Here is a 144179-nt window from a genome sequence, read left to right on the forward strand (position 1 = left end):
TCTGGTTCTTTTTCTTGTGTAGTGGTTAGCAGATTGTGTAGTGGTTAGCAGATTGTGTACTGGTTAGCAGATTGTGTAGTGGTTAGCAGATTGTGTAGTGGTTAGCAGATTGTGTAGTGGTTAGCAGATTGCGTCGTAAACGTCAGAAGGAATGTCCTTTGCTGTTTTTTTAACAACTGCATAATAATTCATTTCTTTTAATATTAATGTATTCTTTTCAAGATAAAAGGTCACAAATATGTCTCACTTTAACATTTTCATAATGCCTGTGTTTCTAAGAACAATGTATTATCCCTATACTGATTACTCATGCTCAGTCTTTGGATCTCTCTCTGTGGATGCTCAAGATACTACTGTACCTTTGAATTAGCACCATGCAAAATGATTATTTAGAACATGGTGTTGTTTCTCAGTAGGCTCTTCACTAAACACATTGTATATTTAAATCTAAATGAGAGATGAATTAAGAGCATATACAGTACCAGTCAAAGGTTTGGACACACCTACTCATTCCAGGCTTTTTCTTCATTTTTACTATTTTCTACATTGTAGAATAATAGTGAAGACATCAAAACTATGAAATAACACATATGGAATCATGTAGTAACCAAAAAAGTGTTAAACAAATCAAAATATATTTTATATTTGAGATTCTTCAAAGTAGCCACCCTTTATCTTTATTGACAGCTTTGCACACTCTTGGCATTCTCTTGGTATTTTTGTATTTTATTAGGATCCCCATTAGCTGTTGCAAAAGCAGCAGCTCCTCTTCCTGGGGTCCATACAAAACATGAAACATGATACAGAACATTAATAGACAAGAACAGCTAAATGTTTTTTTAAAGGCACACGTAGCCTACATATCAATGCATACACACAAACTATCTAGGTCAATAGGGGAATCATGTAGTAACCAAAAAAGTGTAAAACAAATCAAAATATATTTTATATATGAGATTCTTCAAAGTAGCCACCCTTTGCCTTGATGACAGCTTTGCACACTCTTGGGATTCTCTCAACCAGTTTCACCTGGAATGCTTTTCCAACAGTCTTGAAGGAGTTCCCACATATGCTGAGCACGTGTTGGCTGCTTTTCCTTCACTCTGCGGCCAAACTCATCCCAAACCATCTAAATTGGGTTGAGGTCGGGTGATTGTGGAGGCCAGGTCATCTGATGCAGCACTCCATCACTCTCCTTCTTGGTCAAATATCCCTTACACAGCCTGGAGGTGTGTTGGGTCATTGTCATGTTGAAAAACAAATGATAGTCCCACTAAGCGATGTCGGCGATGTCATCTACAAAATAGCTTCCAATACTCTACTCAGCAAACTGGATGCAGTCTATCACAGTGCCATCCGTTTTGTTACCAAAGCCCCTTATACCACCCACCACTGCGACCTGTATGCTCTAGTTGGCTGGCCCTCGCTACATATTCGTCGCCAGACCCACTGGCTCCAGGTCATCTATAAGTCTATGCTAGGTAAAGCTCCGCCTTATCTCAGCTCACTGGTCACGATAACAACACCCACCCGTAGCACGCGCTTCAGCAGGTATATCTCACTGGTCATCCCCAAAGCCAACACCTCATTTGGCCGCCTTTCCTTCCAGTTCTCTGCTGCCAGTGACTAGAACGAATTGCAAAAATCGCTGAAGCTGGAGACTTACATTTCCCTCACTAACTTTAAACATCAGCTGTCTGAGCAGCTAACCGATCGCTGCAGCTGTACATAGTCCGTCTGTAAATAGCCCACCCAATCTACCTACCTCATCCCCATATTGTTTTTATTTACTTTTCTGCTCTTTTGCACACCAGTTTCACTACTTGCACATCATCATCTGCTCATCTATCACTCCAGTGTTAATCTGCTAAATTGTAATTACTTTGCTACTATGGCCTATTTATTGCCTTACCTCCTCACGCCATTTGCACACACTGTATATAGACTTTCTTTTTTCTATTGTGTTATTGACTGTACGCTTGTTTATTCCATGTGTAACCCTGTGTTGTTGTTTGTGTCGCACTGCTTTGCTTTACCTTGGCCAGGTCGCAGTTGTAAATGAGACCTTGTTCTCAACTAGCCTACCTGGTTAAACAAAGGTGAAATAAAATAAGCGCAAGCCAGATGGGATGGCATATCGCTGCAGTATGCTGTGCTAGCCATGCTGGTTAAGTGTGCCTTGAATTCTAAATAAATCACAGACAGTGTCACCAGCAAAGCACCCCAACACCATCACTCCTCCTCCATGCTTCACAGTGGGAACCACCCATGAGTTCACCTACTCTGCGTCTCACAAAATCACGGCGGTTGGAACCAAAAATGTGTGTCTGTTACTTGAACTCTGTGAGGCATTTATTTGGGCTGCAATTTCTGAGGCCGGTAACTCTAATGAACGTATCCCCTGCAGCAGAGGTAATTCTGGGTCTTCCTTTCCTGTGGCGGTCCTCATGAGAGCCAGTTTCATCATAGTGCTTGATGGTTTTTGCAACTGCACTTGAAGAAACATTCAAAGTTCTTATGTTACGCACGCCTCTTGGAGGAGGGAACGCAACAACCTGCTACACTCAACTAACTCCCCATTGAGTGACTGTAGGTGCGGGTAAGGATGACAGAGGCAGAATATATTACGTTAACAGGGAATTTATTTCCTTCACACGGTAATTTGGGGAAAAGCGGCTGGATGGAACCAAAGCAAAGAAAGTAAAAGTTAGAGAGCCCCCTCTCCTACCTTATCTACCTACCCACAACTTACCTAACTAGCACCAACTGGTGCACTAACCAAAATACAGGGGATGGTCCGCCCAGGTCTTATCTAGTGTGCATAGACATAGCACATTCTACGAGTATATGTATGCCCACAGGCCTCTTGCCTAAGCACTCCCAAGGTGCCTTCCCCTTCCCCCCTGGGAACAAATGAAACAGAATAATACAAACTTAAAGTGAACAATTTCACTAAGCAAAAACACAGTCCTATGGCATACACAAACGTCAGCCGGACCGGCTACAAAATACTTAGGGTTATGGTTAAGTTTAGGAGTTGGGTTCAGGTTAGGGTTAGGGGAAGGGTTAGCTAAAAGAGTTAAGATAAGGGCAGTGGTGGAAACCAATTGTCATACTTGAGTAGAAGTATAGATACCTTAATAGAAAGTTACTCAAATAGAAGTGAAAGTCACCCAGTAAAATACTACTTGAGTAAAAGTCTAAAAGGATTTTGTTTTAAATATACTTAAGTATGAAAAGTAAATGTAATTGCTAAAATATACTTAGGTATCAAAAGTATAAAGTAAAAGTATACATAATTTTAAATTCCTTATATTATGCAAAGCAGATGGCACCATTTTCTTGTTTTTAAAATGTACGCATAGACAGGGGCACACTCCAACACTCAGACATTATTTACAAAAGATGCATTCGTGTTCAGTGAGTCCGCCTGACCATAGGAAGTAGGGATGACCACGTGTTCTCTTGATAAGTGAGTGATTTTCAACATTTTCCTGTCCTGCTAAGCATTCAAAATGTAATAAGTACTTTTGATTGTCAGGAAAAATTTATGGAATAAAAAGTACAATATTTTCAATAAGAATGTAGTGAAGTTTACTATGTTGTGTCTAGTCTATGAGACCAGGCTAAAATATTTTATGCTCAATATGCCATTGATTAACAACAAATATGCACATGCATTATTGATGTTCGCATTATTAAAATGAAATCAATATAAAACTGCCATATTGTTTTGCTGACACCTCCATAAGGACATTACTGTGATCTTCAACCTTTACCTTCTTTTGTTGGGGAGTCAACTCTACGTTGCACATTTTAAGACAGCAACTCTCTGCAATGCTCTATCTCAGGGTTTCCCAAACTCGGTCCTGCCCCCCATTCACATTTTAGTTTTGACCTAGCACTACACAGCAGATTAATAATCAAAAGCTTGATGAGGAGTTGAATATTTGAATCAGCTGTGTAGTGCTAGAGCAAGAACCAGCAGAAAGCAGAAACCCTGCATATATTCTATTATATGAGAACATTGCCCCCTGCTGATGTACACCAGCAAATACTATATACAAAAAACTGAAGAGTAAATAACATTTCAAAAACTGGCTGATTGGCTGATCAAATCCTAGGACCTATCACATATCCTTGGACTTATTCCATATACTGGAACCTTTAAAAGGAAAGAGTGAAAACCAGCAGTGACGTGGTCTTTCAAAGCTTTGACTGAATAGGTATAGGACATAATGACTATGTACTAGTAGTAAAATTCAATTGAATGGTTATTCCTCAAATGTCTCATTGCTCCAACTTCAGTAGGCTAACAGATATGACCGTCAACAAATTATCAAAGGCATATACACTAGCTCTCACAAGGAGCTGGAAGCATACTGTTTAGAGACCAATCATATCAATAGATACGCATGTTCTTATAGGCCCCACATAGCTCTTCATTCAATGAGTACCACACACTGTTTCACCCTTAGGCCTTTTATCACAGACAATAAAACAGGCTCTAATATCATTCCTGATGGAGATTTATGAAAACAGCCATTAAACATAATGGTCTGTGGACCACAATAAATGGGTAACATCGCCCCTAATGAGCAGAGTCAGTATTCCAGGAGCAGCACCACCTCCAACCAATGCAGTTCATCTGTATTCAAACAGTCTGTCATGTCAGATGAAAGCATTCAATTAGTAGTCAATTCTATTCAGTATCTCCCATCATGCCATCCATTTAGATTCTCTCTCAGCGCATGAGATAGATCGTTGCCAGACAGACAGTTGCGTTGCCCAGGATCAGCCCTGATGAGAGTAAGGGGACCCCTGCTGTGAACAAACTGTGAAAACAAGTGTTTTATTGTAATCAGGAGTACGGTGGATTGGTATTATGGTAAAATGGGGGACCCTGTAAAACAACACATTTCATTGCACCTATTCGGTGTGTGACAATAAAAAAATGAAATACAAATAAATGATACCCCCCCTCACTCCCTGCCTCGTGGCTGTCGATGTGACTAGACAGAAGGTTGAAGCAGCATCCTTTTCAGTCTTAGGCCTGAGATTAAAAAGTAAAGAAATCCAGCGAAGAGATGAAACATCCTCCCTATGCTTTGAATTGGAGCATCATGCTGGGGGTTTAGCACAGACCCACAGCGTGACGCATGTCCCCTCACCAGGTGTTCTAAGTAGAGATGAGCATCTGATTGAATTTTTACTCTACCACCTACATGCCTCTTTTGCTATACTGGATGTATTAGCTTTCGCACAATAGCTTCTATCCTGTTAATTCAAGTTAACGCACAAAGGCAGAGTATCAGAGTATCAAGCTAAAGCAACACCAGATTTGACTGAAGGTATGGCATTGACCTTCCATGGCCTTAAAGGGATAGTTCACCCAAATTTCAAAATGACTTACCTTGTAAGCAATCCATGTGTCACGCCCTGACCTGAGATATCTCTGTTTTCTTTATATTTTGGTTAGGTCAGGGTGTGACTAGGGTGGGTACGTTAGTTTTTGTATTGTCTAGTTTTTTTTGTATGTCTAGGGTTTTTGTAGGTCTAGGTGATTTGTATGTCTACGGTGGCCTGATATGGTTCCCAATCAGAGGTAGCTGTTTATCATTGTCTCTGATTGGTGATCATATTTAGGTAGCCATTTTCCCTTTGGTGTTTGTGGGTTCTTGTCTATGTGTAGTTGCCTGTCAGCACTCGTTTTGTATAGCTTCACGGTTTGTTATTTTGGTTAGTTTGTTCAGTGGTCATTCTTATTATAATAAAGAATGTACGCATACCACGCTGCGCCTTGGTCCGATTCATACGACGAACGTGACACCATGGGCAAGGTATGACAGCAATCCATCCTTTTATTTAGTTTCCCTGGCACTGTTTCCACATGCTAATGTTTTAGCATTTGTGGCACAAATCCCATTCAAGTCATGGGACCGACATTAGCATTTTCCGCGCATCATGTCACAATCATCAAAGAATCTAAAAATGATTGTGAAAAAAAAATGCTAATATCAGTCACATGACTTGAATGGGATTTGTGTCACAAATGCTAAAACGTTAACATGTGAAAACCGTGACAGGGAAACTAAACCAAAGCATGGATTGATGCCATACCTTGTCAATAGACTGCCTACAGGGCAAAGAAACCAATATATAATTTTGTAATTTGGGTGAACTATCCCATTAAGGTCAACTTCTGAGTTTATTACATTTACATTACATTTAAGTCATTTAGCAGACGCTCTTATCCAGAGCGACTTACAAATTGGAAAGTTCATACATATTCATCCTGGTCCCCCCGTGGGGAATGAACCCACAACCCTGGCGTTGCAAGCGCCATGCTCTACCAACTGAGCCACACGGGACCACGTGTGTTTTTTATGAAAGCAGCATTACCATAACCCTCAGTAAGACGATCCTTAACACCTATATCTACTGAGTTCCTATAGATGTTTGATTGACCTCTTACCTCTGAGGAGCTTTGCAGGTTTCGTTTCCAGAGAGGACATTGGAGTAGAGGTATCAATCGTCATGCTGAAATGAAATGAGTGAGTTGATAGAATAAAGACATGCATTAGGTCTATATGATCTAATTAGCACAAGTGCTCTGTAGCTTATAGCTCAGTAGTCCATAGATTTAGGCCAAAGGGACAAGTGCATAAAGGTCAGGGCAAATCGAATCAGGAGGGATACAGTGGGATTCCACTCTAGTGGAGATAGGTCAGGCCAAGGTCAAAGTTCACTCAACAGAGCCTGGGCAGCTTCGGCTCAGCGCTGTCAGGTCCTGACCCTGTTCAACATGCTCAGAATCAGAACTGATGGCTCCCCACTGGTGCTAGGTCGGGGAAGATAAACAGAGAAGAGAAGATGCATAGCCTATGCACACTGCAAATATGGGTAGGCCTACGTGGGTGCAAAGATCAGAGGCAGTTGCATGAAACAGCAAAAATGTAAAACCAAGTATGAGCAGAAAAGTTGAGACAACTTCAACCATGGACAGGGGTGCCGTATGGGGAGGGGGTTTAGTATGATTCTAAGGGCCTGTGACTGACAGGGGCCCTAAAAAAATATTAGAACATTATGTAAAACATTTTCAATATTAAATTATTAACCTATCATCATTAATATAATATTTTATTTACAATGTACTAATAAAGCTAATGGTTTCTTTTTCTTGTTTTTGGCAGAAAGTAAACATCCAGAGAGCCTATGTAATACACAACCCCTGCTATGGACAACATAAGTGACTTGGACACTAGGTTCCACACCACTGCAAAAATTGTAAAATGATTTTCTGCTGTTCTGAAAGTTGGGCAGATTAGTGAGGATAAAGTCCCTTCTCTGTGCCAACCACTGATCATGAAGTATTCCAGAGATCTTACACCTGAGTTTCAAAATGAAGTAAGACACCTGAACACTGTATATGATGCCACTTTCCCCCCTAACTTGTCCCCTCTTGGTCTCCTGAATGTAAGATGCAGCTGCAAAGCATTTTTGGAGAAGTCTGCATTGCTTTACGTATATTTTGCACACTGCCTGTGACTGTTGATGGTGGCGAGAGAGCTTTCAGTAAGCTAAAACTAATTAAAAAAAATATTTGAGGTCCACTATGTCCCAGGACAGGCTTTGCAGTCTTGCCATGCTGTCCCATTGAAAGTCAGTTAGCTAGAAAGCTGGACTTCAAGAAATCAACTGTGGGAGCAATTATTAGGAAATGGAAGACATACAAGACCACTGATAATCTCCCTCGATCTGGGGCTCCACGCAAGATCTCACCCCGTGGGGTCAAAATGATCACAAGAACGGTGAGCAAAAATCCCAGAACCACACGGGGGGACCTAGTGAATGACCTGCAGAGAGCTGGGACCAAAGTAACAAAGCCTACCATCAGTAACACACTACGCCGCCAGGGACTCAAATCCTGCAGTGCCAGACGTGTCCCCCTGCTTAAGCCAGTACATGTCCAGGCCCGTCTGAAGTTTGCTAGAGAGCATTTGGATGATCCAGAAGAAGATTGGGAGAATGTCATATGGTCAGATGAAACCAAAATAGAACATTTTGGTAAAAACTCAACTCGTCGTGTTTGGAGGACAAAGAATGCTGAGTTGCATCCAAAGAACACCATACTTACTGTGAAGCATGGGGGTGGAAACATCATGCTTTGGGGCTGTTTTTCTGCAAAGGGACCAGGACGACTGATCCATGTAAAGGAAAGAATGAATGGGGCCATGTATTGTGAGATTTTGAGTGAAAACCTCCTTCCATCAGCAAGGGCATTGAAGATGAAATGTGGCTGGGTCTTTCAGCATGACAATGATCCCAAACACACCACCCGGGCAACGAAGGAGTGGCTTCGTAAGAAGCATTTCAAGGTCCTGGAGTGGCCTAGCCAGTCTCCAGATCTCAACCCCATAAAAAATCTTTGGAGGGAGTTGAAAGTCCGTGTTGCCCAGCAACAGCCCCAAAACATCACTGCTCTAGAGGAGATCTGCATGGAGGAATGGGCCAAAATACCAGCAACAGTGTGTGAAAACCTTGTGAAGACTTACAGAAAACGTTTGACCTCTGTCATTGCCAACAAAGGGTATATAACAAAGTATTGAGATAAACTTTTGTTATTGACCAAATACTTATTTTCCACCATAATTTGCAAATAAATTCATAAAAAATCCTACAATGTGATTTTCTAGATTTTTTTTTCTCATTTTGTCTGTCATAGTTGAAGTGTACCTATGATGAAAATGACAGGCCTCTCTCATCTTTTTAAGTGGGAGAACTTGCACAATTGGTGGCTGACTAAATACTTTTTTGCCCCACTGTATCTGAAAGTAATGGCTGGATTCCCATAAAATTTGTTGTGCACAATCAAGACCCCAAGTGGAAGAAACCTATTGATTTGGTGACCACTTGACCTTTCCTCTAGCGCCACCATCAGGCCTTTTCATTTCCATTTCCACTTTGTTTTCCATTTTCCATTTCCACTTTTACAGGTGCTTATTTTCTAGTTGGTATGTATACTTAGTTCAAACATCTGCTGCTGATTTTATTATTTTGCTTGTTATATCATTCTATAGATGATAATGTTAATTTATTTTAATTGAAAAGGTTAATGTATATTTAAGTTATATTTATTTTAAGTTATTCATTAATGTTAATAGAATTTTCCATAAAAATTACGTTTAGACTGTAAAAGATGGCCTTTAGCACATTTCTTATAGAGGGTATCAGTCTTGCATCAAATAGTGAATTCCACTGTATGCCGAATGTTGCATGCATGTCTGCACAGTGTTATATTTTCACAGCTCACTGTCAGTAAATATCGTACAGTAAATATTGGACTACAGGAGAGTTGCAAGCCTGCAAATGTAGAGTTATTTTAAAGCTTTGATTTGGTTCTGGAGGCGTGTGGTTACAGCAATTGCGCAGGGTTGGTGCGGCCTGTGGAGGCGGGGCCCAATGTGATATATTTTCATGGGGTCCAACATCGCTGGCAGGGCCCCTGACCATGGAAGTTCCAGTGTAATTAAATGTATGTTCAAAACATTTAATTACACAAAATGTATGTTTCAAATCGTCAAATTCAATTTAAGAAATTGTTCAAGTCAGGGAATTTATTCACAGAGATGGTAGTCAATGTACAATATCTGGTATTTGTTGACAGGATCATTTCATCATGTAAAGAAATTAAGAACAATGAAAAATGTGCCACACCTGTTGGGGGCAGTATCAAAACATGGGAGTACAGGGAAGGGAATTCAACCAATCAGGTGCCAGTTTAGGGATGCCCTGTCAAAGATGTTCACCATCAAAACAAGATTGTTTTAGCCAGGTAGTGCGTCAGATCAATTTACGACTGCACAGAAATGTAAACAATTTTGGTAAGGTTTATATTATATTGGTCGTGGTACTAGAAGTGAGTTGATTTATAGTTTATACTGACTACACCATATTTTGCTGTGTAGTAACGTTATCTCGAAATCGCCATTTTAACTTGGTTGTGCGGCCGGTGTCAGGTAGCTAGCTCAGCTGGAACTGTAACGTTAGCTCACTATTTCAGACGTTAACCTAGCTAGTACTACGAGTTTTCAAAATAGCATGCTACTATAATTGTCTAACATGCTTAGTTACCATACGTGATTGGCAGTTCGTTGTAGCTAGACTGTTTCAAGTTACAAAGTAAGCTAACTAGCTAACTAGGCTAGTTGGCGAAACCAATCAGCTTATCAACACTAACTCTACTGGCTAACGTTAGCTATAGTACGTTATTTACAACAACCAAACTGGACAAAACGTTGGATTTGGTCGGGTTTAAGTCGGGCTCAGCGGGTTCGCTGACCCCACAGAAGAAGATGAAGAAGAGGAAGGAGCTTAATGCATTGATCGGACTTGGGGACAGTAAAAGGAAGAAAACCAAGAAGGGGTCCGGCCACAGGCTCCTACGAACCGAGCCCCCAGACTCAGAATCCGAGTCAAGTTCAGATGAAGAGGAATTCAGCAACCTTGGTACTGTCGCTGCTTTCGGGAAGTAAGTGATCAAACTTGTACTTAGTCTCACTAAACCTGTAGAATTATGTTTATCAATGATGCATGAAGCTTGTGACTAAAATATTAATGCAAACTATGTGTTTCTAATTAATCATAGAATAAGTTACGTGCAGTGTTGCAATGTCTGCTATCCCTTGATCCTGTTCATCATACTGGCTGCCTGTGTTATGGCTTGTGCCGGGCTGCTTTGGATGCAGATTGCTCTGAAAGAAGACCTGGACTCCCTCAAAGAAAAGCTGCATACTAGTAAGCCATCAGATAGACAAACACAGCAACCTGTCATCTTATTTTATTTAACCTTATTAGCCAACTAGTCTAGCTAGCTTACGTTACCTGGCTGGCTAGCTAACTTTGTAATTTGAAACAGGCTAGCTACCATGAACAATTGTTTTATTTATTTAACTAGGCAAGTCATTTAAGAACAAATTCTTATTTACAATGATGGCCTAGGAACAGTGGGTTAACTGCCTTGTTCAGGGGCAGAACGACAGATTTTTACCTTGTCAGCTCAGGGATTCAATCTAGCAACCTTTCAGTTACTGGTCCAACGCTCTAACCACTAGTCTACCTGCCGCCCCAGGTAACTACAAAGCATGTAGCTAAGCTTGTTAGACAACTAGCATGCTATTTGTCAACCTTCAGACACAGCCTTTTGGGTTAAATCAAGAATTCAGCCATAAGAGTACACACTACTCTAGTTTACCTTGTAATAAACCTTTGCACAGCCATCACTTATTGCTGAGTTTTACAATCAAACAACCCAATAACTGCAGTTTTAGTAAATTGTTATTAACTTGATGTATCTTCTCTCCACAGTGGAATCCAGCCAGAAAGTGTCATCACATGAAATACCAAAACTAAGTGAAGATCTGAAGATGAAACAGAGAAAGCTGGAGGATATTGAAAGTGGAGACAAGGGTCTGAACAAACTGTGGTCCAACCTTACGGAGATGAACAGAAAGGTAAAGTTGTTTTAGTGAAGGGAAAGTGTTATCAATATCAGCAGAACTAATTAATGTACGGTCTGTTATCCCAGCCACCCCCGTTATGTACACACAAAAGTGTAATAATTAATGGCCATTCATATGCAACCTCTCACACCATGGCAGGTTGAATTGAGGTTAAGAATTTTTCAAAGTTCCAACTTGGAAAAATTGGGTATCTCTAAGCTCAGAGTGAATGTGAAGTGAAATGTGTTTGCCAAGTTTAATTGAACGTTCTGCTCCATTCCATTAGATCAGTTTGCTGGACTCTGCAGTGAACCATCTAAAGGCCAACATCAAATCAGCCTCAGACTTAATCAATCTTCCAACTACAGTTGAAGAGCTCCAAAAGGTAAAACAGTTTTCAGATTAAGAAGTATTTGACATATTTGTTTAGAATTACTGCCAATTTCTCATTGTTTGCGTCAACCACAAATGTATCTGGAAAGTGACTCTCAAAATGTTTTAATTTGCAGAGTGTAGCTACAATCGGCAGCACGTTAACCAGTGTGCAACATGATGTCAAGACAATGCAGACAACCCTTGCGGACCAGAAGAAGGAAATGGACGATCTAAAGATGACTATGGTAAAGAAATAGAAATACTAGCTTCCTTTACAGCCCATTCTCTTCAGCTTGAACCTGCACAGTTAGCGTGCCAGAGTGCCAGTTAGCGGTGCCAGTGGCCAAATGCACGGGCTGCAGAATGATCTCAATGAGAGATTATACAACTTCTAGTTATGGAGCGATTTTAGTACCAAAATATTGTATTTTAAATTTGTTTTAGGATATTGAATTTGAATGGAATATTTTAGCATTTATAATGTACAATTTAAATCATGAAATTCATAAATGTAACTTTTATTTCCTGATTTAAAACTGAATTGAATGAATATTGCATTCAGTGAATTTAAAATTTACATTCAAATTCAATATTTATAAATTCTGTTTAAATATGGTAGATATTACAATCATTGTGTGCGCATCCAGTTTACAAATTATTATTTCAAGTTAATCAAAGTTTCATATATTCAACTTCTCAGACTTCTTCAAATGTAATTCTCTATATTCAGATTCAAAACCAGAGACATCATCCTGGTACTTTGCCAGCCAGGAAAGTTAGAGGAGAACAGATAGAAAGAATCAAACTCTCTGTGGTAAATAGATGCTTCTGGCAGTTTCTGAAGCCAATGTGGCACGTTGAATGTATTTTCTAACTCTGAATTTGGCTCTAGTGTTTTAACCATTTTGGCTATAAGCTATTCTGACCCCATTCCTAAAAGCTAAGACTCTGGAACATGGGTGTGCCTTCTGTTCCCCGCTTTGATGATCACAGACCGTGTAATACACATAATTTGGCCCCCATAAGAATATAGTTGAATAGCCCTTCTAAGGATAGCCTTTCCACTCCCTATTTAATCTTGCTCTTGTGACTGACTGGGATCGAACCAGGTCTCCTGCATGTCACAAGACTGTGTTAGCCCAGTAAGCTAAAGCCTATACTGGGGTCGTTCCACAATTTTAAAAGCCTGTAATATACAATGAAGTGCCTTTTTAATATACCAGTAGACCACATGGAGAATTTATTTAATCACATTTTTATATCAGTAAATGCTTACTAAAGTGCCAAAATTCTGCATTTCGACATGCACCCTTTGACTTCTAAAGTGTCCTGCGCAGCCTGTGATCATTATATGGTATTTTATTAGGATCCCCATTATCTGTTGCGAAAGCAGCAGCTAAACTTCCTGGTGTCCACACAAAACATGAAACATGACATGATACAGAACAATAATAGACAAGAACAGCTCAAGGCAGAATGACATAAATTTTTTTTAAAGGCACACGTAGCCTACATATCAATGCATACACGCAAACTATCTAGGTCAAATAGGGGAGAGGCGTTGTGCCGTGAGGTGTTGCTTTATCTGTTTTTTGAAACCAGGTTTGCTGTTCATTTAAGCAATATAAAATGGAATGGAGTTCCATGCAATAATGGCTCTATATAATACTGTATGCCTTCTTGAATTTGTTCTGGATTTGTGGACCGTGAAAAAACCTCTGGTGGCATGTCTGGTGGGGTAAGTGTGTGTCAGAGCTGTGTGTAAGTTGACTATGCAAACAATTTTTTAATTTTCAACACAATGTTTCTTATCAAAAGAAGTGATGCAGTCAACTCTTACAGGCTGACTACACTGCTCGTGTCACGTGCGTGAGCGTTGCAAAATTAATTTAGAAATCTATATTATTCAATTATTGCACCCACACTGCTCGCGCGCGCCAATGAGCGTCTGCATTGCCACGGGCTAAAATAGAAGTCAGTTCTATTTGTGATGCAGATCGCGCTGCAAGTCCTGCCTCTCCCATCTCCTCATTGGTTTTAAGAAGCAGGTACCCACGTGCCATCTCCTCATTGGTTATACCCACGTGGATGACTGAAAGACGAACGAGGTCAGTGGCGGTAATGCACCTAATTTATGAAAGTTGCCAATCACAATATAAAGTTGAGAAGAAAAACCCTAGAAGGAGGAGAGATGACTAGAAACGATTCGGTTGACCGTTTTATGTGTGGACAGTTTTATGTGTGGATTAATTGTCAGAGTAGAGGACCTTGTGCATTTCAGGTAAAATAACAACTCAATGTTTATATCCCAGGACAAATTAGCTAGCAACAGCAAGCTAGCTAAATAAAACAAATTAGCTAGCAAGTGCAAGTAGAAAAGCCTCTTTAGTGTCCTAAGTTTTCATAACTGTACCTACTGTCTGTAAGCTGTTAGTGTCTTAATGACCTTTCCACAGGTGCATGTTCATTAATTGTTTATGGTTCATTGAACAAGCATGGGAAACAGTGTTTAAACCCTTTACAATGAAGATCTGTGAAGTTATTTGGATTTTTACGAAATATCTTTGAAAGAGGGTCCTGAAATAAGGATGTTTCTTTTTTTGCTGAGTTTATGCATGTTTTTGTGTCGTATTGTTACAGGACGTAACTCACCTGAGAGAGGTTGTGAGTGAGGTTAACAAGACCCAGACACTGTACCACGCATGGACCGATGACCAGATCCACAGTCTCCACACCGCTGTGTCCAACCTCACTCAGAGGGTGTCTTTTATAGAGCAGGGCTCTGCCCAAACAACACCATTCAGTGTGAGTAATGGGATGGAAGTGGTTCACGGTTCTGTCAAGGCACACAGAAGATAAGATACAGACTCGTAGAGTGGTATGTAGCAAGAGCTGCTTGACCCTCGGTGGCTATGTGCCTAGATAAGTACTGTTGTTATTGTTCTAATGTCGAAATGCATTTTACATTGTAGCATTCATGATTCCTAGTTAAACACACCAACAATTATGTTATAATCACTTCATGCTAAAAAACTAAGCTAAAATAATATAAAACTAAAGGTACATTTCAACCTATTTAAGGACCTTGTGGAGGTCGTTGAACCAGTGCCTGTCAGTGGAGATGCAACAGAACCAGTAAAGGACCCAGTTACAGAGAGAGACACCAATGCAGATGGAATTAACGCAGCAACTTCAGAAGCTACACATGGTATAATAAGATCAGACAGGAAAGCTTATTTGCCCATGACATTTTCATAAGAAATAAGTATAGTGAAGTACAATGTTAACTGTGGATGACTGTCCTGTTCTTTCTCCTCCACAGGTTCAAAGCCAACAAGACATCCACGTTTTTTGACGTCAAATCGCTCCAAGAGAGAGTCTGGAATAGAAAACCTTAAAACTGTGTCATTTCCTGGAGTTAGCTCTTTGAAAGGTATTGAATAAACTTTTAGTTATGAAGTTTCATATCTGTGATCATACATCAAAATCTTAGTCATGTACAGAGTATCCTGCATCCACAATTAAGGAGAAATGCAGATATGAATCTCCGATTGACAGTGTGCTTGAGCAAGGAATTTGTGCATTTTATTTTGTGGCCAATGAACAATTACCTGAAACTTATACTTCCACTAGATCTCAATGAGCTCTTTGAGCACACAGGGACCGACCCCACCTCTCAGGGAATGTCTTACCAAGTCCTGAGGAAACTCTTTGACACCGCAACACCAGACCCCCGTAGCCTGGATCGCTACGACAAAGACGGGGACCAGAGGTTCTCACTGGCTGAACTGAAAGCTGCTGCAGGTCTGTGAGACGAAGTGGCTGAGGTTGCAGAGCACAGTATTGAACAGGGAGAGGTCTCTGTTGTGTATGTGGAGTGCCTCACAGTAATGATGGCTGCACTTTTATTGAACTGAGTATTTAATAACAAGCTGAATGTGGAACAGTGGCACTGGCATGCTCCCCTACACACTTAAGCTACAGTCAGCTACCAAGATACAAGGTTTGATGTTTCTTATTATTTGGCAAAACAGTTTACAAAATGTACAATTCCCAAAATCACATTTTTTGATTGATTGACAAGTGAAGTTGATGTGAAATGAATAGTTGAATAGGGACATCATGACTTAACCAAAATATCACTTATCAGAATCTAGTACCTACAACAAACTTTCCCATTTATGTAAGTTCAGTTAGTCTTTGTTTGTTTTGTTTAATGTCTTGAGTTATTTTCTGCATTTTAATGTAACACCGAGACTAAATGTATCTTTAACCCAACCATTTTTATTTTAGCAGTATAAGTCTGCAAGATTCCAAGGGCTATAAACACGCTCTTTTAACTAGTTTGAATCACCTTCAAATATTAACTCCTGAAGCGTATGTAGAAATAATACAATGTTAATGGATTCATACAAGTGGAGTGTTAGCTTCAATTTTCTGTATTAGTGTTGTGTGTAGTACAGATGAAGAGACAGAAGTAGGCACCCCTGGTTGTGATAATGTAACAGGTAGTTATAGAAGCACTGATCTCTCAACTTAACCTTGTTCTTTTGTGTGGGCCGTTACATTCTAAAATGCAAATTTACAAATCAGGACATGTCAACTCACTCAACACTGTTGTATTATGTAAATATGGTAGACTTTTTAATATGGCATCCTGTAAGATTGACTTGTTTGGGGGGGGGGGGGCTGCTTAGAGGTCTGTAGAAAATACTCAGCATTGTACTTTGTAACGGAAATGATTGTATTAAGTTGTGCTTTGCATGTTGCTAATAATGTAACAATGTCTAATGTATCGATTTTAACATAGAGGACTGTTTGAGGGTAATTTTGTTCTGCAGGATAATCAGGTGGAATTCTGGAACAAAAAATGAGGGCAAACAGATTTAGAATTGCCATTTTGATTTCCGACAGGAATATTGTTCCTATAAAGCTATGTGCTTTGGGGATACTGTGGGAATTTTATGAATGCGTTGTGTGAGCACTAATTAAAATGAAAATGTGGATTACAAGGATTTGACAATCTATTTAGTTTCCATACTTTCAAATGTTATATAGATAGTATTCTAGTCAAGGTTATTTATAAAGGACTGTTGTTTTTGTTTTGGAATACTGTGTATCATGTAGGCTCACCAGTATGCTCCAAGGTTCCGATAATGACGACCATACAGGCATAAACGGTTTTTGTTTGTGCATTTGGTCTCAGCTGTGATTGTATATTCGTTGTTCAACCACAGCAGAAACGAAGTTAGTGTGCATTTAATCATGGGGTTGATTTGTGTTGAGGGCTCCAGGAATGAGAATTGAGGATTTGGCTCCCAACATGTTTTTTAATAAGTGCTGATAGTACAGTATTAAATACACATGGTGATTTCTGCATGTGCGTAACATTAGAAAAACAGCATTTACCACAAGAGCAAGTTTCATATACAGTACCAGTCAAAAGTTTGGACACCTACTTTTTCTTTTGAACTATTTTCTACAATGTAGAATAATAGTGCAAACTATGAAATAACACACAATCAAAAGTTTTAAACAAATTAAAGTATATTTCATATTTGAGATTCTTCAAACGAGCCACCCTTCGCCTTGATGACGGCTTTAAACACTCTTGGCATTCTCTCAACCAGCTTCATGAGGAATGCTTATCCAACAGTCTTGAAGGAGTTCCCACATATGCTGAGCACTTGTTGGCTGCTTTTCCTTCACTCTGCAGTTCAACTCATCCCAAACCATCTCAATTGGGTTGAGGCCAGGTCATCTGATGCAGCACTCCATCACTCTCCTTCTTGGTCAAATAGCCCTTACACAGCCTGGAGGTGTGCTTTGCGTCAATGTCCTGTGAAAAACAAATGATAGTCCCACTAAGCACAAACCAGATGGGATGGCATATTGCTGCGGTAGGCATGCTGGTTAAGTGTGCCTTATTCTAAATAAATCAAGGAGTCAAAGAGTCACCAGCAAAGCACCATCACACCTCCATGCTTCACGGTGGGAATCACACATGCAGAGATAACCCGTTCACCTACTCTGCGTCTCACAAAGACACAGTGGTTGGAACCAAAAATCTAATTTGGATTCATCAGACCAAAGGACAGTTCTTTAAATTCCAAAGATTGACTGACCTTCATATCTTAAAGTAATGATGGACTGTTGTTTCTCTTTGCTTATTTGAGCTGTTCTTGCCATACTATGGAATTGGTATTTTACCAAATAGGGCTATCTTCTGTATACCACCCCTGCCTTGTCACAACACAACTGATTGTCTCAAACACATTAAAGAAAGAAGTTCTACAAATGAACTTTTAACAAGGCACAGCTGTTAATTGAAATGCATTCCAGCTGATTACCTCATGAAGCTGGTTGAGAGAGTGCCAAGAGTGTGCAACGCTGACAGTCATCAAGGCAAAGGGTGGCTACTTTGAATCTCAAATATACAAGGAGAGTGATGGAGTGCTGCATCAGATGACCTGGCCTCCACAATCACCCGACCTCAACCCAATAAGTTGGACCGCAGAGTGAAGGAAAAGCAGCCAACAAGTGCTCAGAATATGTGGGAACTCCTTCAAGACTGTTGGAAAAGTATTCCTAATGAAGCTGGTTGAGAGAATGCCAAGAGTGTGCAAAGCTGTCAACAAGGAAAGGATGGCTACTTTGAAGAATCTCAAATATAAAATGTATTTTGACTTGTTTAACACTTTTTTGGTTACTACATAATTCCATGTGTTATTTCATAGTTTTGATGTCTTCACTATTATTCTACAATGTAGAAAATATTAAAAATAAAGAAAAACCCTTGAATGAATATGTGTGTCCAAACGTTTGACTGGTACTGTAGACATAACTGTACAAGACATTCAATATCCTCAACAAAGGTTTGTCATTGACAGAGGAAAGAAGCTGGCTCCTTTGCAACTTTGCAATTTTATTTACAATCTGGAGAAACATTGACCCTATTAGGGTCAAAAGGACCCAGGAATTTTAAGCAAGGGCCCCTTTAGCCCTCCAGTCTCTTGACAGCAAGTGGAGCAGCTCTTCTTCATCCTCTTCATCGCTTCCCCTGGAGTCTTCCTGGTCTTCGGTTTTCTCCTTCGCAACCTTCTTCACCACATCTTGCTTATCTCTCAATACCTCAACCCGACGGTAACATTCGATTTGCTCATCGATTTCATCAATCTGACGCTCAAAACGTCCCTCCTCGTCATCCTCGGCTACAATGGCCTCTGATTTAGTGTTCACCTGCCGCATTTCCTTTTGGAACTCTTCCCACTCCTTATCCATTTGATCTTTTGGAGCGTCAACATTGCGGACTTTGGCATCTCTCACTGGGTCGTCAAAGAAGCCTTCTGGTAGTGCTTCAGGTGTATTTTCCTTCTTCTCCACACTCTTCTCAGTTTCATCTGGTTTGAGGATAGACCCGGAATGAGAGGCAGCTGGGACAGCTGGAATGGTGCTGTTGTCAAAGAAATCAGCTGGGAGTCCTGGGGCATGCGTCCCCTTCTCCACACCCGAGCTGGAGGCTGCCCCCCGGTCAGAAGAGTCACCAGCCTCCTCTTCGTCATCGTCTTCATTATAGACTCCGACCAGAAGACTCAGTCCAGCAGATGTTTTTTTCAAAATTCCAGTTAGTTTCTTCGGCCCCGGCGGGGCAGGTTTCGCAAAGAAAACATCAGGCAGCCCTGACGACGTAGATGCCTGCTCGTTACCTGCCACTGGTTTAGACTTTTTCCCATTCGTGTCTTCAGAATCCAATGCTTTCCTTTTCAGCGGGGGCTGGGGTCCTTGACCTGTTGAACTTTGTTTAGACCCCTTGAGCTCGGCAACTTTCTCCTTATGCTGTTTTCCAAGAACGTGAGTCTGCCACAATATTTCATTCTTTACCCGCTCGTTGCAGAGTACGCAGCTAAGATGGTCGAGACTGTTGTACTTGGCATAAGGGGATTCGACACGCTTCTTATCTATCGTTTGCTTTTGTTTCTCTCTCATTAACCGACGCAGTTCATCTTGATGAATCACTTTCTTCTGCTTATTCTTTGGAGGCATTATTTGCGTTTCAAAACAAAATTTCTGGAAGCTTGGCAAACAACAAAAATATGGCGCGTGTAGATGACGTATGTTAATTCAAGACCCCTAGTAGGCGTCGAAAAAATTGCCAGAATCAAGTTTGAGAACAAATTCTGTAAATTATACCTTATGCTGGTACTTTTACATTGTATATATATCATCATGAGTTTACTACAATATATTTTGTGTGTGTGAAATATTTATTTGGTGTTTCTAAAAATAAAAGATTCTGTTCAACTAATTATCGCGATACCTAAGGAATGTGGTTTTGATGCTTTTTATTCTCGCGAGATACTAAGCGGAAGATGGCAGATGGTCTTTTCACCACTGAGGTATTAAGAACGCTTTTCAATCGGAAGGTTTCTAATCTTGCGAGCAAACGTTAGCAAGCAAACTACCGCACTGCAAGATGCAATTGGGACATTTTGAAACGACTTTTATCAAGGATGTAGCCGAATAATTTGGTATTTTCAATCTTAATCGTGTGTTAACAATCTTGAGAGTATATTTTCCAGTTGTTTTGTTTTTACATGTGTGTTGTTTCTGTTGTAACACCCACATCCATTATATGGTTGAAAAACTGCAATCTAGCTAGCTAGGTTAGGCAAATAGCTAGCTATTACGGTAGCTATTGCAGCTGTCATTGACAACCATAGTCAACATAATACAATATTCATCTGAAGTAGCTAGTCTCCTTGCTAGCTAGTAACGTTAAATCATGACCGGGGAAAAGATTCGCACATTGCGGAAAGACCATAACAACAAGCCTAGTAAGGATGGAGCTATAACGTTAATGGAAACATTTGATGAATCTACAAATGGAACAATAACCTCTCCAACCCCCAACGGTACCACCATCACGTACAAATCAAACAAGAACCATAACAAGACGGTGAAACCTATGGCACTGCAGCAGCAGCTATCGAATATTAATGCAACCAATGCCAATCAATCAGTTTGTACTATCATCGATGACTATAACAAGAATCCAATCATTCTGACCAATGGTAATGAGGACTTGAATTTGGAATTCCCTGTTCATGAATGTGTGTTCAGAGGAGATGTGCGTCGCTTGTCCTCACTCATTCGGACCCAGAACATCTCCCAGAAAGATGTGCATGGTGAGTGTGCATGGTAACCCGAACTTAGTACATAGAATAGGAAACCGCATAGGTTATCACTTCTAGTTTTGCATCCATTACATTTTAGTTTACACTTTTTTGACCAACATAGTCAGTACTTGCTTACTAACGTGTGTTGAGTTAAACAAACATTGTCCCTGTGCACCTGCACTAGCTGTGACATCAATAATCTCATAACTGGTCATTCTCTCTCTTTCTAGGAAACACACCTCTTCACGTAGCTGTGATGATGGGTCACAAAGGTAAGGGCTTTGACTTCTGGTAATCAAGAATATCTGATATGGAGAATAACAGATACATACACCTATTTGAACAGGACCGAGACATGCAAACAACAAAAGACTGACTTGTACTACTTTCCTCTAAACATTTACATGACACCAGAGTTTGACAGGATTTTTTGGCTCATACTCTCATCTCTGGCCTAATGCCACATTCAAAACAACTGGTAACTCTGAAATCTACAACTTAAATGTGTTCAAGACAACTAGGAACTAGAAAAAAAACAAGCTCCGACTGAAAAATTTATTTGAACGGTCATCCAACTTGGAATTTCATGTCGGAAACTCTGGCATCTTTTTAGAGGTCCGACCTGAAGATCACTGACATCATGATTTGACCTATTTTTTTCTGAGTTCCCAGTTAGCTTGAAAGCACCATAAGCCTAAGGCCAGGAAATGACACAGAAAATGTGCCATGTTGCAGGGCATTATGCCCCACATCTGGCATGTCTCCCAAGTCATCCTACCAGCAATGTTTTTTGCCATTCACATAACATAATCAACATGTTCTCCAGCTCTCCTCTAGTAAATTGGCCATGTGGCTTTCTTCTGGGATAAATTCCCTGTCTGTCCTGCTGTACTGAGATCATCCTGTCTGACCTCTGCGGACTGCAGTGTGTTACATAGTCTAGTAGTCTCATAGTAGTGGCTGGTCCCATATCGAACGCCCTTCGGGTCAGTCGACGTCTTGTTACTTGACGCAATATACTGTTATCGTCATTAACTACAGAAATGAGTATTCAACGTCCAAGTATAAAGACCATGGAGACGGGTGATTGGCTTAGATTTGAAAACAAAAACAATTAATCTAAAAGTAGCTTGATGATATGTTTGATCAATTGTAATGTTTGTGGGTTTTTTTTGTGCTGCAGAGTGTGCCCTCCTGCTCCTGGCCCATAATGCCCCTGTGAAGGTGAAGAATGCCCAGGGCTGGAGCCCCCTGGCAGAGGCCATCAGCTATGGAGACCGACAGATGAGTAAGGATCTAGGGTATTTTTTATCCAAAGCAGTGTTCCTCAACCTTTTTTATACCGGGACCGGCAAGCTAGGATTCCTCTTGTTGGGGAGAGACAAGCTATGGTTTTATACGGTATTATACAACGGAAGGGTCTAATCCTGAATGGTTAAAACCGCATTCCAGACGGTTTTATTCCAGAAGGTGCCACCGGCTAACTCTATGACATTAAAATGCCTATTTACTCTGTTCCATCTGACTTCGTAATCCACTGTCTCATCAGCCCAGCCAAGCAACTTATAAACTTGATCTCCACTATAAAAAGCATCTAGACATTATTTCATGTTTCTTTTAGACTAACATTTAGTTTTCAACAGTGGAGATTTGAATAAACCTTGTTCTCTGTCTCTCCGACATTTGCAACATTGTTTCAATATTCAAATTCAATCTCCTGCTGTCCCATAGTAATGAATGTGTCGTGAGTCAGGACGAGACAGACAGGCAGCGTTTCTCAGCCAGTCGAAATCATGATTCCACTGGCATCATTTTTATGGATATATACAAAAAAATGTAAATTGAAAGAAGTTAAAACAAAACGCTGCTAATCTTTCCAGCTTCAGTTTAAAGTGATTGTCTAACTGTAGCTGTGTTGTTGGCTAGCTCCTCTGAACAACATTGTCCTTACGATTGAGCACATTTTCTATGCCAGGCGAAATCGCGCCTCATCAGCTTATTGTTATGGATGTATCCAAATAAATATCACTAGAAAAAAGTTTATGCAAATGCAGCTACTTTGCTGTTATTCTGGCTGCACTTTTTGACGTGACTAAGTTCGCAGTAGTTGGCTAGCTAGCAAGTAAGGGATAAGAACGTTGCCAGACAGTATGGCAATGGAACATTTAGAACGAACGACTGGGTCGCGTCCATAGATGCAGAACAAAAAGACTCAACGACTCTAGCAACCCTAGATTTGTGTCGGGACTATATCTTGTTGAAGGATGAAATACTATGAATACATTTAATTAAAATAACGTTTTTAATTAAAATATGTCAATCATTATTTGAATATGTTGCTAACCCATTGTATAAAAGGGATAATGCCTCAGAGCTGGTGTTTGGAGGATATATTGCCAAACAAAACATGCAACAATTTTTTATATTTTACTGAGTTACATTTCATATTAGGAAATCAGTAATTTGAAATAAATTCATTAGGCCCTAATCTATGGATTTCACATGAATGGGAATACAGATATGAATCTGTTGGTCACAGATGCCTTTTAAAAAAAGTAGGTTCGTTGATCAGGCTGTTGATTGTGGAATATTGTCCTACTTCTCTTTAATGTCTTTGCGAAATCGTGGATATTGGTGGGAACTGGAACATGCTGTCGTACACGTCGATCTAGAGCAGGGGTGTCAAAGTCAAATGGACGGAGGGCCAAATAAAAAATTTAGCTACAAGCCGAGGGCCGGACTGTTCGAATGTTCATTGAAAAATTTTTAAATGACGCATATAGTCTAGTGAACCTAATTGAACCTACTGAAAACCTAACAAATATATTCCAATATGATCAGATAAATAAAGCAATATTTTCTTATGGCTCTGTCAGTAATCTTTAATTTTCAACAGACACAAAAGACAAATTTCCTTTATATAAAAATCCCCATAACATGAACATTAAATGAAAGAAACCGGTATTCAAGGCACCATCAGTAGCCTATATTTTCTATTTTAGCAAAAGTGGGCTAAATTTACTTCAAAGAAAAAAACAATAATAGCAATTTTCTATCATCCACTCAACTGAAATATTTTTAAAATATAATTGGATTGAAATACAATAAAATAAAGTGCAAAAATCTAGCCTTTTGTAGCCTTTGTTCCATGTCCATATTCTTGTTTTTGTCCGCGTGTTTCGTTTCATAATGTCGTCTCAGATTATACTCTTTCAGTACCGCCACACTTTCTCCACACAGAAGACACACAGGTTTTCCAGCTACCTCCGTGAACATATACTCCGACTCCCACCTTGTTTGAAACCCCCGGTTCTCAGTGTCCACCTTCCGTTTTGCCATTTTTGATGGGTATCTGAAAGTTAATTTTACTGTGATGCTGACGACTGCTGTGCCAATAAATATTGAAATGAAGCAGCCTACTGCTCGGTGCGTCACCGTTGCATTGTGGGAAATGTAGTATTGGTGCGTGTAAAAGATCTGCGGGCTGCCGGCTTGCTGCGGTCTGCGGGCCGGTTCTAATAATAAATCAAGATCATCCCAGGGGCCGTAAAAAACCTTCTCGCGGGCCGGATGTGGCCCGCGGGCCTTGACTCTGACATATGTGATCTAGAGTATACCAAACATGTTCAATGTGTGACATGTCTGGTGAGTTTGCAGGCCATGGAAAAACTGGGACATTTCCAGCTTCCAGGAATAGTGTACAGATCCTTGCGACATTGGGCTGTGCATTATCATGCTGAAACATGGAGTGATGTTTGGCGGATGAATGTGACTCAGGATGTCGTTACGTTATCTCTGTGCATTCAAATTGCCATCAATAAAATGCAATTGTGTTCGTTGTCTGTAGCTTATGCCTGCCCATACCATAACCACACCACCACCATGGGGCAGTCTGTTCACAATGTTGACATCAGCAAACCGCTCGCCCACACGACGCCATACACGCTGTCTGCCATCTGCCTGGTACAGTTAAAACCGGAAATCATCTGTGAAGATCACACTTCTCCAGTGTGCCAGTGGCCATCAAAGGTGAGCATTTTCCCTCTGAAGTCGGTTACGACGCCGAGCTGCAGTCAGGTCAAGACCCTGGTGAGAATGACGAGTACGCAGGTGAGCTTCCCTGAGACGGTTTCTGACAGCTTGTGCAGAAGTTTTTCTGTTGCGCAAACCCACAGTTTCATCAGCTGTCTGGGTGGCTGATGTGAAGTCCTGGGCTGGTGTGGTTACACGTTGTCTGTGGTTGTGAGGTTGGTTGGACGTACTGCCAAATTCTCTAAAACGATGTTGGAGGCGACTTATGGTAGAGACATTAACATTCAATTCACTGGCAACAGCTCTGGTGACATTCCTGCAGTCATCATGCCAATTGCACACTCCCTCAACTTGAGAGTTCTGTGGCATTGCATTGTGTGACAAAACTGCACATTTTAGAGTGGCCTTCTATTGTCCCCAGCACAAGGTGCACCTGTCTAATGATCATGCTGTTTAATCAGCTTCTTGATATGCCACACCTGCCAGGTGGATGTATTATTTTGGCATAGGAGAAATGCTCAATAACAGAGATGTTAACAAATTTGTGCACAACATTTGAGAGAAATAAGCTTGTGCTCATGAAACATGGGACCAACACTTTACATGTTGCGTTTATATTTTTGTTGCATATAGATATAATTGAACAGTGGTGTTCCATCCCTGAGTTCTTTATATAGATTTGAGTTTATCCTGTATTTGAATGGAGTCTTGATATTTACACTCAGGTTCCCTCATGTAAATAGCCTAAAATGTTTGCAAAAGTGAAGTAAGGATAATTTTTACAAATTTGACAGAAATTAGGCTATATATTGACATCACTTTCATATATGTGCAATCGATAGACCTACCTAGTATTAAGCCATTAGACTACATCTGAGCCACTTCAATATTTGTATCTATTAGGCCTATATGCTACTATTACTTTAGTCTAACCAATAACCTAAAGGTCAACATATTAGGTGAATGGAAATGTCGCTTAACTTGTAGCCTAGGCTACTTAATGTTTATTTAATTGTAGAATATCTGTTGGCATTCTTTAATCTCAATTCCTACCTGCCATAGGCTACAATTAATGATTTGTTGAGCAATTACGAAAACCATTGTCATTATATCCTATTTTTAGGTCACGTTGATATAGCGAAGGTGGCAACGAGAGACTTTAGTAATTCTTTCTCACAGTTGACACAAAATGAAGAAATGCAGAATGTACATTATCCAGCATTGCATACAACATAGCACTACAAAAAACACTAAAATACATAACACATGGCAAACCTAATTATACAAACACTTAAATACGTAATAGGCTACAGAACCTTTTTTCTTTTGATGGGAAAACTTTGTGTAAAAAATATACAGTACCAGTCAAAAGTTTAGACACACCTACTCATTCAAGGGGTTTTCTTTATTTTTTTACATTGTAGAATAATAGTGAAGACACAAACTATAAAATAACACATATGGAATCATGTAGTAACCAAAAAAGTGTTAAACAAATATATTTCTTAATTGAAATTCTTCAAAGTAGCCAACCTTAGCCTTGATGACAGCTTTGCACACTCTTGGCATTCTGTCAACCAGCTTCACCTGGAATGCTTTCCCAAAAGTCTTGACGGAGTTCCCACATATGCTGAGCACTTGTTGTCTGCTTTTTCTTCACTCTGCGGTCCAACTCATCACAAACCATCTCAGTTGGGTTGAGATCGGGTCATCTGATGTAGCACTCCACCACTCTCCTTCTTGGACAAATAGTTCTTACACAGCCTGGAGGTGTGTTTTGGCTCATTGTCCTGTTGAAAAACAAATGATAGTCCCACTAAGCACAAACCAGATTGGATGGTGTATCACTGCAGAATGCTGTGGTAGCCATGCTGGTTAAGTGTCACCAGAAAAGCACCCCCACCCAATCACACCACCTCCATGCTTCACGGTGGGAACCACACATGTGGAGATCATCCGGTCACCTACTCTGCGTCTCACAAAGACAAGGCGGTTGGAACCAAAAATCTCAAATTTGGACTCATCAGACCAAAGGACAGATTTCCACCGGTCTAATTTCATGTTTCTTAGCCCAAGCAAGTCTCTTCTTATTGGTGTCCTGTAGTAGTGATTTCTTTGCAGCAATTTGATCATGGCCTGATTTCACGCAGTCTCCTCTGAACAGTTGATGTTGGTGTCTGTTACTTGAACTCTGAAGCATTTATTTGGGCTGCAATTTCTGAGGCTGGTAACTCTAATGAACTTATCCTCTGCAGCAGAGGTAATTCTGGCTCTTCCTTTCCTGTGGTGGTCCTCATGAGAGTCAGTTTCATTATAGCGCTTGATGGTTTTAGCAACTGCACTTGAATAATCTTTAAGTTATTTTAAATGTTCCTTATTGACTGACCTTCATGTCTTAAAGTAATGATGGACTGTCGCTTCCTTGCTTATTTGATCTGTTCTTGCCATAATATGAACTTGGTCTTTTACCAAATAGGGCTATCTTCTGTATACCACCCCTACCTTGTCACAACACAACTGATTTGCTCAAACGCATTAAGAAAGAAATAAATTCCACAATTGAACTTTTAACAAGGCACACAATGTTAATTGAAATGCATTTCAGGTGATTACCTCAAGAAGCTGGTTGAGAGAATGCAAAGGGTGCCTACTGAAGAATCTCAAATAAACAATATATTTTGATATGTTTCACACTTTTTTGGATACTGCATGATAACACATTCCATGTGTTATTTCATAGTTTTGATGTCTTTGCTATTATTCTACAATGTCGAAAAGAGTAAAAGTAAACCCCTTGAATGAGTAGGTGTATCCAAACTTTTGACTGGTGCTGTTTGCGTATGTATATTATTTATTTTTAAACTTTGAATATATTATAGAGCTACAGTATGCTTTTTATCCTATATATTCTGGAATAGTTTTCAGCACGGGGCATATCGTGTAACGACCTGTGGTGTAAAGTACTTAAGTAGAAATACTTAAAAGTACTACTTAAGTAGTTTTGGGGGGTATCTGTACTTTACTATTTATATTTTTGACTACTTTTACTTCCCTACATTGCTGAAGAAAATAAAGTACTTTACTGAATATATTTTCCCTGACACCCAAAAGTATTGTTACATTTTTTAATGTTTAGCAGCACAGGAAAATGTTCCAATTCATGCACTTATGAAGAGAACATCCCTGGTCATCCCTACTGCCTCTGATCTGGCTATCAGTGAATGAATAAATAAACAATGAAACTGTGCTGTTTGATTTGCTTAAAATAAGCAATTTGAAATGATTTATACTTTTGATACATAAATCCGCTTAAGGATTAGACCCTTTTTTTCAAATTTCGCCTATAATATCATACCCAAATCTAACTGCCTGTTGCTCAGGCCCTGAAGCAAGGATATGCATATTCTTGGTACCATTTGAAAGGAAACACTTTGAAGTTCATGGAAATGTGAAAGGAATGTAGGAGAATATAACACAATAGATCTGGTAAAAGATAATACAAAGAAAAAACCAATCGTTCTTTTGTATTTTTTTGTACCATCTTTGAATAATGTATTATTCCAGCCCAGGTGCAATTTAGATTTTGGCCCCCACCAGTGTATGTGCACAGTTTTAGACTGATCCAATAAACCATCGCATTTCTGTTCAAACGTTTGTATCAAGACTGCCCAAATGTGCCTAATTTGTTTATTAATAACTTTTCATGTTCAAAATTGTGCACTCTCCTCAAACAATAGCATGGTATTATTTCACTGTAATAGCTACTATAAATTGGACAGTGCAGTTAGATTAACAAGAATTTAAGCTTTCTGACAATATCAGATATGTCTATGTCCTGGGAAATTTTCATGTTACTTACAACCTCATGCTCGCATTAGCCTACGTTAACTCAACCGTCCCGTGGAAGGGACACCGATCACAAAGAAGTTTTAAGTATATTTAAAACCAAATACTTTTAGACTTACTCAAGTAGTATTTTCCCGGTAGACTTTCACTTTTAAGTTAGTTATTTTCAATTAAGGCATCTTTACTCTTTTACTCAATTGGGTACTTTTCCCACCACACAGTTACGTTTCACTTTGTAACAGGTACACTGCATGGTGTTTAGGGAAATGGATTTGACATCTTCGGCTGTTATCTTTATGATGCGTCATTAAAACACATATAAGCCTAAATTCCATCACTATCGAGAAACCGGGTCCTGTTAGGCTGTAGACTGACCGATTGCTCTCTGGTGCTATTGAGGGGTTGGGTTGTAGGCTGGCCCAGCTAGCCAGCCAAAGCCATGCCGGGGATTTTCTCTGCACGCTCTGTCTGCATCCAGACGTCCTGGAACCCAGCCTGGCCCAGGGCTTAGTGTGGACTGAAGGAGCACTGAGCAGCTCTACAGCTGGCTGGCTCTCTGTCTGTTCACTTTGATGCCCATTTAACACAGCACTGTAAACTAGAGGTCTTAATATAGGGTACATTTTATTTGTGTTGATTATGTGGATTTGTTAGGAATGCTAGTTAAGTGAAGTGTCTGTTTTTTAAATGGTGAGAGTATCGTAGAAGATTGAATGGGCTTCACTAGCTCGCTCAGTTTTTTTCTGTTTATTGCCTTGTTAGCAAAAAAAAAATCTAACTGCATAATATAAAATACTATTATAATTAGGCTAGTTTATAAAAAATTCCATGCAAGTAATTTTAAAGGTTAGGCAAAACATATATATATATATATATATATTTATATATCAAAATGTATTACAAATCTTTATTTCCCTTCAATTAAATTTCCTGTTATATGTTGCCCGGGTTAGAGCTATGACCCTGTCACCCCAACATGTATTAGTATGCGTCTCCAGTCCTGCAGTAGGGATGCTTTGGCAGACTGGGGACAGAGGTCAGGCATGGGAAGGTCAGATCCCAGTGGGCAGGGAGGAGACAGCAGCTTGGCTCCATCCACACAGTACACCAAGGACACGCAATGGCAGCCAAACTCTGGCCAGTGACTGTGGCAGTACTACTAGTGGTAAAATTTAAAAGTTTAAAGATTTATTAGTCGTACAGTGCCTTCGGAAAGTATTCAGACCCCTTGACTTTTCCCACATTATTCTAAAACTGATTAAATCGTTTTTTTCCCTCACACAATACCCAAAAATGACAAAGCAAAAACAGGTTTTAGACATTTTAGCTAATTTATTTAAAAAAATAAAAACGGAAATATCACATTCGTATTCAGACCCTTTACTCAGTAGTTTGTTGAAGAATGTTTGGCAGCGATTACAACCTTGAGTCTTCTTGGGTATGACACTACAAGCTTGGCACACGTTTCTCCCATTCTTCTCTGCAGATCCTCTCAAGCTCTGTCAGGTTGGATGGGGAGTGTTGCTGCAAAGATATTTTCAAGTTTCTCCAGAGATGTTAGATCAGGTTCAAGTCCGGGCTCTGGCTGGGCCACTCAAGGACATTCGGAGACTTGTCCCAAAGCCACTCCTGCGTTGTCTTGGCTGTGTGCTAAGGGTCATTGTACTGTTGGAAAGTGAACCATATCCCCAGTCTGAGGTCTTGAGCGCTCTGGAGCAGGTTTTCTCTCTGTACTTTGCTCCGTTCATCTTTGCCTCGATCCTGACTAGTCTCCCAGTCCCTGCCGCTGAAAAACATCCCCACAGCAAGATGCTGCCACCACCATGCTTCACCGTAGGAATGGTGCCAGGTTTCCTTCAGTTGTGACACTTGGCTTTCAGGCCAAAGAGTTCAATCTTGGTTTCATCAGACCAGAGAATCTTGTTTCTCATGGTCTGAGAGTCTTTAGGTGCCTTTTGGCAAACTCCAAGCGGGCTGTCATGTGCCTTTTACTGAGGAGTGGCTTCCGTCTGGCCACTCTACTATAAAGGCCTTGGTTGACCAAGGCCCATATCCCCCGATTGTTCAGTTTTGCCGGGCGGCCAGCTCTAGCAAGAGTCTTGGTGGTTCCAAACTTCTTCCATTTAAGAATGATGGAGGCCACTGTGTTCTTGGGGACCTTAAATGCTGCAGACATTTTTTGCTACCCTTCCCCACATCTCTGCCTCGACACAATCCTGTCTCAGAGCTCTATGGACAATTCCTTCGACCTCATGGCTTGGCTTTTGCTCTGACATGCACTGTCAACTGTGGGACCTTTTATATAGACAGGTTTGTGCTTTTCCAAATCATGTCCAATCAGTTGAATTTACCACATGATCAATGGACACAGGATGCACCTGAGCCCAATTTCGAGTCTCATAGCAAAGGGTCTGAATACTTATGTAAAGAAGGAATTTCTGTTTTATTTTTAACACATTTACAAACATTTCTAAAAACTTGTTTTCACTTTGTCATTATGGAGTTGTGTGTTGATTTTTTTATATTGTTAATTAATTTTAGAATAAGGCTGTAACGTAACAAAATGTGGAAAAAGTCAAGGGGTCTGAATACTTTCCAAAGGCACTGTATGTACGGGATACGCATAGGATACATCGTCCAACGAAATGCTTACTTGCAGGCTCCTTCTCGACAATGCAACAACAATAAGAAATAGCAACAACAAAAAAAGTATACTAAGGCTTATTATTATACTGTACAAAAATATAAACGCAACATGAAAAGTGTAGGTCCCGTGTTTCATGTTTCAGATCCCAGGCATTTCCCATAAGCACAAAAATATTATTTCTCTCAATTTGTGCACAGTTTTGTTTACGTCCCTGTTAGTGAGAATTTCTCCTTTGCCAAGATAATCCATCCACCTGACAGGTGTGACATATCAAGAAGCTGATTAAACTGTGCGATCTTTACACAAGTGCACCTGTGTGATCTTTACACAAGTGCTGGGGACAATAATGTGCAGTCTTGTCACACAATGCCACAGATGTCTCAACTTTTAAGGGATCGTGCAATTGGCATGCTGACTGCAGGAATGTCCACCAGAGCTGTTGCCAGATAATTTGAATATATATTTCTCCACTATAAGATGCCTCCAATGTCGTTTTTAGAGACTATGGCAGTATTTCCAACCGCAGACCACGTGTAAACACGCCAGCCCAGGACCTCCACACCAAGCTTCTTCACTTGCGGGATCATCTGAGACCAGCCACCTGGACAGCTGATGAAACTGAGAAGTATTTCTGTCTGTAATAAAGCCCTTTTGTGGGAATTGTTTATATATTTTTTATTGGCTGGGCCTGGCTCCCCAGTGGCTAGGCCTAAGCTCTCCCAGGCCCACCCATGGCTGCGCTGCTGCCCAGTCATGTGAAATCCATAGATTAGGGCCTAATAAATGTATTTCAATTCATTTATTTCCTTATATGGACTGTAACTTAGTAATATCATTGAAATTGTTGCGATTTGTTCAGTGTAAGAGACAGCTGCAGAAAGAGAGTGATGGGTCATTCCACGAAAGGAGTGCCTTTTGGTTTAACTTGGTGGAAAAAAATGTTCTCCCATAATTCTAACATTCTGTCTTAAAGAGCACATGTTCAACTTAATAAAAACATGTTTTCCCATCTCAAGAGGTTACATAAAACTTGACTATAGTAAGTATCTAAGTGCCAAATAAAGTAACAGGGTTGACGATTTCATCTTAAAGCAGCGATCTGTCCCCTTGTGACAGGAGGAATGGAAGCTTGTTGTGTGCAACAGGGTTGAATGCAATTGAATGCAAGCGTCACATTTTATTGTTATTTATTTATTTTTTACATTTGTAGCTAGTCTATCTATGGGCAACAGAGTTGACGTGTTATGCTCGACCTGCTCAGTTTTCCAACACACTGATCAAGGTTACTGGATAGAAGATAGAGATATCACCCCAATTATAATTCTTTGCAAGAAAGCACACACTTTTTGAAATCCATCCAGAAACTCATTAGGGGTGTTGTATCACTGAGGTTCAGCATGTATTTAACTGCGCAGTGTGTAAGGTGACTCATGTCATAGGCAGCCTCCCCTTTGTACTCTGCTGCACCACAGAGCCACAGTCCGGATTGCTGGCTGCATCAGTGTTTGAGCAACTGCCCCTAAAAAATAACTTTTCATTTAGAAAACAGCCTATGTGGCATCGATATGAGTCAAACATATATTCTATTGTCAAAATTGACTACAAAGTGTAAATAGGATAACTTTGGTCTTAAAGTCGGAGTAGTATCAGGCAAAAACCCATTGGAATACTGTTAGAGTATATCACTTGGTTGAATGATTTATCACTCTGTCATTGACTGGCTGGGTATCTCCTTTTTCTTCTCTGGCTCACAACTCTCACTGTCGTTGAAGCGTTGGTTTACAAAGCTCATCTTCTTTCACTTTTAGGTTTAGTGTTGTGTAACGCTTTTGAAAGTTGCTTTTTGCAAGATCATCTGCCCTTGTAATCGCTTCTGCTGTGTGTGTGTCTCAAGGTAGAAACTTGCACGTATAGAATATCTAGGCTATGGAAAATATTGGCTATGTCTTGTATGGAGTTGTATAGCAGTGCCTTGCTATGGCTTTGTTGTGATCTCCTTCTTCTCCCATCGTCAGTCACAGCCATACTGCGGAAGCTGAAGCAGCAGTCCAGAGAGAGTGTGGCGGACAAGAGGCCCAAGCTGCTGAGAGCGCTGAAGGAGGTGATGCTTTGACAGCCAACTGGGCTAGCCTACTACAGCATCCGCCATAATTTATGGCGTGCACAGATCCTTTGTCAAAGTACTTGAGCTGCGCTTAATTTATTTTTGCCAGTACAGTGGAATAAATTGAATATTTCCAAAAGTATTTGACAGTCGGGTCTGAAATTATTGACCCCCTTGATAAAGATGAGCAATAACGACTGTATAAGATAAATAATAAAAATACCTAGCTATATTGTATGCTCCAAACAATTGGGAAATTGTATTATTTTATACTAATACAATTGCTTAGAGAAAGATTTTGTTTAACAAGTCATACTTTTTTTCTCAAAAAGGTAGGGGTCAAAATGATTGACACCCCAAAGATTCTTACAAATAAAGTTTAGTATTAGTATTTGGTTGAGTATTTGGTCCCATATTCCTAGCATGCAGTGACTACATCAAGCTTGTGACTCTACAAACATGTTGGATGCATTTGCTGTTAGTTTTGTCAAAGATCATACTGCCAAGACATGCTAATCTCCCCTGTTATTGGTAATGGTGAGAGGTTAGCATGTCTTGGGGGTATGATCTTTGACCCTCTAACTTTCTCACTCATCATTATTCATTATTCATTCATTATTATCTGTAAACATGGTAGCATCCACATTAATGTAGAATTGTTTAGAAACATATTCTATTCTTATTTACAATTAAGGTGGCTCCAAAATGACACTGCATTATTTACCATTAATTTCTGTTGGGGACCAAATAATCTTATACACAACCAAAACAAACTGCAAATGAATCCATGAAGTCATTGTGTGCTTGGAATATGGGACCAAATACTTTACTTTTGGCAAATTTATTTATAAGAATCTTTAGGGGTGTCAATCATTTTGACCCCTACCTTTTTGAGGTAAAACAAATATTACTTGTTAAACATAATCTCTTTCCCTCAGCAATTTTATTAGGATAAAATAATATATATATATACAGTGGGGAGAACAAGTATTTGATACACTGCCGATTTTTGCAGGTTTTCCTACTTACAAAGCATGTAGAGGTCTGTCATTTTTATCATATGTACACTTCAACTGTGAGAGACGGAATCTAAAACAAAAATCCAGAAAATCACATTGTATGATTTTTAAGTAATTAATTTGCATTTTATTGCATGACATAAGTATTTGATCACCTACCAACCTCTACATGCTTTGTAAGTAGGAAAACCTGCAAAATCGGCAGTGTATCAAATACTTGTTCTCCCCACTGTATATTTTTTGCATACAAAATATCTCTATTATTTATTTTATGAATTCATAATTGGTCATCTTTATCAAGGGTGTCAGTAATTTCAGTTTGTTTGTTCCATAGCTAGTAGTAGTATCAGTTCACTACCACTATCTGTCCATACCTTTCTTTAACCTTTCTCTCCAATTTCAGCATCTGTCCATAATAACAGCACCAAAATACATTTTCCCCCTTTTTAAAATGTTTTTATCAATTTACAGCTATAAAGGAACTTATTTGTGAATTTTGTTTGATAGTGTGTGGCTTGCATGACAATATAATAATGTACAACGTTTTTTAAAATCTTCATAGCTTGGTGACTTCTACTTTGAGCTTCACTGGGACTTTCAAAGTTGGGGTGAGTCGCCGCTACATGATATGCAATACATTAAAACAAGCTGCACCGAGCCAACATTTCTTTTCACACACTCTCTATTTATTGTTATTCTTAGTGCAGGACACCTTCGCCAGGTAGTTTCATTCTCCAATCTAATTAGCCTGTATTTTTAAAAAATTAAAAAAAGTTTTTTTAAATGGTCTGTTCTGTTACCATTCTATCTTGGCATGGAGTGTGGTGTGTTAATTGCTTAGAGGATCTGTGGTGCTCTTTCGGCTCAGGGATTTGTTAACCTCTCTGGGATCGTTCGGGATGTTAGCGTCCCACCTCGCCAACAGCCAGTGAAATTGCAGGGCGCCAAATTCAAAACAACAGAGATTATTAAAATTCCTCAAATAATTAAAATTCCTCAAACATACAAGTATCTTATACCATTTCAAAGGTAATCTTGTTGTTAATCCCACCACAGTGTCCGATTTCAAAAAGGCTTTACAGCGAAAGCACCACAAACGATTATGTTAGATCACCGCCAAATCACAGAAAAACACAGCCATTTTTCCAGCCAAAGATAGGAGTCACAAAAAGCAGAAATATAGATAAAATTAATCACTAACCTTTGATGATCTTCATCAGATGACACTCATAGGACTTTATGTTACACAATACATGTATGTTTTGTTCATATTTACATCCAAACACCAGAAAACAGAAATGCCTCCAAAACATCCGGAGAAATTGCATCAAATAACAGAAATACTCATCATAAACTTTGATGAAAGATACATGTTTCACATAGAATTAAAGATAAACTTGTTCTTAATGCAACCGCTGTGTCAGATTTCAAAAAAGCTTTACGGCAAAAGCACAATATTCAATAATCTGAGCACAGCGTTCAGCCACAAAAGCAAGCCATACAGTTACCCGCCAAGTTGTGGAGTCAACAAAAGTCAGAAATAGCATTATAAATCTTCACTTACCTTTGCTGATCTTCGTCGGAATGCACTCCCAGGACTCCCACTTCCACAAGAAATGTTTGTTTTGTTCGATTACGTCCATATTTATGTCCAAATACCTCCGCTTTGTTCGTGTGTTTAGTTCACTATTCCAAAGGCACAATGCGCGAGCGCAAAATCCAGACAAAGTCAAAAGAGTTCCATTACAGTTTGTAGAAACATGTCAAACGATGTTTACAATCCTTAGGGTCTTTTTATAATACATCTTCAATAATATTTCAACCGGACAATAGCGTATTCATTACAGAGGAAAAAGAAGGAACGGCGCGCCCGCGTGACCGCGCAGTAAACAACTCATTGGCCACAGCTTAGTCCACTTGTTGAAGCAGCTCTTTTTCGACCCCCTTCCACAATAGAAGCCTCAAACAACTTTCTAAGGACTGTTGACATCTGCTGGAAGCCTTGGGAAGTGAAATCTGGCCCCATAGACACAGCATATTGGATAGGCAATCACTTAAATGAAACTACAAACCTCAGATTTCCCACTTCCTGGTTGGATTTGTCTCAGGTTTTCGCCTGCCATATGAGTTCTGTTATACTCACAGAAATTATTTTAACAGTTTTGGAAACTTTAGAGTTTTTTCTATCCAAATCTACTACTTATACGCATATCATAGCTTCTGGGCCTGGGTAACAAGCAGTTTACTCTGGGCACCTTATTCATCCAAGCTACTCAATACTGCCCCCCTTTCCCAAAGAAGTTAAAGAGATTGTTCGGGATTTAGTTTTTTTATGTCTCTGCATGCAATATGAAAGAAGTTAGAGGTAGTTTTGCGAGCCAATGCTTCTTGGGGGTTGGACTGAGGAGGGGTCTCGAATTGTTGAGGGACAGCTATTGGGGAACTTTGGAGGGTTCGGGTTCACGTTTTTTGGCCTGGTGGGAGATCTGTCAACGTGCCCTTGAGCAGGGCATTGAACCTGGATGCTTCTGTGTGTCGGTATGAATGGGAGTCTGTTGGATGACTGGTATGATGAAGTTGTTGAGCGGCTTCACTGCAAGTATATTGTATGTTTTGGATAGTCAATAAAAAAAATGTTTTAAAAAGAAGTTAGAGGTAGTTTTGCGAGCCAATGCTAACTGACACTAGCTTAGCACAGGGGTTCCCAAACTTTTTAATTCGTGGCCCCCCTTCCAGCATTGGGGAATATCCCGCGCCCTCCGCACGCTCCACGTATATTTCTATGGGCACAAGCACTGTTCATGACACAAACTGTTCACACCCCTCTTGTTAGTTGAGAGAATTTTGCAGGTTTAAAGCTTATTTCCTGCCATTCTACACATTTGTCATGGGGTGCAAAGAACAATTTTGCCGTTTTAAAGCAAATTTTCATGTAATTCTATACATTTTGCCATGTCTAATGTGTATTCAGGTTACGAAAAAAAGAAAGTATGGGAACTGTAAAAATATCTGAAAAATATGAAGTGGATATGAACACACACATACTCAATTACATGCTCGCTAACACATACAGACTTACACACACACCTGATCTCATTGTCTTCTCTCGCTTTCTCTCTTTTCTTCTCTCCCTCTCTCTCTATTGTCGAGAACTGTTTTATAATTGAATGTGTTTATTTTTTGTCTCTTTTTTTATGTATTTGTCTATACGTTTATATATGTTTACAACAAGCAAGGGAAAGATATCAGAGTAGGGGCATTGGGGAATAATAACATATTGTACGGAATACATTTGTACTGTAGTGAAGCCGTCTCTAGAGTAATGCAAGGTCTCTTTCATGATCATGTGAAACGTCATTTGCTATGGAAATGGTGGGATGTGTTTTTCAATGATGCAACTATGACGGTGATACGATATGGATTACAATTATCATCATGAATATTAAGAGTTATTATTTATTTGGACATCACACATTATAGTCTTACTCTTATACAGACATCGTACACACTCTCACTAAATCACATCCAATATCACATCAACCTACTCAGATTTACTACACACATAATGTCTTGTCTCAATTTACTAACACATTTCTAACATCTGTGGCATTGACTCACAGGCAAACAGGCAAGGGAATAAAACAAATATTGCTAGAACCTATTTCTTGAATTCTAAATATCAGACATTTGACATCCCTTGCCTCTAATTTTGACCGTCATAATACCTCTGATGGCAGTAACTTTACAAGCACTAATTATGGTCAGTTTAGACTGAGAATAGTATCTAGTTATGGTAAGGGGTGAAATAAGTATAGCCAGTTATTATTTTTTTATTTCACCTTTATTTAACCAGGTAGGCTAGTTGAGAACAAGTTCTCATTTACAACTGAGACCTGGCCAAGATAAAGCAAAGCAGTACGACACAAACAACAACACAGGGTTACACATGGAATAAACAAGCGTACAGTCAATAACACAATAGAAAAAAAGAAAGTCTATATACAGTGTGTGCAAATGGCGTGAGGAGGTAAGGCAATAAATAGGCCATAGTAGCGAAGTAATTACAATTTAGCAGATTAACACTGGAGTGATAAATGAGCAGATGATGATGTGCAAGTAGAGATACTGGTGTGCAAAAGAGCAGAAAAGTAAATAAAAACAATATGGGGATGAGGTAGGTGGGTAGGTAACGGTTTAGCAGATTATAAAAAAAGATCTGTCTTTACATGGCTGAAAGAAAAGGAATATAACATACTGTTTACAGGAAACTCACTCTACATCCTTAGTTGCGTGGAAAAGGGAATGGGGTGGTGAAATAGTTTTCTGTCATGGAGAAAGGAACTCAAAAGGCGTGATGATATTAATTAACAAAAATATCAATCTGAATGTGCAAATAGTCAGGAATGATTCGCAAGGAAGGTGGATCCTTTTGATTAACCTATATGGTCCAAATCAGGATGATCTATACTTCTTTGAAAACATTTATACCAATTTATTGAAGTTACAGGCAACAAATTATCAAATCATTATGGTAGGAGACTATAACACAGTGTTAAGTACCTCAATGGACCGTAAAACTCTACAAACTATCATCACCGTACCCTTAAGGAAATCACAAATATTATGGACACATTAGAAATAGTGGATATTTGGAGACTAAAAAACCCAGACCTAGTGAGATATACATGGAGGAGACTTAATCAAGCTAGTCGTCTTGACTACTTTCTTGTCTATTTCTCTCTTGCATCAAAGGTCAAAAAAGTTTTAATAAGAGACAGAATGCGATGGGATCATCATCTAATTGGCATTCACATAACTTAGTGTTTCCACGTGGACGGGGATATTGGAAATTTAATCCAAGTTTACTGGAGAACAACTTATTTTTAACCAAGACAAAATAATTTATAACTGAATTTTTCCAGTATAATATAGGTTCAGCAAATCCCCTTATTGTTTGGGATACCTTTAAATGTACCTTCAGAGGTCGTTCAATTCAATATTCATCAATAATAAAAAAGCAGTTTCTGGCTAAAGAGACAAGACTAACAAGGGAAATCCATTAACTAATAAAAACGATACTACAGAGATACAAAATAAGTTAGAGGATAAACAAGAAGAACTTGAGTAACTTATTCAAGAACGTTCTAATGTAATCTATTACAAAAATAAAGCAAACTGGATGGAATATGGAGAAAAATGCACAAAATTCTTCCTGAATCTCCAATACAGGAACACTAACAAAAAGACTTTGCAGAATCTCTTTACCTTTAGACGAGTCATCTATGATTCCCCCGAATTATATTTTATAAGAGGAAACGAATTATTTTAGCAGATGTTCTCTTTTCCGTCTAATCCTCTCCCACTGAATGAAGATTACGTTAAGGAATTCTTTCCAAATAATATAAAAAATGGAAAATTAACAAATGTACAGAAAAATCAGTGCGAAGGCCAAATTTCAGAGGAAGAACTTTTTGAGGCTATTAAATCCTTTCAATCTGGAAAAACCCCAGGGCTTGATGGCATACCGATAAAGGTATATCAAGCCTTTTTTGATATACTTAAAGCTCCATTGTTAGATTGTTTTAACTAGTCCTATGTAAATGGTAGTCTGTCAGGTACTCAGCAGGAAGGTCTGATTTCACTATTATTAAAACAAGACTCAGACTGGGTCTTTATATTTGCCATCTATCTAAAAAACTGGAGGCCCCTTACACTTCAATGTTGTGATGCAAAAATACATGCCTATCTATATAATGAATATGAATTGGGTGGGTTGAGATTATTAATATAAAAGCACTAAACCTCTCTCTAAAAGCTTTGCTTATTCAAAAGTTTTACTTGAACCCTAAATGGTTCTCAAGTAGATTACTAAGAAAAGCTCATCCGTTGTTTAAAAATGACCTTTTTGCCTTTGTGCAGATTGCCATGTCTCATTTTCGATTAATTGAAAATGATACTTTGAAAAGATTATCTCTCTCTTTCAAACAAGCATTGCAGAGCTGGCTACAATTAAAATTTCATCCCCCTGAAAAGATTACAACAAATATTATGGCTGAACTCGAATGTGCTGGTTGATAAAATACCTGTATTTATGGGAAAGATGTTTGAAAAGGGTATTTTGTTCTTAAACAATATTGTAAATTGGAATGGTAGAGTTATGTCCTTCGTGGAGTTATCAGAATTGTACGGGAAGGTCTGCTCGTTCCAAGAGTACAACCAATTGATTACAGCATTACCCCAAAAATGGAGGAGGCAGGTGGCAGCGGGAGGAGGTAGGGAACTGGTCTGTCTGCCCAATATAAAGGATCAAAACTGACAGAGAAATAAAAGTAGCATAAATAGGAAAGTATAACAGTTTCATTTGAGGACCAGGATGTTGACAACTGTGCCGTACAGATTGCAACATAGTTGGGAAGAGATTTTTGATGTACCGATTCCATGTATGAGTTGATATATAAAACAACGCAAGATTCAAGACCGTGCTTTTCAGCTAAAATTATTATATAGAATTCTTGCCACCAACAAAATGTTGAAAATTTGGGGCATAAAATCATCGAAGTTCTGCAGATTTTGTTGTGAGGATACAGAATCAATAGACCATTTATTTTGGTATTGCCCCCAGGTAGCCTGTTTCTGGTCTCAGGTTCAGGAATTGCTGAAAATGCATAGCATTGATCTAAAATTGACCCTCGAAATAGTACTGTTCGGAGATCTGGAGAGACCGGGTCAGTCAATTACTAATACTGTTAGTAAAAGTATTTCTCTTCAACTCGCAATCTGTAGATTCTATTCGATTAGATGGATTGAAATTGTACGTTAACCATCACAGCATAGTTGACACACACATGTAATAGTGACAGACATACAACAAATATATACAGTTGGCATTGCTGTTATGATTTTAGTTGTCCTTGATGTCCTTTGTTTAACTTTCCCCCCCCCTTTTTTTTTTGCATTGATGTTTGCTGTTTTCTTCTGTCTTTTTCTTTTTTCTCTTTAGTTCATTCTCTTGGTTGTTGGTGCATTGGGGGGTTCTTGGGGGTGGGGAATGGAATTAATTGTATTTAATATTTTTCTTCTTGTGGGGGGACTGTGGGAGGGGTCTTGAATGGTATTGACCCTGGATGCTTCTGTGTGTTGCTACAAAAATAAGTTTGAGGTAGTTTTGCGAGCCAATGCTAACTGGCGTTAGCGCTAGATTAGCACAGGGTTTCCAAACTTTTTCACTCGGGGCCCCACTTCCAGCATTGGCTTGTCTAATGTGTATTCATGTAATATTTCAGTGACAAAAGAATTACAACAATATACAGTTGAGTCGGAAGTTTACCAACACTTAGGTTGGAGTCATTAAAACTAGCTTTTCAACCACTCCACAAATTTCTTCTTAACAAACTATAGTTTTGGCAAGTCGGTTTGGACATCTACTTTGTGCATGTCACAAGTAATTAGTACAACAATTGTTTACAGACATATTATTTCACTTATAATTCATTGTATCACAATTCCAGTGGGTCAGAAGTTAACATACATAAGTTGACTGTGCCTTTAAACAGCTTGGAAAATTCCAGAAAATGAGGTCATGGCTTTAGAACAGTGGTTCTTAACCTGGGTTCGATCGAACCCCAGGGGTTCGGTGAGTCAGTCTCAGGGGTTCGGCGGAGGTCAAGACACACATCCGACTCATATGATTCGTGATGACACGCCCCGCTTGGCCGTCATTGGCTGCAGGTGATCACGCTACATCGCTTGGCCTATCTGTGCTGCAGGGAATTTGGTGCGCTCAGTAGTCGACTTGTGACTGTCGTGATGGTACGTCTTGTGATTTCTTTCTTAATATTTTAATCCCTTCATACTTACTATGTCGAGCAAAAAAAGAAAGTGGTCGGACGAATATGTACAATATGGATTCACATGTATAACGGAACGTGATGGGAGTCAGCGTCCTAACTGCATGATTTGCAATGCCAAGTTGAGCAATTCTAGTCTAGCACCGGCAAAACTAAGAGAACACTTCCTTAAGCTGCATGGAGATGGAAAATACAAGAACACAACGCTCGCTGAATTCAAGGTGAAGAGAGCCAGATTCGATGAAAAGGCTACTCTGCCTGTTCTCGGCTTTGTACCCATCAACAAACCGATCCTCACAGCATCGTACGAAGTTGCTTACCTGATCGCAAAGCAGGGCAAACCACACACCATTGGTGAAACACTCATAAAACCAGCTGTGTTGAAGATGGCGAATATCATCCTGGGAAAAGAGGCAAAATTCAGCCTTCAACTCGACGAGACCACAGACGTTTCCAATCTAAGCCAGCTTGCTGTATTCGTGCGCTATGTGAAAGACGACGTGATAAAGGAAGATTTTTTATTTTGTAAGCCTCTTACAACAACAACTAAGGCAGCCGATGTGAAGAAACTTGTGGATGACTTCTTCAAAGACAACAATCTTTCGTGGGATATGGTTTCTGCAGTTTGTTCGGACGGAGCTCCAGTCATGCTGGGAAGAAAGTCTGGTTTTGGTGCGCTAGTGAAAGCCGATGCACCACACATCATTGTTACGCATTGTATTCTGCACAGGCATGCGTTGGCAACAAAAACCTTGCCTCCAAAACTGGCAGAAGTATTAAAAATTGTAGTGGAATGCGTGAACTATGTGCGAACTAGTGCTCTGAGGCACCGCATCTTCAGTGAGCTGTGTAAAGAAATGGGCTCTGAATTCGAGGTACTTCTGTACCATTCTAACGTTCGGTGGTTATCCCGGGGACAGGTGCTGAATCATGTTTTTGCAGTGCGTGTGGAATTAGCCCTGTTTTTGCAAGAGCACCAACATTGTCATGCAGATTGCTTAAAAAATTCTGAGTTCATTCTCATTTTAGCGTACATGGCTGATATCTTTGCAGCTCTCAATCATCTCAATCAAAAGATGCAGGGCGGTGGAGTCAACATCATCGAAGCGGAGGAAAACCTGAAGGCTTTTCAAAAAAAGCTACCGTTATGGAAACGACGAACAGAGAACGATAACTTCGCAAACTTTCCCCTGCTGGACAACTGTGTAAGTAAGATCGAAGATGTATCTGGAATCGGAGACATTTCTGTACCGGCGGAACTGAAGCAAGCAATTGCCACGCACTTAGATGAGCTTGCAAAGTCTCTCGACGGATACTTCCCTACAAGAGAGTCATATCCAGCATGGGTGAGACAGCCGTTCACGTTTAGTGTTGAGACAACAGATGTCAATGATGAATACCTCGATGAAATCCAGAGCCAGGTTCAACAGCAACTCTTCAGAACAACAACGCTTTCAACGTTTTGGTGTCAACAAATGGTAACGTACCCTGTTATTGCTAAAAAGCTCTGGAGATTTTCATACCGTTTGTTACAACATATCTTTGCGAGCAATCCTTTTCGAGGATGCTGGACATAAAAACGAAGAAAAGGAACAGACTTTGTTGCGAAAATGACATGAGAGTGGCACTTGCCAAGGTGAAGCCGCGCATTTCTGAACTGGTCTCTGAAAGGCAACAGCAGAAGTCACACTGATTTGCAGTAAATATTCATTATTATGTTTTTGTGTGAAAATCATGTTTTGATGATTTTGTTCTTTGAACACACGGTGTTGATGTTGATGCACGGTTCATTTTGTGCACCAGTAAAATATATACCTATGTTTTGAATTTGAAAAAATCATATTTTATTTTTCCAATTAAGAAGGGTTCGGTGAATGCGCATATGAAACTGGTGGGGTTCAGTACCTCCAACAAGGTTAAGAACCACTGCTTTAGAAGCTTCTGATTGACATAATTTTTTATATAAAACATTTTTTACCCCCTTTTTCTCCCCAATTTCGTGGTATCCAATTGTTAGTAGTTACTGTCTTGTCTCATCGCTACAACTCCCGTACGGGCTCGGGAGAGACGAAAGTTGAGAGCCATGCGTCCTCCGAAACACAACCCAACCAAGCCGCACTGCTTCTTAACACAGCGCCCATCCAACCCGGAAGCCAGCCGCACCAATGTGTCGGAGGAAACACCGTACACCTAGCGACCTGGTCAGCGTGCACTGCGCCCGGCCCGCCACAGGAGTCGCTAGTGCGCGATGAGACAAGGATATCCCTACTGGCCAAACCCTCCCTAACCCGGACGACGCTAGGCCAATTGTGCTTCGCCCCACGGACCTCCCGGTCGCGGCCGGCTGCGACAGAGCCTGGGCTCGAACCCAGAGTTTCTGGTGGCACAGCTAGCACTGCGATACAGTGCCTTAGACCACTGCGCCACCCGGGAGGCCCTGATTGACATAATTTGAGTCAATTGGAGGTGTACATGTGGATGTATTTCAAGGCCTACTGTCAAACTCAGTGCCTCTTTGCTTGACATCATGGGAAAATCAAAAGAAATCAGCCAAGACCTCAGAAAAAAATTGTAGACCTCAACAAGTCTGGTTCATCCTTGGGAGCAATTTCCAAATGCCTGAAGGTACCACGTTCATCTGTACAAACAATAGTACGCAAGTATAAACACCATGGGGCCACGTAGCAGTCATACCGCTCATGAAGGAGACGCATTCTGTCTCCTAGAGATGAACGTACTTTGGTGTGAAAAGTGCAAATCAATCCCAGAATAACAGCAAAGGACCTTGTGAAGATGCTGGAGGGAACAGGTACAAAGTATCTATATCCACAGTAAAACGAGTCCTATATCAACATAACCTGAAAGAACACTCAGCAAGGAAGAAGCCACTGCTCCAAAACCGCCATAAAAAAGCCAGACTACGGTTTGCAACTGCACATGGGGACAAAGATCGTACTTTTTGGAGAGATGTCTAATGAAACAAAAATAGAACTGTAATGACCATCATTATGTTTGGAGGAAAAAGGGGGAGGCTTCCAAGCCGAAGGACACCATCCCAACCATGAAGCACGGGGGTGGCAGCATCAAGTTGTGGGGGTGCTTTGTTGCAGGAGGGACTGGTGCACTTCACAAAATAGATGGCATCATGAGGTAGGAAAATGATGTGGATATATTGAAGCAACATCTCAAGACTTCAATCAGGAAGTTAAAGCTTGGTCGCAAATGGTCTTCCAAATGGACAATAACCCCAAGCATACTTCCAAAGTTGTAGCAAAATGGCTTAAGGACAACAAAGTCAAGGTATTGGAGTAGCCATTACAAAGCCCTGACATCAATCCTATAGAAAATTTGTGGGCGGAACTGAAAAAGCATGTGCGAGCAAGGAGGCCTATAAACCTGAGTTAGTTACACCAGCTGTGTCAAGAGGAATGGGACAAAATTCACCCAACTTATTGTGGGAAGCTTGTGGAAGGCTACCCAAAACTTCCCAAAAAGTTAAACAATTTAAAGGCAATGATATCAAATACTAATTGAGTGTATGTAAACTTCTGACCCACTGGGAATATGATGGAAGAAATAAAAGCTGAAATAAATAATTCTCTACTATTATTCTGACATTTCACATTCTTAAAATAAAGTGGTGATCCTAACTGACCTAAGACAAGGAATTTTTACTAGGATTAAATGTCAGGAATTGTAGAAAACTGAGTTAAAATGTATTTGGCTACGTGTATGTAATCTTCCGACTTCAACTGTATATGGGCTAATAAAAACGAAATATAAAATCAGTAGCTGACATGGGCTAGTTGATCTGGACATTTCTGACAAGGTATGCAATGACTAACGTGACAAGGAACTGACGATGCACTAACCAGTTTCGAAATTGCTCCTCGTACTTTCTACTATTACAACTTTCAGAAGTAAGTTTAAAGCCAGACTGAGTTCCTTTAAAAAAGAAAATAAAAAAATTGAGGGGGGGCTGACCCCCACTGCTGACCCTTCGGGGCGGGCCCCACAGTTTGGGAACCACTGGCCTAGTGCAACGACGAAGTCTAGCTGTACCTGAAGACTTCATCTTTGCCCTTAGCTAGTTAGCATTGGCTGGTGAAACTACCTCTTACTTCATCATACTGGATACAGAGACATAACAATTGTATCCACGAGTTCATCTGACTCTGGGGAAGTAGATAACTATCCCTTTAAAGACCAAGCATTGTCTAGTCACGGCCATGTTCATTTATATACCACATAATGATACCACATATTATCTCTGCAGTTTATCTTAATGAATCTTATCCGTTAACTACTGTTGATCATTACATTTTATTTCTCGTGTCTCATAGTGCCCTTGCTCTCCCGTATTTTGCCATCTGATAACTGCAAGATCTACAAGCAGGGGATCAACATCAGGTAAGGCATCACATACACGTTTGACACAGACGCCAGCTACAAGTTGTGAGGATTATAGCTGGCGTGTGCAACCACTCATCTCCCAGAGTTAACCCATTACACTTTTTCTCCTTCTCTCTCTTTCTCCTTTGACAGACTGGACACAACTTTGATAGACTTCTCAGATATGAAGTGTCAGAGAGGAGACCTCAGCTTCATCTTTAACGGAGATGCTCCGCCCTCCAAGTCCTTCTATGTCTTGGACAATGAGCAGAAGGTGTACCAGCGGATACACCACGAGGTGATCTATATGGTTTGGTACCATGTCCTCCAAACCACCCAACCTCACATGAATGTGATCTATATGGTCTGGCACCATGTTCTCCAAGCCACCCAACCTTACACGAATGTTTCTATTGCCCTGGCAAAGGTTGATTGATTGAAAGATCAGTTATTGTTACAATGGATCATCTTTTTTTTCTTCTGGAATCTTATGTGTGTGGAAGTTCTCTTTTCACCATGTCCCCTTTAAAGATAATGGGACCTATTGAATTCTGTGATGTCATTATGATGATGATTATGATGACTGCCTGATGTGTCCCTGCAGGAGTCTGAGATGGAGACTGAGGAGGAGGTGGACATCCTGATGAGCAGTGATGTCTATTCTGCCACCCTGTCCACCAAATCTATCACCTTCTCCCGCAGTCAGATCGGCTGGCTCTTCAGGCAGGACAAGACGGTAAGCACCCCTCCCGGTTCCGGTCCTGTTCAATAGGCAATTTATTTTGTTGAAACACAGCAGAATGTGGGGAGGGGTGCAGGGGTCACTGGAATATAGAGGAAATAATACAATTGGTCTCTGATCATAAGCTGTGTTTTATTTATATTTATTTAACCTTTATTTAACTAGGCAAGTCAGTTAAGAACAAATTCTTATTTACAATGACGGCCTACCAAAAGGCAAAAGGCCTCCTGCGGGGACGGGAGCTGGGATTAAAAATGTAAAATAAAATAGAAATATAGGACATAACACACATCACGACAAGAGAGACAACACAACACTACATAAAGACAGACCTAAGACAACAACATAGCAAGGCAGCATGGTAGCAGCACAACATGACAACAACATGGTAGCAACACCACATGGCAGCAGCACATGGTAACAGCACATAACATGGTACAAACATTATTGGGCACAGACAACAGCACAAAGGGCAAGAAGGTAGAGACAACAATACATCACGCAAATCAGCCACAACTGTCAGTAAGAGTGTCCATGATTGAGTCTTTGAATAAAGAGATTGAGATAAAACTGTCCAGTTTGAGTGTTTGTTGCAGCTCGTTCCAGTCGCTAGCTGCAGCGAACTGAAAAGACGAGCGACCCGGGGATGTGTGTGCTTTGGGGACCTTTAACAGAATGTGACTGGCAGAACGGGTTTTGTATGTGGAGGATGAGGGCTGCAGTAGATATCTCAGATAGGGGGGAGTGAGGCATAAGAGGGTTTTATAAATAAGCATCAACCAGTGATGTGTCCTATAAGGAGCATTGGTGGCAAATCTGATGGCCCGAATGGTAAAGAACGTCTAGCCGCTCGAGAGCACCCTTACCTGCCGATCTATAAATGATGTCTCCGTAATCTAGCATGGGTAGGAGGGTCATCTGAATCAGGGTTAGTTTGGCAGCTGGGGTGAAAGAAGAGCGATTACGATAGAGGAAACCAAGTCTAGATTTAACTTTAGCCTGCAGCTTTGATATGTGCTGAGAGAAGGACAGTGTACTCTCTAGCCATACTCCCGGTAACTTGTATGAGGCGACTACCTCAAGCTCTAAACTCTGAGGTAGTAATCACACCTGTAGGGAGAGGGCCATTCTTCTTACCAAACCACATTACCTTTGTTTTGGAGGTGTTCAGAACAAGGTTAAGGGCAGAGAAAGCTTGTTGGACACTAAAAGCTTTGTTATAGAGCATTTAACACAAAATCCAGGGAGGGGCCAGCTGAGTATAAGACTGTATCATCTGCATATAAATGGATGAGAGCGCTTTCTATTGCCTGAGCTATGTTGTTGATGTCAATTGAGAAGAGCGTGGGGCCTAGGATTGAGCTTTGGGTTACTCCCTTGGTGACAGGCAGTGGCTGAGACAGCAGATGTTCTGACTTTATGCACTGCACTCTTTGAGAGAGGTAGTTCGCAAACCAGGCCAAAGACCCCTCAGAGACACCAATACTCCTTAGCCATCCCACAAGAATGGAATGGTCTACCGTATAAAAATCTTTGGCCAAGTCAATAAAAATAGCAGCACAATATTGTTTAGAATCAAGGGCAATGGTGACATCATTGAGGACCTTTAAGGTTGCAGTGACACATCCATAACCTGAGTGGAAACCAGATTGCATATCAGGGAGAATACTATAGACATCAAGAAAGCCAGTCAGTTGATTTTTCCAACACTTTTGATGAACAGGGCAAAATAGAAATAGGCCCATATCAGCTTGATCTGCCCCTTTAAATACAGGATGAACCGTGGCTGCCTTCCAAGCAATGGGAACCTCCCCAGAGAGGAGAGACAGGTTAAAAAGGTCAGAGATAGGCTTGGCGATGATAGGGACAGTAACCTTAAAGAAGAAAGGGTCTAAACAATCTGACCCAGATGGTTATTTGGGGTCAAGTTTAAGGAGCTCCTTTAGCACCTCGGACTCAGTGACCGCTTGCAGGGAGAAACTGTGTAGCAGGGCATGGGAAAAGGAGGGAGGAGCATCGGGGCTAGTTGCATTAGAAGGGGTGGGAGATGAGGAAACATTGGACGGGCAAGGAGGCATGGCTGAGTCAAATAGGAATCCTGACTTATTGAAGAGCTCAGCTATGTGCTTCTTGTCAGTAACAACCCCATCATCAACATTAATGGCCAGCTGTGAGGAGGAGAGTTTATTCTCCAGATCTTTAACCGGTTTCCAGAACTTCTTGGGGTTAGACCCACAGAGAGAGAACTGCTCTGCTCTTCCGGATAGCCTGAGTGCACTTATTTCTCATTTGCCTGAACGAGAGCCAGTCAGCCTGACTATGCGTGTGCCGAGCCTTTCGCCAACTGCAATTCTTGAGGTGGAGTAACTCTGTAAGATCACGGTCGAACCAGGGGCTGAACCTGTTTTTAATTCTCATTTTCTTTATAGGGGCGTGTTTGTTAACAATACCACTGAAAACATTTGTTTAAAAGTCCAAGCTTCTTCGACAGAGGGGAGCAAACTGATTCCATACCATTTAACAGAGGCCAGTTCATGAAGGAAGGGTTGCTCATTAAAGTTTTTTAGCAAGCGTCTATGACAAATCAGGAGAGGTCGTTTCATTGAGCAGCCATTATGAACACAGGCTGTAAAACAGTGATCACTGTATGTACTGTATAGGTAATAGGGTGTCATTAATAATGCAGCCACCAGTGTTTATTATGCATCTGGCTTGTGTCTGTCCCTGCAGGAGAGAGTTGGTAACTTCCTGGCTGACTTCTACTCTGTGAACGGCCTGGTGCTGGAGTCCAGGAAACGGCGGGAGCATCTGAGTGAGGAGGACGTCTTGAGGAACAAGGCCATCATGGAGAGCCTGAGCAAAGGAGGGAACCTGGTGGAGCAGAACTATGAGGTGAGGGAGGGACTTGGATGGAGGGAGGGAGGCTTTGGGTCTTCTTCAGTAGTGGGTGTGGTTTTGGTGCACATAATATGGATATGTGGTTATGATGCATAAAGGAAAGCCTACATGTGGTGATCTTCCTCTGTCTTTCCCTCAGCCTCAGAGAAGGCTGTCCCTCACGGCTCCAGACCCCAACACTATCTCCTGGGAGGAGTACATTTCTGCAGAGCACGGAAAGTAAGCCCTGCTTTATTCCTTTTAAGAAAGGTCACAGATGACACTACTGTCCAGATTAATATCAAGCCAATGTTTATTATTGAGTTATTTCATTGAAGATCGTTACTAGCAGTGGCTTACTATTAAACCTCCAAACGTATACGCCAATGGTGCTGACTTAGCGTGTTTGTGTGTGTGTTCATCCCCAGGGCACCTCATCTTGGGAGAGAGCTTGTGTGTAAGGAGAGCAAGAAGAACTTCAAAGCGACCGTAGCCATGAGCCAGGACTTCCCTCTGGGCATTGAGTCGTGAGTAGAATCCCTCCTCTTATTGGCTAGTAGTCTCTCATCAGTCTCACCACTGACTGTAGTGCATTTGGAAACGTCCATGTATTTATCGTTATTGTGCACACAGGTTCTGATTAAATGTATATTAGGCGGATGCAGATCGCCTATTCAGAAAAGTTCTTGTCTCGCAAATTCTTTTGGAAGGCCTCATGATTTTAGGTACATTTTAAGTTTGATTGAATAGGATCTAGGCTAGTAATGTACTGTTAGAATAATGCATACATCAATTCAAAATAAGTGTTTGGCACTGACCCTTTTTTCTGTCCTCTTCCAGGTTACTGAATGTGTTGGAGGTCATAGCCCCATTCAAACATTTCAACAAACTAAGAGAATTTGTTCAAATGAAGCTTCCTCCTGGGTTTCCAGTCAAGCTTGGTATGAATCTATTGAACACTGAACTAAAATATAAATGCAACATATAAAGTGTTGGTCCCATGTTTCATGAGCTAAAATATAATATCCCTGAAATTTTTCATAAGCACAAAAAGTGTATTTCTCACAAATTTTGGTTACAAATTTGTTTACATCCCTGTTAGTGAGCATTTCTCCTTTGGCAAGATAATCCATCCACCTGACAGGTGTGGCATATCAAGAAACTGATTAAACAACATGATCATTACACAGGTACACCTTGTGCTGGGGACAGTAAAAGGCCACTCTAAAATGTGCAGTTTTGTCACACAACAACATGTTGCCTGCAATAATGTCCACCAGAGCTGCTGCCAGATAATTTCATGTTAATTTCTCTAGCGTAAACCACCTCCAGGGCGACAGGTAGCCTAGCGGTTAGAGCGTTGGGCCAGTAACCGAAAGGTTGCTGGATCGAATCCCCAAGATGACAAGGTAAAAATCTGCCGTTCTGCCCCTGAGCCCACTGTTCCCCGGGCGCCGAAGACGTGGATGTCGATTAAGGCAGCCCTCCGCACCTCTCTGATTCAGAGGAGTTGGGTTAAATGCGGAAGACACATTTCAGTTGAAGGCATTCAGTTGTAAAACTGACTAGGTATTCCCCTTTCCCAACATCGTTTTGGAGAATTTGGCAGTACGTCCAACCGTCCTCACAACCGCAGAGTGTATGGTGTTGTGTGGGAGAGCGATTGCTGATGTCAACGTTGTGAACAGAGTGCCCCATGGTGGCGGTGGGGTTATGGTATGGACAGGCATAAGCTACGGACAATGAACACAATTGCATTTTATGGATGCCGATTTGAATGCACAGAGATACTGTGATGAGATCCTGAGGCCCATGGTCGTGCCATTCACCCGCCGCCATCACCTCATTGTTCAGCATGATAATGCACAGGCCCATGTCGCAAGGATCTGTACACAATTCCTGGAAGCTGAAAATGTCCCAGTTCTTCCAAGGCCTGCCTACTCACCAGACATGTCACCCATTGCACATTTTTTGGCATGCTCTGGATCGACATGTACTACAGCATGTTCCAGTACCCGACAATATTCAGCAACTTCACACAGCCATTGAAGAGGAGTGGGACAACATTCCACAGAGCACAGTCAACAGCCTGATCCATGCTATGCGAAGGAGATGTCGAGCTGCATGAAGCAAATGGTGGTCACAACAGATACTGACTGGCTTTCTGATCCACGCCCCTACCTTTTTTTTCAAGTACCTGTGACCAAAAGATGCATATCTGTAGTCCCAGTCATGTGAAATCCATCAATTAGGGCCTAATGACTTTATTTCAATTGACTGATTTCCTTATATGATCTCTAACTCAGAAAAATCTTAGAAATTGTTTCATGTTGCGTTTATATTTTGGTTCAGTATATATTGCATTTGGAAAGTATTCAGACCCCTTGACTTTTTCCACATTTTGTTAATTTAAGGTTTCATGTGTGTGTATATATCTCTGCGCTTCATTTAGTTAGTCTGCCTTAATTCTAAAATGTATAAAATATATTTTTTTAACCTTTATTTACATTAGTATTCAGACCCTTTGTTATGAGACTTGAAATTGAGCTCAGGTGCGTCCTGTTTCCATTGATCATCCTTGAGATGTTTCTACAACTTGATTCTTACAAGACTCTTCCTTCAGCTGGCCGCCCGGCCAAACTGAGCAATCAGGAGAGAAGGGCCTTGGTCAGGGAGGTGACCAAGAACCCTTTGATCACTCTGACAACTCCTGAGTTCCTCTGTGGAGATGGGAGAACCTTCCAGAAGGACAACCATCTCTGCAGCACTCCACCAATCAGGCCTTTACGGCAGAGTGGCCAGACGGAAGCCACTCCTCAGTAAAAGGCACATGACAGCCCGCATAGAGTTTGCCAAAAGGCACCTAAAGGACTCTGACCATGAGACCAAGATTCTTTGGTCTAATGAAACCAAGATTGAACCCTTTGGCCTGAATGCCAAGTATCACGTCTGGAGGAAACCTGGCACCATTCCTAAGGTGAAGCATGGTGGTGGCAGCACGCTGTGGGGATGTTTTTCATCGGCAGGGACTGCGAGACAAGTCAGGATCGAGGGAAAGATAAACGGAGCAAAGTACAGAGAGATCCTTGATTAAAACCTGCCTCAAAGTGCTTAGGACGTCAGACTGGGGTAAAGGTTCACACAGCCAAGACAACGCAGGAGTGGCTTCGGGACAAGTCTTTGAATGTCCTTGAGTGGCCCGGCCAGAGCCGGGACTTGAACCCGATCGAACATCTCTGGAGAAACGTTAAAATAGCTGTTCAGCGACGCTCCCCATCCAACCTGTTCAGAGCCTGAGAAGATCTGCAGAGAAGAATTGGAGGAACTCCCCAAATACAGGTGTGCCAGGCTTGTAGCGTCACACCCAAGAATACTCAAGGCTGTAATTGCAGCCAAAGGTGCTTTAACAAAGTACTGAGTAAAAGGTCTGAACACTTATGTAAATGTGATATTTCAGTTTTTAATTTTGAACAAATTTGCTAACATTTCTGTGAATCTGTTTTTGCTTTATCATTATAGGGTATTGTGTGTCGATTGATGAGGACAATTTAAAAAAAAAAAATCCATTGTAGGAAAGGCTGTAACGTAACAAAATGTGGAAAAAGTCAAGGGGTCTGAATACTTTCCGAATGCACTGTAAAATTAAATATTGTTAAATTATGAAGAAACTGACATATTAAACGCTGGAAACAACCTCTCCTATTTTTGTGTTCCAGACATCCCTGTGTTCCCCACTATCACAGCGACGGTCACCTTCCAAGAGTTTCGCTACGATGACTTTGAGGAGTCCATCTTCTCCATCCCAGCAGACTACAAGGAGGACCCCAGTCGCTTCCCTGACCTCTGACCTGGTTGTCATAGTAACCAGATGTGCCCCCGTCCCACCCGCTCGGAAACTGACAAACAGCCTCTACCTACCTACTTTTTTTAAAGGAAAATAACCAACTTAAGTTGAGACAAAATTAGAATGTGCCATCTTATTGTTTGATGTCTGTGTGTTCTGATGGAAAAAAGGGAATTATCTCTTGGCCCTGAGTGTTCAATTTGTAGATATTTCCTCATAGCAAACCAATGCAAACAGGACTCGCATTGCACCACAACCATGTTCATATGTGTAGCAATAACAGCACAAGGTCCCCCAAAAATATTTGATGTCATCTGCTTAACAACTTCATTAACCTACTACATGATCACTGCTCTGAAAAGTTATGGAGTTGACTGTGACATCTTCAATGTGCACTTTTCCAGGCTTAGCACTCACTGCATCTAGCGTCTGCCCATTGGAGACTACCCTTTTCTTATAAACTTAAGTGTTTGAAAAATAGAGACGTCATAACTGAACTGAGCATAACTTTCATATTTAAATTATGTAGATTATATAGGCCTAGTCAAAAGGGGCAACACTGTGTAGCAATACATTTCCAGTACATAAGAATGTTATTTTTAAACCTGCTGGTTTAAACAGCATTCTTACACAAATCAATACCCAAGCCTTTTGCTCGCTCGCTCACTCAGGATCCAAACACCTGTATTTTCAGGTTAGCTCATCTATCTTACCTCCTGGCTATCACCGTCTGTTTCAAGTGATTGTGTGAATTTGGGGCTCTATTCAATCCGTAGCGCTGAAGATCCGCTTTATAGTGCGATTGACAATTATAGCCAATTTTCCTGTGGTCGCAGAGACTGCATTCACGGTAAACACTGTGTTGGCTCAATCGGAAATTACCTTTACATTTTAATGCAGATCTTCCGTGATATGGATTGAATCCAGCCCTTAATGTGTTTTGTGTTTGAGAGAGGACTGTTGTACTGTACTTTAAAGGTGTGTGTGTGTGAGAACCCAGATGGGGTTTCAGGAAAGCTGTTCTAGTTTGATACTGCACTGACATTAAGTATATTTAATTGCATGCTATGTTGACCCAATTGGATTACTTATGTCCTTTTGAGTGTATATTTCCTACACACTTGTTATACCTGCTGCCATCTCGCTATCCTTTCGAATTATTCAGGAAGACCAACTTCTACCGTATAAATATTGTAACCACACTTAAAACCCTTTGGTCAAATGCATTTAGGTGCTTTTACCACTAGATTATTTCCTTGAGTGTACTACAGACTCTACATTACATTTTAGTGACAGCTTATACAGTTTGACTATCAACCTGTAAAATCCATATGGTTTTTGAAATGAGATATGACCAGCAGTAGGTAACAGTTTGGGTCATAAGAATGTGTATCTGGCTTGAGCCTACTGGTATTTAAAAATGTATTGCAGCTTTTCCAATTTCCCATTCCTTTAAATAAATCACCAGCATCATGTCTCTGCACTGCAGTGTTCCATTGTTTGCCATGGGGCAGAAAGAACATTTGACAGTTTTAAAGCTAGTTTCCTGCAATTCTACACTTCGTTATGAGGCAGAAAAAAATGTGCAGGTTCAAAGCTCGTTTCCTGCAATTCTACACATAAGCCAATGCTAAATGTTGTGTTCTAATGCTGAGTAACTCAAACATAAAATCAATGTGGGCCCCATGCCATTTTTTGAATTTTACCTGTCTAGTTTTTGGTGACTTAGTTCTCAAAGATTCTTATTTAAAAAAATATATTGCTCCATTATCTTTACACATATGGGTTTTTATTGTATATAAAAGAATCACTGATAAAACACAATACAAACTTATAAGAATAAGATCTAATGGGTATTGTGAATAGGTGAGCTATAAGGTGTGGTTATTATAGCACCACAAGACTCACTATACGTCTTCCGTATAATAACGGATGGGATATGAACACTATATACCACGTACAGGAGTGACAAAAAATAGTAAATGGTGAATTATTGAGGCAACAATACAAGAATGAAAAGCGAAGTCCACAGCAAACTGCTCCATCTAGCAGCCATGTCTGATGAAATGGACATACAGTGAATTTGTTAAGCAGTGCAACTGGCTGCTTCTGCTCCCAGCAATGAGTAGAAACTAAATAAAAAACAAAGTAAAATACACAAATGCACACAAATGCCGTTATCCTTTAAGGAAAAAATAAAGGTTGCACACTTGCTAGAGTATACACTTAAAATTACGGCAATGAACCTTTCACCCAACCACACCTTTTCACCACCGAAATAGGACAAAATAAATCATGTATACACCATAAACAGAAAATTAACAACTGTGAAGTCTTAAGGTTCATCTTCTAATTGATCTATTTTGTCTAGTCACTCCAAAAGAAATCTAACAATTCAAGTGAGATAGAGGGATGGAGTTGATTGAAGCCTGTATACAGTAAGGTCGGTGCAGCATGGAGGGTTGGGTACAATGGAGGGTTGGGTACAGAGATCTATGCACCCGTCTCTATGATTAGGTGACTCAATCACTGACATCCATGTCGTCCTCTTCGTGGTGGTCGACGTCCTCTTCGCGGTGGTCGTCACCATTGACTTTGGGAGTCCCAGTGCCATTGCCTTCCACCGAGTGAGGAGACTGGGCTCCGGAGTCCTGGTCGGAATCCTTCTTGTCCAGCCTCTCCCTCTCCTTCTCACTGTCGTAGCCCTGCTCTTCCTCATCATAGTCTCTGGTGACCTGCAAAGACATCTAGGACATTTGAAATGATTAAGTTTCATATTTCTGAAGCTCATTTCATATTACTTGTTTTTCATTTAAATACAGCGAGTAACGCTAGATCTCTGAGGTCAAAAGCCAGAAGGAAGAATAAGCATGGACAGCCTACACATCTTACATAACTTAAGACAAATCAGTTTCAGTCATTGCTGCTTACCTTCACATCGCCTTTCTCTCCATCAGTTTTCTTTTCCCGTTCCTTATCTTTACTCCTTTCTTTCTTTTCCTTCCGTTCCTCCCGACTGCGGTCTTTATCGCACCTGCGCTCTCGATCCCGGTCATTCTGTCTTTCCTTGTCCCTCTTCTTCTCCTTCTTATGTCTATAGAGAGGAGAGTTTAAAGATTATGAAAAATCTCAAATCTAAAAATGTGTGTAGACAGTCCAACATTGTTTATTTTCAGGTCCCTTAAAAGAAACCTTGACATTTGAAATCTAAATAAATTGAGTGCATGATTCGAGTGCATTCACACTGTAAACAAAATGTCTAGAAGATTGTCTCATATTCACACTCAAAGTAGCCACCAATACCACTGGCATCATTTCGAAAACGTGTCCCCTTAGGAAATGATTTTCTATGAGAAGCAAGCAATAACGAGACCATAGATAGGCCAAAATATCCACCTTCTAGGAGAGGGAGTCCTGGAAACTTTCCTCTTGGGGGATTTCTTAGGAGATCGGCTGGCGCTGCGACTCTTCCTCCTCCGTCTGTACTCAACAGCAACAAAATGAAAAAATTAAATGTCACAAGTAGTAAATATCTGACCAATCAACATGGTTGGCAGCATGGAGAAACAGACAAGTCAGACGTGTGGCTCTGACCAAACAAAGCTGCACTCACCGATCTATACTGCGAGACCTCCTGGTAGTGCTGTAGCTTTTCGGAGGTGTTTTGGAGCACTTTTTATCCCGCTCCTCTTTCTTCCTATCCCTGTGGTTCAGAGACAAGTTAGTTACATCTGATCAATATTTGGTATTGTATATACAGTGCCTTCAGAAAATATTCAGACCTTGACTTTTTCCACATTTTGTTACGTTACAGCCTTATTCTAAAATGGATTAAATAAAGCAATTTGCTCAGCAATCTGCACACAATACCCCATAATGACAAAGCAAAAACAGGTTTGACATTTTTGCTAATTTATTAAACATAACATAAATACCTTATTCTTATTAAGTATTCAGACCAAATGCTATGAGACTAAAATGAGCTCAGGTGCATCTTGTTTCCATTGATCATCCATGAGAAGTTTCTACAACTTGGGAGTCCACCTGTGGTAAATTCAATTGATTGGACATTATTTTGAAAAGGCCCACACCTGTCTATATAAGGTCCCACAGTTGACAATGCATGTCAGGGCAAAAACCAAGCCATGAGGTCAAAGGAATTGTCCTTCGAGATCAGAGACAGGATTGTGTCGAGGCACAGATCTGGGGAAGGGTACCAAAACCTTTCTGCAACATTGAAGGTCCCCAAGAACCGCAGTGGCCTCCAACATTCTTAAATGGAAGAAGTTTGGAACCACCAAGACTCTTCCTAGAGCTGGCCGCCCGGCCTAACTGAGCAATAGGGGGAGAAGGGCCTTGGTCAGGCAGGTGACCAAGAACCCGATGGTCACTCTGACAGAGCTCCAGAGTTCCTCTGTGGAGATGGGAGAACCTTCCAGAAGGACAACCATCTCTGCAGCATTGCACCAATTAGGCCTTTATAGAAGAGTGGCCAGACAGAAGGCACTCCTCAGTAAAAAGGCACATGATAGCACGCTTGGAGTGATGAGACCAAGATTGAACTCTTTGGCCTGGATGCCAAGCGTCACGTCTGGAGGAAACCTGGCACCATCCCTACGGCGAAGCATGGGGGTTGCAGCATCATGCTGTGGGGATGTATTTCAGCAGCAGGGACTGGGAGTCTAGTCAGAATCGAGGCAAAGATGAACAGAGCAAAGTACAGAGATCCTTGATGGAAAAACCTGCTCCGGAGCGCTCAGGACCTCAGACTGGGCGAAGGTTTCACCTTCCGACAGGACAACGACCCTAAGCACACAGCCAAGACAAAGCAGGAGTGGTTTTGGGACAAGGATCTGAATGTCCTTGAGTGGCCCAACCAGAGCCCGCACTTGAACCCGATTGAACATCTCTGGAGATCTGTAAATAGCTGTGCAGCAACATTTCCCATCCAACCTGACAGAGCTTGAGAGGATCTGTAGAGAAATTCCCTAAATACAGGTGTGCAAAGCTTGTAGCGTCTTACCCAAGATGACTCGAGGCTATAATAGTTGCCAAACGTGCTTCAACAATGCACTGGGTAAAGTGTCTGAATACTTATGTAAAATGTGATTGCTAATTTATAAAATTTTTAAAGTTGTTTGCTTTGTCATTATGGGGTATTGTGTATAGATTTGGCCGTCATTGTAAATAAGAATTTGTTCTGAACTGACTTGCCTAGTTAAATAAAGGTTAAATAAATCAAAAGTCTGGAAACACCTACTCATTCAAGGGTTTTTCTTTATTTTTACTATTTTCTGCAATGCAGAATAATAGTGAAGACATCAAACTATGAAATAACATACGGAATCATGTAGTAACCAAAAAAAAGTGTTAAATCAAAATATATTTCATATGAGTTTCTTCAGTAGCCAACTTTTGCACATATGGGTGATATACAGAAGATAGCCCTATTTGGTAAAATACCAAGTCCATATTATGTCAAGAACAGCTCAAATAAGCAAAGAGAAATGACAGTCCATCATTACTTTAAAGGCATGAAGGTCAGTGAAAATGGAACATTAAGATCTTTGAAAATGTCTTCACGTGCAGTCACAAAAACCATGCTTTATAATGAAACTGGCTCTTATGAGGACAGCCACAGGAAAGGAAGACCCAGAGTTCCCTCTGATGCAGAGGATAAGTTCATTAGAGTTACCAGCCTCAGAAATTGCAGCCCAAATAAATGCTTCACAGAGTTCAAGTAACAGACACCAACATCAACTGTTCAGAGGAGACTGTGTGAAATCAGGCCTTCGTGGTCCAATTGCTGCAAAGAAACCGCTACCAAAGGACACCAATAAGAAGAAGAGACTTGCTTGGGCCAAGAAACACGAGGAATGGACATTGGACTGGTGGAAATCTGTCCTTTGGTCTAATGAATTCAAATGAGATTTTTGGTTCCAACCGCTGTGTCTTTGTGAGACGGGGAGTACGTGAACGGATGATCTCCGCATGTGTGGTTCCCACCATGAAGCATGGAGGAGGTGGTGTGATGGTGCTTTGCTGGTGACACAGTCAGTGAATTATTTAGAATTCAAGGCACACTTAACTAGCATGGCTACCACAGCATTCTGCAGCGATACATCATCCCATCTGGTTTGCGGTTAGTGGGACTATCAATTGTTTTTCAACAGGACAATGACCCAACACACCTCTGTAAGGGCTATTTGACCAAGGAGAGTGATGGAGTGCTGCATCAGATGACCTGGCCTCCACAATCACCTGACCTCAACCCAATTGAGATGGTTTGGGATGAGTTGGACCGTAGAGTGCAGGAAAAGCAGTCAACAAGTTCTCAGCATATGTGGGAACTACTTCAAGACTGTTGGAAAAGCATTCCAGGTGAAGCTGGTTGAGAGAATGCCAAGAGTGTGCAAAGCTGTCAACAAGGAAAGGGTGGTTACGTTGAAGAATCTCAAATATATTTTGACTTGTTTAACTTTAGGGATAGGGGGCAGCATTTTCACTTTTGGATGAATTGCGTGCCCATAGTGAACTGCCTCCTACTCTGTCCCAGATGCTAATATATGCATATTATTATTACTATTGGATAGAAAACACTTTGAAGTTTCTAAAACTGTTTGAATTATGTCTGAGTATAACAGAACTCATATGGCAGGCAAACTTCCAAACAGGAAGTGGAAATTCTGGGGCTGGTTGATGTTAAACTTATCGTCTATTCACATCCCAGTAAGATATGGATCTGTTCGCACTTCCTACGCCTTCCACTAGATGTCAACAGTCAGTAGAACGTGGAATGAAGCCTCTAGTGTGATGTGGGGCCGGATGGCAGCTATTTGAGTCAGTGGTCTGGCAGAATGCTAGTTCCTGGTTACGCGCATTACTCATGATATCGCCATGCGTTCCATTACTCTGTAGACAAAAACGAATGCTCCGATTGGAACGTTATTGGATATATATGATAACAACATCCTGAAGATTGATTCTCTACTTAATTTGACCAGTTTATTTGACCTGGAATATAACTTTTTGAAGTTTTGTCCGAGTTCGCCTGGACTGGCGCCAGCGTTTGGACATGTGCACTAAACGTGCTAGCAAAAGTAGCTAATTAGACACTAGTAATGGACATTATCGAACAAAATCGTAATGTATGTAATTTCGTATTTCTGTTGACTCGTATGATCGCTGTAATTGCAAACAAAGGTTTCTGTACCAAATATTAAGTTCTGTTTTTCTGATGTATCAAATACTTATGTCATGCAATAAAATGCAAATTAATTACTTAAAAATCATACAATGTGATTTTCTGGATTTTTGTTTTAGATTCCGTCTCTCACAGTTGAAGTGTACCTATGATAAAAATTACAGACCTCTACATGCTTTGTAAGTAGGAAAACCTGCAAAATCGGCAGTGTATCAAATACTTGTTCTCCCCACTGTACATACACTACCGTTCAAAATGTCCTTGTTTTCCATGAAAACATATTTGAATTTAATTAGCAAAATAGGAAAGTCAAAACACTGACACGGTAATAAATAATGATTTTTAATTGAAATAATAATTGTGTCCTTCAAACATTGATTTCGTCAAATAATGCTCCATTTGCAGCAATTAAAGCCTTGCAGACTTTTGGCATTCTAGTTGTCAATTTGTTGAGGTAATCTTAAGAGATTTCACACCATGCTTCCTGACGCACCTCCCACAAGTTGGATTGGCTTGATGGGCACTTATGTACCATACGGCCAAGCTGCTCCCACAACAGCTCAATAGGGTTGAGATCCGGTGACTGTGCTGGCCACTTCATTATAGACAGAATACCAGCTGACTTCACTAAATAGTTATTGCATAGTTTGCAGCTGTCCTTTGGGTCATTGTCCTGTTGTAGGAGGAAATTGGCTCCAATTAAGCGCCGTCCACAGGGTATGGCATGGCGTTGCAAAACGGAGTGATAGCTTCCTTCTTCAAGATCTCTTTTACCCTGTACAAATCTCACACTTTACCACCACCAAAGCACTCTGTGGCAGATGAATCAGAATGAGTTGGGTAACATAGATAATTAAGATGTTTTATTTGCATAATATGCTTATGTGAGATTCTTGTCATTAGAATGTATCCTTTTGGACTATAGTGTTGGCAGTTGCACTTTTCCCTCAGCTAGGGCTCAGTCACTTGGGGCCCAGAGAGGGGAGGTCAGGCTTGTCTTTTACATGTCCCTGGTGCTATGCAGAATATCAGAAAGGGAAGAGGACAGAATGGAACATTGTCTTCATACGTGAATGTGTCTTTACCTATTCTTAAACCATGTGAAGGGATGGCGTGATTAATGGGGAACCAATTACTTGTCAACACAATGTCTGTGCGCCAGTCACTCCCTCCTTTTCCCATTGGGGGGAGGTGTATGGCAGTGTCTGGAAACATTGTATGCCCTCTCTAATCTTACACTTATCCTGGGACAGTGTATGACCTAGAGGCTCACTCCCCTCAGTGAGCTTGTCCAGGAGTGGGGTCAAGAGGGGATTTACTTGAGATGGGAGTATCTAGAGTTAATAATTGATATATGCCATTGGATGAGTTGGTGTTTTTGTCCTATGACGTACCAGGAACGAGATTAGAACCTCGTCTGAGGGACCAAACTGAACGATAATTTATAGTGAATGTTATCTGGCTAAGGGATACTCCTTTCTCAAGAAAAAGTATTTCTTTGTCAACAGTTCCTAAGATCTGTGGTCCAGCATGTAAGTTGAGAGGGGTGTATCTTGGCTATAAAAGATCTTTGTATTTTTCTGTAGTCACTTTTCAATGGTTCATTAGAGATAGCGCATCATTGAAAGTCAAAAAGGGCTATTGCAAAGCTATTATTAAAAAATATGTAATTTAAGTACAACTCTGACTGGTGTGTAGTTTGTAACTCTCCTCTTTTGGTAAAACAGAAAAATGCCACCACAACCCCCAGACCATCACATTGTCTCCACCATGCTTGACAGATGGCATCAAGCACTCCAGCGTCTTCTAATTTTTTCTGCATGTCACGAATGTTCTTCTTTGTGATCCGAACACCTCAAACTTGGATTCGTCTGTCCATAACACTTTTTTCAAATCTTCCTCTGTCCAGTGACTGTGTTCTTGTGCCCATCTTAATCTTTTATTTTTATTGGCCAGTCTGAAATATAGCTTTTTCTTTGCAATTCTGCCTAGAAGGCCAGCATCCCGGAGTCACCTCTTCACTGTTGACGTTGAGACTGGTGTTTTGCGGGTACAATTTAATGAAGCTGCCAGTTGAGGCAGTGAGGCGTCTGTTTCTCATACTAGACACTAATGTACTTGTCCTCTTGCTCAGTTTGCTCTCTTCAGTTTCTTGGCAATTTCTCACATGGAATAGCCTTCATTTCTCAGAACAAGAATAAACTGACGAGTTTCAGAAGAAAGGTCTTTGTTTCTGGACATTTTGAGCCTGTAATCAAACCCGCTAATGCTCCAAATTCGCAACTAGTCTAAAGAAGGCCAGTTTTATTGTTTCTTTAAATGGGCAACAGGTAGCCTAGTGGTTAGAGCGTTGGACTTGTAACCGAAAGGTTGCAAGATCGAATCCCCGAGCTGACGAGGTAAAAATCTGTCGTTCTGCCCCTGAACAAGTGACCGCAAACTTTTGAACGGTAGTGTACATTTTATATACAGTTGAAGGCGGAAGTTTACATACACCTTAGTCAAATACATTTAAACTCAGTTTCACAATTCCTGACATTTAATCCTAGTAAAAAGTCCATGTCTTAGGTCAGTTAGGATCACCACTTTATTTTAAGAATGTGAAATGTCAGAATAATAGTAGAAAGAATGATTTATTTCAGCTTTGATTTCTTTCATCACATTCCCTGTGGGTCAGAAGTTTACATACTCAATTAGTATTTGGTAGCACTGCCTTTAAATTGTTTAACTTGGGTCAAATGTTTTGGGTAGCCTTCCACAATGAATTTTGGCCCATTCCTCCTGACAGCTGGTGTAACTGAGTCAGGTGTGTAGGCCTCCTTGCTCACACATGTTTTTTCAGTTCTGCCCACACATTTTCTATAAGATTGAGGTCAGGGCTTTGTGATGGCCACTCCAATAACTTGACTGTTGTCCTTAAGCCATTTTGCCACAACTTTGGAAGTATGCTTGGGGTCATTGTCCATTTGGAAGACCCATTTGCAACCAAGCTTTAACTTCCTGACTGATGTTTTGAGATGTTGCTTCAATATATCCACATACCTTTCCTCCTCAAGATGCCATCTATTTTGTGAAGTGCACCAGTCCCTCCTGCAGCAAACACCCCCACAACATGATGCTGCCACCCCCGTGCTTCACGGTTGGGATGGTGTCCTTCGGCTTGCAAGTCTCCCCCTTTTTCCTCCAAACATAACAATGGTCATTATGGCCAAACAGTTCTATTTTTGTTTCATCAGACCAGAGGACATTTCTCCAAAAAAGTACGATCTTTGTCCCCATGTGCAGTTGCAAACCGTAGTCTGGCTTTTTTATGGCGGTTTTAGAGCAGTGGCTACTTTGTTGCTGAGCAGCCTTTCAGGTTATGTCGATATAGGACTAATTTTACTGTGGATATAGATACTTTTTTATCCGTTTCCTCCAGCATCTTCACAAGGTCCTTTGCTGTTGTCCTGGGATTGATTTGCACTTTTCGCACCAAAGTACGTTAATCTCTAGGAGGCAGAACGCGTCTCCTTCCTGAGCGGTATGACAGCTGCGTGGTCCCATGGTGTTTATACTTGCGTACTATTGTTTGTACAGATGAACGTGGTACCTTCAGGCATTTGGAAATTGCTCCCAAGGATGACCCAGACTTGTAGAGGTCTACAATTTTTTTTCTGAGGTCTTGGCTGATTTCTTTTGATTTTCCCATGATGTCAAGCAAAGAGGCAGTGAATTTGAAGGTAGGCCTTGAAATACATCCACATGTACACCTCCAATTGACTCAAATTATGTCAATTAACCTATCAGAAGTTTCTATAGCCATTACAATTTTTTTCTGGAATTTTCCAAGCTGTTTAAAGGCACAGTCAACTTAGTCGGTTAGGTAAGCTTCTGACCCACTGGAATTGTGATACAGTGAATTATAAGTGAAATAATCTGTCTGTAAACAATTGTTGGAAAAATTACTTGTGTCATGCACAAAGTAGATGTCCTAACCGGCTTGCCAAAACTATAGTATGTTAACAAGAAATTTGTGGAGTGGTTGAAAAACTAGTTTTAATGACTCCAACCTAAGTGTATGTAAACTACCGTCTTCAACTGTATATATGGGATTAGAGTTGTGGTTAGGAGGTAGACAGTATCCTCAGGGCTGTCTTGGAAGATATGAGTGTGCAATTTGAGGATTAAGAATGGGTCAAGTCTGTGCTCTGTGGCTCACCTGGATTTACTTGGTGATGGTTTGCTCCTGTCTTTGGAGTGGGACCTCCCACTTCTTCTTCGAGGGCTCTTGGAGCGTCTCCTGCTCCTGGAGTGTGAACGTCGCTTAGACCTGCTCTTTGAACGCCTGCAGACCACGAAGATCACACAGACACGACATCAATCTCTACCCTCAATAAGAATTTTAAAAAGCTTGACTTTATTTTTAACACAATCCAAATCATTTCTGTCAGGAAAACAGATTTCGTGTTCACCTGTGTCTGGAGCGAGAACGGGACCTTCTGCGTCTGGACCTGGACCTGGAACGCGAGTGCTTCCTCTTGCTCTCCTTGTCTGCATAAACAAAACGTTAAAATTACTTTGGTACAGCAAACAATAGCTTTTAGCTAGGTCTAACGGTAATATATCTGAGATGTAAGGTATGTTTTGGAGATGCAATGCTTTGGCTACTCACTGCCAGGCTCGATGGCAGCAGAGATTAGGGACTGGGCCTCTCTGACCCTCTTCATGGCCACTTCTATCTCTTTGTTGGAGGAGTCTGCCTTCAGGCCTGGATTCATGTTCATGTTCATCCCTACACCCATGTGGCTCATTCTGAAGAAGAGGACATTATTTTGTGGTGATTATAAACCGGGTAGTTTGGGTCCTGGATGGTGTTTGGCTGAAACAGCCACAGCATTCCAGTCACGTGTATATCAGACAATATACCTTGGGTATGATGCAAAACTACTTGTTTACTGTTATATTTATATTAATAACCGGTTTATAATAGCAATAAGGTACCTCAGGGGTTTGTGGTATATGGCCAATATACCACAGCTACGGGTCATCTTTGCGTCGTGCCTAAGAACAGCCCTTAAGCGCGGTATATTTAAGTAATAAGAACCCAGGGGGTGTGGTATACGGCTAATATACCATGGTTAAGGGCTGTTCTGGCCATTATAAACCGGGTGGTTCGAGCCCTGAATGCTGACTAGCTGAAAGCCGTGGTATATCATACCGTATACCATGGGTATGACAAAAAAAAAGTACTATTTATTTGTCTATTTATGTTGGTAACTAGTTTATAATAGACACCTCAGGGGTTTGTGGTATATGGCCAATATACCACGGCTAAGGGCTGTATCCAGGTCGTGCATAACAGCCCTTAGCCTTGGTATATTGGCCATATACCACACCTCCTCAAGCCTTATTGCTTAAACATACCACACCCCCGCAGGCCTTACTGCTTAATTATAAACTGGGTGGTTCCAGCCCTGAATGCTGATTGGCTGAAAGCCGTGGTATATCAGACCGTATACCCCAGGTATGACAAACAAATATTTTTACTGCTCTAATTACTTTAGTAAGCAGTTTATAATAGCAATAAAGCCCCTCTGGGGTCCATGGTATATGGCCAATATAACACAGCTAATGCGTTGTGCCTAAGAACAGCCCTTAGCAGTGGTATATTGGCCATATACCACACCCCTTCCGTGCCTTACTGCTTAATTAGAGCACACTGGAGTGCAATCCAACAAATTAATGGCTCATAGGTGTTACTGGAGGTGAGCTAGTCTGATGTCTTGTAACGGGAATTTTCTAGAGACACGATGACTTACTTTGGATCCACCTGCGTCATAAACTTCAGAAGCTGCTCAGTGGGAAAAGACTGGGGAAGAAGAGTGTAAAGTATATAATATACAAGTTAGAAATATAAATTTCAACATTTCCCTTTTAACAGAACGCTATATATACACAAAAGTATGTGGACACCCCTTCAAATAAGTGGATTTGGCTATTTCAGCCACAAACATTGCTGAAAGGTGTATAACATAAAGCACACAGCCATGCAATCTCCATAGACAAACATTGGCAGTAGAATGGCCTTACTGTAGAGCTCAGTGACTTTCAACGTAGCACCGTCATAGGATGCCACCTTCCCAACAGTTCGCCAAATTTCTGCCCTGCTAGTGCTGCCCCGGTCAATTGTAAGTGCTGTTATTGTGAAGTGGAAATGTCTAGGAGCAACAGCGGCTCAGACGCAAAGTGGTAGGCCACACAAGTTCACAGAACGGGGCCGCAGAGTGCTGAAGAGTGTAAAAATCGTCTGTCCTCGGTTGCAACACTCACTACAGATTTCCAAATTGCCTCTGGAAGCAACATCAGCATAAGAACTGTTCGTCGGGAGCTTCATGAAATGGTTTTCAATGGCCAAGCAGCCACACACAAGCCTAAGATCACCACGTGCAATGTCAAGTGTCGGCTGGAGTGGTATAAATCTCACCACCATTGGACTATGGAGCAGTGGAAATACGTTCTCTGGAGTGATGAATCACGCTTCACCATCTGACAGTCCGACGGACGAATCTAGGTTTGGCGGAAGCCAGGAGAACGCTACCTGCCCGAATGCATAATGCCAACTTTAAAGTTTGATGGAGTATTAATGGTCTGGGGTTGTTTTTTTATGAGTCGGGCTAGGCCCCTTAGTTCCAGTGAAAGGAAAGCTTAATGCTACAGCATACAATGACATTCTAGATGAGTCTGTGCTTCCAACTTTGTGGCAACAGTTTGGGGAAGGCCCTTTCCTGTTTCAGCATGGCAATGGTTTGTCGAGACTGGTGTGGGAGAACTTGACTCCCCTGCAGAGCCCTGACGGCAACCCCATCAAACACCTTTGGGATGAATTGGAACGCAGACTGCAAGCCAGGCCTAATTGCCAAACATCAGTGCCCGACCTCACTAATGCGCGTGGCTGAATAGAAGCAAGTCCCCAGAGCAATGTTCTAACATCTAGTGAAAAGCCTTTCCAGAAGAGTGGAGGATGTTATAGCAGCAAAGGGGGACCAACTCCATATTAATGCCCATGATTTTGGAATGAGATGTTCGACGAGCAGGTGTCCACATACCTTTGGTCATGTAGTGCATCTCCAGGTTGCAAGCAAACACTCACCTGGGGATTCATATTCATATTCATATTGGGGTTTGAAAACCCAAACGCTGCCATCGCATCCATGGAGGGACCACCGAAAGGATTGCCTCCCATCTAAAATGCAACACATTATTAACCCTTTCATTGTCTATGACTATTTTACAGACCATTGTCCCCATGGGGAAAATTTGTTGCAGTATCATGTACACCAGGGATCATAAACTAGATTCAGCCGAGGTCCAATTTTTTCTTGAGTGGATGGTCGGAACATAATTACAAATCCTTTGTAGACTGCAAATTGACCGCAAGAATCGCAAACAGATATCATATTTGACTAAAACGTAATCATTTCAAACCTTGCTTACATTTGTATACGATTATCTCTTTATTATGCATGAGAATACTTGGGAACAGATTTCCTAAATTTAAATCAATTGGAGCTGATTTCCTGGTGTTTTTACAGTCTTATGATCAACAACGAAAAATAAAAGTTTTTTTTGTTCTTTGCTAAGAAAGCCTGGGGAGCCAAATAAAACCACTCGCAAGCTAAATTCGGCCAGCAGGCCGCCACAGTTGGGGAACCCTGATGTACACATTTAAATTATATAACTATATATATACCCGTGGTATACCCGTGGTCATGTATACACCTGTGTTCACGTGAGAATGGACTTATCAGGGCATGTTCCATTTCATTAACTTAAGAACTGACATTGTCTTATGTCAGATGGCGTCACTCCTACGCAACGCTCGTCCCTTAAACAATCTGTCTTGTAGGAAGTGGAACTCGTATGTAAATATGAATATTCCTGAGCATCCACCATTCAACAATGAAAACATAGTTCCTATTTTTTTTAATCAATATGCTCTTGTATCCATGAAATAGGCAGAATAATTACCTAAATATAAAACAAATAGTGACAGTGATTTATTGGTTTGCAATTTTGAGAAAATAAACAAAACTGTGGCTATCTCCTGCACAAATAATGTGCAAGGACCTCGGTCACCAGTGCAGTGACTTGATCAGCAGCTTTGCTAACTGTTGTAGCTAGCTTACTGACATAGCTGGCTAGCTCTACCTTTACTGACATGAAAAGCTTGCTTAGCCTGGTTAAATTACCCAGAAGTTGTAGACATGCAGCCTCAAAATGAGGGACCGTTATCAGAAATCAGTCCGTAAATCAGCATGTTTCTCTGCGATTGCTAACATTTAACTTGTAAGTAACTTTGTATAATTGGCTCAGCTGGCTACAGCAGCTGACTCACGGCAGAACAGCTGCTTCATGAAAACTCATAAAAGTTAGTATCTGTAAACCCCCCCAACAACTAAACAAATCAAAAAGAAACTAATTTGGTCACATTTTTTAAAATTGTAATGTTAAAAATAGCACTACTGAAGTAGTTTGCGAGCTAGCTTTTGTTTGAAGCGTTCAACAAATTGTGTACGCAGCACTAAGTAGGTAGCTTGTTGGTTAGCAGCAACGTTTCTCCTCTAGCAAGCTAATATTGGTCAAATTTATGCTAGCTTTTGTGCCCAGTCAAACTTCGGAAATACCGCTCATTGAAGCACAAAAACCCATGCTAAATGTAAAATGACTAGAAGTTCCTCACCAAAGAAACTTCATTATTGACCAATTTATTGTTTTAGCTGAGATTAAGAGACAGTTTTGAGGCAGAAATTAGGTTTAGCAGACGATGTTACCAAGGTAACGTAAACTCACCCCATTCCGTACAAATGTGCGTAACCGCGACATTCAAACGAGGCTGCAATGAAAACGAATGGGACTGTAGTGACTGTGTTGGCATCAAAATCCAGAGGGTGAACTACGTTTCGATTCAGCGTTGATTGACATGGTCATGTCCGAACAGTATTGGAGAAAAGATGAAAAAAACGGACCCCTCTGACGCTGTACGTTACATCTCATTTTGTGCCGTACAGCCTCTTTCCACCAGGCGTAGCCGTTCTCTCGCAGATTAATATCATGCTTAACCATATACACTTCTAAGAAAACTTCATTCATGATTTCTGTCTAAATTAATATAATTATTGCTAATATTAAACTGATATTTCATGACTAGGGTGCCAAGTGCATTTTTTTGCACGTCATTACTGCGAGCCATCATGACACTCAAAAGCCAGAACAGCTGCAGTTCACTTGTGAGGCTAATGTTAGCACAGCCCTAAATCCCTCTTCAAATTCGACACAAACCTTCAAACAGGTATGTGATGAGACATTACATAAACTCTATGTTTTATTTACATTTTAAACTTGATTAGTTGGACAAATCGGGTGAAAAAACCTGTTTCTTCACACAACATATTTCTCCCTTTCAAGATCATTTCGTAGCCTTCGCTCCCCAATCGACATTTTAAAAAGACCTGACGAAGCTCATTGCCTTCTTGAATTATGCAGAGATGGGCATCATGAAGGTCTCGTCATTAATTTTGTTGGAAAGGGGTGAAATTGTGCTTTACATTGGTATTGATATTACAGTTGATCTGGAAGTACTACTTTTTTGGGCGCAAAAATAAGGTCAATTGTACGGACCAAGGCGATGTACAAAAGTGAGTGAGTTTACGTTAGTATTTTCAAATGCTTGACAGCACATGGTAGCCAAACTACTTTTTATATATCCCATACGTTTTGCAAGATACGAGACAGATTAGCGCAGGCAGAATCGTTGCGCTGACGTAAGACAATGAAAGACCACATAATTAAATTGAACAATAAAATATTGTATGTCTATGCTGAGGACCTACCTGTGGATAGGACATGGGGTTTGGTGTTGGGAGAAGTCCTACCTGTGGATTGGACATGGGGTTAGGTGTTGGAAGGAGACCTCCTCCGGACATAATCCCTGCAACAGCATTTGCTGGCGCCAGCAGTGACAAAGCCTTAGCCTCCTCTGGGATAACACCTACAGAAAAACAAAACCGGCATTATGGGAAGAAGAGAACGTCTACGTCTAGAATCTACTAAAGAGGAGAGACATTTTGAAAAACAAAAAGATTACTTGCTCAGGTATTCTTCAAACAAACATGTGTACAGGTTTCAATACTGTTACCTTTGATAGCTGCTAGATTTGAGAAGGTTTGTTCCCCTTATTCTTTTAATCATTGTAGATAGTTATTCTTCTAAGGTTGGGAAAAAAGTATCACACAATACACACTACTCCAGTGAACACTGCCAAGATTGTATCACCTGAACGTGTATTTTAAGTCATGAACCAAACGTTAGCTAGCACAGCGGCTTCTCCAGTGGGGTGTGCTCTCAATTTTCATATAGATTGAACAAGCGACTCACGTTGGTGGCTTCACTACTAAGGAGCACAGAGAAAAAAAAAAGGAAAAAAAATCGAGATACACAAAACAAAAAGAATTTCAGAGAGTTGGAGGTCAACAGTAAATACTGTACAGTCACAGTTTCTACTACTTACCAGCAATACGTAGAAAAATAACCTAGCTAGCAATCAAATTCTAGGTAGGCGATATCTATGCTCCCAAAAACCTTACTTGTCACTGCATCAAATATGCTTAAAAGTAATGCTTTTTGATTAAGTTTAATAATCAACTTGGCAACATTAGATTAGCTTGTTTTTTTATGTCTGACTAATATAGGGGGGAAAAAACAACTACTATGGTTTCACATCTCAATGTTACCAATGCTACCTAAAAAAGGAAACATACAATATCTTAATCAAGATGCAATGGGAAAAATAACATTTTTCTTATTTTTTTTTTTATACAGAAGACGCACAAACATACACACACCAAGACACACACACATACGCACACACCCACACAAAAAAAACATTTAAAAAATGGCACATGGGAGAGAGAATTTAGCTGCAGGAGACAAAACGGTTGGGTGGTATTTTCAGCAGGGCCTGGTTTACAGGACTGGCTGAGCCAGGAAAAAGAACTGTAAAACACAACAACAAAAAAGAAAGACCACTGTTAAAGAGAGAGCACTGAACCAGTTGCCATTGTCATGTGGGTGGATATCTAAGACAATTAACGACAACTAGATAGTCAGCAACCTTAAAGTACAGTATCACTGGTCAACATAGAAAACACACAGCCTAGTTATTTGAATCTGCCAATTTGAGGGACAGCGAGTGTTGAGTGAGTGCATCTAATTTTTAGCTGAATTAAAATTGGATACTAGATTGCGACAAGGGTTCACCCAACTCCCAAAACCAGGAAGTGCCTTAACGCTAAAGATGAAAAAAGTATGAAATGCAGCTGTAGCAATAGCCGTGTCATTGAGATGTATGTGTATTGTTCACTGTTCAGTGACCATTTGGATCCAATGAGAATTAGATTGGATGTTATACAGGTCAGATTATTAAAATACCTATTTTGATAAATAGACTTGTGAGTAGTCAAATAACATGTTGTGTTATACATGTGATCTGCCTTATGGTAATATCTAAACTACTGCATTCCACTTAAACTAAAATACATAGAGAATAGAAAATGAGAGAAAGAAGAAAGGACACAGAAAAAAGAGAAAGAGAAGGGGTTGGGGGGCTGCTTGAATGCTTGCTGGCCTTTTGTAATTGTCTACAATCCCCTGTTGGCAGGCAGAGGACCACTTTCAGCCATCAAGGAGGGGGCTCTGCTTTTGCCTTCTCCACTACAACAAATCACACACACAAATAACAGAGATAAGTTTAATAGAGGATAGTCCAATATGGGGGAGAAAATAAAAAGCATGGTTAAGTTTTCATATACATGCAAGTTCCTCTCTGCTTTCTTTTTGTCTCTCTCTGCTTTCTTTTTGTCTGCCCGTGCACAGTCTGGGCTTGTTCAGCTCTCTCAGTCGAAGAAAGTGCCGGTCCCTAAAGCAGATCTTGGTATACTGTGGTTACTGTTAAATGGGTGGTGGGGGGAAGGGGGGCAAAGAATAGGCTCTGGAGACCACTACAGACTCAAAGTCGTCTGTGTTGTTTAGTGTCTATCAAGTCCAATACATCATGGGTGGCATTATGACCTTACAGTGTGGCAGTGGCTTTATATAATAAATTATGTGTATGGTGGTTATAAGTTTGGTATTTAGTTCCACAGTATACCATGGATATGGGTTGAGAGATCTGATATAGAAATCTCTCTCATTGTAATTAGCAAGGGGATTGTACAAGACACTGGGAGAGTGGCATGGCATAATTTATCACAGAATCAGATAGGCTTGTCAGATCGAGAATGGATACTAGGATCTGAAATAGCTAGGACACATGCTTAAATAGTATCTCAAACCACAGGATCATAGAACTCCATGAAATCAATGGGCGCGTCACTCTCCCATAACTACGTCATAGGATCATTCATACAGAAGAGGGGCGAACAAAGCACCAACCTTCGGCAAAAGGGACGACGATCAGCGCTCTGTCCACGAAGACTGTGTTGGTCAGATGCTGAGAAACCCCCACGGACTCCGACTCTTGGAACTTCACAAAACACACACGCGACGTCACTGGCAGAGGCGATTCACTGCAATACGTTCGTTTGTAAGTTAGTTAGATAGCAACAACATAGTAGTAGATTGTGTCCAACAAAACACCCCTGGAGTAGCTAACCAACCTATTACCTTAGCTAGCTCATGTTTCGTCTAATATTTTGGGGACGGCCAGCTTGGGCCTCCGATGCTAACGTTAGCTAGCGTTAGCTAAACTAAAGTTAATACTAACGTTACCTATATGGAAATCAACCAAATCACAAATTGGTAGGAAATTAATAGTCAAATAAACAATAACGATGTCTAGTTTGCGACAAAAGTTAAACAAATATGAGTTACTTACTCTGGTGGAAACAATTTGAGTTCTTCAATGGTTCCAAGAAACCCGAACAGCATTCGCATCTGCTCGGATGTTGTGCTTGGCGACACGTTCGTCACTTGCACTACGTTCGTGGTACAATTCATTTTTTCACAATACAATTTTAAAAACAAATATATAAACAATTACACCTCGATTTGAGAAGGATTTTTTAGAAATGTACTTCGTTGCTATCCTAGCCGAAGATGTTTTATAAACTCAAACGTTCATCCCAATGTGTTTCGTCGCCATGTTGTAAGCGTGAATACACATAAAAAATGAACGGCATGCGCACTGTGAAAATCCTGCAGTGATGTAGATAGTTTACACGGGCGTGGGATGGACAATTGGCGGCGGGAGGGCCGCCCCCCTTTTGAACGCCCTCGGACCAATTCAGTCAGGGTCTCAATTTACTGTTGTTGCAAGTTATGTAGAATAATATAATACTCAAGGTACACTATCGTAATTTGGTTGTGAATCAGCAGTTTTCTCTTATGTCAGTCACTGATAGTCACTCAATTAGTCCATGTCAGCTAACATTTTTAGATTTTAAATTAGTTTAGCAGCCAGCTGATTTTGATAGTCCATCTCACTCAGGTATCATATTTAAACCTGCAAACATTTCTCTCCACTCTATGGAAAAATTTGTAGAATTGCTGGAAATGAGCTGTAAAACAGCACATTTTCATCTCTGCCCTATGGCAAAATGAGTAGAATTGAATGAAATTAGCTATAAAATGCAAAGTCTTATCTCCGCCCCATGGTAAAATGTGTAGAATTGCACAAGATAATAAATGTTCTCTCCGGTGTTAAGAGGGAGGATGATAAAATATTTTGCTCAAAACGTGGTGGTGGTGGGGGGTACGCAGAGCAACTGACTAGCCCCTTATGATGAATTTGCATTTTTTGGGGCCCCCACTCTGAGTTAGCGTGTAGTGTTTTGTTTATTTATACATTTTTATTACAAGTACAAATGACAAATATCAGGCTCAAATATTTGTTATACAAATGATCAGCATTCAACAACTTACATCACTAGTAGTGTTAATGTGTGTTAGTAAAGGTCTGTCTCCCCCAGGAATCAAATTGTGAAATTTATCACATTTCTGTGGCATGTAATAAAATGTTAACTATATTTCTAGGCAAATTGAAATAGATGGTGCAAGGCCAAGAGATATCTTGATCCCCCTGTTCAGATGGAAGTCATGATTGATAACAGACATTGACTATTTGAATATGTTATATCACAAAAGTGAAACAAACAAGCAAGAGCAATAATTGTATACAAATATTTTCAACTGTTTTAGTGGTCGGTTTATATCACTTTACATCAGTAGGAAATAATAGGACATGGATGTATTCATGATTTTATTACAATATTACAGTAGGGCTAATCACTGTTCATGTGAGAGGTGTTGGTAACCAACGGCTTTATTGTTGAGGTCATTGATTTGAAAGTTATTAGGTTGACAAGTGTTATGTGGATATTGACTATGTTTTCAACCAGAATGGGCACAGTAACATGTGTCAACTGAGACTTAGATGGTTTATGCAAATCTTTGCAGGAATGCAGTGTAGAAAATCAAAGCTCTCCTTTTATGCGCGTCAACAACAATAGGCCTTATATTCCCACCCAAAGCTTCACTCTGACACTCAGTGTTTGTGTTTGGTACAAATCTGCCACAGCAACGTAACAATGGATTTGGTATTCATCTTGAAAAAGCCAAACCTTGACCCAGAAAATATAAAAAACTATCGGCCTATATCGAATCTTCCATTCCTCTCAACATTTTTAGAAAAAGCTGTTACGCTGCAACTCACTGCCTTCCTGAAGACAAACAATGTATATGAAATGCTTCAGTCTGGTTTTAGACCCCATCATAGCACTGAGCCTGCACTTGTGAAGGTGGTAAATGACCTTTTAATGGCGTCAGACCGAGGCTCTGCATCTGTCCTCGTGCTCCTAGACCTTAGTGTTGCTTTTGATACCATCGATCACCACATTCTTTTGGAGAGATTGGAAACCCAAATTGGTCTACACGGACAAGTTCTGGCCTGGTTTAGATCTTATCTGTCGGAAAGATATCAGTTTGTCTCTGTGAATGGTTTGTCCTCTGACAAATCAACTGTATATTTCGGTGTTCCTCAAGGTTCCGTTTTAGGACCACTATTGTTTTCACTATATATTTTACCTCTTGGGGATGTCATTCGAAACATAATGTTAACTTTCACTGCTATGCGGATTACACATAGCTGTACATTTCAATGAAACATGGTGAAGCCCCAAAATTGCCCTCGCTAGAAGCCTGTGTTTCAGACATAAGGAAGTGGATGGCTGCAAACTTTCTACTTTTAAACTCGGACAAAACAGAGATGCTTGTTCTAGGTCCCAAGAAACAAAGAGATCTTCTGTTGAATCTGACAATTCATCTTGATGGTTGTACAGTCGTCTCAAATAAAACTGTGAAGGACCTCGGCTTTACTCTGGACCCTGATCTCTCTTTTGACGAACATATCAAGACTGTTTCAAGGACAGCTTTTTTCCATCTACGTAACATTGCAAAAATCAGAAACTTTCTGTCCAAAAATGATGCAGAAAAATGTATCCATGCTTTTGTTACTTCTAGGTTAGATTACTGCAATGCTCTACTTTCCGGCTACCCGGATAAAGCACTAAATAAACTTCAGTTAGTGCTAAATACGGCTGCTGGAATCCTGACTAGAACCAAAAAATTTGATCATATTACTCCAGTGCTAGCCTCCCTACACTTGCTTCCTGTTAAGGCAAGGGCTGATTTCAAGGTTTTACTGCTAACCTACAAAGCATTACATGGGCTTGCTCCTACCTATCTTTCCGATTTGGTCCTGCCGTACATACCTACACGTACGCTACGGTCACAAGACGCAGGCCTCCTAATTGTTCCCAGAAACAAGCAAGAGCAATAATTGTATACACATACAGTGGGGAGAACAAGTATTTGATACACTGCCGATTTTGCAGGTTTTCCTACTTACAAAGCATGTAGAGGTCTGTCATTTTTATCATAGGTACACTTCAACTGTGAGAGACGGAATCTAAAACAAAAATCCAGAAAATCACATTGTATGATTTTTAAGTAATTAATTTGCATTTTATTGCATGACATACAGTAAGTATTTGATACATCAGAAAAGCAGAACTTAATATTTGGTACAGAAACCTTTGTTTGCAATTACAGAGATCATACGTTTCCTGTAGTTCTTGACCAGGTTTGCACACACTGCAGCAAGGATTTTGGCCCACTCCTCCATACAGACCTTCTCCAGATCCTTCAGGTTTCGGGGCTGTCGCTGGGCAATACGAACTTTCAGCTCCCTCCAAAGATTTTCTATTGGGTTCAGGTCTGGAGACTGGCTAGGCCACTCCAGGACCTTGAGATGCTTCTTACGGAGCCACTCCTTAGTTGCCCTGGCTGTGTGTTTTGGGTCGTTGTCATGCTGGAAGACCCAGCCACGACCCATCTTCAATGCTCTTACTGAGGGAAGGAGGTTGTTGGCCAAGATCTCGCGATACATGGCCCCATCCATCCTCCCATCAATACGGTGCAGTCGTCCTGTCCCCTTTGCAGAAAAGCATCCCCAAAGAATGATGTTTCCACCTCCATGCCTCACGGTTGGGATGGTGTTCTTGGGGTTGTACTCATCCTTCTTCTTCCTCCAAACACACGAGTGGAGTTTAGACCAAAAAGCTCTATTTTTTTCTCATCAGACCACATGACCTTCTCCCATTCCTCCTCTGGATCATCCAGATGGTCATTGGCAAACTTCAGACGGGCCTGAACATGCGCTGGCTTGAGCAGGGGGACCTTGCGTGCGCTGCAGGATTTTAATCCATGATGGCGTAGTGTGTTACTAATGGTTTTCTTTGAGACTGTGGTCCCAGCTCTCTTCAGGTCATTGACCAGGTCCTGCCGTGTAGTTCTGGGCTGATCCCTCACCTTCCTCATGATCATTGATGCCCCACGAGGTGAGATCTTGCATGGAGCCCCAGACCGAGGGTGATTGACCGTCATCTTGAACTTCTTCCATTTTCTAATAATTGCGCCAACAGTTGTTGCCTTCTCACCAAGCTGCTTGCCTATTGTCCTGTAGCCCATCCCAGCCTTGTGCAGGTCTACAATTTTATCCCTGATGTCCTTACACAGCTCTCTGGTCTTGGCCATTGTGGAGAGGTTGGAGTCTGTTTGATTGAGTGTGTGGACAGGTGTCTTTTATACAGGTAACGAGTTCAAACAGGTGCAGTTAATACAGGTAATGAGTGGAGAACAGGAGGGCTTCTTAAAAAAAACTAACAGGTCTGTGGAGAGCAGGAATTCTTACTGGTTGGTAGGTGATCAAATACTTATGTCATGCAATAAAATGCAAATTAATTACTTAAAAAATCATACAATGTGATTTTCTGGATTTTTGTTTTAGATTCCGTCTCTCACAGTTGAAGTGTACCTATGATAAAAATTACAGACCTCTACATGCTTTGTAAGTAGGAAAACCTGCAAAATCGGCAGTGTATCAAATACTTGTTCTCCCCACTGTATTTTCAACTGTTTTAGTGGTCGGTTTATATCACTTTACATCAGTAGGAAATAATAGGACATGGATGTATTCATGATTTTATTACAATATTACAGTAGGGCTAATCACTGTTCATGTGAGAGGTGTTGGTAACCAATGGCTTTATTGTTGAGGTCATTGATTTGAAAGTTATTAGGCTGACAAGTGTTATGTGGATATTGACTATGTTTTCAACCAGAATGGGCATAGTAACATGTGTCAACTGAGACTTAGATGGTTTAAGCAAATCTTTGCAGGAATGCAGTGTAGAAAATCAAAGCTCTCCTTTTATGCGCGTCAACAACAATAGGCCTTATATTCCCACCCAAAGCTTCACTCTGACGCTCAGTGTTTGTGTTTGGTACAAATCTGCCACAGCAACGTAACAATGGATTTGGTATTCATCTAAACGTTTTTAGAGAGTGAGTGACCCTCTGTTCACAGAGTTTTTCATGATCAGCTGTGGCAGCCGTTTAGTTTGATGAAAAATGTATACTTTTGTGCCGAATACAACAGGTGTTACAGTGAAATGCTTACTTACAAGCCCTTAACCAACAATACAGTTATGAAAAATAAGTGTTAAGTAAAAAATAGATAAATAAAATTAAAAGTAAAAAATAAAGAGCATCAGTAAAATAACAATAGCAGGCTATATACAGGGGGTACCGGTACAGAGTCAATGTGCGGGGACACTGGTTAGTGGAGGTAATTGAGGTAATATGTACATGTAGTTAGAGTTAAAGTGACTATGCATAGATAATAAACAGAGAGTAGCAGCAGCGTAAAAGAGGGGGGGGGGGCAATGCTTATAGTCTGGGTAGCCATTTGATTAGCTGTTCAGGAGTCTTATGGCTTGGGGGTAGAAGCTGTTTTGAAGTCTTTTGGACCTCGACTCCGGTACCGCTTGCCATGCGGTAGCAGAGAGAACAGTCTATGACTAGGGTGGCTGGAGTCTTTGACAATTTTTAGGGCCTTCCTCTGACACAGCCTGGTATAGAGGTCCTGGATGGCAGGAGGCTTGGCCAAAGTGATGTACTGGGCCATACACACTACCCTTTGTAGTGCCTTGCGGTCGGAGGCCGAACAGTTGCCATACCAGGCAGTGATGCAACCAGTCAGGATGCTCTCGATGATGCAGCTGTAGAACTTTTTGAGGATCTGAGGACCTGTTTTAGTGGTCGGTCTTTTCAGTCTCCTGAGGGGGAAAAGGCTTTGTTGTGCCTTCTTCACGACTGTTTGGCCATGATAGTTTGTTGTTGATGTGGACACCAAGGAACTTGAGGCTCTCAACCTGCTCCACTACAGCCCCGTCGATGAGAATGGGGGCATGCTCTGTCCTCCTTTTCCTGTAGTCCACAATCATCTCCCTTGTCTTGATCACGTTGAGGGAGAGGTTGTTGTCCTGGATCTTTATACATAGATACATAGATGCATGCTTACTTCTAGTCCACGTGAAAATATGTTAGGTGTATTTATCCCTTGAAACCTGCCCCTTTGATCTGTGAATTATACTATTCGTGATTTATAATTTGTTAGTGATGTAATTGGATACTAATGATCGTTTATTTATCACTGAGGCTACTTGCTTATTGTTCTTTGGTCCGAGTTTGAAGTTGCCTGTGTCTGTCTAAAAAAGCAACCAGCTATAATCCAGGTAGCTAGGGGCTTATTACTCTGGACATGTGCAGAGGACAATCACCACATTGTTCTTTAGTCTCCTGGGGAAAAGCAACCCGCTCATATGAGGACAGCAAATTGTGTGCCCCTGGCAAAGTTCTGATGGCTACCTCTGTTCCTTACAAAATAACTGTCAAAACAAGTTTGTTTGCCATGATGCTATCAATTACATTATTCACACTACACAAAATAGTACCCAGTATTTTAATATGAACATGATTAGATGTTGGTAAAAACAATTTGACCTCTACAGTGTTTAGTTACTGATGTGGTGCAAAACAATAACATGGTCTTGTGTTGTATTTTTTAGACACATTTTCCTACTTTAAAATCATGACTAATGTTACTTGTAGACATACCCAAAAGTATTTATTTATCATGAGAGGGCCATAAACAGTACCTAGTAATGCTTATACTGCCAAAAATATTAAAATCTCACCTTTCTGGTAGTCACTTTTGAGGACACAAGCTCAAGTACACAGTACAAATATGATACAAATATTAAATATGTATTTTTCCTATTCAACAGAAGTGTGTGTGTGTGGGGGGTACATAATTGACACCCAGAAAATGTGATGTGTAGCTCCCTATGCAAATAAGGTGTCAGATTTCACATACTGCATTTCAGACGAGAGCGGAGAGTGACATGTGAAGCGGGACAATCAGAGCTTTCACGGTGTGCACAGCAATTCATGTTGTGTCATTCAACAAGTGCTCTGTACACAAAAATGTCGGTCAGAACCAGTCCAGAACCGCTCAAAGTCCCATACATAGGGGACTTAACGTTTATAGACCCCAATGTACACAAAGTACTGTATGACTCCGTACTCTGTAGAAATGTACATTTAAATAAGCAAAACTCAGCCGAGATAAGCAGTTACACAGTAACTCTGAATCACACATGCATATATACAAGTCAAGAGTATAAGGACCATTTGAAATTGGTGCCATTTGACTATTGTTAATGTTCTGCCAAATAGTCAATTGAGCAGGAGGGTAAGGTAAATCTATCCCAGTTACAAAATGTAGTCTACAGGAAAGTAGAAAATAATTACATTAATTTAGTGAAATGCCATGAAATGTATCTATAGACTCTCCCTGCTACTGTGGTTTGGTAAATATATAAATGATTGAACAATCACATCTTATGTTATTGCAACACATTTGCCAGACAAACATAGGCCTATTGATTTTGTGAAATATTCAGGCAAAATAAATCCGGTTTTAGAGGGCCACCATTGTGCAACCAAGCTAAGGATATTGGCACAATGGCATTCTTTCTCACGGTGCAACCTGATTGGTCAAGAGAAAGGTTCCAGACACTCAGGGTCGAGACAGAGAGAGGGGCTCGATGTATAAAGACCCTAAACCCCCTTGGAGCGCCAAGACTTCCAGTTCAGAAGTGATCTGAAGCCATCTGTATGTGAGTGAGTGTGTGTCTCTGTGCTCCCACAACAAGGAGGAACCATGGTCAGCCGGTGAGTGATGGTTCATTTATTATGTCTGGATTCATGTCTGAACTCTCACGCTGTCAAGGGTCAACCATAGGGATAAAGTGGAAAATGTCAACTTTGAAAAATCTAACATTTTTCATGCAAGTAGACCAAATTTTATTTGGAATAATGTGTGTTGCTTTACTCAATAAAGAGAAAATATGTATGAATGTATGCATTTTGAATTATGTTTGAGAAATTCCTCCTTTGGGACAGTGTTGGTTTGACCTTTTATAGGTTAAAGCGGGGCACTCCAACCCTATTCCCGAAGAGCTACACTCCTGTAGGTTTTCACTTGAACACTAATCTAGTGCACCTGATTCTAATAACTAGCTGGTTGATTACCTGAACAGGTTAGTTACAACTGGGGTTGGATTGAAAACCTACAGAAGGGTAGCTCTTCAGGAACAGGGTTGGAGAGCCCTGGGCTTCAGTTACTACATTTTTTCCCTTCACAAAGCAGATTTGAGCACCCTGCTGGTGGCTACAAGAAGATCTTTGAGACAGTTGAGGAGTTATCAGAGCCTGTCCCTGCAACAGTTACAGGTTTGTTAACTACATATTTATTTGGTCATATGAAGCAGGTTATGTTAATTTTACTACACTACATGACCAAAGTATGTGGACACCTACTCATCAAACATCTCATTCCAAAATCATGGGCATTCGTATGGAGTTGGTCAGCCCTTTGCTGCTATAACAGCCTCCAATCTTCTGGGAAGGCTTTCCACTAGATGTTGGAACATTGCTCTGGGGACTTACTTCCATTCAGCCACAAGAGCATTAGTGAGGTTGGGCACTGATTTTGGGGGCGATTAGGCCTGGCTCGCAGTCGGCGTTCTAATTCATCCCAAAGGTGTTCTATTTGGTTGAGGTCAGGGCTCTGTGCAGGCCAGTCAAGTTCTTCCACACCGATCTCGACAAACCATTTCTGTATGGACCTCGCTTTGTGCACAGGGGCATTGTCATGCTGAAACAGGAAAGGGCCTTCCGCAAACTGTTGCCACAAAGTTGGAAGCACAGAATTGTCTAGAATGTCATTGTATGCTGTAGCCAGTGGTGTAAAGTACTTAAGTATAAACTCCCAGTAATTTATTGGGTAAATCACAAACGTTTCGGCATCACTGTGCCTTAAGTGCTGACAAAACATTGGTGATTTACCCAATAAATTACTGGGAGTTTATATATAGTGCGCAACTATTTTTTATAGCTCATAGTTTATTTGCCGTTAGTCAGCACCGCTACATAAAATAATTTTCTCTGGGTGTGCGCCAGCTCAGGTTTTTTTATTCGTAAAGTACTTAAGTAAAAATACTTATATTTGACAACTTTTACTTCACTACATTCCTAAAGAAAATATACTTTTTACTCCATACAGTTTCCCTGACACTCAAAAGTACTCGTTACATTTTGAATGCTTAGCAGGACAGGAAAATGGTCCAATTCACACACTTATCAAGAGAATATCCCTGTTCATTCCTACTACCTGACCTTGCGTATTCACTAAACACAAATGTCTTAGTGTTGGAGTGTTCCCCTAGCTATCCATAAATATATTTTTTAAACAAGATGGTGCCGTCTGGCTTGCTTAATAAGGAATTTTAATTGATTTATACTTTTACTTTTGATACTTAAGTACATTTTAGCAATTACATTTACTTTTGATACTTAAGATTATTTAAAGCCAAATACTTTTAGACTTACTCAAGTAGTATTTTACTGGGTGAATTTCACTTTTACTTGAGTCATTTTCTATTAAGGTATCTTTACTTTTACTCAAGTGTGACAATTTTATACTTTTTCCACCATTGGGCCTAGCCCAATCCATGAAAAACAGCCTCAGACCATTAATCCTCCACCAAACTTTCCAGTTGCCACTATGCATTTGGGCAGGTAGCGTTCTTCTGGCATCTGCCAAACCCAGATTAGTCCGCCGGACTGCCAGATGGTGAAGCGTGATTCATCACTCCAAAGAATGCATTTCCACTGCTCCAGTGTCCAATGGCGGCAAGGTTTACACCACTCCAGCTGACGCTTGGCATTGCGCATGTTGTTCTTAGGCTTGATCGGCCCTGGAAACCCATTTTGAGAAGCTCCCGACGAACAGTTATTCTGCTGACGTTGCTTTCAGAGTCAATTTGGAACTCGGTAGTGAATGTTGCAACCGAGGACAGACGCGCTTCACTCGGCGGTCCCGTTCGTTGACCTTGTGCGTTCTACTACTTCGCAGCTGAGCTGTTGTTGCTCCTAGACGTTTCTACTTCACAATAACAGCACTTACAGTTGACCAGGGCAGCTCTAGCAGGGCAAAAATGTTGCTATCTGACTTGTTGGAAAAGTGGCATCCTATGACGGTGCCACGTTGAAAGTCACTGAGCTCTTTAGTAAGGCCATTCTACTGCCAATGTTTGTCTATGGAGATTGCATGGCTGTGTGCCTGATTTTACACACCTGTCAGCAACGGGTGCAGCTAAAATAGCCAAATCCACTTACTTAAAGGGGTGTCCACATACTTTTGTATACATAGTATAGATTTCTGGTACATTCAATCTGTACACCATCCTAAAATGAGAACACAGAAAAATACACTGCATCTGCAAATAAATCACTGCCATCTTGGAAATTCATGTGAAAACAGTATTGTATCTATGACAAACATTCCCTAATTGACCTGTTACCTGCTCTAGATAAAATCACATTGAACTGTTCATTGATCAATTGTTTTTACAAAGCTCTTTTCTCTCACATCTACAGGTAGGATTCCTTCATTTCTGAAGGGAAGTCTTCTTCGTCTGGGCCCTGGCCTGTTTGAGGTTGGAGATGAGCCTTTCTACCACCTCTTCGATGGCCAGGCCCTCATGCACAAATTCGACTTCAAAAATGGCCAAGTCACCTACTTCAACAAGTAAGAATGGATGAATAATGTCCGTTAGAGATCAGTGGTTACATTGCATTTGAGTCTAATTAACCTAATGGATTTGATACCCATTTCTACCTTTATCCTTTAGGTATGTTAAAACAGATGCCTATGTGCGTGCCATTACAGAAAAGCGTGTGGTGATCACTGAATTTGGCACCTTCGCTTACCCAGATCCCTGCAAAAACATCTTCTCCAGGTTGGTAGCTAACCTCCTCATCAGATGAATAACATAGCCGCATGTTGGCTTTTATTGGGATGACTCATGTACCGGAGGCAGATCTGTAGGGTAGTCAATCCCTGGCACAGCCACAAAGTCATACAATGTGATTTTAAACCTAAGCCTAACCACACTGCTAATCTTACGCCTAACCTTAAATTAAGACCAACGTTTTTTTAAACAATATACATTGCTCAAAAAAATAAAGGGAACACTTAAACAACACAATGTAACTCCAAGTCAATCACACTTCTGTGAAATCAAACTGTCCACTTAGGAAGCAACACTGATTGACAATACATTTCACATGCTGTTGTGCAAATGGAATAGACAACAGGTGGAAATTATAGGCAATTAGCAAGACACCCCCAATAAAGGAGTGGTTCTGCAGGTGGTGACCACAGACCACTTCTCAGTTCCTATGCTTCCTGGCTGATGTTTTGGTCACTTTTGAATGCTGGCGGTGCTTTCACTCTAGTGGTAGCATGAGACGGAGTCTACAACCCACACAAGTGGCTCAGGTAGTGCAGCTCATCCAGGATGGCACATCAATGCGAGCTGTGGCAAGAAGGTTTGCTGTGTCTGTCAGCGTAGTGTCCAGAGCATGGAGGCGCTACCAGGAGACAGGCCAGTACATCAGGAGACGTGGAGGAGGCCGTAGGAGGGCAACAACCCAGTAGCAGGACCGCTACCTCCGCCTTTGTGCAAGGAGGAGCAGGGGGAGCACTGCCAGAGCCCTGCAAAATGACCTCCAGCAGGCCACAAATGTGCATGTGTCTGCTCAAACGGTCAGAAACAGACTCCATGAGGGTGGTATGAGGGCCCGACGTCCACAGGTGGGGGTTGTGCTTACAGCCCAACACCGTGCAGGACGTTTGGCATTTGCCAGAGAACACCAAGATTGGCAAATTCGCCACTGGCGCCCTGTGCTCTTCACAGATGAAAGCAGGTTCACACTGAGCACGTGACAGATGTGACAGAGTCTGGAGACGCCGTGGAGAACGTTCTGCTGCCTGCAACATCCTCCAGCATGACCGGTTTGGCGGTGGGTCAGTCATGGTGTGGGGTGGCATTTCTTTGTGGGGCCGCACAGCCCTCCATGTGCTCGCCAGAGGTAGCCTGACTGCCATTAGGTACCGAGATGAGATCCTCAGACCCCTTGTGAGACCATATGCTGGTGCGGTTGGCCCTGGGTTCCTCCTAATGCAAGACAATGCTAGACCTCATGTGGCTGGAGTGTGTCAGCAGTTCCTGCAAGAGGAAGGCATTGATGCTATGGACTGGCCCGCCCGTTCCCCAGACCTGAATCCAATTGAGCACATCTGGGACATCATGTCTCACTCCATCCACCAACGCCACGTTGCACCACAGACTGTCCAGGAGTTGGCGGATGCTTTAGTCCAGGTCTGGGAGGAGATCCCTCAGGAGACCATCCGCCACCTCTTCAGGAGCATGCCCAGGCGTTGTAGGGAGGTCATACAGGCACGTGGAGGCCACACACACTACTGAGCCTCATTTTGACTTGTTTTAAGGACATTACATCAAAGTTGGATCAGCCTGTTGTGTGGTTTTCCACTTTAATTTTGAGTGTGACTCCAAATCCAGACCTCCATGGGTTGATAAATTTGATTTCCATTGATAATTTTTGTGATTTTGTTGTCAGCACATTCAACTATGTAAAGAAAAAAGTATTTAATAAGAATATTTCATTCATTCAGATCTAGGATGTGTTATTTTAGTGTTCCCTTTATTTTTTTGAGCAGTGTATATAGGCAATTTTGACTTTGTAGCCGTCCTCTCTAGTGGAAATTTCTCAGCCCTGCCTCCAGAACAATATTCATCCCAATAAACATCAACCTGCAACATATATTTTAGTTTATTTAACTAGGCAAGTCAGTTAAGAACGAATTCTTATTCACAATGACGGCCTAAGAAAGTGGGTTAACTGCCTTGTTCAGGGGCAGAAAGACAGATGTTTACCTTGTCAGCTTGGGGATTCAATCTAGCTGTCAGGATGGTGTATTGGAGGCGAAGTCAAGTGCAGGAGAGCAGATTATACTGAACAGGCGCACTTTTATTATAGTTCCAAAAAACGAGAGCACTACATGAATCAAACGCGCTCAAAAAACGGAACATAAAAGTAGAGCGTGTAAACTAACCCCACCTAACATGAAAACAATTACACACAAAACATGATGGGAAACAGAGGGTTAAATACAAGTAGCTTAATTGGGGACATGAAAACCAGGTGTGTGTTGAAACGAGACAAGACAAATAAATATATACGAAAAATGGAGCGGCGATGGCTAGAAGCCGGTGACGTCGATCGCCGAACGCCGCCCGAACAAGGAGAGTGGCTGACTTCGGCAGAAGTCGTGACACTAGCAACCTTTCGGTTACTGGCCCAACGCTCTAACCACTAGGCCGCCCCATATCCTGTAACTGGTTATATTTGCTTGCCATATAATGCCTTCAGAAACTATTCATACCCCTTGACTTATTCCACATTTTGTTGTGTTACAGCCTGAATTCAAAATGTATTAATATTACATGTATATTTTTTCCACCCATCTACACGCAATACCCCATAATAACAAAGTGAAAACATGTTTTTAGAAATTTTGCGAATTTTATTGAAAATGAAATACAGAAATATCTAATTTACATAAGTATTCAGACCCCTGAGTCAATACATGTTAGAATCACCTGTAGCAGCGATTACAACTGAGTCTTTCTGGGTAAGTCTCTAAGAGCTTTGCACACCTGGATTGTACAATATTTGCACATTATTATTTTTGAATTCTTCAAGCTCTGTCAAGTTTGTTTATAATTACTACACAGACATTTTCAAATCTTGCCAAAAATATTTCAGCCATTTAACTCTGTAACTGATTTATTGATACACCATCCAAAGTATAACCAATAACTTCCCCATATTCAATGTCTGCTTTTTATTTTGATTCTACTAATAGATGCCCTTCTTTGGGAGGCATTGGAAAACCTTCCTGGTCTTTGTGGTTGAATCTGTGTATGAAATTCAATGCTTGACTGAAGGACCTTACAGATAATTGTATTTGAGGGGTACAGATATGATGTAGTCATTAAAAAATAAGGTTAAACAGTATTATTACACACAGAGTGAGTCCACGCAATACATTATGACTTGTTCAGCACATTTTTACTCCTGAACTTATTTAGGCTTGACATACAAATGATTGAATACTTATTGACTCAAGACATTTCAGCTTTACATTTTTTATTAATTTCTAAAAACATAATTCCACCTTGACATTATGGGGTATTGTGTGTAGGCCAGTGACACAAAATCTAAATGTCATACATTTTCAATTCCGGCTGTAACACAACAAAATGTGGATAAGTCAAGGGGTGTGAATACTTTCCGAAGGCACTGTATATCTGATCCTTCATATCAATCATTTTGTATATTTTCACTGCTGTTGCCTTGATCGTCGTTTTAATGATGACTGTTGGATCAATTTCAAAACTGGTGTGTGTTTCTCTGTGCAGGTTTTTCACTTACTTCAAGGGTGTTGAGGTGACAGACAATTGCCTGGTGAACGTTTACCCCATTGGTGAAGATTACTACGCCGTCACAGAAACCAATTACATCACTAAAGTCAACACTGACACGCTGGATACACTGAAGAAGGTATTACTCTCCTCTTTTCCCCAAGGCTGAAATTCCATCCCCCTTCATGACAGTATTCACAATATACTGTACCAGAAACCAGTGTATGCCTATATCCTTTGGCCTAATTCAACAGACTCAAAAAACAGAAAAAAATGGAAGTGTTACATACTGGTCCACTGATTATAGACAGAAGTCTCACTTCTCATTAATAGTTATAACACATGCATAATGTATAACATAATAATGAATAACACTATGACTTCACTTCCCCTCAGGTGGACTTGTGCAATTACGTCAACATCAATGGAGTGACAGCCCACCCACACATTGAGAGAGACGGAACAGTGTTCAACATCGGAAACTGCATGGGGAAAGGAGCATCGCTGGCCTACAACGTTGTCAGAATCCCACCCACTCAGAAAGGTTGGGCTTGTGTCGAAAATGAAAATGAAAGATATTCATTCAGAATTCATGCACATGTTCCAACTCTTAAACTAGAAAATGTAGGTAACTTGTACTTAACTTGTTCTGGATAGGATAACTTGTAATAGTAAGGGAATCTGAAGGCTTGTGCCCTGATTGCATCTTGTGTTCTCTCCTCAGACAAGTCAGACCCCATTGAAAAGTCCAAGGTTGTGGTGCAGTTCCCCAGTGCCGAGAGGTTCAAGCCCTCCTATGTGCACAGGTGGGTCATAATAACATATCCATCATGTTCATAGTTGAACTTGAGGTCCCCAAAACAGCAAGGAGTCAATCATGGACATGCCTCCTTCTGTGTTATTTGACTAAGCCATATAACAACTTACAATGCATGCCAACTTAAACGGTCTACATATCACCCTTAGCTTTGGCATGTCGGAGAACTACTTTGTCTTTGTCGAGACCCCTGTGAAAATCAACCTGCTGAAGTTCCTCAGTGCCTGGAGCATCCGAGGCTCCAACTACATGGACTGCTTCGAGTCCAACGAGGTTCTCGGGGTAAGGAGGCAAACACTCAGTAGATTTTAGTTTAAAGTGACACATTTCTATACAGGACCATTATGTACAGTAACATCATACCTAGTCTCGACACCCAGAACAATCACACGTGTGCAGGCTTAAGTCTGTTGTGACTGTAACGGATGTGAAATGGCTAGCTAGTTAGCGGGTACGCGCTAGTAGCGTTTCAATCAGTTACGTCACTTGCTCTGAAACCTAGATGTAGTGTTGCCCCTTGCTCTGCAAGGGCCGCGGCTTTTGTGGAGCGATGGGTAACGACGCTTCGTGGGTGACTGTTGTTGATGTGTGCAGAGGGTCCCTGGTTCGCGCCCGTGTCGGGGCGAGGGGACGGTTTAAAGTTATACTGTTACAACTGCACACATTATTGTCAAACCTAATAAACTTTTTAACATACATTTCACAGACATTGTTCCACATCGCCAGAAAGGACATTGGAGGAGGACAAGGAGAATACATTGACCATAAGTTCAAGGCTGCTCCCATCAACCTGTTCCATCACATCAACACTTATGAGGACAATGGTTTCATCGTGGCTGATGTGTGTACATGGAAAGGGTAATGGAACAGCTAAAAATTGTCTCTCTCATAAGATGGCAATGTCAATACAGTGGCAGTTGTAAGCGTATATAAAAAGTGATGACACATCATAAGTGACTGGATTAATTGTGGACTGAGGGATCTCAGGGGTGGCATTCATTTATAGTGAATTGCCTTAGCAATGTCCTTTTTCAGAAGAATTGATTAATGAATCCTAGCCCTTGGTCTTTAAACACTGTCTCTTTAAAGGATTAGGAAACTAATTCTCATTCGTTTCCTGGTAGGTTTGAGTTTGTGTATAACTACCTTTGGCTGGCCAACCTGCGCTCCAACTGGGAGGAGGTGAAGAAGGCAGCCATGATGGCACCTCAGCCAGAGGTCAGGAGATACGTCATCCCACTGGACATCCACAGGGTAAGTCATTTCCTTCTCTTTAAAAATAATTTTTTTTAGTTTACATTTCATTTACATATTATTTCTTAATTTTTGGACAATAAAGTGCATATGTGTTACCCTGTATTTATTTTATTTTGGATAGCAACGTGTGCAGTGCATTCAGAAAGTATTCAGACCCCTTGACTTTTTCCACATTTTGTTACGTTACAGACTTATTCTAAAATTGATAAAATCGTTTTTTCCCCCTCATCAATCTACACACAATAACCCATAATGACAAAGCAAAAACAGGTTTTTAGATATGTATTAAAAATACAAAACTGAAATATCACATTAAATAACTATTCAGACCCTTTACTCAGTACTTTGATAATGTAACGGATGTCGTCTTCCTCCTCGTCTGAGGAGGAGAAGTTTGAAGGATCAGAGGACCAATGCGCAGCGTGGTAAGTGTTCATCTTATTTAATGAAGTGAACAACTCAAAATACAAAAAACAACAAAGTGAAAACCGAAACAGTTCTATCTGGTGCAGACACACAAAGACTGAAGACAACCACCCACAAAACCCAACACAAAACAGGCTACCTAAATATGGTTCCCAATCAGGGACAACGATTGACAGCTGCCTCTGATTGAGAACCATATCAGGCCAAACACAGAAATAGCAAAACATAGAAATACAAACATAGACTGCCCACCCCAACTCACGCACTGACCATACTAAATAAAGACAAAACAAAGGAAATAAAGGTCAGAACGTGACAGATAAAGCACCTTTGGCAGCGATTACAGCCTCGAGTCTTTTGGGGTATGACTCTACAAGCTTGGCACACCTGTTTTTGGGGAGTTTCTCCCATTCTTCTCTGCAGATCCTATTCTTCTCTGCAGATCCTCTCAAGTTCTGTCAGGTTGGATGGGGAGTGTCGCTGCACAGCTATTTTCAGGTCTCTCCAGAAATGTTCAAAAGGTTGAAGTCCGGGCTCTTGCTGGGCCACTCAAGGACATTCAGAGACTTGTTCCGAAGCCACTCCTGCGTTGTCTTGGCTGTGTGCTTAGGGTCATTGTCCTGGTGGAAGGTGAACCTTTGCCCCAGTCTGAGGTCCTAACCTGCTCCAGTGTGCTTTTCATGAATGATCTCTCTGTACTTTGCTCTGTTCATCTTTCCCTCGATACTGACTAGTCTCCCAGTCCCTGCCGTTGAAAAACATCCCCACAGCATGATGCTGCCACCACCATGCTTCTCCATAGGGATGGTGCCAGGTTTAAGTCAGACGTGACGCTTGGCATTCAGACCGAAGAGTTCAATCTTGGTTTCATCAGACCAGAGAATCTTGTCGACGAGTCTTTAGGTGCCTTTTGGCAAACTCCAAACGGGCTGTCATGTGGCTTTCGTCCGGCCACTACCATAAAGGCCTGATTGGTGGAGTGCTGCAGCGATGGTTGTCCTTCTGGAAGTTTATCCCATCTCCACAGAGGAACTCTGGAGCTCTGTCAGAGTGACCATCGGGTTCTTGGTCACCTCCCTGCCCATGGCCCTTCTCCCCCGATTGCTCAGATTGGCCGGGCGGCCAGCTCTAGGAAGAGTCTTGGTGGTTCCAAACTTCTTCCATTTAAGAATGACGGTGGGCACTGTTCTTGGAGACCTTCAATGCTGCAGACATTTTTAGGTACCCTTTTTGGTACCTGAGCTCAATTTCGAGTCTCATAGCAAAGGGTCTGAATTATTTTGTAAATATGGTATTTCTGTTCAAAAAAAAAATCTACATTTGCAAACATTTCTAAAAACCTGTTTTCCCTTTGTCATTATGGGGTATTGTGTGAAGATTGATGAGGATCTTTTTTTTTCATCCATTTTAGAATAAGGCTGTAACGAAATGTGGAAAAAGTCAACAGGTCTGAATACTTTTCGGATGCACTGTATATCTGCTCTAACTTATTCAAACCTTCTTTCATACTGACTGTGTTTCAGGAGGAGCAGGGAAAGAACCTGATATGCCTGCCGTACACCACGGCCACAGCAGTGATGCGTACTGACGGGACCATCTGGCTGGAGCCTGAGGTGCTGTTCTCTGGGCCCCGCCAAGCCTTTGAGTTTCCTCAGATCAACTATGAGAAGCACGGTGGGAAGAACTACACATATGCCTATGCCCTGGGCCTCAACCACTTCATTCCTGACAGGGTGAGTAGTCTTGTTGTTTGCCACAAATCTATCTTCAAACTCTGAGAAGTGAATGGCAGAGGTCATAGCATGTTACGTGAGTGGCCATGAGTTTCTGTCTATGTGGTTGTATATCATCAAGTTGAATGTGAAGACCAAGATGTGTATGTTAGACCTTGAGGAATCTCTATGTGGTTGTATATCATCAAGTTGAATGTGAAGACCAAGATGTGTATGTTAGACCTTGAGGAATCTCTATGCGGCTGTAGATCATCAAGCTGAACGTGAAGACCAAGGAGACCTGGGTGTGGCAGGAGCCGGACTCCTACCCCTCAGAGCCTCTCTTTGTGCAGACCCCCGATGGCGTGGATGAGGATGATGGTATGTACAGTATTGTACTGTACCCTTAGTGTACTATACTGTCACTGTTACAGGCATGGTGCAGGGCAAACACTGATACATAGTATTGTGTTTGTGTTAGTGTTAAGAAGAGTTTAAGAGACATTGGGCTCTATTCAATCTGCGATAGAAATTTAGAGGTAATTTGCAATTGAGCTGACATATGCAGTGTTTATCGTGGATGCAGTCTCCTCTAAAGCAGGAACATTGCCTTTAAATTTCAATCACGCTGTAAAACTGAACTTCCGCAATGCGGATTGAATAGAGCCCTTTAGCTATTTATCCAGGGACAAGGTACTTAAATTTAGTAGAAAAATGTTCTCAGCATAATTCATAAAAAGACGGGTTACAGTTGCACTGTGATTTTCTAACAACTGTGTGTTTTTCCAATGACCCACAGGAGTTCTGTTGACCGTTGTAGTATCCCCAGGGGCCCAGAAGTCAGGGTACATGCTGATCCTCAACGCCAAGGACATGTCGGAGATCGCCAGGGCAGAGGTGGACTGCCCTATACCCGTCACCTTCCACGGAATGTACAAGAAATAACATTTCAATAATCCTCAATGCACAAAGACTAGTAGTCACCATTCCAGGGTATTCATACTAAGCATCACATTTCCCTCAGCAATAGAACAAACAAATAAACAATGACAAAGTATAGGCTACAAATAACTTGGCTTGTTGTGTCAGCAAAAACAAGGCAAGTATCTGACCATCTTCCATCATGATTTTAAGTCATTTAACTTTCTGCCACCTACGATTCAGTATGGTTGAGCGTCCATTTTGATGAAAATTTACCATTTCGTGGTATGAATGGAACCTGCTGGTATCAGGGCATAAGTAGGTTTCCTACAATTATTTCTGTGAGCCCACAGCAAAAACCATCAGCGGCCTCTCAGTCACGACACCCTGATTGGTTAATACAATTGTTGTGTCAGTGCTGGAAATCAATGTGTTTGTTCACAGTACCATGTCTCTGTGCACTTCAGGGTTGGAATAATTAAAATATAATCAAAATACTGGCCTTTTTATTGTATGTCTGTTATTTTGGGAAAGAAAGTTGAATGTTGTGTGTAACTAATAATTTGACTATTCTATAGTGTATTAAAAAAAACGAATTTCTTAGATGCACACGTAGTACAGGTATATACATGAAAGAACTAGTCCCGAAGGACAACAATAAAGTCCGTCTGCTCCATGTCATCTGTATAGCGGTTGTTTTGGCGGAGTTGAAGGTGGAACTGCATTAGAGCTGTCAAATCCACAAATGGCTCCCGGCATTATACCTAAAGCGGACATTGCCATTGGCTGCACAGAGGTACATTAACATAAATCCCATGCAGCATTGTTTGAACACTGGAATGTGAGATGTAATCTACACCTCCATTAGGATGATAGAAACTCTAATTATTTAGTGTAATGATTTTTAAAAGTATTTCTATACAGCCTACACTTTCTCCTTCTGAACTTCTAACAGGAGTGGGACAGTGTGGCTTTGATCTCAAGAGCAGCTGCTCACCGATTTGAAGGGTCCAACAGTTCCACCTCTGACAGCCAAAATACCCGCTATGTCGGTGTCTGCTAATGCTGGTTAACTCTTGATCTGATTGAATCTACGACAAAGTCCCTCCGCTCCATGTTAATCAGTGGCGGTCGGTGCCGTTTAAGATGAGGGAGGACGATTTTTATGAGCATGGCCTTATTTCTATTACAGTATATTGGATGACTGTCATTCATATTCCATTCACCCAGCTCAATGTAACATAGGTTTAGGTTACTACATGATACTCACATTTTCCCTATATCCATCATGAGGTTGCTACGACCTAGTTTACAATATAGGTGCACAGGTTGAGAGAAAAATGTAAGTAATCAATATGACACATTTAATACCGCCTTGCACACTCTTGCCTGCATCTAGCTGATCTAGAGTGTAATCATTAGTCTAACAGTTGCAAATAAGAGTTTCTATTGGACATTTTCAGGTATGTTTATCCCCGTTCCGTTGGCTTCCGTTTAAGAAATGGCTGAATGAATACACCCCTGATCACACGCAAACACAGTTCATGTTCATAGCAGCCACATACAAACAGTATGATCACTTTTCTTGATGTATAATTCCTTCTCGGATCTACACACTCTCCTCCTTTCACCTTCGCTTGTGGACTTTAGTGCACAACACATCAGCTGTCTGTGACCAGGCAAAAAAAACATTTCAAGCCAAACCTTCATATATAACCACTAACTGCTATACAAGGCCTACATCATTGTCACCATATTAGCTGACAACATAGTTCTAGTAGCTATGTTGACTAACGGGTTAGTAAACCCGCTACAATCATGCAGTACATTGTAGTCAGCCAGCAAGTGGGCCCAGGTGGCAATAAATTAATAAAACCAAAAGCTTACCTTGACTTGGAAGAGTTCTAGTGTTGGATAGCCATTGCCAGCTAGCTAACATAGCATCCCTCTCTGTTTGAGCTGGGTGTTCGAGTAGGCTAAACTAGCTAGCTGCATTCGGTAGCTAAGTAAGTAAAAGTGAAAAAAAGAAATACAACAAAATACAGCTGGCTCTCTCTTGCTTCTCCTTCATTTTTGAAGAATTTGTTTCATAACTGTTCAACTGTTGTCTTTCTCTCTGAGTCATCTACTCAGCAAATGTTATGCACTGCAGTGCTAGCTAGCTGTAGCTTATGCTTTCAGTACTAGATTCATTCTCTGATCCTTTGGGTGGACAACATGTTCATGCTGCAAGAGCTCTGATGGGTTGGTGGACATCCTCCGGAAGTTGTCATTACTGTGTAAGTCTATGGAAGGGGGTGAGATCCATGAGCCTCCTAAGTTTTGTATTGAAGTCAATGTACCCAGAGGAGGGAAACTAGCTGACCTCCGGCTACACCATGGTGCTACCCTACAGAGTGCTGTTGAGGCTACTGTAGACCTTTATTGCAAAACAGTGTGTTTTAATCAATTATTTGGTGAAGTGAATATATTTAGTATATTTGTATCTAAAAATGATAACCTTTTAAATGTTTCACTATTTTTATATTCATGAAATTCACTGAGGATGGTCCTCCACTTCCTCCTCTGAGGAACCTTCACTGACCATTGCTCCATCGTGAAAAAAGGATCTGAATACATTGAGGCCTTGCACCCAAAAGTGCTGCGCATACTGAGTGGCTCTACTAGTGAAAGGGCCACAAAGATTAGTTATGTTGCCAAAGAAAATCAGATTAGGTGTATTTAGCTTCAAGAAAAAGAACAAACAAGTTAGGATGTTGCAACTAGTAATTTTTTTGACAGAGCCTATGTTTTGTACAATGTTGCCTAACGTAATCTTGCCTCCGTACCATGGCATTAGCCCCACTAGTCTAAGCTGGTCAGGCGATTGCATTGCAGCATTGATAAACTAAGCTGATCATACTGATTAATTAGGTAAAACGTCTAACTAATCTGAGAAACAAACAGGCATGTCGCAACTAATCACTTCTGTAAAAGCACAGATCATGATGACCATAAAAGCCTGGCGTGTGCAATACTGTATGTGACAAAAGACTTTGAAACACCATTGCCATGATTATAGCAGCAACAAATCTAAGCAGAAATAATTACAGTATGTACTCTGCTGATAGGATAAAAGGGGAAATGTAACGTTTGACTAACATCTGGTGTAACAAGATACTACAGTCTCAGAACACTAATAAGTCAGGCATGACACAAATGTGTGCTTTCTTGTTTATTTACATTTTTTTACAGCTTCAATATGAGGGATGCTTGGCCTTTCAAAAACCAAGACTACAGGAGATGACATTTATTTTCAGAATTCTGAAAAACACTGCAAAACAAAGCTAATAATTGAAACACGTGTGTTGTCTTTTAATGTCACCGTGAAACCATGAGAGAAATCTTCCCCCTCTTACAAATATCTTTGGGACAGAGGTTTGCAAATGCATACTCAAGCCAGTGTAAACTCTAATGGGAAATACTTATCTCCCACAAACACAATGACAAACGATACATCTAAAAGGTAGGAGATACACAAACATCAATACAGAAAAGGGTATCACTATTATATAAACAAAAAATGTAATGGAAATAATTCACTGCAACGCTACTTCGCTACAAACATATATAAAAAAGCAAAAAAAATGCTGGCCTAGTTTTTTGTTTGTTTTTTACAGCAAGAAAGAAAATTGCGCAATGATGACTGTGGGATTGAAAATACAGGTAAGTAAGCTAAGTACTTAAGGGAAGAAATATTATTCTATTCAATATTGTCTCATCCAAGACAAAGCAAACCTCTGTCCCCTTCACTCAGTCACTTCCACACAAAAACACACACTAGAATCAAGACAAGCAAAACAAAGCAGATGCACACTACTGAATCACACATTGAATACATATTGATACATATCATGATACATATCATGAATACATATTCAGCTATTGAGCTTTAGTTCAACTTGATATGTGACCAATGGTAGCATTGACAGCATTATCAATATCAATCTTAACTTCTGTGCTGCGAAAAGAAGAAATAATATTGAAAAGTGCAAGGTTATAGGTATATATATTAATATAATGCTTCCGTTATTGTCCTATAAGTAAAGTGCAAATCTCGGGATCAGATTAATGTGTGTGCAAGCATTCCTAACTTTTAGACTGATCATCCTGCACATGCACAAATGAGCCCTTTACATTGTCTGACAGCTATGCTACTCCTCTTATTGTAAAACCTATAAACCTTACACAGAGTGATTGACATACAGCTCATCCACTTCTTCAGGCCATTTGGAATGGCAGTGGAGCCATTTATAATGGTAAATCTGAAAGACAAAACAAAAGGTAACGGATGTACACTAATGTTCAAAAGTTTGGGGTCACTTAGAAATGTTCTTGTTTTCGAAAGAAAATAACATTTTTTGTCCATTAAAATAACATCAAATTGATCAGAATCCCAGAGTCGCATCTTCACTGTTGACGATGAGACTGGTATTTTGCGGGTACTATTTAATGAAGCTGCCAGTTGAGGACTGGTGAGGCATCGGTTTCTCAAACTCGACACCCTAATGTACTTGTCCTCTTGCTCAGTTGTACACCGGGGCCTCCCCCTCCTCTTTCTATTCTGGTTAGAGCCAGTTTGCGCTGTTCTGTGAAAGGAGTAGTACACAGCATTGTACGAGATCTTCAGTTTCTTGGAAATTTCTCGCATGGAATAGCCTTCATTTCTCAGAACAAGAATAGACTGATGAGTTTCAGAAGAAAGGTCTTTGTTTCTGGCCATTTTGAGCCTGTAATCGAACCCACAAATGCTGATGCTGCAGATACTGAACTAGTCTAAAGAAGGCCAGCTTTATTTCTTCTTTAATCAGAACAACAGTTTTCAGCTGTGTTAACATAATTGCAAAAGGGTTTTCTAATGATCAATTAGCCTTTTGAAATTATAAACTTGAATTAGCTAACACAACGTGCCATTGGAACACAGGAGTGATGGTTGCTGATAATGGGCCTCTGTACGCCTATGTAGATATTCCATAAAGAATCTGCCTTTTCCAGCTAAAATAGTCATTTACAACATTAACAATGTCTACACTGTATTTCTGATCAATTTTATGTTATTTTAATGGACAAAAAATGTGCTTTTCTTTCAAAAACAAGGACATTTTTAAGTGACCCCAAACTTTTGAACGGTAGTGTATGTGTTTCTCCATTAAACATATCATAGTCTAATAGAGGATGGGTTTTGGGTGATTTCTGCACTGTGTATGTGCATACTATAATTGTTTTTGTTGTAATCCTAAAAGGAGACTATGCTCTGTAACTTATTTTATTTTGAAACACTAAAACAGGGTACGCTTCAGTCCGTAGAGAGATAACCATTATTGCGCCACCATGCCGGCTTTCCTGTAGCTGTTTTGCCATTACTAAGTCATATTCAGAGTGCGGGATTTTGAGACTTTAGAAGACTGATGAGTCATAATATTGTCTTGTTGTTGCCAGCTGTGGGTTCCAAAGGAATCTGATAGGATACTTCCTGGTGACCAAATTCAGATGACAGAAAATGATCTAATCCCATTCCCAGCTACTAATCATGGTGAATAATGATTGGCTGGGATGGGATGCCACCGAGACCTGCTCAAGTGGAAATGCAGTGAGCCATCACTACAGTAACAGCCCCTCCCCCTCTTCTGACCATAACATCACCAACCCAATCCTAGTACTGTATTCAACAGCTGACTCAGGAACCCAGTCCACCACAGACGCACATATTATGCCTGCTTGTCATCCTATGTAGGCAGCTGCCTAATGTTGCCTTCTTTCAGTCAGACCATGACTCAGCCAGTTCAGTTCAGAGCCAGTTCAGTTCAGAGCCAGTTCAGTTCAGAGCCAGTTCAGTTCAGAGCCAGTTCCAGTTCCAGTTCAGAGCCAGTTCCAGTTCAGAGCCAATTCCAGTTCAGAGCCAGTTCCAGTTCCAGTTCAGAGCCAGTTCCAGTTCCAGTTCAGAGCCAGTTCAGGTTCAGAGACAGTTCAGGTTCAGAGACAGTTCCAGTTCTGAGCCAGTTCCAGTTCCAGTTCAGAGCCAGTTCCAGTTCCAGTTCCAGTTCAGAGCCAGTTCCAGTTCCAGTTCCAGTTCAGAGCCAGTTCCAGTTCAGAGCCAGTCCCAGTTCAGAGCCAGAGACAGTTCCAGTTCAGAGCCAGTTCCAGTTCAGAGACAGTTCCAGTTCAGAGCCAGTTCCAGTTCAGAGACAGTTCCAGTTCAGAGCCAGTCCCAGTTCAGAGCCAGTTCCAGGTGATGGGTGGATGGGTCCAAGTCTTTTCATTGTTAATCACTAGTGTTTCCATAGTCTCTCTCTCGTATGTCATCACCGACCAAGACACTGTGCTGCTCCTTATCCCAAGGTAAAAAGCAGAGGGGAAGGGGGCAGCATGTGTGTGTTTGTTGGGGCTGGTGGAAGTGTGTGTGTATGTGTGCGTGTGTTTGTAGGGGGGTGGCAAGGCAGAGCTCGGCAGAAGGGGGTAGTGTTGTATTTAGGGTCCGTGGTCAGTTGGTCTCGTAAGTGGAGAGCAGGGCGGCGTCCACAGGCTCCATGCAGGAGGGACAGGTGAAGGACCTCATCAGCCAGTCGTCTATACAGTCCATGTGGTAGATGTGCATACAGGGCAGAAACCGGATGGGGTCCCCGTACACAAAGTCCATCATACATATCACACACCTAGAAAATGGGTTAATACATGTATGAATAGTGGTTTTGATCATTTTTTCCTCAGCCCTTTAACTGACCAGGAAAAACTCTGGGCACTAGTTATGTTATACAAACACAGTTACATGCTACAACTAGGGTCAGAGTTTTACCTGCTCAGGTCACATGAACAGTGACCTTTATCAATTACATCAGAGAATAAAAACAGTGGTAAACTAATAATATTAAGATATTAATAAAAACAGTGGTAAACAGATGCTTACTCTCTGATTTTCTTCTCAGAGCCGTCCCGTCCTCCGTCGTAGACACCCCGGGGGAGGTGCTGGATGAGGCCGATACGCTGGGCGATACGGACCTGCTCCTCCTCAGTCAGCTGGCTGGCCAGGCGGGCCTGGCTGGGGGTGGGGTGGTACACCGGCATGTGGGCCTCCTGGAAAAAACATACAGAAAGTCAATCCATGGGCCAACTCAACTGAACTGATCCCATGACCCAGTGTTTCAACAACCATGGTATAAGCGGGGTTGGGTGGTCTGTTCCACCTAATGACGTATATACAGTTGAAGTCGGAAGTTTACATACACCATGGCCAAATATAATTAAACTCAGTTTTCCACAATTCCTGACATTTAATCCAAGTAGAAATTCCCTGTCTTAGGTCAGTTAGGATCACCACTTTATTTTAAGAATGTGAAATGTCAGAATAATAGTAGAAAGAATGATTTATTTCAGCTTTAATTTCTTTCATCACATTCCCAGTGGGTCAGAAGTTTACATACACTCAATTAGTATTTGGTAGCGTTGCCTTTAAATTGTTTAACTTGGGTCAAACGTTTCGGGTAGCCTTCCACAAGCTTCCCACAATAAGTTGGGTGAATTTTGGCCCATTCTTCCTGACAGAGCTGGTGTAACTGAGTCAGGTTTGTAGGCCTCCTTGCTCGCACACGCTTTTTCAGTTTTACCCACAAATTGTCCATAGGATTGAGGTTAGGGCTTTGTGATGGCCACTCCAATACCTTGACTTTGTTGTCTTTAAGCCATTTTGCCACAACTTTGGAAGTATGCTTGGGGTCATTGTCCATTTGGAAGACCCATTTGCGACCAAGCTTTAACTTCCTGACTGATGTCTTGAGATGTTGCTTCAATATATCCACATAATTGTCTTACCTCATGATGCCATCTATTTTGTGAAGTGCACCAGTCCGTCCTGCAGCAAAGTACCCCCACAACATGATGCTGCCACCCGCGTGCTTTACGGTTGGGATGGTCTTCTGAAAAAACCTACACTCGATCCCTCCGATGTCAACAACTACAGACCAGTATCCCTTCTTTCTTTTCTCTCCAAAACTCTTGAACGTGCCGTCCTTGGCCAGCTCTCCTGCTATCTCTCTCAGAATGACCTTCTTGATCCAAATCAGTCAGGTTTCAAGACTAGTCATTCAACTGAGACTGCTCTTCTCTGTGTCACGGAGGCGCTCCGCACTGCTAAAGCTAACTCTCTCTCCTCTGCTCTCATCCTTCTAGACCTATCGGCTGCCTTTGATACTGTGAACCATCAGATCCTCCTCTCCACCCTCTCCGAGCTGGGCATCTCCGGCGCGGCCCACGCTTGGATTGCGTCCTACCTGACAGGTCGCTCCTACCAGGTGGCGTGGCGAGAATCTGTCTCCGCACCACGTGCTCTCACCACTGGTGTCCCCCAGGGCTCTGTTCTAGGCCCTCTCCTATTCTCGCTATACACCAAGTCACTTGGCTCTGTCATATCCTCACATGGTCTCTCCTATCATTGCTATGCAGACGACACACAATTAATCTTCTCCTTTCCCCCCTCTGATAACCAGGTGGCGAATCGCATCTCTGCATGTCTGGCAGACATATCAGTGTGGATGACGGATCACCACCTCAAGCTGAACCTCGGCAAGACGGAGCTGCTCTTCCTCCCGGGGAAGGACTGCCCGTTCCATGATCTCGCCATCACGGTTGACAACTCCATTGTGTCCTCCTCCCAGAGTGCTAAGAACCTTGGCGTGATCCTGGACAACACCCTGTCGTTCTCAACTCACATCAAGGCGGTGACCCGTTCCTGTAGGTTCATGCTCTACAACATTCGCAGAGTACGACCCTGCCTCACACAGGAAGCGGCGCAGGTCCTAATCCAGGCACTTGTCATCTCCCGTCTGGATTACTGCAACTCGCTGTTGGCTGGGCTCCCTGCCTGTGCTATTAAACCCCTACAACTCATCCAGAACGCCGCAGCCCGTCTGGTGTTCAACCTTCCCAAGTTCTCTCACGTCACCCCGCTCCTCCGCTCTCTCCACTGGCTTCCAGTTGAAGCTCGCATCCGCTACAAGACCATGGTGCTTGCCTACGGAGCTGTGAGGGGAACGGCACCGCCGTACCTTCAGGCTCTGATCAGGCCCTACACCCAAACAAGGGCACTGCGTTCATCCACCTCTGGCCTGCTCGCCTCCCTACCTCTGAGGAAGTACAGTTCCCGCTCAGCCCAGTCAAAACTGTTCGCTGCTCTGGCACCCCAATGGTGGAACAAACTCCCTCACGACGCCAGGTCAGCGGAGTCAATCACCACCTTCCGGAGACACCTGAAACCCCACCTCTTTAAGGAATACCTAGGATAGGATAAAGTAATCCTTCTAACCCCCCCCTCCCCCTTAAAAGAGTTAGATGCACTATTGTAAAGTGGTTGTTCCACTGGATATCATAAGGTGAATGCACCAATTTGTAAGTCGCTCTGGATAAGAGCGTCTGCTAAATGACTTAAATGTAAATGTAATGTAAAATGTGTTCTTCGGCTTGCAAGCCTCCCCCTTTTTCCTCCAAACATAATGATGGTCATTATGGCCAAACAGTTCTATTTTTGTTTCATCAGACCAAAGGACATTTCTCCAAAAAGTACAATCTTTGTCCCCATGTGCAGTTGCAAACCGTAGTCTGGCTTTTTTTATGGTGGTTTTGGAGCAGTGGCTTCTTCCTTGCTGAGCGGCCTTTCAGGTTATGTCGATATAGGACACATTTTACTGTGGATATAGACACTTTTGTACCTGTTTCATCCAGCATCTTCACAAGGTCCTTTGCTGTTGTTCTGGGATTGATTTGCACTTTTCGCACCAAAGTACATTAATCTCTTGGAGATAGAACGCGTCTCCTTCCTGAGCGGTATGACGGCTGTGTGGTCCCATGGTGTTTGTACTTGTGTACTATTGTTTGTACAGATGAACATGGTACCTTCAGGCGTTTGGAAATTGCTCCCAAGGATGAACCAGACTTGTGGAGGTGTACATTTTTATTCTGAGGTCTTGGGTTGATTTATTTTGATTTTCCCATGATGTCAAGCAAAGAGGCACTGAGTTTGAAGGCAGGCCTTGAAATACATCCACATGTACACCTCCAATTGACTCAAATGATGTCAATTAGCCTATCAGAAGCTTCTAAAGCCATGACATAATTTTCTGGAATTTTCCAAGCTGTTTAAAGGCACAGTCAACTTAGTGTATGTAAACTTCTGACCCACTGAAATTGTGATACAGTGAATTATCAGTGAAATAATCTGTCTGTAAACAATTGTTGGAAAAATTACTTGTGTCATGCACAAAGTAGATGTCCTAACCAAGTTGCCAAAACTATAGTTTGTTAACAAGAAATTTGTGGAGTGGTTGAAAAACGAGTTTTAATGATTCCAACCTAAGTGTATGTAAACTTCCAACTTCAACTGTAAACCCTGGATTGCTGATGCTATATATTGGCCATTGAAAGGCATTGAAGCCACTGGTCGGCCATATTGGCGACAGTATTTCAATTAAATGGTTCAAGGACAAAATTACATGTATTTATTCAGTTGTTGTAGTGGGGACAGTAACATTAGTACTCTTAAATAAATACTTTAAAGATTTTTTTATTTATTTTTGTTCATTTTCTTTTTAATGTTTATCTCACATAATATAATTTAAAAGTATGCACTAAAGTGTCTGTAATAGAATAAACGTGTCAAAAACAAATATAGACATTAATAAATGCATTTCTAAATCTTCCAAAATAATTTGTATAATTGAGGAATACCAAGATGGATGTGCGTGCGGTGGCTTCAATACAGCGCCACCTGTCAGTCATCCAGGGTTTATACACATACATCATCGGTTCCACCCCGCCTATAAGAGTTTGTCTTGCATTTGTTTCAATTGACAATGTTGTTGCCAGAGGGAACCTGGAAATTAAACTAGCAGAAACACTGCCACGGCAAATCCAATTCATAGACAATTACACTACTTTTGGGCAGCCAGCGTATGACTCGGCAGCTATCTAGTATTGGGTGATTTGAGGTGGAATCATGTGTGAGGCCTATATGAAAGTGTGATACAACAAGGAGAAAGAAGGAGTCTATCATAATGGTTTATCACAATGTGTGTTCTGCGCTGTGGCGAGCCAAAACACACACCCTGCCATGGATAAAGCAGCCGGAAAAAACTGCCCAGTCTGGACATTCTTGGCAAGCCTGTTTAGAACACTTTTGTGAGATTGAAAAGCATTTGGGTATTAAAAGTGTTGTGTGTGTTTTTCTCTTTGTGTGACTGAGTATGTTCAACTATTGATATGTGAAAACTCAGACCCATAACAATCAGTTGCAAATAGGCCTACCTATGAAAACAATAATTTCAATGCAACACTATTGCTCAGCCCTTTAAATATTTTATTGTGGCTCATCTGATGTAGCCTAGCTTTTAAAACCATACATTTGACAGCAACAATTCACTTTAAACTATACCTAGATGAATGAGTCAGTAATGGTATGGAATCATATAAAAGAAAATAAATAATCTAGCTAAATAATTAGGAAATATTTGACCAGATTCTCTAAAGATGTTCAATGCACTTGACCCCTGGGTCTTGCATGATTCTGTCAATTCGCATAGCAATACTTAAAGCTAGGGTCCTTAATTGAAGCAATAACAAAGTGGTTACCCCGCCTCTGTTTTGGTAAAATGCTGAGGGATGGGCCTGGAGAAATGGAACCCCTCTCAAATTAATTCAGAGCTATGGATGCAATAAGGACTGACCATCCACGATATCAAAATTATAATTATAACCATGATTAGAGGCTATACAGTGTTTGTTTACATTTAGCTAAATTGTTTACAAACAAAACAAGCTTATATTTTGGGTTCTGATAGGGTACGACTGTTGAACTAAGCTCATGAGGCATTTATCAGTTATATTCTTCAAGAATCAGTGGTTATAACTATATAATGAATGTATAAGTCCAACAATAAATGTAGCAACTAAGGATTCTAGCTTTAACATTAGTAGCTATAAAGTCTGACCTGGTAAGGCGGAGGTGGCTCCAAATCCGGGTCTGCCTCCCCATAACTTGCTCTGTCAGACTGGGATTCGTGAAGCAAAGATATATCGTCGGACGTCGGCGATTTGAGACAATTGCCCATGTCCACTTCTCAGTCCCTCGTTGTTTAGCTAGCTTGTAAACTTGCTATTGTTCGTTTACAACCAAATGTATCTTCCCCTCGTTGAAGAAGTAATGTTATTACACATTAAATACTATTTAACAACCCATTAAAACATAATATATATATGTTCATATAAACACTAGCTCGAGACCCATCAGCTGTCCAAGCTATTCAACATCATCAGACCATCACAGTCAAAACAAAGAGCTAGCTAGATACTGCTGCTAGCTAACGCTTTTGGCTAACCAGCTAGTGACTTCCTTGATTAATATCATTCACTCCTCGGCCTAAGATTTGAAATGAAAAACGTTCGCTCAAATAGAAACTATCATAACGACATTAGCGATAGAACATCTATATTCTTCACAAATATAGACCACTGACTTCGCGAATAAAGTAAGTGTCTGGCTAGCTTGCAATATTATTCAATTTTTTCAACCTGAACTTGGCGTCCATTGGATATGACGTAACGGCTTTAGTGTTGTTGACTTTGTCATAAGGTGAGTGAGGAGTTTGCTTTTTGCACTTTCATTGGATGGTTGCAATGCAACGTCACACAAGGAAATGAAAAGTGGTGGCTGGCACAAGACCCAAAATAGTCTGTTATTTCAGTTTTTTTTGAATGATATACAATTTTGTTCTTAAACAAAGATCACAATTGTTGGTTTAATCTCATAATTCATGTATAGTTATTCCCTGAAGTGGTCTACTGTAAAGTGTAAACAACATTCAGCAAAATGTTTATTCCTGACTTTACCCAGACATTAGAGCCTTATGGAGAGTTAAATAAGGATTGGAGTTGACCATTGGTCTACATCAGATACCGAGACAAGCAGCCACATAACTGCAATTAAGGATACTTTTCTTGGAATTTAGGAAACTTTTATTCATACTGTATATACAACTATTTTACACATATAAACCAAACAACTATTTGCATTCAAGGAACTTATTATACAATTCTCTGTTTTTTGGTTAAGTGAGTTTCACAGAATCATTACCCTTTTTCAGGCAAATAAAACAAATACATATACATGTACCTTAAATGAACATTCCAGAAATATCCTATTCCACCCTTCAAGTGTGTTGTGAGCTGAAAGGGATATGTTCTCTTACAATCTTGCAGAAAGCATGGTATAAATGTACTGTACATTATTAGTAAACCATTCTAAATAATAGGTAAAATCAGGTGTGTTGAAAACATCTTCCTACATGTGTCGTCTGTAATGGCTCATACAGTATTTTTATAAACCAATCTAGGTAGAAAATATACAGTTGCAGTGAGGTATCTGACACGTACTGATTACGTGGTAGGCTAATGAAGAAGAGGAGAACATGGATGGCTACATTGATGAAGAAAATACTCAAGTTCATGATTGTTTCTGGCCAGTTATTGATTCCGGAAGATGAGAAGGAATGAATCAGTCAAATGTTTAAAAAAATATTGTAACATCTGAAGAAAAACAGGTACAGTACAGTACATCGACAAGATGAAGGTTGGTTCAAGACAGCCACAGGTTCTGCTGGTTTTCCTATTGGCTTAATAAAGGTTTGGATTGAAGCCATGTTCTGGGTATAGTCCTAGTCATTTGGTTCTCTAGAGTACTGTTCATAACAAAGCCATGTCTTTCAAATCACACTAGATATTTAGGCATTCCTTTTCTGAAAAATAATGAATACTTTTATTGAAAGCAATCACATTTCATGACATTGTTGGTTGTTGTCCATTGTCCTGCAAGTTGGTAAAAAAAGAAAAGAAAATCATACAGATTTCCAACAGAAGACAATGTGCCATTCACTTTTCTGCTTGTATTAATGATTGTTTTATTCCTTTAAAAAATTACAACAGGAGTTACATGGTTTACGTATGAATAGATTCTTATTAAAGAAGTGTGTTCCCTTTGTAGACAGTAAAGGGATAGGAAATCTAATGGTGGAGGGTGCAAAAGGTCAAAAATGAACTCAGCTCTACTAAAATTCAAAAAAACATTGCTTGATCAATTATTGTTTGGGTGTATTTTGTTACATAGACATGACTACATTTCATTCATTTATAAAGTACTTTTACAGTTACCCTTCTTTATGGCCATGTATCCTACTCAGACAATCAAGTGGTACTGGTGGCAAATTTATAGGAAAAAAAAACAGATGTATTTACAAAAACCATGGCTTTCAAAGATATTGTTACTCCTTATTTTGCACATAGTTACATATTCACACCCCACACACCGTTAAGAGCAACACTGAATCAATGCCAGAGAAACACCTTCAGATATGACAATACCTATTGACACAAATTACAATTCTATTCATTTAATCTCTTTTCTGTCCATCCAAGGCTATTTGAGGTTTATTATTACGCTCTTTATTTTGATAGTCAAAATATAAACGAACCACAGTCAAATATTTGTGGGTAGATATTTATTGTACATTTTCTGTGTGGATTTGAAAGGGATTCCACTTGCAAAAGTCAAAAACAATGTTCTTATTTTTGTTCTCCTCTCACATTTGAGCAAACATACTACAATCACACAGGTATGCAGTAGTAATGCAAGAGAGTGACAAATGTCCCTTTTCCTTTATAATGTAATACAACTTTAACTCTTTACTCCCTACGCTCCTTCTTCACCGCCCCTCCGCCTCCACTTCTTCCTCCTCCTAGCAGCGGTCGTCCTCTTCTGTGTCGCTGAGTGGCTCACAGCCCGCAACAGAGACCGTCTGAGCCAGGCGTTTCCGGAAGTGTCCGTTGGGGACCTGCCAGCCGCTCCTGGAACCCCGTCGAGCGGAGCTGAAGCTGGAGCTGGATGTGGAGCTGACCGTGTTAGCACGTCCCAGGCTGGTGGCTACCGCCGCCTCGAAAGTCAGCGTCTCCATGAACCCGGTGGGGTCCAGACTGTGCTCGTCCTCCTGCAGGGCCAGGTAGGGCTCCGACGGGTAGCGACGCAGGGGAGAGCCCTGCTGGTGGCGACGGCCCCTCGCCCCACTCTGTCCCTCTCCCCCTGCCCCCTCTCTGGAGGCTTCCCCTCGCCTCTGAGTCTCTGGGCTGCCCCTGTCGTCATCATCGTCCCCTGAGGGAGGGTGCGTGCGACACACCAGAGGAGAGTAAGAGATGTGGGGATGGGAGCGTGTTGAGGTCTGGGACAGGGGGCGACGGCTAGGAGTACTAGATTCAGAGGTGGGGATGGGGCTGTCGGAGCTGTTGCCCTGGACACAAGAGTGGAAACACATTTAATACAAATGTCTGACTGTTTTTTCACAAGTGTGTATGTGGCCTACCAGTTCTTCAAATGTGGGTATGTGTTTGTGTCTAGTTGGTCTAGTAGTGGCTTCAGGGGGTACTAATGGTGTATGGGTCTTTAATATGTGTCCTTGGTTAAGCATCCTGCATGTGTGTGGCCTACCTGTTTGTCCAGGGGGTGTGTGCGATCACGGCTAGGGGAGTGTGAGGGTTGCAGGCTCCTCTCCTCGGAGGTACAGCGGGACGTGTCTGGGGAGAGGAGGTGGCGGCGCTCTTTAGACCTCCCGCGCTCCTTCTCTGTGTCCAACTGCCTCTTCCTTTCTGACCGCGACACTGGATGAGGAAGAGGAAGACCATGGCAAGGAGCACAGAGAGAGGGGCGCAGCAACAGATAAAAAGAGAGGGGGACAGAGAGGGACAACAACAGATAAAGCGAGAGGGGGACAGAGAGAGACAACAACAGATAAAGAGAGAGGGGGACAGAGAGAGACAACAACAGATAAAGAGAGAGGGGGACAGAGAGAGACAACAACAGATAAAGAGAGAGGAGGACAGAGAGAGACAACAACAGATAAAGAGAGAGGGGGACAGAGAGAGACAACAACAGATAAAGAGAGAGGGGGACAGAGAGAGACAACAACAGATAAAAAGAGAGGGGGACAGAGAGAGACAACAACAGATAAAGAGAGAGGGGGACAGAGAGAGACAACAACAGATAAAGAGAGAGGGGGACAGAGAGAGACAACAACAGATAAAGAGAGAGGGGGGCAGAGAGAGACAACAGATAAAGAGAGAGGGGGACAGAGAGAGACAACAACAGATAAAGAGAGAGGGGGACAGAGAGGGACAACAACAGATAATGAGAGAGGGGGACAGAGAGAGACAACAACAGATAAAGAGAGAGGGGGACAGAGAGAGACAACAACAGATAAAGAGAGAGGGGGACAGAGAGAGACAACAACAGATAAAGAGAGAGGGGGACAGAGAGAGACAACAACAGATAAAGAGAGAGGGTATGATGAAAGGACAGGATTGAAGCTACATGCTTACGCCCATAAGTCGAACAATTAGCCTACAGTAAACACTGTAAATCAATAGATAGCAACGTTATCAGTACACTGTAGATCAATAGATAACAACGTTATCAGTACACTGTAGATCAGTAAACAGTAACGTTATCAGTACACTGTCGATCAGTAGATAGCAACGTTATCAGTACACTGTAGATCAGTAAACAGTAACATTATAACTACACTGTAGATCAGTAAACAGTAACGTTATCAGTACACTGTCGATCAGTAGATAGCAACGTTATCAGTACACTGTAGATCAATAGATAGCAACGTTATCAGTACACTGTAGATCAGTAAACAGTAACGTTATAACTACACTGTCGATCAGTAAACAGTAACATTATCAGTACACTGTAGATCAGTAAACAGTAACATTATCAGTACACTGTAGATCAGTAAACAGTAACATTATCAGTACACTGTAGATCAGTAAACAGTAACATTATCACTACACTGTATATCAGTAAACAGTAACGTTATAACTACACTGTAGATCAGTAAACAGTAACGTTATCACTACACTGTAGATCAGTAAACAGTAACATTATCACTACACTGTAGATCAGTAAACAGTAACATTATCACTACACTGTAGATCAGTAAACAGTAACATTATCACTACACTGTAGATCAGTAAACAGTAACGTTATCACTACACTGTAGATCAGTAAACAGTAACATTATCACTACACTGTAGATCAGTAAACAGTAACGTTATCACTACACTGTAGATCAGTAAACAGTAACATTATCACTACACTGTAGATCAGTAAACAGTAACGTTATCACTACACTGTAGATCAGTAAACAGTAACGTTATCACTACACTGTAGATCAGTAAACAGTAACGTTATCACTACACTGTAGATCAGTAAACAGTAACATTATCACTACACTGTAGATCAGTAAACAGTAACATTATCACTACACTGTAGATCAGTAAACAGTAACATTATCACTACACTGTAGATCAGTAAACAGTAACGTTATCACTACACTGTAGATCAGTAAACAGTAACATTATCACTACACTGTAGATCAGTAAACAGTAACATTATCACTACACTGTAGATCAGTAAACAGTAACGTTATAACTACACTGTAGATCAGTAAACAGTAACATTATCACTACACTGTAGATCAGTAAACAGTAACATTATCACTACACTGTAGATCAGTAAACAGTAACATTATCAGTACACTGTATATCAGTAAACAGTAACGTTATAACTACACTGTATATCAGTAGATAGCAATGTTATCACTACACTGTAGATCAGTAGATAGCAATGTTATCACTACACTGTAGATCAGTAAACAGTAACGTTATAACTACACTGTATATCAGTAGATAGCAATGTTATCACTACACTGTAGATCAGTAGATAGCAATGTTATCACTACACTGTATATCAGTAAACAGCAACATTATTAGTACACTGTAGATCAGTAAACAGTAACGTTATAACTACACTGTATATCAGTAAACAGCAACATTATCAGTACACTGTAGATCAGTAAACAGTAACATTATCACTACACTGTATATCAGTAAACAGCAACATTATCACTACACTGTAGATCAGTAAACAGTAACATTATCAGTACACTGTATATCAGTAAACAGTAACGTTATAACTACACTGTAGATCAGTAAACAGTATGTTGATGACAAGTGGATAATCATTGATGCACTTAGGATAAAGACATAAAAAAGACATGGAAAAATAAGAACTCTTTAAACATACAATAACCACACACGAATACCACCCCTCATCATGCCAGTGGGACTGATAAGAGGAGAGGTCACGTGAGTAGAGAGTGGAGACTGACCGGCAGCCTTGTAGCTCTTGTGGCGTGGTCTGTACAGTCTATCAGGACTTTTCTTCTCCTCCTGCCACAGGCCATTCACCCTCTGGTCAGCCACAGTGGACGAGGACCGCTTCATAGAGCCACTGGCCATCTCGGTCTGCACACGCACACAGGCACACACACGCACACGCACACGCACACGCACACGCACACGCACACGCACACGCACACGTACATGGCCATACACACAGAGGAGGAGACAACCAAATACCCACAAATACCATAAAATACGTTTTATTACTTTGGAAGAAATCCATCCATAATTCCTATCCATGCTCACTATTCCAGGCAATTAACAGGTCAACTAGGACGCTTGGACCGCCTAATTTTCCCCCTCAACTCATTGTGGAGAGAGAGACAGAGAGAGAGGTAAGGCAAAACATACCAGTAACCCAGGATCAATAAAACACCATTCTGAACCGCTAGCGTTCCGTAGAAAAACATCCATGTTGATTATATCTCTCCAGACACACCAGCAGCAAACGGAAGACACATAAAATAAATGTTTCTCTCTAAATGGCACAACCAGTGTAGCCTGGTCATTGTCTTCTGTCACACAGACATGCATGTCACACTCTGGGGCCCCCTTGCTGCCCCGGGCCCTTCCGGCCCCTGGAGGAGTCAGTGTGGTCAGAGGGCAGTACCTGTGGCTCTACAGACAGACGAGGCATGGAGGAAGCCCGTACACACAGCCCCCTGCCAAATGGGAGCTCCAGTGGGTCAGGAATCAACCCACTGCACTCCCCTGCACTCACCTATATGAGACCAGAGACAGAGAGAGGGGAGAGATAGAGTACAGTACAGTAGAGATCAGGCTGGTCAATTCAGTACTGGGACTAACTGCCTTTTGGGGTTCCAGCCAAGGAGGACTTCAGACAATGTTACATGGTAAAAATTCGCAAGGCCTTTCTGCAATTGGGTAAATCAAACCTAGGCCATTCCATTGTCACCAACCAATCAGAAGCCATTCCAGCCAAAGAGCCACAGATTAACAACCAATGACAACAAGGAGACTGACCCCAGAAAGATTGGGCAAAGCAGGAGGAGAAAGTCAGAGAGCAAGAGGAGATGGCAGCACAAGCACATCGCTACAACAATAAATGAGAAGAGAGAGACCAGAACAACAATTGGGCCTACTGTTACACATACTCATGCAAGTTCAGATCTGGATACACCAAACATACTGAGCCAGACAAGTTCACCTCTCCTTAAAGCCTGTCATGACTCATGTAACTCCCTAGTGAAAATATACATAAAATATGGCAAACACTAACAGATATCCAGGGTCAAAGTCGTAACATTCCTATAGGGCAAACAGTACACTGAAGACCAGTTGAACCAAACAGCCTATAAACAGCACAATGAACAGCGAGAATGCCTGCATCTCCTTTAAACCTCCACTAATCAGACTACAACTTAGGCAAGGACGGAAACACATAGAAACATGAATGCCGTGCTCTGCGCTGCACTATTAGTATCTTCATTCAACCATTACTATTAGATAAGTGTAATTGATTCATTGTTGTCTATGTGTGGGTTGATATTTAGCGCTTTAACGCAAGAGGTTAGGTTTTCACCGGGCAGTATTTTATATTTTGCCCATAGCTGACTTTTTCCTTTTGGCTCCTAGCAAAGGGCTTTATAGAGCTATCATTGTACACTTACTAAATTATATAAAGGCTTCTTTGTGTGTGTACTTTGTGTAGTTGGTGTTTGTGCTAGTTAGTGTGGTGTACAGTACTCCTGTGATGTGTTTCTACAGTACATAGGACTTGGTCCTTCTCGTTACCCTGGAGTGTTGGCTTCTGGTATCCGTGTCAGAGGTCATGGGCTGCATGTTGAGCAGGTCCTGGGGGGAGAGAGGACTCAACGCCACCAGGCCTCCTCTGGTCCTACAGAGGGAGGCAAGTCACAGAGGAAATACTGTCAAACACAAATGTGACTCATTTCAGGAAACTAGGCGTATGTCGCACGTCACTACTTTTTAAAAATATTATTATTAGTCTTTGTTATCAAAATGTGTTTTTTGACAGAAATGCCTTCTGGAACCTGTGAACTTTCATGTGCCTTAATAACAAACTTGTATTCCATCCATAAGTACGAGCCTAGTTGGTTTAGCCACGGAAAAAGCCAGGAACCTTCCCGCTAGCCATGATTGGCTGTGATAATGGATGGGCTGGACATGCCGGGAGATGAGTTTGGATTGGTCTGCCATGTAGCATGCTTCTGTCTATAACGTGAGCTGTTCAGTATGTTTTGACAGTCCATTCTACCGCACCATTTTTGAAAGATATAACGTTAGCCAACGAGAACTACAAAAGTGTTGCAACTTTTCTCAACATTGATGCCCTGAATTTAGCAGGTGCTATCGACAGATCAGTTGAAAAAGTGATGGACTAATTTCTGCACACGCCACGGTCAGTGTAAACCGGAGTGACTTGACACAACGCTGGCCAAACAAGATGTAGCTACAAACAAAACGGAGTTAAATGGTTCCAGTCTGCTGTGAAGCGTTCGTCCATGTATATGTTAAGAGTCTAGCTACATTTTCAGATATAAGTTTCTAATTTTGTGAGAAAGTTGGTTTTATTGCAAGCTAAAGCATACTGTTAGTTAGCAGCTTGCAGCTTGCTGGCTCGCTAGCTAACATTATGTGTATGACCAGTGTAGTAATACTATTCGAATCAGAAATCCATTTGCATTGCTAGTTATAGCCTAATGTTAGCTAGCTAACATTGAACCTAGTTTGATAGCTTTAGCTACCTGCAGATTCATACTACAGCTATTACAATGTTTGTTTTGGTAGTAGTATGAGTTGGGATTATGCCGGTTAATTGTTTAGCTAGCTAGCTACATGTCTAAACAAAAGACTCCACTTCGGCCGGGTTATTACATGACCCATCAAATTAGCCAGGTGTGTCTGGGGGTGATTACGGCCATCTATTGTATTTCATGAACATGTGTACATGTCTAGACAATAGTGACCCATCCACTTAGCTAAATGTGGCTGGGAGGTGGTTATAGCATTTCCTTCACATGACCCATCAATTTAGACAAGTGTGTCAGGTAAGTGTCATCTAATAATGCTAAAATATTTATACAATAGTTTTATCTGGACACTTTCTGTTTTAGATATTACTACTATGCAAGTAACCACTTTTGTGTCCTGTACATAAGACAAATAAACACAGCTTTTATTTGATATAGCGTGTGTTTACCACATGGCCTCGCATGTGAATCTTTAAAGAGATGGGTGGGGCTAAGGCTTAACTTCTTTGGGAGAAGGGGGGCAGTATTGAGTAGCTTGGATAAAAAGGTACCCAGAGTAAACTGCCTGCTACTCAGTCCTAAAAGCTAGAATATGCATATAATTTGTACATTTGGATAGAAAACACTCTGAAGTTTCTAAAACTGTTTGAATGATGTCTGTGAGTATAACAGAACTCAAATCCAACCAGGAAGTGGGAAATCTGAGGTTTGTAGTTTTTCAACTCTTTGCCTATCCAAGATACAGTGGAAATGGGGTCATATTGCACTTCCTAAGGCTTCCACTAGATGTCAACAGTCTTTAGAACCTTGTTTGATGCTTCTACTGTGAAGGAGGGGGGAATGGTAGCTGATTGAGTCAGGTGTCTGGCATGAGCTGGTCACGTGCGCTCACGTGATAGTTAGCTGCGTTCCATCGCATTTCTACAGACAATGGAATTCTCCGGTTGAAACATTATTGAAGATTTATGTTAAAACATCCAAAAGATTGATTCTATACTTCGTTTGACATGTTTCTACGAACTGTAATATGACTTTTCGTCTGAACTTTCGCCTGGACTTGCCCACGTGTCGTGAGTTTGGATTGTGTCCTAAACGCGCAAACAAAAAGGAGGTATTTGGACATAAATGATGGACTTTATCGAACAAATCAAACATTTATTGTGGAACTGGGATTCCCGGGAGTGCATTCTGATGAAGATCATCAAAGGTAAGTGAATATTTATAATGCTATTTCTGACTTTGTTGACTCCACAACATGACGGATATCTGTATGGCTTGATTTGTTGTCTGAGCGCTGTAATCAGATTATTGCATGGTGTGCTTTTTCGGTAAAGCTTTTTTGAAATCTGACACAGCGGTTGCATTAAGGAGAAGTGGATCTAAAATCCATGCATAACACTTGTATCTTTTAGCAATGTTTATTATGAGTATTTCTGTAAATTGATGTGGCTCTCTGCAAAATCACCGGATGTTTTGGAACTACTGAACGTAACGCGCCAATGTAAACTGAGATTTTTGGATATAAATATGAACTTTATCAAACAAAACATACATGTATTGTGTAACATGAAGTCCTATGAGTGTCATCTGATGAAGATAATCAAAGATTAGTGATTAATTTTATCTCTATTTCGGCTTTTTGTGACTCCTCTCTTTGGCTGGAAAAATGGCTGTGTTTTTCTGTGACTAGGTACTGACCTAACATAATCGTTTGGTGTGCTTTCGTCGTACAGACTTTTTGAAATCGGACACTGTGGCTGGATTTAAGTTTAGACAACAAGTTTATCTTTAAAATGGTGTGAAAAACTTGTATGTTTGAGGAATTTTAATTATGGGATTTCTGTTGTTTTGAATTTGGCGCCCTGCACTTTCACTGGCTGTTGTTGAGGTGGGACGCTACCGTCCCGAATATCCCAGAGAGGTTAAGAGGGTGTGAACGATGCTGAATGGGTGTAGACAAAGAAAAGCTCTCCAGTAGGTGTACCAAAATATTCAAGGGCCATTTTCTCAAAAGTGGGGTTACAAGTTTCAAGTACCAACTTTCAAAGCAGAATTACTTGTTTCTCAACTGCAGTGTTGAGAAACAATGTTGAGAAATGTTGTTGAAACGGTGTTGAGAAACATATACCATTTTTAAGCTCTACATCTCTACTTTAATCCAACGTAAAAAACAATTAAAAATGTTGCTACATAAGGCCGAATCGAGGGGGTTGGTCACAAATACTTACTAAAGGCACAAGGCACACACACATACACGAATGCAAGCAAGCCTGCACGCACGGACTGACTCACAGGGCGGAGCCAGCACTGTGGGGCATGCAGGGCAGGGGCTGGGCATTGGACAGAATGTCTTCAGAGAGGGTCGAGGCATCCAGCCGCTGGAACGGCATCAGACTGGCCTTCTGTAGAGGAGACCACACCAAGCAATACATCACTACAGGCACTAGGTTGTGTCAACAGATGCCAGATGCCATGATAATGTTATACAGAAGAGGACTGAGGTTATTACACTGAGTGTACAAAACATTAAGAACACCTTCCTAATATTGAGTTGTACCCCCATTTGCCCTCAGAACAGCCTCAATTCGTCAGGGAATGAACTCTACAAGGTGTTTTAAGCCTTCCACATGAATGCTGGCCCATGTTGACTCCAATGCTTCCCACAGTTGTGTCAAGCTGGCTGGATGTCCTTTGGGTGGTGGACCATTCTTGATACACACAGGAAACTGTTGAGCATGAAAAATAGCAGTGTTGCAGTTCTTGATACAAACCGGTGCACCTGGCACCTAAACTCAGCAAAAAAAGAAATGTCCCTATTTCAAGACCCTTTCTTTCAAAGATAATTCGTAAAAATCCAAATAACTTCACAGATCTTCATTGTAAAGGATTTAAACACTGTTTCCCATGCTTGTTCAATGAACCATAAACAATTAATGAACATGCACCTGTGGAATGGTCGTTAAGACACTAACAGCTTACAGACGGTAGGCAATTAAGGTCACAGTTATGAAAACTTAGGACACTAAAGAGGCCTTTCTACTGACTCTGAAAAACACCAAAGGAAAGATGCCCAGGGTCCCTGCTCACCTGCGTGAACGTGCCTTAGGCATGCTGCAAGGAGGCATGAGGAATGCAGATGTGGCCAGGGCAATAAATTGCAATGTCCGTACTGTGAGACGCCTAAGACAGCGCTACAGGGAGACAGGACGGACAGCTGATCGTCCTCGCAGAGGCAGACCACGTGTAACAAGACCTGCACAGGATCGGTACATCCGAACATCACACCTGCGGGACAGGTACAGGATGGCAACAACAACTGCCCGAGTTATACCAGGAACACGCAATCACTCCATCAGTGCTCAGACTGTCCGCAATAGGCTGAGAGAGGCTGGACTGAGGGCTTGTAGGCCTGTTGTAAGGCAGGTCCTCACCAGACATCACCGGCAACTACTTAGCCTATGGGCACAAACCCACCGTTGCTGGACCAGACAGGACTGGCAAAAAGTGCTCTTCACTGACGAGTCACGGTTTTGTCTCACCAGGGGTGATGGTCGGATTCGCGTTTATCGTCGAAGGAATGAGCGATACACCAAGGCCTGTACTCTAGAGCGGGATCGATTTGAAGGTGGAGTGTCCGTCATGGTCTGGGGCGGTGTGTCACAGCATCATCGGACTGAGCTTGCTGTCATTGCAGGCAATCTCAATGCTGTGCGTTACAGGGAAGACATCCTCCTCCCTCATGTGGTACCCTTCCTGCAGGCTCATCCTGACATGACCCTCCAGCATGACAATGCCACCAGTCATACTGCTCGTCCTGTGCATGATTTCCTGCAAGACAGGAATGTCAATGTTCTGCCATGGCCAGCGAAGAGCCCAGATCTCAATCCCATTGAGCACGTCTGGGACGTGTTGGATCGGGCTAGGGCCATTCCCCCCAGAAATGTCCAGGAACTTGCAGGTGCCTTGGTGGAAGAGTGGGGTAACATCTCACAGAACTGGCTAATCAGGTGCAGTCCATGAGCAGGAGATGCACTGCAGTACTTAATGCAGCTGGTGGCCACACAAGATACTGACTGTTACTTTTGATTTTGACCCCCCCCCCTTCGTTCAGGGACACATTATTCCATTTCTGTTAGTCACATGTCTGTGGAACTTGTTCAGTTTATGTCTAAGTTGTTGAAATTTGTTTGTTCATACAAGTATTTACACGTTAAGTTTGCTGAAAATAAACGCTGTTGACAGTGAGAGGACATTTCTTTTTTTGCTGAGTTTACTACCATATCCTGTTCAAAGGAACATACATATTTTGTCTTGCCCATTCACCCTATGAATGGCACACATACACAATCCATATCTCAATTGTCTCAAGGCTTAAAAATCCTTCTTTAACCTGTCTCCTCCCCTTCATCTATACTGATTGAAGTGGATTTAACAAGTGACATCAATAAGGGATCATAGCTTTCACCTGGATTCACCTGGTCAGTCTATGTCTTGGAAAGAGCAGGTGTTCATAATGTTTAGTACACTCAGTGTATATAATGTGTATATGGTGTGTAAAGCTGACCTGTGCTTCCAGCTGTGCTCTCAGCTTCTTGGCTTTGTTCTGTTTGAAGTAGTCCATGATCATCATGGAGGCATATATCTTACCTACTGTCATGTCAGAATCTGTAAGACACAGATTAGATTAGATTGCTAGCCACTGACTGACTGACTGACTCCCAGGTCTATCTCTCCATGTCTCTCTCCAGTGTGGGTCTGACCTTTGTTGATGGGCACCAGTACATCCAGGGTCTTCTGGGGGAGGTATGGCCATATCACACTGATCTCCTTCTGTAGCTCAGTGTCCAGAGCTACTCGGTCCTCCCCACCTGGACCACATTAGAATAGATCCACAGGAGTCTTTTTTTATTCAGCCATTACACACAGACAGGGGAAATGGTTAATGTTGCTGAATTTCCTGATTCAACTACTCAACAAATCACCAAGCCATTTATACGTTGAATCAGGTGTGTTACCAGTACTGGGCTGGACCAAAAGTCTGCATGCCCTAGGCAGTGTGGATCTTCAGGCTCAAGATGGACCAAGTCTAAATTGGAAAAATGATGCAAATGCAGTGAGGCGTGGTGGTTTTAAACTCAACTCATTCCTTGACCTCGTGCGATCTTGATCTCCAGAGCGGTGCGGATGAGAGACATCAAGGTGGAGGTGAAGTGGACTGACATGTCCTCATCCACAGGCATGTTCATCAACACCAGCCTCTGTGGAGTGAGAGAGGAAAGGAGGGATGGGCGGAGAGAGAGTGAGGGAGGGAGGGAGAGATAGAGAGAGAGATGGAGGGCAGTAGAAAGGGAGGGAGAGAGAGAGATAGAGAGAATTCCACATGCTTTACAGTGAAACAACTGTAAAAAATATGTCTATCCTAAATTTAAATTAATAAAATAAAGTAAGTGTTTCTTCCATACCTTGTAGGCCATACCTCTGGGGCATTTCTTCCCCAGGCCCAGGGGTGGAGACATGTGGGTCAACATCTCATACATGGCGGTGTAGTGTATACGCCCACTACAGAAGAAACAGGGAAAATTAGGAAGGAGAAAGAGAGAGTTAAGGAGAAAAGGTAAGGGTTAAGGCATTCATTTGGAGTTTGAAACAGAAGACGTTGGCCAGTCTAACACAGGAATTAAGGCAGTTCAGGCCTATTTCGCTTTTAGAGAGTCAATACACTGTCCTCTGCTGGGAAGAGTTGAGACATGGTGGTGTCTTCTCTCTCACCATGCTGCGCGGTCGTACTCTCCCCAGACACGGACAAACTCATCCAGGTGATGAGGACCCAGGATGGAAGAGTCTCTGGTCAGATACTCAAAGTTATCCATGATCACAGCCACAAACAGATTCAGCATCTACAGTCACACAAGAGGAGAGGACGTGTGAGAGATAGCATGTGTGTATTTTTGATAGTGCTACACAGATACAATACTGATGTCCACATGTCCATGCATACAATCCAAAAAATAGCTTTTGTGTATCTGTGTAGCACTATCAAAAGTTGCTCTTGTCTATCAGAAAAATGGACGGTGAGGGAGAGAAAGAGTGCTGAGAAAGAGTGGAGGAAAGGAGAAAAAGTGTATTCCTGCAGCGTCCTCACCAGAAAAGAGCTGAAGAAGATGAAGGAGACAAAGTAGCAGTAGGCGAAGTCAGTACCACAGCCTCCCTCGTGGTCAGGGGACATGGTCATGGGCGCCATGGAGGAGTCTGGCTCACACTCCTGCCCCCCCAGACACGATAGCATGATCTCCTGCCATGACTCCCCCGTCGCACTCCTGTCAATAAATGAGTCAATTAATGAGTCAATTAATCAAGCAAGCAAGCAATTTATCAACCAATTAGTCTATTAAACATTAACCAATATATGAATTCATCAGCCAGCAAAATAATCTACTTATAGTTTTGAATATGTCTCAGCTTCTGATTCCTTCTCAATGCACCCACCTGAAGAGAAGCATCAGTGCACCGGAGAAGGTCTTGAAGTTGTTGTGCTGGTTGATATGGTTTTCATCGTTCAGCTTGATGTTTCCAAACACCTTGTGTGGATCAAGTGAGAAACAAATGAAGCCGCAATACAACATCCTTTTTGTGGCTGAAGTTACCATTGTAAAGCATATAAGCTTTGGAGGTCTTACCTGCATCCCAATGATGGCATAGATGAAGAACAGCATGGCGATGAGCAGACAAACATAAGGAAGAGCCTAGAGCAAAGAAGAGATACAAATAGAGAAGAAGGATTTGGTTTTCCCAAGAACACACACCAGCAGCCGAGTCCCATCTGTGTGTGCAACGGCCAGCTGGGACTAGGGACATACAAAATAAAGACAGACTACTAGTTCTATTAACAAAGTCGGATATTTCTTAAGTGGACATGACAGATGGTAAAAGCAGGGGAGAACATGGCTGACCTTGAAGGATTGTACAAAGGTCCAGAGCAGGATTCGTATGGTGTAGCCCTGCCTCAACAGTTTGATCAGTCTGGCAGCCCGGAACAGCTTCAGGAAACTCATATTGAATGTGTTTATTGACTGAGATAGACAGACCACAGGAAATATAGAAGTCAGAATCACTTTTATTCACCAAGTACATTTATACATACCCAGAATTTGTCTTAGTGAATAGGTGCTGCCAGCGATAGACCACAGGAGGTTGGTGGCACCTTAACTGGGGAGGACGGGTTCGTGGTAATGGCTGGAGCGGAATAGGTGAAATGGTATCAAATACATCAAACATATGGTTTCCAGGTGTTTGATGCCATTCCATTTGCGCCGTTCCAACCATTATTATGAGCCGTCCTCCCCTCACCAGCCTCCACTGCAATAGACAAACGTACAGATACTATACAGACAGAGGAATTTACACAAAGTCAACATACAGAATATTCTATATAAATACAGTAAACATAAAACTGATGTATGACGGCAAGGTGGAGACGGCAAGGCATATACGGAACAGAGAAGTGTCCGGGGACAAAGAAGACAGAACATACCCATAGGCAGATAGGGATATATAGAGATCGATTTGATTGATGGCGAGTAAGTCAACAAGTACGTTTACAACTTTAATAGCCTATTTTTACTGAGAGAAAAAGCTTTACAGCATTACCAGTTCATGAATCACAGTGGTTATGAAGTAAAGGTTAAAGAGCTAAAGTGAAACATTACCTGTAAATCCACAATGATCTCAGTGATGCTGCCGAGCACAGTGATGAAGTCAAAAATGTTCCAAGTGTCTCGAAAATAGTTCTGCCAGGGGGCAAATGAGCACCATTATACAAAAGCAAGCCTCCTTTCTTGAATGGAAACGATTCTACCATAACATGCTACCATGTCTACCATAACATTAATTTTCCCAGTTGGACAGTTTAGTCCTGTTGTCTTGCTCACCACAAAACCAAAGGCCATGATCTTGAGGATACACTCCAGGGAGAAGAGAACGGTGAAGGCTGTGTTCAGGTGCTTCAGTACCGTGTCATATGCTGCTGGAGCTGAGTAGTACTGCGGACAAACAGGACACAGTCAGAGTGAGACCGGAATGTATCGAACAGTGATGGCAAAGAAGTGGGTTACATATTTAATACAAAGAGACAGAGATGTGTCATATTCAACTGTTATCAGACAAAAAGGGTTACACTGGGCTTGCTCCCATGGATTTGAGACTTTGAGAGTGAAACTAAATTCTAACAAAGGCCTGTACATGTTTATAAACTGTGTTACAAAGACATAGGTTCCATACCTTCATCATGAGCACCACAGTGTTGAGGGCGATCATGACCATCACTGTGTACTCAAACGATGGTGACGCCACAAAGTGCCACAGCCGGTACTGGAAGGTCTGCCTGTTCTGGGGCATGTAGCGCGTCAGGGGCTTGGCACTGATGGTAAAGTCAATGCATGCCCTCTGATGGAGAGAGAATAAAAAGAAGAGGAAGAAATCAGAAATGAAACTGTGAGATTATTGTGATCAATCAAATGTGTATATCTGATCAAGGTAGCAAGATGGTTATTGAAGGTCAGGTATTCCCAAACTGGGGTATGCCTACCCCCAGGGGTACGCAATGCCGTCGGGGGTATGCCAAATAAAAATGTGATTCACATTTTAAAAAATAAAATAATAATAACTTACATTTTTTTCTTCACATTTTCAAACAGTATATTTATATTTTCTGACGGGGCTATACATTTGGATGAGTTCTCTCTCTCGCATGAGTAGCCTCGTTTCACTGCCAAAAATAAAATTAAACCATCTAGTGTTCAGCGAAATAACAACACAGTGTCAAATACAGGTAGCCATGTCAAATAATTAACATCCAATCACATTAACCATTACTCTCTCGCGGGAAACCTTCACTCTTGAGCAGACATTTAGAAATGAAACATGACAATTTTAAAAATAAGCCATAGGAGTTTTTTGAGCGAGAATAAAGACGACTTTCGAGTAGTAAGACAATAACACTGTTTCACGACATCAGTGACATGGCAGGAGATGTTTTGAAACAATTACTGCTTCACATACAAGCCAGTGAATTCTATGCGTTACAGCTGGATGAGTCAACAGACGTGGCTGGCCAGGCACATCTCCTGGTATATGTCCATTACGTTTATGGGGGGTCAATTAAGAAAGACATCCTCTTCTGCAAACCACTGGAAATCAGGACAACATGAGAGGATATTTTTAAAGTACTGGACATCTTTGTGACATCAAATGGACTTTGTGTTGGTATCTGTACTGATGTCACAAAAGCCATGACAGGGAGACATAGTGGAGTGATAACGCGCGTGCAAGCAGTTGCTCCCGACGCCACTTGGGTACACTGCAACATACACCCAGAGGCTCTTGCTGCCAAGGGAATGCCTGACAGCTTGAAAGACATTTTGGACACTACAGTGAAAATTGTTAACTTTGTTAAAGCAAGGCCCTTGGACTCTCGTGTATTTTCTGCATTATGCAATGATATGGGCAGCGACCATGTAATGCTTTTACAGAAGTGAGCTAGTTATCAAGGGGCAAAGTATTGACACGTTTTTTAAATTGAGAGACAAGCTTAAAGTTTTCTTTACTGACCATAATTTTCACTTGCCTGACTGCTTGCATGATGACGAGTTTCTCACACGACTGGCCTATCTGGGTGATGTTTTTTCTCGCCTGAATTAATCTGAATCTACAGGGACTCTCCGCAACTATATTCAATGTTCGGGACAAAATTGAGGCTATGATTAAGAAGTTGGAGCTCTTTTCTGTCTGCATTAACAAGGACAACACACAGGTCTTTCCATCATTGTATAATTTGTTGTGTAAAAATGAACTCATGCTTACTGTCACGTGTGCTCCCTCTCCGGCCTCTAGGTCATCAGGCTGCTCGTTATGGAGCACACCTGTCACCAGCGCTATGCGCATAATGACACTCACCTGGACTCCATCACCTCCTTGATTACCTGCCCTTTATATGTCACTCCCTTTGGTTCCTTCCCCAGTCATCACTGTTTCTGTTCCTGTTCCATGTTGGTGTGCTGTTTGTGTTACGTGTTTGTTTCATTTATTAATTAAATGTATTCACTCCCTGAACTTGCTTCCCGACTCTCAGCGTGCATCGTTACACTTACGGACAATGTCAAATGTGATATAGCGAAGCACCTGAGTGAGCTGGGTGCGCAATCATGCAGGTACTTTCCCGAAACGGATGACACAAACAACTGGATTCGTTATGCCTTTCATGCCCTGCCTCCAGTCCACTTACCGATATCTGAACAAGAGAGCCTCATCGAAATTGCAACAAGCGGTTCTGTGAAAATCGAATTTAATCAGAAGCCACCGCCAGAGTTCTGGATAGGGATGTGCTCAGATTTTCTTGCCTTGAAAATCACGCTGTTAAGACACTGATGCCCTTTGCATCCACGTACCTATGTGAGAGTGGATTCTCGGCCCTCACTAGCATGAAAACTAAATACAGGCACAGACTGTGTTTGGAAAATGATTTAAGACTGAGACTCTCTCCAATACAACCCAACATTGCAGAGTTATGTGTATCCTTTCAAGCACACCCTTCTGATTAACCTGTGGTGAGTTATTCACCATTTTTGATGAACAAATAAGGTTTTACATGTAAGATGGCTAAATAAAGAGCAAAATTATTGATTATTATTATATTATTATTTTTGCCCTGGTCCTATAAGAGCTTTTTGTCACTTCCCATGAGCCGGATTGTGACAACAACTCACACTCATTCTTATGTTTAATAAATGTATTGTATAGTGTGTGTGTGGCAGGCTTACAATGACGGCAAAAAACAACATTTGAGAGTGCGCTGACCCTGGTGCTAGAGGGTGTACGCAGCTGGAGGTTGAATGTTTGAAAGGGTACGGGACTATAAAAAGTTTGGGAACCACTGTTAAGTGAATCAATTTCATGAAATCCTGTGTTTATTTTTGTGTTGTAAGAATGTATGTACAAGTTGAGTATTTGTATTTATTATGGATCTCCATTAGCTGTTGCCAAGGCAGTAGCTACTCTTCCTGGGGTCCAGCAGTAAGGTTCCACCAACCTCCTGTGGTCTATTGCTGGCAGCACCTATTCACTAAATCAAATTCTGGGGTGATGGGGTACAGCAGTATATTTAAGCTATAGTAGAATGGGAGTGCATTTGTGTGCTGCTTTTCTGTCCTGTACCTCGTTCTTCTCCAAGCTACACTCCTCCATCATCTTATCACCCTGTTCCTGGAAGGTAATGATGATGAGAGCGACGAAGATGTTGACAAAGAAGAAAGGGAAGACCACAAAGTAGACAACGTAAAAGATGGACATCTCCATCCTGTTGCCCCGACTTGGACCCATGTCCTCCTCTGTCACGTCCACAGAGTGCTGCAGAACCCTGGAGGTAAGGGGGGAGAGAAAACAAGTAGAGAGAGATAGGGAGGGAGAGAGAGAGAAGGAGAGACAGAGAGACAGAGAGACAGAGAGAGACAGAGAGACAGAGAGAGACAGAGAGAGAGAGAGAGAGAGAGAGAGAGAGAGAGAGAGAGGGAATAGTAACAGGCAAATGTCAACGGTCTCTCTGAATCCCATATCAGTTGCATTCATGTTGTGTTAGAGCATAGTGCTGGGAACATCAGGGACTTACTGCGGCCAGCCCTCTCCAGTTGAAACAGTGAAGAGAGTGAGCAGAGCCCAGCACACGTTGTCATAGTGGAACTCATGCCTCTTCCACTCCCTCTTCTTCACTTCCTTCTTGTCTCGAGCGTAGTCAATGTAGTAACCTCTGTGAAGAACAGAATAGAGGTTAAAGGACAGAGACAGAGGAGGTAAGGATTCCTTTGATCACTCACCAATTTGAAATGGGTGTTGTGTGGACGATTGTGAATAAGTAAACGGTTTGTTGTCTTTGTTTGTTCCAGTGTTTGTACTGTAAGTGGAGGCTGCTGAGGGGAGAATGGCTCATAATAATTGCTGGAATGGAGTAAATGGAATGGTATCAAAAACATGTTTTTTATGTGTTTGATATCATTCCATTCAGTCCATTCCATCCACTGTACTCCATTCCAGCCATTATTATGAGCAGTCCTCCCCTCAGCAGCCTCCACTGGCATACTGTACATCTGTGTGTTGGACTCACTGGCACTCCTTCTCTGTGTCCATGGAGCTGTCATTGCAGTAAAAGAACTTTCCTTTGAAGAGCTGAACGGCGATGACAGCGAAGATAAACATGAAGAGCTGGTAGACGATGAGGATGTTGAAGACGTTCTTCAAAGACGTCACCACACAGTCAAACACCGCCTGTATAGGAGGAGGAGAGGATACATGGTTCCACGGATAGAAGGTAAAAACCCACATTCACTGGAAATTCCCTGAAAGATTTGAAAGATTTCATTCATTTTAATGAAGGACCTTTATGGAAAAACCCCTTGGATATCACATGTGATCTTAATGCAAAGTTAATGTTATAACATGTGACAACATGTAAAGCAACATGTGATAACATGAAACTACACATGTGAAATCATGTGATTTTCCACATGTGAAATCATGTGTTTTTCCTGTAAGGGGAGCCAAGGTCAACAAAGCATTGGCATTGGTAGACAGGGTTCGGGTCAATTCCATTTCAATTCATTCAATTCAGGAAGTAAACTGAAATTCCCCAACCATGTTGGTATATGAACATTAACACAGTACAGTATGGTACCTTGAGTTTGGGGAGTCTCTTGATGGTCTTCAGAGGTCGTAGGACTCTCAGAACCCTGAGGGACTTGATGGTTTTGATGTCTCTGCCTTTGTTGTTCCTGTTGATGCAGACATGTGTTTTAGTGTACTGTGGGCTCACAGGGAAGAAACACAAACGCACATGCATGCACGCATGCCCACACACACACATGCACGAGCACACACACACGCACACATACAAATCTCACAAACACACAAGTGTTCACACAAATTAACAAAGAAGGTCTAAATTTATTTTTTGTAATTTGAATTAATTTGAATTCTGTAAAATGTTTAAAATATTTGTAGCTGACTGAGAAGTATCTGAAAATAGACATGGTGAATCGTGTACAAGAAGTATGGGAAGTGTATGAGAATTCTATAAGAAGTTCAACAGGGAATTGTATGAGAAGTACATGACAATTCTACGGGAAGCGCATGAGAATTCAATGAGAAGTGCATGGGAATTGAATGAGAATTTTCTGAGAATGAGAAGTGTGTGCTTTACCCAATCACATTCCTGGAAGCCCCAACAGTGATAAATTCCACAGGAACAACAGAGAAATAGAAACATAAAGAGAGATCCACAACAAGCACCGCTCAGAGGATCACAGCTATATCCACAACAGAGAAATCAACACACAGTCATATCTACATACAAGGCAGGGGAGAAGCACACATTCATTAACCTCGCAACCCAGAACTAAATCCTGTGTGCGCTAGCTACTGTACTTGATTATGTTATTAGCCTGTTAGCCTACAAAAGACTGAAAGTTCATTAACATGTCCACTTACATTTTAGTCATTTAGCAGACGCTCTTATAAAGGGCAATTAGGGTTAAGTGCCTTGCTCAAGGGTACATCCACAGATTTTTAACATTGTCGGCTCAGGGATTCAAACCAGGGACCTTTCGGTTACAGGCCCAACACTATTAACCGCTAGGCTACCTGTCGCCCCTTGTCAGAGGGAAAGAGTTATTACAAAGACATAGGAAATGCAATATTTCGATCACTGCATGAGGCATCAACTAGAAGACGCATAATATATGTTGAGATATGCTACAGTGCAGTATATAATATAAGTTCTGCTACTCTGCTACAGTGAGTCAGTGTGATTACTCATCCAGCAGCAGAAGCGTTGTTAGTGTGACTCATGTTTAGGGTTGCAGAGGAAGGGTATAATACTGGAAAAGTTTACCAGTAAAGTACCAGAATTTTGCTAACTTTCCTTTTGGGTGGAATTTTATCAGATGAGATCCAGTGGCCTTTTTGGTTACTTCAGATTATCACAGGTATCTGTAATTATCTCTGTGTGGCCTACAGTAATATACAGTACCAGTCAAAAAATTGGACACACCTACTCATTCAAGGGTTTTTCTTTATTTTTACTATTTTCTACGTTGTATAATAATAGTGAAGACATCAAAACTATGACATAACACATATGGAATCATGTAGTAACCAAAGAAAGTGTTAAACAAATCAAAATACATGTTATATTTGAAATTCTTCAAAGTAGCCCCCCTTTGCCTTGATGAAAGCTTTGCACACTCTTGGCATTCTCTCAACCAGCTTCATGAGGTAGTCACCTGGAATATATTTCAATTAACTGGTGTGCCTTGTTAAAAGTTAATTTAATTGAATTAATTTGAGCCAATCAGTTGTGTTGTGACAAGGTAGGGGTGGTATACAGAAGATAGTCCTATTTGGTAAAATAACAGCTAAAATAAGCAAAGAGAAAAGACAGTCCATCATTACTTTAAGACATGAAGGTCAGTCAATCCGGAAAATTTCAAGAGCTGGCTCTCATGAGGACCGCCACAGGATAGGAAGACCCAGAGTTACCTCTGCTGCAGAAGATACGTTCATTAGAGTTAACTGCACCTCAGATTGCAGCCCAAATAAATGCTTCACAGAGTTCAACTCACTGCCTTCCTGAAGACAAACTGTAACGATCGTTTTTGGGTGAGAGAGTGGACCAAGGCGCAGCGGGTGATGAATACATAATGATTTATTTGACAAGACGAACACTGACACGAAATACACTATATAATTACAAAATAACAAACGCACGTAGACAGACCTGAACTAACAAACTTACATATACACGAAGAACGCATGAACAGGAACAGACTACATAAAATGAACGAACAAACCGAAACAGTCCCGTGTGGTGCATAGACACAGACACGGAAGACAATCACCCACAAACAAACAGTGTGAACAGCCAACCTATATATGATTCTCAATCAGAGGAAAAGTCAAACACCTGTCTCTGATTGAGAACCATATAAGGCTAATTACCAACCACCTAAACATAGAAACACAAAACATAGAATGCCCACCCCAACTCACGCCCTGACCAACTAAACACATACAAAAATAACATAAAACAGGTCAGGAACGTGACAGAACCCCCCCCTCAAGGTGCGAACTCCGGACGCACCACCAAAAGTCTAGGGGAGGGTCTGGGTGGGCATCTGTCCACGGTGGTGGCTCAGGCTCTGGGCGTGGTTCCCATCCCACCATAATAAATCCCCGCTTCTTTATCCCCCTCACAATGACCACCCTCCAAATACCCCCACCTAAATTAAGGGGCATCACCAGGATAAGGAGCAGCACCGGAATGAGGGGCAACACCGGAATGAGGGGCAACACCAGAATGAGGGGCAACACCAGACTGAGGGACGGATCCTGGCTGGCTGGCTCTGGCGGATCCTGGCTGGCTGGCTCTGGCGGATCCTGGCTGGATGACGGCTCTGGCTGGTCATGGCTGGATGACGGCTCTGGCTGGTCATGGCTGGATGACGGCTCTGGCTGGTCATGGCTGGATGACGGCTCTGGCTGGTCATGGCTGGATGACGGCTCTGGCTGGTCATGGCTGGATGACGGCTCTGGCTGGTCATGGCTGGATGACGGCTCTGGCTGGTCATGGCTGGATGACGGCTCTGGCTGGTCATGGCTCGCTGACGGCTCTGGCTGGTCATGGCTCGCTGACGGCTCTGGCTGGTCATGGCTCGCTGACGGCTCTGGCTGATCCTGTCTGGCGGAAGGCTCTGGCTGATCCTGTCTGGCGGAAGGCTCTGGCTGATCCTGTCTGGCGGAAGGCTCTGGCTGATCCTGTCTGGCGGAAGGCTCTAGCGGCTCCTGTCTGGCGGACGGCTCTGAAAGCTCATGGCAGACGGGCGGCTTTGAAGGCTCAGTACAGACGGGCAGTTCATGCGGCGTTGGGCAGACGGACAGTTCAGACGGCGTTGGGCAGACGGACAGTTCAGGCGTCGTTGGGCAGAAGGGCAGTTCAGGCGCCGTTGGGCAGACGGCAGACTCTGGCCGGCTGAGACGCACTATAGGCCTGGTGCGTGGTGCCGGAACTGGAGGTACCGGGCTAAAGCTACGCACCTTCAGGCTAGTGCGGGGAGCAGCAACAGGGCACACTGGACTCTCAAAGCGTACTGTAGGCCTGGTGCGTGGTACCGGCACTGGTGGTACCGGGCTGAGGGCACGCACATCAGGGCGAGTACGGGGAGAAGGAACAGTGCGTACAGGGCTCTGGAGACGCACATAAGGCTTGGTGCGTGGTGCCGGAACTGGAGGCACTGGGCTGGATACACACACCACAGGGAGAGTGCGTGGAGGAGGAACAGGGCTCTGGAGACGCACTGGAAACCTGGTGCGTGGTGTAGGCACTGGTGGTACTGGGTTGGGGCGGGGAGGTGGCGCCGGAAATACCGGACCGTGCAGGCGTACTGGCTCCCTTGAGCACTGAGCCTGCCCAACCTTACCTGGTTGTATGCTCCCCGTCGCCCGACCAGTGCGGGGAGGTGGAATAACCCGCACCGGGCTATGTAGGCGAACCGGGGACACCATGCGTAAGGCTGGTGCCATGTAAGCCGGCCCGAGGAGACGTACTGGTGGCCAGATATGTAGGGCCGGCTTCATGACATCCGGCTCAATACTCAATCTAGCCCGGCCGATACGAGGAGCTGGTATGTACCGCACCGGGCTGTGCACACGTACAGGAGACACCATGCGCTCTACTGCGTAACATGGTGTCTGCCCGTACTCTCGCTCTCCACGGTAAGTACAGGGAGTGGGCGCAGGTCTCCTACCTGACTTCGCCACTCTCCCTTCTAGCCCCCCCCCAAGAATTTTTTGGGGTTTACTCACAGGCTTCCGTGCTAGACGTGTCCCCTCATAACGCCGGTTCCTCTCTCCGGTTTCCTCCGCTCTCCGAGCTGCCTCCAGCTGTTCCCATGGGAGGCGATCCTTTCCAGCCAGGATCTCCTCCCATGTGTAGCAACCCTTGCCGTTCAAAACATCCTCCCATGTCCATTCCTCCTTCGTGCGCTGTCTCTCTCTCCCGTTACACCGCTGCTTGATCCTTTGTTGGTGGGTGGTTCTGTCACGATCGTTTTTGGGTGAGAGAGTGGACCAAGGCGCAGCGGGTGATGAATACATAATGATTTATTTGACAAGACGAACACTGACACGAAATACACTATATAATTACAAAATAACAAACGCACGTAGACAGACCTGAACTAACAAACTTACATATACACGAAGAACGCATGAACAGGAACAGACTACATAAAATGAACGAACAAACCGAAACAGTCCCGTGTGGTGCATAGACACAGACACGGAAGACAATCACCCACAAACAAACAGTGTGAACAGCCAACCTATATATGATTCTCAATCAGAGGAAAAGTCAAACACCTGTCTCTGATTGAGAACCATATAAGGCTAATTACCAACCACCTAAACATAGAAACACAAAACATAGAATGCCCACCCCAACTCACGCCCTGACCAACTAAACACATACAAAAATAACATAAAACAGGTCAGGAACGTGACACAAACAATGTATACGAAATGCTTCGGTTTGATTTTAGACCCCATCATAGCACTGAGACTGCACTTGTGAAGGTGGTAAATTACCTTTTAATGGCGTCAGACCGAGGCTCTGCATCTGTCCTCGTGCTCCTAGACCTTAGTGCTGCTTTTGATACCATCGATCACCACATGCTTTTGGAGAGATTGGAAACCCAAATTGGTCTACACGGACAAGTTCTGGCCTGGTTTAGATCTTATCTGTCGGAAAGATATCAGTTTGTCTCTGTGAATGGTTTGTCCTCTGACAAATCAACTGTATATTTCGGTGTTCCTCAAGGTTTCGTTTTAGGACCACTATTGTTTTCACTATATATTTTACCTCTTGGGGATGTCATTCGAAAACATAATGTTAACTTTCACTGCTATGCGGATGACACACAGCTGTACATTTCAATGAAACATGGTGAAGCCCCAAAATTGCCCTCGCTAGAAGCCTGTGTTTCAGACATAAGGAAGTGGATGGCTGCAAACTTTCTACTTTTAAACTCGGACAAATGCTTGTTCTAGGTCCCAAGAAACAAAGAGATCTTCTGTTGAATCTGACAATTCATCTTGATGGTTGTACAGTCGTTGCAAATAAAACTGTGAAGGACCTCGGCGTTACTCTGGACCCTGATCTCTCTTTTGACGAACATATCAAGACTGTTTCAAGGACAGCTTTTTTCCATCTACGTAACATTGCAAAAATCAGAAACTTTCTGTCCAAAAATGATGCAGAAAAATGTATCCATGCTTTTGTTACTTCTAGGTTAGACTACTGCAATGCTCTACTTTCCGGCTACCCGGATAAAGCACAAAATAAGTTAGTGCTAAATACGGCTGCTGGAATCCTGACTAGAACCCCAAAATTTGATCATATTACTCCAGTGTTAGCCACCCTACACTGGCTTCCTGTTAAAACTTTTTAGGGATAGGGGGCACCATTTTCACTTTTGGATGAATTGGTGTCCAAATTGAACGGCCTCCTACTCTGTCCCAGATGGTAATATATGCATATTATTATTAGTATTGGATAGAAAACACTCTGAAGTTTCTAAAACTGTTTGAATTATGCCTGTGAGTATAACAGAACTCATATGGCAGGCAAACTTCCAAACAGGAAGTGAAAATTCTGAAAAGGGTCGATGTGAAAGTCATCGCCTATTCAAATCCCTGTAATTTATGGATCTGTTTGCACTTCATATGCCTTCCACTAGATGTCAACAGTCAGTAGAACGTGGAATGAAGCCTCTAGTGTGATGTGGGGCCAGATGGGAGCTATTTGAGTCACTGGTCTGGCAGATTGCCAGTTCCTGGTCACGCACGCTAGACATGGGATGTCAATGTGTGCCATTACTTTTACAGACATGAAGAAATGCTCCGGTTGGGACGTTATTGGATATATATGATAACAACATCCTGAAGATTGATTCTCAACTAAGTTTGACCAGTTTATTCGACTTGTAATATAACTTTTTTAAGTTTTCGTCCGACGTTTGCGTTCACTTGCGCCAGTGTTTGGACACGAGTACTACACATGCTAGCTAAAGTTGCTAATTCGACATAAGTAATGGACATTATCGAACAAAACAACGATTTATTGTGGAACTAGGATTCCTGGCACTGCATTCTGATGAAAGATCATCAAAGGTAAGGGAATATTTATGATGTAATTTCGTATTTCTGTTGACTCCAACATGGCGGAGAAATTTTATTTATATTTGAGCGCCGTCTCAGATTATTGCATGGTGTGCTTTTTACTAAAGTTTTTAAAAAATCTGACACAGCGGTTGCATTAAGAACCAGTGTATCTTTAATTATATGTAAAACATGTATCTTTCATCAAAGTTTATGATGAGTATTTCTGTTATATGACGTGGCTCTCTGCAATTACTCCGGATATTTTGGAGGCATTTCTGAACATGGCGCCAATGTAAACCGAGATTTGTTGATATAAATATGCACAAATCGAACAAAACATAAATGTATTGTGTAACATGATGTCATATGAGTGTCATCTGATGAAGATGTTCAAAGGTTAGTGATTAATTGTATCTCTATTTCTGGGTTTTGTGAAAGCTATCTTTGGCTGGCAAAAATGGCTGTGTGTTTTTTGGATTTGGTGGTGAGCTAACATAAATATATGTTGTGTTTTCGCTGTAAAACATTTTTAAAAATCGGACACGATGGGTAGATTAACAAGATGTTTATCTTTCATTTGCTGTATTGGACTTGTTAATGTGTGAAAGTTAAATATTTCAAAAAAATATTTTTGAATTTCGCGCGCTGCCTTTTCAGCGGAATGTTGGGGGGGGGTTCTGCTAGCGGAACGCGTGTCCTAGAAAGGTTAAGGCAAGGGCTGATTTCAAGGTTTTACTGCTAAACTACAAAGCATTACATGGGCTTGCTCCTACCTATCTTTCCGATTTGGTCCTGCTGTACATACCTACACGTACGCTACGGTCACAAGACGCAGGCCTCCTAATTGTCCCTAGAATTTCTAAGTAAACAGCTGGAGGCAGGGCTTTCTCCTATAGAGCTCCATTTTTATGGAATGGTCTGCCTACCCATGTGAGAGACGCAGACTCGGTCTCAAGACTCATCTCTTCAGTAGGTCATATGATTGAGTGTAGTCTGGCCCAGGAGTGTGAAGGTGAACGGAAAGGCTCTGGAGCAACGAACCGCCCTTGCTGTCTCTGCCTGGCCGGTTCCCCTCTCTCCACTGGGATTCTCTGCCTCTAACCCTATTACAGGGGCTGAGTCACTGGCTTACTGGTGCTCTTCCATGCCGTCCCTAGGAGGGGTGCGTCACTTGAGTGGGTTGAGTCACTGACGTGGTCTTCCTGTCTGGGTTGGCGTCCCCCCCTTGGGTTGTGCCGTGGCGGAGATCTTTGTGGGCTATACTCGGCCTTGTCTCAGGATGGTAAGTTGGCGGTTGAAGATATCCCTCTAGTGGTGTGGGGGCTGTGCTTTGGCAAAGTGGGTGGGGTTATATCCTGCCTGTTTGGCCCTGTCTGGGGGTATCATCGGATGGGGCCACAGTGTCTCCTGACCCCTCCTGTCTCAGCCTCCAGTATTTATGCTGCAGTAGTTTATGTGTCGGGGGGCTAGGTGACCCTGTCTGTTATATCTGGAGTATTTCTCCTGTCTTATCCGGTGTACTGTGTGAATTTAAGTATGCTCTCTCTAATTCTCTCTTTCTCTTTCTCTCTCTCGGAGGACCTGAGCCCTAGGACCATGCCTCAGGACTACCTGGCATGATGACTCCTTGCTGTCCCCAGTCCACCTGGCCGTGTTGCTGCTCCAGTTTCAACTGTTCTGCCTGCGGCTATGGAACCCTGACCTGTTCACCGGACGTGCTACCTGTCCCAGACCTGCTGTTTCCAACTCTCTAGAGACAGCAGGAGCAGTAGAAATACTCTCAATGATCGGCTATGAAAAGCCAACTGACATTTACTCCTGAGGTGCTGACTTGTTGCACCCTCGACAACTACTGTGATTATTATTATTTGACCATGCTGGTCATTTATGAACATTTGAACATCTTGGCCATGTTCTGTTATAATCTCCACCCGGCACAGCCAGAAGAGGACTGGCCACCCCTCATAGCCTGGTTCCTCTCTAGGTTTCTTCCTAGATTTTGGCCTTTCTAGGGAGTTTTTCCTAGCCAACGTGCTTCTACACCTGCATTGCTTGCTGTTTGGGGTTTTAGAGTGGATTTCTATACAGAACTTTGATATATCAGCTGATGTAAGAAGGGCTATATAAATAAATTTGATTTGATGATTCAAGTAACAGACACATCTCAACATCAACTGTTCAGAGGAGACTTCATGAATCAGGCCTTCATGGTCGAATTGCTGGCAAGAAACCACTACTAAAGTACACCAATAATAAGAAGAGGCTTGCTTGGGCCAAGAAACACGAGAAATGGACATTAGACCGGTGGAAATCTATCCTTTGGTCTGATCAGTCCAAATTTGAGATTATTGGTTCCAACCGCTGTATCTTTTTTGAGACACAGAGGACGTGAACGGATGATCACCGCATGTGTGGTTCCCACCGTGAATCATTGAGGAGGAGGTGTGATGGTGTGGGGGTGCTTTGCTGGTGACACTGTCAGTGATTTATTTAGAATTCAAGGCACACTTAACCAGCATGGCTACCACAGCATTCTGCAGCGATAGGCCATCCCATCTGGTTTGCGCTTAGTGGGACTATCATTTGTTTTCAACAGGACAATGACCCAACAGACCTCCAGGCTGTGCAAGGGCTATTTGACCAAGAAGGAGAGTGATGGAGTGCTGCATCAGATGACCTGTCCTCCACAATCCCCTGACCTCAACCCAATTGAGATGGTTTGGGACAGCAGTTGGACAGCAGAGTGAAGGAAAAGCAGCCAACAGGTCTCAGAATATGTGGGCAATCCTTCAACTTTTGGAAAATAATTCCTCATGAAGCTGGTTGAGAGAATGCCAAGAGTGTGCAAAGCTATCATCAAGGCAAAGGGTGGCTACTTTGAAGATTCTAAAATCTAAAATCTGTTTAGATTTTTTAACACTTTGTTGGTTACTTCATCATTCATTTATATGTGTTATTTCATAGTTTTGATTTCTTCACTATTATTCTATAACTTTTTGTCAATAGGGGGTGCTGTTAGCATTTTTTCTTTTTTGACGTTGCCAAATTAAACTGCCTAGTACTCAATTCTTGCTCGTACAATATGCATATTATTGTTATTATTGGATAGAAAACACTCTCTAGTTTCTATAGCCGTTTGAATTATGTCTCTGAGTGGAACAGAACTCATTCTACAGCACTTTTCCTGACAGGGAGTGAGATTTCAGAAATCTTGGCCTCTGGTCCCAGGTCAGTTTTAATGTCCCTGTAAATGCTATGAGGATACAAACACTGCCCACGCCTTCCTCTAGATGTCAGTAAGAGGTGACAATTTGAATGGAGTCGATTGCGCAATCAGGGCCTGTATAAAAGAGCACAAGGCGGAAGTAGCTTTCTTTTCTTCCTGCGCCTGACGCAAGATGGACGTCGGGACTGGCCTCCTTCCAAGCTTTGGTTTAGCCACTTATATATCGCCGGTCATGTTTTTACTCGTTATAGGTGTTAAAAACATCATAAGGTAGTTAATTTAAACCGTTTTATAGCAATTTATATCCGTTTAGTGCGATTTTGAGGCATTTCTTTGTGATGCACTTTGAAGCGCTGGGCACGTTTCCAGTACCGGTCGAACGTTAGTGGCCATTTCGACGGGACAAGAGGACATCTTTCGACCAAAAGACGATTAGACCCGAGAAAGGATACATTGCCCAAGATTCTGATGGAAGATCAGCTCATAGTAAGAACTATTTATGATGATAAATAGTTGTTCTGTTGAAAAATGTTAAACGCATAAGCGGCCATTTTTTTTGGGTAGCTTCGCTTTGGCGAACCCTGTATTGCACAGTAAGGATAATTTTAGAAATGTAATTCAGCGATTGCATTAAGAACTAATTTGTCTTTCGATTGCTGTCCACCCTATATTTTTTAGTAAAGTTTATGATTAGTTATGCATTAGACTCGATCACTGTCAAAGATGGCGGCCGACGTTTTCGGCCCAGGTTGGCTACTATTCTCATTGTATAACCACGTTTTTTTGTGGCTAAATATGCACATTTTCGAACAAACTCTATATGTATGTTGTAATATGATGTTACAGGAGTGTCATCGGAAGAATTCTGAGAAGGTTAGTGAAAAAATTAATATATTTTGGCGATGATAACGATATCGCTCTCTTTGGCTTGAATCAATGCTCGGGTAACGTTTGCATATGTGGTATGCTAATATAACGATTTATTGTGTTTTCGCTGTAAAACACTTAGAAAATCTGAAATATTGTCTGAATTCACAAGATCTGTGTCTTTCCATTGCTATGCGCTGTGTATTTTTAAGAAATGTTTTATGATGAGTAAATTGGTAATACACGTTGCTCTCTGTAGTAATTCTAGTCGCTTTGGTGAGATTTGTGATGGTGGCTGCAATGGCAAACTATGATTTATACCTGAAATATGCACATTTTTCTAACAAAACCTATGCTATACAATAAATATGTTATCAGACTATCATCTGATGAAGTTTTTTCTTGGTTAGTGGCTATTTATATCTTTATTTGGTCGAATTGGTGATAGCACCTGATGGAGTAAGAAACTGATGGAGTTAGAAAAGTGGTGTCTTTTGCTAACGTGGTTAGCTAATAGATTTACATATTTTGTCTTCCCTGTAAAACATTTAAAAAATCTGAAATGGTGGCTTTATTCACAAGATCTGTATCTTTCATTTGGTGTCTTGGACTTGTGATTTAATGATATTTAGATGATACTATTTAATTGTGACGCTATGCTAGCGATGCTAATCAGTGGGGGGGGGGGGGGGGGGGGGTGCTCCCGGATCCGGGTTTCTGAGTCGCTAGAAGATAACATAGAAAATAGTAACTTCGGACGAAGAGGAGGAGTAGGGATTGGACCAAAGCGCAGCGTGGAATGTAGACATAATTAATTTATTTATTTAAACAAACGACGAAACATGAAATAACACTTCAACAAACTACAAAATAACAAACGAACGTAGACAGACCTGAACTATGTGAACTTACATATAACACGAAGAACGCACGAACAGGTACAGACTACAACAAACGAACGAACAAACCGAAACAGTCCCGTGTGGTGCAACATACACAGACACAGAAGACAATCACCCACAAACAAACAGTGTGAACAGCCTACCTTTATATGGTTCTCAATCAGAGGAAACGTCAAACACCTGTCCCTGATTGAGAACCATATAAGGCTAATTTCACCTGACCTAAACATAGAAACACAAAACATAGAATGCCCACCCCAACTCACGCCCTGACCAACTAAAAACATAAAAAATTAACAGAAAACAGGTCAGGAACGTGACAGAACCCCCCCCCCCTCAAGGTGCGAACTCCGGACGCACCACCAAAAGTCTAGGGGAGGGTCTGGGTGGGCATCTGTCCACGGTGGCGGCTCAGGCTCTGGGCGTGGTCCCCATCCCACCATAATAAATCCCCGCTTTCGTATCCCCCTCTCAATGACCACCCTCCAAATAAACCCACCTAAATTTAGGGGCATCACCGGACTAAGGTGCATCACCGGACTGAGGGACGGCAGCTCCGGACTGAGGGACGGCAGCTCCGGACTGAGGGACGGCAGCTCCGGACTGGATGGCGGATCCTAGCTGGCTGGCTCTGGCGGATCCTGGCTGGCTGGCTCTGGCGGATCCTGGCTGGCTGGCTCTGGCGGATCCTGGCTGGATGACGGCTCTGGCGGATCCTGGCTGGATGACGGCTCTGGCGGATCCTGGCTGGATGACGGCTCTGGCGGATCCTGGCTGGATGACGGCTCTGGCTGGTCATGGCTGGATGACGGCTCTGGCTGGTCATGGCTGGATGACGGCTCTGGCTGGTCATGGCTGGATGACGGCTCTGGCTGGTCATGGCTGGATGACGGCTCTGGCTGGTCATGGCTGGATGACGGCTCTGGCTGGTCATGGCTGGATGACGGCTCTGGCTGGTCATGGCTGGATGACGGCTCTGGCTGGTCATGGCTGGATGACGGCTCTGGCTGGTCATGGCTGGATGACGGCTCTGGCTGGTCATGGCTGGATGACGGCTCTAGCTGGTCATGGCTCGCTGACGGCTCTGGCTGGTCATGGCTCGCTGACGGGTCTGGCTGGTCATGGCTCGCTGACGGCTCTGGCTGGTCATGGCTCGCTGACGGCTCTGGCTGATCCTGTCTGACGGAAGGCTCTGGCTGATCCTGTCTGGCGGAAGGCTCTGGCTGATCCTGTCTGGCAGAAGGCTCTGGCTGATCCTGTCTGGCAGAAGGCTCTGGCTGATCCTGTCTGGCGGAAGGCTTTGGCTGCTCCTGTCTGGCGGAAGGCTCTAGCGGCTCCTGTCTGGCGGACGGCTCTGTAGGCTCATGGCAGACAGGCGGCTTTGCAGGCTCATGGCAGACGGGCGGCTTTGAAGGCTCAGTACCGACGGGCAGTTCATGCGACGCTTGGCAGACGGACAGTTCAGACGGCGTTGGGCAGACGGGCAGTTCAGGCGCCGCTGGGCAGACGGGCAGTTCAGGCGCCGCTGGGCAGACGGGCAGTTCAGGCGCCGCTGGGCAGACGGCAGACTCTGGCCGGCTGAGACGCACTGTAGGCCTGGTGCGTGGTGCCGGAACTGGAGGTACCGGGCTAAGGACACGCACCTTCAGGCTAGTGCGGGGAACAACAACAGGGCACACTGGACTCTCAAGGCGTACTATAGGCCTGGTGCGTGGTACCGGCACTGGTGTTACCGGGCTGAGGGCACGCACATCAGGGCGAGTACGGGGAGAAGGAACAGTGCGTACAGGGCTCTGGAGACACACAGGAGGCTTGGTGCGTGGTGTAGGCACTGGTGGTACTGGGCTGGAGACACGCACCATAGGGCTAGTGCGTGGAGGAGGAACAGGGCTCTGGAGACGCACTGGAAGCCTGGTGCGTGGTGTAGGCACTGGTGGTACTGGGCTGGAGCGGGGAGGTGGCGCCGGAAATACCGGACCGTGCAGGCAGTACTGGCTCCCTTGAGCACTGAGCCTGCCCAACCTTACCTGGTTGTATGCTCCCCGTCGCCCGACCAGTGCGGGGAGGTGGAATAACCCGCACCGGGCTATGTAGGCGAACCGGGGACACCATGCGTAAGGCTGGTGCCATGTAAGCCGGCCCGAGGAGACGTACTGGTGGCCAGATATGTAGGGCCGGCTTCATGACATCCGGCTCAATACTCAATCTAGCCCTGCCAGTGCGGGGAGGTGGAATAACCCGCACCGGGCTATGCACACGTACAGGAGACACCATGCGCTCTACTGCGTAACACGGTGTCTGCCCGTACTCTCGCTCTCCACGGTAAGTACAGGGAGTGGGCGCAGGTCTCCTACCTGACTTCGCCACTCTCCCTCTTAGCCCCCCCCCCCAATAATTTTTTGGGGGTTTACTCACAGGCTTCCTACCGCGTCGTCGTGCTGCCTCCATTCGCCGGTATCCCTCCTCGCACTGCGCCAGAGAATCCCAGGCGGGCTCCGGCACTCGCCCTGGGTTGATCGCCCACCTGTCGATCTCCTCCCACGTAGTGTAGCCCAGATCCTTCTCCTGCTTCCGAGCTAGCTCCTCGAAACGCCGCCTCTCTGCTTTCGCTGCCTCCAGCTCAGCTTTGGGGCGGCGATATTCTCCTGGTTGAGCCCAGGGTCCCTTTCCGTCCAATATTTCCTCCCATGTCCACGAGTCCTGGTTATTTTTCCGCTGTTGCTGGTTCCTCTCACGCTGCTTGATCCATGGTTGGTGGGTGATTCTGTAACGGTTGTCCTCCTCCTCTTCGGACGAAGAGGAGGAGTAGGGATTGGACCAAAGCGCAGCGTGGAATGTAGACATTATTTATTTATTTAAACAAACGACGAAACACGAAATAACACTTCAACAAACTACAAAATAACAAACGAACGTAGACAGACCTGAACTATGTGAACTTACATATAACACGAAGAACGCACGAACAGGTACAGACTACAACAAACGAACGAACAAACCGAAACAGTCCCGTGTGGTGCAACATACACAGACACAGAAGACAATCACCCACAAACAAACAGTGTGAACAGCCTACCTTTATATGGTTCTCAATCAGAGGAAACGTCAAACACCTGTCCCTGATTGAGAACCATATAAGGCTAATTACACCTGACCTAAACATAGAAACACAAAACATAGAATGCCCACCCCAACTCACGCCCTGACCAACTAAACACATACAAAATTAACAGAAAACAGGTCAGGAACGTGACAACAATAAAGACAAACCCTTGAATGAGTAGGTGTTGAAACTTTGACTGGTACTGTATATAAAATAATTAAATACAGTTAAGATAGCAAAAAAATAGAATGACAAAACTGTAAAACATTATCCTAAATATAAACCATAAACTTAGTGAATTCCATTGGTGTTTAATATGAGGTTTTCAGAATTAAATATACTTCACATATTACACACTTTTATTATTTATTTTACTATGTCTATATGTATTTGTTGTAAATGTTTTGGTGGAAAACTAGTGGCAGCAAAAAGGTAAAAAAAGTTGGAAGAGTTGCAGAGTCAATTGAAAATAATGCCATTGTTGATTCGATGCTTTTTTCATTAATTAGGCTATCTTGAATCGTATGGTCTATCCACTAGCACAATATGGACACAGATAAATAAATAAAAAACTTCAAAAGTTATTAAAGTATAAAATACCAAAATTACCATAGATTACCTGTTAATTACCAAAATTACAGAAGACTCCGGTAACTTTGGTAAATTACCGGTAACTTTGCAACCCAACTCACGTCAGAGCGAAGGCGATTAGAGCTCCCACCACCACAATGAAGTCCAGAATGTTCCACAGGTCACGGAAGTAGGAGCCATCATGAAGAAGCAGTCCCAGGTCAGTCATCTGGAGGACACCCCACAAACCCACACACACACACACACACACACACACACACACACACACACACACACACACACACACACACACACACACGCACACACACACACAACAACATAGACACACACACACACACAAACAAACAACAATATAGATACACACACGTACATATAACACCATAAGTTACTACACTGAAAACATTGTTACATGTTTATTTCTGTGCATAGTTTCAGTTGATCATTTTAGTTGATCATAATTGATCACTTCTCTTTGAGTATCCCACCTTTATAATCATTTCAAACGTGAAGACTCCAGTAAAGACGTAATCAAAGTAACGGAGAACCTAGAAAAGCCAACACATCCAACAATTATGTGAGAAGATATACACACATCCACATCACTGATAGCAACATTCCAGATTCAAAATTGAACTCACCCTGTTTCTGTCAGAGTTGGTGCACACAGGGTCTTCAGCAGCCAGAGCGATGCTGCTAGCCACGATCACCAGCAAGATGGTCATCTCAAAGTAGCGCATGGTCACCACATAGTGACAGATCCTCCTGATCCTACAGATCAATAAAGTGGAGAGATGGTCAACAGTATCAGAAACACAAGTGATCGCTCATGACGACAATGATGATAAATATAATGACTACTATATTGTATCTGAAAACATGGTCTCAAAAAAGATTACTTGTGTTTCTGATACAATGTATTACTTGTGTTTCTGATACAATGTATGAGAGAGTATGTGAATGTGTACTTGTGCAGTAAGAGCACACTGACTGATGCATAAACACAGTAGCCTTTTCTAACTGGGTTCAGACTCTGA

The 144179-nt window shown here is 41.9% G+C and overlaps 7 protein-coding genes across 11 annotated transcripts in view; 3 read left to right on the forward strand and 4 right to left on the reverse strand.

Annotated features, from left to right (window-relative positions):
• Positions 1-9791: 9791 nt before the first annotated feature.
• Positions 9792-16891, forward strand: LOC120055957 (EF-hand calcium-binding domain-containing protein 14-like). The gene is made up of 9 exons (XM_039004033.1): positions 9792-10531; positions 10649-10797; positions 11368-11513; positions 11788-11886; positions 12011-12121; positions 14517-14681; positions 14958-15084; positions 15199-15309; positions 15510-16891. Exons 1-9 carry the CDS (start codon positions 10356-10358, stop codon positions 15686-15688), a joined length of 1263 nt encoding a protein of 420 aa, XP_038859961.1. The 5' UTR covers positions 9792-10355; the 3' UTR covers positions 15689-16891.
• Positions 16892-18781: 1890 nt separating this feature from the next.
• Positions 18782-19990, reverse strand: LOC120055960 (zinc finger protein 830-like). Its single transcript, XM_039004036.1, has one exon. It carries the CDS (start codon positions 19917-19919, stop codon positions 18858-18860), a length of 1062 nt encoding a protein of 353 aa, XP_038859964.1. The 5' UTR covers positions 19920-19990; the 3' UTR covers positions 18782-18857.
• On the forward strand, positions 19419-55877 carry LOC120055958 (ankyrin repeat domain-containing protein 13C-like). 2 transcript variants are annotated; one of them, XM_039004034.1, is made up of 13 exons: positions 19419-21061; positions 21283-21324; positions 22236-22340; positions 33593-33678; positions 35263-35308; positions 46891-46957; positions 47093-47237; positions 47544-47675; positions 50412-50573; positions 50719-50798; positions 50987-51085; positions 51399-51499; positions 54275-55877. In XM_039004034.1, the coding sequence occupies exons 1-13, from the start codon at positions 20659-20661 to the stop codon at positions 54403-54405; spliced, it is 1599 nt and encodes a 532-aa protein (XP_038859962.1). In that variant the 5' UTR covers positions 19419-20658; the 3' UTR covers positions 54406-55877. The 2 variants fall into 2 exon arrangements, with proteins under 2 accessions (XP_038859962.1, XP_038859963.1); XM_039004035.1 differs by lacking the exons at positions 33593-33678; positions 35263-35308 and having other exon boundaries at positions 19793-21061.
• A 292-nt stretch (positions 55878-56169) lies between these two features.
• On the reverse strand, positions 56170-74809 carry LOC120055961 (serine/arginine-rich splicing factor 11-like). Of its 4 annotated transcripts, none has more exons than XM_039004040.1 (12): positions 74520-74809; positions 74078-74211; positions 71521-71636; positions 68739-68831; positions 67408-67457; positions 66261-66400; positions 66061-66139; positions 65808-65933; positions 58016-58105; positions 57799-57882; positions 57334-57496; positions 56170-57149 (listed from the first exon to the last, which is right to left on the reverse strand). In XM_039004040.1, exons 1-12 carry the CDS (start codon positions 74639-74641, stop codon positions 56925-56927), a joined length of 1422 nt encoding a protein of 473 aa, XP_038859968.1. In that variant the 5' UTR covers positions 74642-74809; the 3' UTR covers positions 56170-56924. The 4 variants fall into 4 exon arrangements, with proteins under 4 accessions (XP_038859968.1, XP_038859965.1, XP_038859969.1 ...); XM_039004037.1 differs by having other exon boundaries at positions 71479-71636; XM_039004041.1 differs by lacking the exon at positions 74520-74809 and adding an exon at positions 71921-72038 and having other exon boundaries at positions 71479-71636; positions 74078-74190.
• Positions 74810-82268: 7459 nt separating this feature from the next.
• Positions 82269-94398, forward strand: LOC120055319 (retinoid isomerohydrolase). The gene is made up of 13 exons (XM_039003195.1): positions 82269-82279; positions 82758-82840; positions 85049-85199; positions 85303-85410; positions 88960-89101; positions 89359-89506; positions 89687-89768; positions 89929-90061; positions 90486-90637; positions 90904-91033; positions 92986-93195; positions 93444-93555; positions 93974-94398. Exons 1-13 carry the CDS (start codon positions 82269-82271, stop codon positions 94117-94119), a joined length of 1608 nt encoding a protein of 535 aa, XP_038859123.1. The 3' UTR covers positions 94120-94398.
• A 5875-nt stretch (positions 94399-100273) lies between these two features.
• LOC120055582 (RING finger protein 11-like) lies at positions 100274-106707 on the reverse strand. Its single transcript, XM_039003464.1, has 3 exons — positions 106107-106707; positions 101039-101205; positions 100274-100787 (listed from the first exon to the last, which is right to left on the reverse strand). Exons 1-3 carry the CDS (start codon positions 106224-106226, stop codon positions 100616-100618), a joined length of 459 nt encoding a protein of 152 aa, XP_038859392.1. The 5' UTR covers positions 106227-106707; the 3' UTR covers positions 100274-100615.
• Positions 106708-108905: 2198 nt separating this feature from the next.
• Positions 108906-144179, reverse strand: part of LOC120055320 (voltage-dependent R-type calcium channel subunit alpha-1E-like) — a 79036-nt gene continuing 43762 nt past the window's right edge. The window contains exons 22-47 of the mRNA XM_039003196.1: positions 143784-143913; positions 143631-143690; positions 143247-143353; positions 128443-128454; positions 127918-128014; positions 127351-127511; positions 126859-126996; positions 126408-126609; positions 123477-123641; positions 123128-123238; positions 122906-122986; positions 122150-122269; positions 121877-121942; positions 121686-121777; positions 121342-121516; positions 120969-121096; positions 120662-120758; positions 120352-120457; positions 119960-120067; positions 119764-119864; positions 117492-117601; positions 114220-114322; positions 113006-113185; positions 112392-112527; positions 109649-109818; positions 108906-109451 (exon numbers count right to left, since the gene is read on the reverse strand). Coding sequence (XP_038859124.1) covers positions 108906-109451; positions 109649-109818; positions 112392-112527; positions 113006-113185; positions 114220-114322; positions 117492-117601; positions 119764-119864; positions 119960-120067; positions 120352-120457; positions 120662-120758; positions 120969-121096; positions 121342-121516; positions 121686-121777; positions 121877-121942; positions 122150-122269; positions 122906-122986; positions 123128-123238; positions 123477-123641; positions 126408-126609; positions 126859-126996; positions 127351-127511; positions 127918-128014; positions 128443-128454; positions 143247-143353; positions 143631-143690; positions 143784-143913 — 3502 coding nt within the window. The remainder of the gene's footprint in view (positions 109452-109648; positions 109819-112391; positions 112528-113005; positions 113186-114219; positions 114323-117491; positions 117602-119763; positions 119865-119959; positions 120068-120351; positions 120458-120661; positions 120759-120968; positions 121097-121341; positions 121517-121685; positions 121778-121876; positions 121943-122149; positions 122270-122905; positions 122987-123127; positions 123239-123476; positions 123642-126407; positions 126610-126858; positions 126997-127350; positions 127512-127917; positions 128015-128442; positions 128455-143246; positions 143354-143630; positions 143691-143783; positions 143914-144179) is intronic.

Source organism: Salvelinus namaycush, chromosome 11 (genome assembly GCF_016432855.1).
Source record: "Salvelinus namaycush isolate Seneca chromosome 11, SaNama_1.0, whole genome shotgun sequence".
Taxonomy (NCBI): domain Eukaryota; kingdom Metazoa; phylum Chordata; class Actinopteri; order Salmoniformes; family Salmonidae; genus Salvelinus; species Salvelinus namaycush.

Coding starts and splice junctions, on each gene's coding strand:
- LOC120055319 (XM_039003195.1), top strand. Junction 82,841..85,048: donor TGTCCCTGCAACAGTTACAG/GTTTGTTAACTA, acceptor TCACATCTACAG/GTAGGATTCCTTCATTTCTG. Junction 91,034..92,985: donor TCCCACTGGACATCCACAGG/GTAAGTCATTTC, acceptor ACTGTGTTTCAG/GAGGAGCAGGGAAAGAACCT.
- LOC120055960 (XM_039004036.1), bottom strand. CDS start 19,919: ATGCCTCCAAAGAATAAGCAGAAGAAAGTGATTCATCAAGATGAACTG.
- LOC120055582 (XM_039003464.1), bottom strand. CDS start 106,226: ATGGGCAATTGTCTCAAATCGCCGACGTCCGACGATATATCTTTGCTT. Junction 101,206..106,106: donor AGCCACCTCCGCCTTACCAG/GTCAGACTTTAT, acceptor TGTTTTTTCCAG/GAGGCCCACATGCCGGTGTA. Junction 100,788..101,038: donor TCTGAGAAGAAAATCAGAGA/GTAAGCATCTGT, acceptor CCCATTTTCTAG/GTGTGTGATATGTATGATGG.
- LOC120055961 (XM_039004037.1), bottom strand. CDS start 74,641: ATGAATTGTACCACGAACGTAGTGCAAGTGACGAACGTGTCGCCAAGC. Junction 68,832..71,478: donor ACCCCATGTCCTATCCACAG/GTAGGTCCTCAG, acceptor GTTGCATTTTAG/ATGGGAGGCAATCCTTTCGG. Junction 66,401..67,407: donor ATGACGCAGGTGGATCCAAA/GTAAGTCATCGT, acceptor CCTCTTCTTCAG/AATGAGCCACATGGGTGTAG.
- LOC120055958 (XM_039004034.1), top strand. CDS start 20,659: ATGACCGGGGAAAAGATTCGCACATTGCGGAAAGACCATAACAACAAG. Junction 47,676..50,411: donor TCTTCAGGCAGGACAAGACG/GTAAGCACCCCT, acceptor CTGTCCCTGCAG/GAGAGAGTTGGTAACTTCCT. Junction 50,799..50,986: donor ATTTCTGCAGAGCACGGAAA/GTAAGCCCTGCT, acceptor GTTCATCCCCAG/GGCACCTCATCTTGGGAGAG.
- LOC120055957 (XM_039004033.1), top strand. CDS start 10,356: ATGAAGAAGAGGAAGGAGCTTAATGCATTGATCGGACTTGGGGACAGT. Junction 10,532..10,648: donor ACTGTCGCTGCTTTCGGGAA/GTAAGTGATCAA, acceptor AATTAATCATAG/AATAAGTTACGTGCAGTGTT. Junction 11,887..12,010: donor CAGTTGAAGAGCTCCAAAAG/GTAAAACAGTTT, acceptor TTTAATTTGCAG/AGTGTAGCTACAATCGGCAG.